Source organism: Monodelphis domestica, chromosome X (assembly GCF_027887165.1).
Source record: "Monodelphis domestica isolate mMonDom1 chromosome X, mMonDom1.pri, whole genome shotgun sequence".
Lineage (NCBI taxonomy): Eukaryota > Metazoa > Chordata > Mammalia > Didelphimorphia > Didelphidae > Monodelphis > Monodelphis domestica.
The window spans coordinates 34,968,777-35,112,955 of record NC_077235.1 but is presented as its reverse complement, the minus strand read 5'-3'; the positions used below and the strand labels follow the sequence as shown (position 1 = coordinate 35,112,955).

General features: G+C 37.6%; 1 protein-coding gene across 6 annotated transcripts; it reads left to right on the top strand.

The window, feature by feature from the left end:
* Window positions 1-25,872: 25,872 nt before the first annotated feature.
* MTM1 (myotubularin 1) lies at window positions 25,873-138,906 on the top strand. Of its 6 annotated transcripts, none has more exons than XM_056809358.1 (16): window positions 25,873-26,011; window positions 40,491-40,559; window positions 67,357-67,429; window positions 70,510-70,582; window positions 72,966-73,060; window positions 89,602-89,712; window positions 102,574-102,675; window positions 108,070-108,153; window positions 113,639-113,788; window positions 120,785-120,973; window positions 124,944-125,129; window positions 127,199-127,405; window positions 128,936-129,028; window positions 130,482-130,595; window positions 133,614-133,790; window positions 136,400-138,906. In XM_056809358.1, the coding sequence occupies exons 3-16, from the start codon at window positions 67,367-67,369 to the stop codon at window positions 136,565-136,567; spliced, it is 1,812 nt and encodes a 603-aa protein (XP_056665336.1). In that variant the 5' UTR covers window positions 25,873-26,011; window positions 40,491-40,559; window positions 67,357-67,366; the 3' UTR covers window positions 136,568-138,906. The 6 variants fall into 6 exon arrangements, with proteins under 6 accessions (XP_056665336.1, XP_056665338.1, XP_056665339.1 ...); XM_056809359.1 differs by lacking the exon at window positions 25,873-26,011 and adding an exon at window positions 40,086-40,352; XM_056809360.1 differs by lacking the exon at window positions 40,491-40,559 and having other exon boundaries at window positions 25,879-26,011.
* Window positions 138,907-144,179: the final 5,273 nt, after the last annotated feature.

Here is a 144,179-nt window from a genome sequence, read left to right as displayed (position 1 = left end):
ATAGACCTAATAACTATACTAGGATAATACATTTCAGTTCCCAAATTGTATGGCCCATGATGCATATCAGAAGGACAAATAGGTAGGATCCCCTAGATTAAAAGGTTTCATGGGAAGTCAGCATGGGAAGAAAAGAAGGAAGGATAGGAATTATTTTTTTAACTCACCATCCATTTATAGGCCAAATACTGATTGGCTCTGAAGCTTTAACCTGCTTCAGTTTTCCAACCTTGACCCTTCTTAGGCAGCCTCATGGCATTCCACTCTTGGCAGCTTACCCTACTGATGCCAGAGTTTAGAACAGACACTGGATCAACTTTGGCCCTATTACAACTCAGAACTCCTAAATTCAAGTCTCAGCTTCCTCCAATAGCAAAGGTTCCAAGCATGTGCCACCATATCTGAGAAGGAAACTCTTAAGAAGATAAAAAAAGATACAGTTTTTATGAGGAAGGAAAAGGGGAGATATCTAAGAAGACCAATGTGGATACACAGAAGACTTACCTACTGACTAAAACTTTTAATAACATTGAGATAGATGAAACTGAGAGCAGGAAATAGAAGATAAGTAGAAGCCTACAGCATGGTCCTTTATAAATACTGTTGGATATGCTAAGGTTCTGAATAAATTGAGACTGGTGAAGAAAGCTAAGGATAACAAATGGAAGGGTTTTATTTTTATCTAGATTTAATAAAAAGTGAAGGTTCAAATAAGGGATACTGCCACTGCTCAGGGATGGATGGGATACTGATAAATAACTAGAGAGAGAAACAAGAGTTGCTCAATTTATTATGTGACTTGTTTTCTATGAACAGGAAAATTACCTTTGAACTAGAAAGAGTAGAAGGATTTGGTACCCAAGATAAGTAGAGAAATAATCAGAGACAATTTAGCTACCCTTGATGAATTCAAGTCACCTGACCCAGATGAACTACATATATCCTTGAGTTCTGAAACAATTGGCAAGTGTAGTTGCTAAAATATTTGCAGGCATATTCCATAGATCATGTTGAATGTGAGGGACACCACAGGACTAAAGAAGGACAAATACTATACCAATTTTCAAAAAAGAGAAGGAAATGGAAACTTCACACAGTAACCCTATGAACTTGCTTTTAATTCTTGGAAAAATTATGGAACATCATATTAAAGTAATATATTTTTAAAGGGATGGTTGGTGAACATACAGAAAAGGAAGCAGTGAACAAAAATATTCATCAGAGCTTCATTAGATTTTGTCAGGTCCAGTCAAGCCAAACTTAGCTTATTTTCTTTTTTCTCAGGGTTACTAAGACATCAGGAAAATGCTAAAGCTATATTCTGCAAATATTTTAGTAAAGCATTTTACAAAGTACCATATCTATTGTTATAGAAAAGATAAATATACGAAATGGTTGAACTCATTCATGAATGGTTGATATCAACTTTTAAATAATCTACATATTTTTTTTTTATTTTCAAGTCCAAATTCCTTCTCTCTCTCCATCTTCTCGCCTACTCATTAAGAAGGCAAGGAACATAATACCCATTATACAGATGAAGTCATGCAAAACATTCAGTGTCAACTTTTGAGAGAGGTCACCAGTGAAGCACACCAAGAATTCGTGCTTAAACTTGTGCTTTTAAACATTTGTATCAATAATCTGGATAAAGGCAGAGGCAGCATACTGATCAGATTTGCAGATGACACAAAAGTGAGTAGGATGGCTAACTCCCTGGATCATAGAGAGAGGATCCAAAAAGATCTTGGCCAGCCAAATTTGTGGTTGAATCAAAGGAAATGAAGTTTAATAGGAATAAATATATAATCTTATAGTAGGATTCAAAAAATCAAAATCATAAGCACAATATGGGGAAGATATAGCTTAAAAGTAATTTGAATAAAAAGGAGTTGGGGTTTTAGTAACCTTCATGCTCTCTATGAATCCATAGTATGCTATGGCAGGCCCCAAAACCAATTAAATCTTGGGCTACATTAAAAGAAGCATAGCAATAAGAAGGAAATACATTCAGTTGTTTCAGTCATGTCTGACTCTTCACGAACCCATTTGTGGGTTTTTTTGGCAAAGATACTTCTCCAGTTTCCTTCTCCAGTTCATTTGACAGATGAGAAAACTGAGGCAAACAGGGTCAAGTGACTTGCCTAGAGTCACACAGCTAGTAAGTGTCTGAGGCTAGATTTGAAGTCAGGAAGAGATGAGTCTTCCTGACTCTGGGCCCAATGCTGTATCCACTGCAATGCCACCTAATTGCCCCTAAAGAGGAAATAGATCCTCTGCATTCTGCCCTAGTTAGACCTTACCTGGGACATCATGTTAATTTCTGGACATCACAGATTAAGAAAGATATGAATAAGGGAGCAGCTAGATGGCTCAACAGATAGAGAGTCAAGCCTGGGATAGGAGGTCCTGGGTTCAAATGTGACCTCAGATACTTCCTAGCTGTGTGATCCTGGGCAAGTCACCCTCCATTGCCCTTACTACCCTTCTACATTAGAACTAATACTTATTATTGATTCTAAGATGGAAGATAAAGGGGACGGGGTGGGGGGGGCATGGGAGGAAATGAATAGAATGGAATGGAATTATGATACTTCCAGACAGTGTAATCAGAATGAGATCCTTGAATCCATGCCATAAGATCTGTTGATGCAACTGGGAATGCTTAGCCCAGGAGTAGAGGACAATGAGAGCCAGATCTCCAGTGTCTTTCCTAAGGAAACCCCAAATGGGGTCACAAAGAGTCAGACATGATGAAAAACAACTGAACAACAACATACATATGTATACATATATGTGTATGTATGTACACATAGAGTGAGAGAAAGAATAAATGAATGTGCATTTATTAAGAGTTCACTATAATTAATATATAATTAATAATACCCAGCATTGGCTCCAAGACAGAAGGTAAGGGTTTAAAAAAAAAAGTTTACTATGTGCGGGGGCAGCTGGGTTGCTCATTGGATTGAGAGCCAGGCCTAGAGATATCTGGGAGGTCCTGGGTTCAAATCTGGCCTCAGATACTTCCCAGCTATGTGACCCTGGGCAAGTCACTTCACCCCCACTGCCTAGCCCTTACTGCTCTTCTGCCTTGGAAGCAATACATAGTATTGATTCCAAGATGGAAGGTAAGAGTTTAAAAAACTGACTATATTCTTTCATGAGAAAGTATGGGCATTCAACAAAATAGAAGATTTCCAAGCACTCCTGAAGAAAAGACCAGACTTAAACAGAAAAGTTGATGCCTAAATACAAAATTCAGGAGGAGCTTAAAAAGATAAATAAGAAAGAGAAAACAATTTAAGGGCTTCAATAAGGTCAAATGGCTTATATTTCTATATGGAAAGATGATATCTCTAACTCTTAAAAATTGTTATCATTGGGGGGTGGGAGGAGGGGAGGGAAAGAACATGCATCATGTAACCATGGAAAAATATTATAAATCAATTAATTAAATAAAAATTTTCAAATAAAAAATTGTTATTATAGTAGCTAGAAGAAGTATACATAGAGGGTGTGGTGTTAAGCTGCTTAGGATGAGAAAGAAAGGGAAGTGAATGAAATGTTAGAAAAATAGTTAATAGATATCTGAAGAAAATTGAATAGGGATAAAAAGGAATATACCTTCTTTTCAGCAGCACATGATACATATAGAAAGATGGACCATGTACTAGGGCATAAAAACATGACAAACAAATGTAGAAAAGCAGAGATAATTGCAATTTTTCAGATAAAAAATAATAATTGATTCTAATACTATATAAACTTTTTAGAAAAATAGGCAAAGAAAGAGTCCTATCAAATTTCTTTTTTAAAAACACTTGCCTTCTATCTTAAAATTGATAGCACCAGTCCCAAGGAGGAAGATGGATAAGGACTAGGCAACTGGGGTTAAGCAACTTGCCCAGGATCACACAGCTAGGAAGTATCTGAGGTCAAATTTGAACCCAGGACCTCTGATCTCCAGACCTTCTGCTCTATCCATTGAGCCCCCTAGTTGCCCCTCCAATACCTCTTATGACACAAATATGGTGCTGATACTTAAACCATAAAGAACAAAAACAGAGAAAGAAAACTACAAACCAATTTCCCTAATGGATATCGATGTAAAATTTTAAAGCAAATATTAGCAAGGAGATTATAGCAATATATTACAAAGATCATATACTATGACCAGGTGGAATTTACACCAGGAATTCAAGGCTGATTTAATATTAGGAAAACTATCAGTGTAATTGATCTTATCAATAGCCAAATCAACTAAAATCATATTATCTTGATAGATGTAGAAAAAGTTTTTGATAAATACAACACTCATTCCTATTAAAAACACTAGGATGCATAGGAATAGTCTGAACTTTCTTTTTTTCATATGACTAGATAGTTTTAATTTCTTCCTCTGAGAACTACCTCTTCATATACTTTGGCTATTTTTCAATTGGGGAATGTTTTCTTTTTTATTTAGAATATTTTTCCATGGTTACATGATTCATGTTCTTTCCCTCCCCTCCTCTCTGCCCCTCCTGGAGCTGACAAGCAATTCCATTGGGTTATACATGTGTCATTGATCAAGCCCTATTTCCATATTATTCATATTTGTAGTAGAGTGATCTTTTTTAATCAAAACCCTAATCATATCCCCATTTAACTATGTGATTGATCCTATGCTTTTCTTCTGCATTTCTGTTTCCACAGTTCTTTCTCTGGATGTGGATAGCTTCTTTCTCATAAGTCCCTCAGAATTATCCTTGATTATTTCATTGCTACTAGTAGAGAAGTCCATTACATTGGATTGTGCCACAGTGTCTCAGTCTCTGTGTACAATGTTTTCCTGGTTCTGCTCCTTTCACTCTGCATCAATTCCTGGAGGTTGTTCCAGTTCATATGGAATTCCTCCAGTGCATTATTCCTTTTAGCACAATAGTATTCCATCACCAACATATACCACAATTTGCTCAGCCATTCTCCACTTGAAGGGCATCCCCTCATTTTCCAATTTTTGGCCACCACAAAGAGCGCAGCTATGAATATTCTTGCACAAGTCTTTTTCCTTATTATCTCTGTGGCGTACAAACCCAGCAGTGCTATGGCTGGATCAAAGGGCAGACAGTCTTTTAAAGCCTTTTGCACATAGTTCCAAATTGCTTTCCAGAATGGTTGGATCAATTCACAACTCCATCAACAGTATATTTCACTCTTTCTATTTAAGTCATTTACCCATTTTGAGTTTATCTTGGAATAGGGTGTAAGATGTTGCTCTAGACCTGATTTCCCATACTGTTTTCCAATTTTCCCAGTAGTTTTTTTTTTTGTCAAATAGTGAATTCTTGTCCCAAAAGCTGGGATTTTGGGGTTTATCGGAACACTAGCTTGCTGAGGTCATTTATTCCTATAGACTGAGCTTTCTTGAAAATAAAAAGTAGTATCTATCTAAAATCATTAGGAAGCATTATCTGTAACAGGGACAAGTTAGAAGCCTTCCCAGCAAGATCAGAAGTGAAGCAAGGATGCCCATTATCAATGCTATTGTTCAATATTGTACTAGAAATACTAGTTATAGCAATAAGAGAAGAAAAAGAAATTGAAGTAATTAGAATAGGCAAAGAGAAAACTATCACTCTTTCCATATTATATGATGTTATACTTAGAGAATCAACTAAAAAACCAGTTGAAATAATTTCATCAAGGTCGTAAGCTATAAAATAAACTCACATAAATCATAAGTTTCTATATATTAATAAAGTCTAACAAGAAAAAAGAGAAAAATTCCATCTAAAATAGTTTCAGACTTAAATAATAATAACAATTTCAGACAATATAAAATACCTGGGAGTATATTTACCAAGACAAACCCAAGAACTATATGAATACAATTACAAAACACTTTTTACACAAATAAAGTCAGACCTAAACAATTGGAGAAAAAGTAATTGCTCATGGGTAGACCAAGGCAATATAATTAAAAATGACAATTCTACCTAAATTAATTTACTTATTCAGTGCCATACCAATCAAACTACCAAAAATGTATTTTATTGAGTTAGAAAAAAATAACAAAATTCACCTGGAAAAAGAAAAGGTTAAGAACATCAAGAGAATCAATGAAACAAGATGTGTAAAGTGGCCATGGTGGTGGTGATCCTTTCTATTCAAGGAGGACCAAAATGATCTCACTGGTGATGTCTTTTGACATGAGCATAAATTTGACTTAAGAAAGGCAAGAGAGCTGTTGGGTGCCTGGAGCTTGGTTAGACATCAAAGAAGCCAAGGTCATCCACTGCATCCTGAACCTTCACCAGTCATCTTGAGTTTTGTCTTCCATTGGACTTAGAACACTCTGGAAGAAAGAGTGAGGCTGATGACTTTGTGCAACTCTGCATGATCTGGTTTAGCCAGCCTGCCAAAATGGATTACCAGGGGTGACCACTCTACATGCTACAGCTTCTTAGAGCCACAAGAGAGAGCTGAATGGCAAGTGGACACCAACAGAGGAAAGCAGCCTTGAAAAAGGCTTAGCAAGCCCTCATACCAGGAGTACTAGTTTTTCCTGAACACCGTGAATGTCCCAGCCTACCAGTATCAGATTAAACTGTTTTACAAAGTGATAATCATCAAAACAATCTGTTATTGGCTAAAAAATAGAGTAATGGATCACTGAAATAGATTAGGTACACATTACATAGTTGTAAATAACCATAGTAATCTGGTGTTTGTTAAGGGCAAAGATCTAAACTTTAGGGACAAGAACTCATTATTTGACAAAATTTTCTTTTCTTTTTTGAAACATTTTTTTTAGAATATTTTTCCATGACTTCTCCATTAGTGACATTGCAGTGATCCTGAACAACCCAGAGGGATCCATGAGAAAGAACATCATCCACATTCAGAGGAAAAACTATGGGAGTAGAAACACAGAAGAAAAACAACTACTTGATTACATGGGTTGAGGGGATATGATTGAGGAGGTAGACTCTAAATGAACATCCTAGTGCGAACACCAACAACATGGAAATGGGTTCTGATCAAGGACACATGTAATACCCAATGAAATTGCGCGTCAACTGCGGGAAGGGTGGTGGAGGGGAGGGAGGGAAATAATATGATTCTTGTAACCATGGAATAATGTTCTAAATTGACTAAATAAAATTGGAAAAAAAAGAACATTTTCCATGGTTACATGACTTGTGTTCTCTCCCTCCCCACTCCTGGAGCTGACAAGCAATTCTATTGGTTTATGCATGTCTTATTACTCAAAACCTATTTCCATATTATTCATATTTGTAATAGAGTAATCTTTTAAGAACCACAATCCCAAACCATATACCCATATAACCGAGTGATAAATCATATGTCTTTCTTTTGCATTTCTACTCCCATGGTTCTTTCTCTAGATGTGGATAGCATTCTTTTTCATGAGTTCCATGGGATTTTTCTTGATCACTGAAGTGCTATTAGTAAGAAAGCCTATTACATTTGATCGTTCCACAATGTTTCAGTTACTATGTACAATGTTCTCCTGGTTCTGCTCATTTCATTCCCCATCAGTTCATGGAGGTCTTTCCAGTTCATAAAGAAATCAAGTCATTATAGCACATATTCCATCACCATCACCATTCCCCAATCGATGGACACCCCCTCATTTTCCAATTTTTTGCAAACACAAAAAGCACAGCTATAAATATTTTTGTACAAACATTTTTTAATCTCTTTTAAACCCAGTAGTGGTAAATCTGGATCAAAGGGCATTTGATATTTTAAAGCTCTTTGGGTATAATTCCAAATTGCCTTCCAGAATGGCTGGATCAATTTACAATTCTACCAGCAAGGCATTAGTATCCCAATTTTGCCACATCCCTTCCAACATTTATCACTTTCCCAAGCTGTTATATTGGCCAGTCTGCTAGGTGTAAGGTGGTACCTCAGAGTTGTTTTTATTTGCATTTCTCTGATCAGGAGATTGTTTTGTTGTTAATTAATTTTATTTTTATTTTTTAATTAATTAATTTTTAAGTATTTTCCCATGTTTTATATGATTCATTTTCTTTCCTTCCCCTCATTCCTCCCCATTCCTAGAGCTGACAAGCAATTCCACTGGGTTATACAAATGTTGTCACTTGATACCTATTTCCACATTATTCATTTTTGCTATAAAGTGATTTTTTCAAGGCCTAAACCCCAAAATCACATACCCATATATACATTTAATAAATGATATCATCTGTTTTGTATTTCTACTTCCATAGTTCTTTCTCTCAATGTCGATAACATTCTTTTACATAAGACCTTTGGTAGTGTCCTGGCTTGTTGCATTTCTACTAGTAGCAAAGTCCATTACGTTGAATTTTTCCTCATTGTACACTTTCTGTGTACAATGTTCTTCTGGTTCTGCTCATTTCACTCTACATCAGTTCAGTGAGGTTCTCCCAGCTCATATGGAAAGCCTCCAGATCATCAATCCTTATAGCACAATAGTATTCCATTGCCATTGTATACCACAATTTGTTAAGCCATTCATCAATGGAAGGATAACCCCTCATTCTCCAATTTTTTGCCACCAAAAAGAAAACTATGGATATTTTTGCACACGTATTTTTCTCTATTATCTCTTTGGGGTACAAGCCCAGCAGTGCTGACTGGATCAAAGGGCAGGCAATCTTTTAAAGCCCTTTAGGCATAATTCCAAATTGCCTTCCAGAATGGCTGGATTAATTCACAACTCCACTGGCAATGCATTAGTGTCCTGATTTTGCCACAATCCCTCCAACATTTGTTATTTTTCTTTATTGTCCTATTGATCAATCTGCTAGGTGCAAGGTGGTGCCTCAAAGTTGTTTTCATTTGCATTTCTCTTAATTATGAGAGATTTTGAACACTTTTTCATGTGCTTGTTGATAGTTTTGATTTCTTTATCTGAAAACTACCTATTCATATCCCTTGACCATTTGTACAGTTGATTTAGTCCCTTATAACTTTGAGAGATTAGACCTTTGTCTGAGGTTTTTGTTATACAATTTCCCCCCAATTTGTTGCTTCCCTTCTAATTTTGATTACATTGGTTTTGTTTGTACAGAAACTTTAATATAATCAAAATTATGTATTTTACATTTTGTCGTGTTCTCTCTCTCCTGCTTGGTCTTAAATGCCTTCCTTTCCCATAGATAACAGGTATACTATTCTGTGTTCACCTAATTTACTTATAGTTTCCTTCTTTATTTTTAAGCCATTTACCCATTCTGAATTATTCTTGGTATAGGGCGTAAGATGTTGATCTAAACCTAATTTTTCCCATACTGTTTTTCAATTCTCCCAGCAGTTTTTGTCAAAGAGTGGGTTCTTATCCCCAAAGTTTGGATCTTTTGGTTTATTGAACCATTGATCCACCCTTCTATCTCTAAGTAATTACCATAATGTTTTGATGATCACTGCTTTATAGTATACTTTGAGATCTGGTACTGCAAGGCCACCTTCCTTTGTATTTTTTTCATTATTTCCCTGGATATCCTTGATCTTTTGTTCTTCCAAATGAACTTTGTTATAATTTTTTTCTAATTCAGTAAAAAAAAAGTCTTTTTGTTAGTTCTATGGGTATGGCACTGAATAAGTAAATTAATTTAGGTAGAATTGTCATTTTTATTACATAATGTCCTACTTATGAGCAATTAATGTTTTTCCAATTGTTTAGATCTAGTTTTATTTGTGTAAAAAGTCTTTTGTAGTTTTGTTCATATAGTTCCTGTGTTTGTCTTGGCAATAGATTCCTAAATATTTTATATTGTCTAACATGATTTAAAATGGAATTTCTCTTTTTAATTCTTGATGCTGAGATGTGTTGGAAATATATAGAAATGCTGATGATTTATGAGGGTTTATTTTGTATCCTGCAACTTTGATAAAGTTACTAATTATTTCTACTAGCCTTTTAGTTGATTCTCTAGGATTCTTTAAGTAGACCATCATATCATCTGCAAAGAGTGCTAATTTAGTCTCTTCATTGCCTATTTTAATACCTTCAGTTTCTTTTTCTTCTCTAATTGCTACTGCTAGTGTTTCTAGTACAATGTTCAATAATAGAGGTGATAATGGGCATCCTTGTTTTACTCTTGATCTTATTGGGAAGGCTTCTAGTTTATACCCATTGTGGATGATGTTTGCTAATGGTTTTAGATATTTACTATTTATTATTTTGAGGAAAGGCCCTTCTATTCCTATACTTTCAAGGGTTTTCAATAGGAATGGTTGATGAAATTTTCCAGAAAAACTGGAAAGCAGTTTGGCAAAAACTAAGTATAGACCAACATTTCACACCATATACCAAGACAGGGTCAAAATGATTATGTGATTTAGATATAAAGGATAATGAGTAAATTAGGAAAGCACGGAATACTTAACCTGTCAGATCAATGGATAAAGGAAGAATTCATGATTGAACAAGAGATAGACAGGATTATGGTATGTAAAATGAATAATTTTTGTTACATAAATTAGAAATATTTTGCATAAACAAAATCAATACAGCCAAGAATAGAAGGAAAACAAGAAACTGAGGGAAACTTTTAATGCAAGTTTGTCTGATAAAGGTAACATTTCTCAAATATATAGGGAACTGAGTCAAATTTATAAGAATATAAGTCATTGTCGAGTTCAAATATGACCTCAGTCACTTCCTAGCTGTGTGATCTTGGACAAGTTATTGACCCCAATTACCTAGCTGTTGCTACTCTTCTGCCTTGGAACTGATACTTAGTAAGGTTTTAAAAAAAGAATACAAGTCATTCCCCAATTAATAAATGGTCAAAGGATATAAACAGGAAGTTTTCAGAAGAAGAAATCAAAGCTATTTATAATGATATGAAAATATGCTCTAATCACTTTTAATTAGAAAAATGCAGATTAAAACAACTCTGATACCTATCAGCAGGACTAATGTGACAGAAAAAGAAAAAGGCAAATGTTGGAGAGGATGTAGAAAAACTTGGACACTAATGCACTGGTGGATTTGGGAAGTGATCCAACCACTCTGGAGAGCAATTTGGATCTATGCCCAAAGGGCTATAAAACTGTGTATACTCTTTGACCCAGCAATACCACTACTAGGTCAGTACTCCAAAGAGATCAAAGAAGGAAAAGGGCCTCTATGTACCAAAATATCTCTCACAGCTCTTTTAGTGGTGGCAAAGAATTGGAAATTGTGGGAATGTCCATTAATTGGTGAATGGCTAATCAGGTTGTGGTATATGATTGTGATGGAACACTGTTGTGCTATAAGAAATGATCAGTGGAATTCTTTCAGAAAGAGCTGAGAAGACTTATATAAACTGATGCAAAGTCAAGTGAGCAAAACCAGAAGAACATTGTACACAGTAATAGCAATATTGTACAATTGGATCAATAACTTAGCTTTTCTCAGCAATACAATGATCCAAGGCATTCCCAAATGACTGATGATTGAAAAATAGTATCCAACTCCACAGAAAGAACTGGTAGAATCTGAATGCAGATCAAAGTATACTTTTTAAAAAACTTTTTTATTATTCATGGTTTTTGTGTTCTGAGGATTTTTTAGCAACATGGCTAATATGGAAATGTTTTGCATGACTGCACATATATCATCTATATTGAATTGCTTATCTTCTTAAGGATAGGGAAAGGAGGATGGGAGGGAGAGAGTTTGGAACTCAAAATTTTTAAAACTGCATGTTAAAATTTTTTTGTTTACATTTAATTGAAAAAAGTTTTTTAAAAGTAAAATTCCATGATTTTACATATAATTGAGAAAAAATAAAATGGAAAAACAGTGAAAGTTTTGCAGACCAACAAAACAAGCAAACAAACAAAAATATCCAGAATACACCAAAGAGCTAAGTGTTATTGACTCTGACAGTTGGTGACAGCTTTGTCCTTGACAAGACTTTATGAGTTACTTTCGATTTGCTCTGATGTGCCTATATCATGGAACCCTGACAGGCAATGGTCAGAGCTGCATCTACTTTCCTGCACCAAATGGGTAATTATATGAGTCATCAAAATGCATAAGTAGCCATATCAGACCAGATAACAGATTACCCTACTCAACATCAATTCCAGGTGCTATTCTCAGAAAAAAAAATAATCCCTTCTTTCTCCACCTTCCACCTAGATACCCAGCGGTATTTTTCAGACATTCTTGTGGCTAGGGCAAGATTAAATTATTTAGACTCTCCCAGTCAACCCAATTCCAGCCACCATTTTAAAACCTTGCATTCATTTTTTAAACCCTCACCTTCCATCATAGAGTCAATGCTGTGCATTGGCTCCAAGGCAGAAGAGTGGTAAGGGCTAGACAATGGGGGTTAAATGACTTACCCAGGGTCACACAGTTGGGAAGTGTCTGAGGCCAGATTTGAACCTAGGACCTCCCATCTCTAGGCTTGACTCTCAATCTACTGAGCCACCCAGCTGCCCCCCCCCCCGCATTCATTTTTGAGTGTATCTGACTCTTCATGGCCCCATTTTGGGTCTTCTTGGCAAAGGTGCTGGAGTAGTTTACCATTTTCTTCTCCAGCTCATTTTATAACTGAGGAAGCTGCTGCAAACAGGGTTAAGTGACTTGCTCGAGATAACATGGCTAGTTAGTGTCTAAGGCTACATTTGTACTCAGGAAGATGAGTCTTCTTGACTCCAGGCCTGGCTCCCTATCCACTGCACTACCAAGTTACCCTACAAAATACTTAAGTAAGTACTATCTATTCCCTCCCCTTTTCAGTAGGGCACTCTGCATACCTTTTCCATAATCCTGGTCCAAGATTCTTATCACCCCATCCACTGAGCCCACCTACATACTGAATGCCTTCCCTGTAGTGGTTAGACTTGGTTTTATTGTCAGGAAGACCTGAATTGAAGGTCAGCTTCTGTCACACCATAAACCCTAGATAAATCACTTAAATTCTCCATACTCCAGGAAAATCTCAATAAACTGGAAATTTAGTAAGTTGGCAACCCAAATCTATAGAGGAAATTTCCATACTGGAAGGTCCCCACATTTATGAAATCCTGGGTCTGGACCCTCCCACTCCCCTCCCCCCTTAAAAAAGAAAAAGCCTTGTACTAGCAACTTAAGGCTGTAGTAGAAAAAGCAGTTTCAAAGCCTTAGAGCATTATGCAAATGTAAGCTGCCCTGATGGTGGTGGTAGTTATTATTCTGTCACTCTCCATCCCCACAATCCCACCCCCCAAAGGCCACCTGCTCCCCCAGACATCCCAATGGTTTCTCTGGCAATCACCCTGCTCCAATGTCACCCTGCTCTTTTAAGGCATGTAGACTAGAGCAGAGCAACACCCCACCCCCAACAATTCCTCCCAATGCCCAGCATTCAATCCTGCCACCACTTGGAATGAGGCTGGATTTTTTTATTAGCATGGGTAATCTATCCTGTCTGGAAGGAAATTCCAAAAAGAGAATTGCTAAGCCTCCCTCTTCACTGACCTTTATAAGCCTGGGACATGACTAGCTTGTCTCACTGGAGGCTCTCAAAGCACCTTGTACAAAGTTTTCCTCAGTGATAATTTTATCCTTCAAAAGGGAACCAAGTGGGAGAGAGTCCTGTTATAGATCTGATTCTTACCAATAAGGTAGAAATGGTAGCTGGGGCAGAAATGCTGGGAACCCTCTGGAGAAGTGTTCTCTTAGAGTTTATGATATTGAGAGAGAAGAGAGTCAGGCATGGATAGACAATGCTTTGGGGAAAGTGGATTTCAAGGGTTCAGAGGATGGATAAGATTCCATGGACCAAAATTCTCTACGGTAGTGATGGTGAACCTTTTAGAGAAGGAGTGCCTGACCTTGCGCCCATCCCACCCCCAGAATGGGTGCATTGCCCTTTCCCCCCACTGAGTGGCGGGCATGCCCCAACCCCTTACCTAAGACAAGGGAGGGGAAAGTGGTGCTCCCATTAGACTTCTGGGTGGAGAGGCAAGTGAAGTGAGGAATGTCCTCAGCCAGTGTAGAAAGGGGGAGAGGTGTGGCCTGAGCACTCTGCTCCCCTCCAGCTCTGCCACCTGTGATCCACCCACCTTACTCCCTGTGTATTCCCATAGAGTTGCTGTGCAAAGGGTGGGGGATGGGGGAAATATAATCAGGTGTGGTGGAGAGGCAGAGGGTAGCAGCTCTACTGAGTCCCCCTGCCTTTCTAGTAACAAACTGGGTGCAGGGGGGGGCAGTCTCGTGCCCATAGAAACCTCAATACATGCCATCTTTGGCACCTGTGCCACAGGTTTGCCATCACTGCTCTGGGGGAAAAGAGCAATATATGAATAAATAGTTGGATAGATGGCTTGATAGTAGATATATAGAGACTTCATTAAGCAAAGAAATGTGTGTAGGCTGGCTAGCAAGGCAAAGTAATAGAGAATGAATAGGAGTGGGGCATGGACCTATAAAAACAAGGTCAGGGGTACTTTGAATCAGCGGAGGCTACTGATAGAAGAGATAAGGACAGCAAAAAGAAAGAGATTGCCATATCTAGAAAAAGGGAGGCTCAGCAAAGGGCTAGGACTTTTGCTTGGCCCAAATGGATAAGTGTCAAAAGAGAGAGATCACAGAATCACTCCAAGCTTACTTTGTTTCTGTTTTCTTGGCCAAGGAGAATAAATGACTCTTGTTCTGGAAATGACAGCAACAAAGTGGCAAACTGGGAGTTGATACTATCAGTAAAGAGGGCAGCCAGACTCAAATTTGACTTCAAATTTTGCCTTAGACCCTAACTGTGAGACCCCAGGCCTATTGGCTTCAGTTTCTTCATCTGTTCAAAGAACCAGAGAAGGAAATGGCAAACCACTCCAGTATCTTTGCCAAGAAAACCCCAACTGGGGTCATGAAGAGTCAACCACAACTGAAAAAGGACTAAACAGCATAAGTAAGAAAATAATAAGGAAGCACCTACCTGCCCTGGAAGATTTCACTTTATCTGGTGCATCTGAACTATAGTCTAGGGTGCCAAAAAAACAGGAAGAAGCCTGGTACAGATTAAATACTTGATACATATTATTAATAGTAAAGAGATGGTTGAGGAATGTCTAAAAATGGCAGTAGTGATTGCCAAGAATCATCAAGAGCAGGTCATTACAGACTGTTATTTTTTGACACATCCATCAAACTGGTTGGCTGGAGCAATGCAAAAGGCGTACTTTTACCTATGTTTTGGCAAAATTTCTAATAAACTATTTCATGCTATTTCTGTGAAGATGAAGACATGTAGACCAAACTAGAATTCGACTAGATTGATTCAAAACTGGAGGGATACAGGACAGCTAGATGGGTAGAGACAAATCTAGCCTCAGACACTTCCTAGCTGTGTGTCCTTGGGCAAGTCACTCAATCCCCATTGCCCAACCCTGACTGCTCTTCTACTTGGGAACCAATATGTAGTACTGATTCTAAGATGGAAGGTAAAAGTTTAAATGGACGGCCATTTTCAAAGAGTAGTCTCTGAATGTCCATATAACAGAAGGTCTCCAGTAGAGTACCATAGCAGTCAGTGCTTGGCCTCACCCCATTTAACAGTTTCATTAATGATTGGATAAAGATACAGATGGCATGTTCATCATATTTGAAAGTGACAGTACTGGGAGGCACAGTTATCATACTGGATGCCAGCATCAGAAACCAAAAAAAGATTTTGACAGGTTAGACATAGACATGTATATAGGGTATGACAGGTATGCCCAGGAAACTCTTCAATGTCTTAAGACATTGGCATTCTGTCTCATTTTTTAAACCCTTACCTTTTGTCATAGAATCAATGCTAAGTATCTGGGGTCAGCTGGGTGGCTCAGTGAATTGAGAGTCAGGCCTAGAGACAGAAGGTCCTAGGTTCAAATCTGGTCTCAGACACTTCCCAGCTATGTGACCCTGGACAAGTCACATAACCCCCATTGCCCAGCCCTTACTGCTCTTCTGCCTCGGAACCAATACACAGTATTGAGTCCAAGATTGAACATGAGGGTTTAAAAAATACTAAGAACCTCCCATCTCCAGGCCTCTATTCACTAAGACACCTAGCTGGTCCCTGTCTTGTTTTTAAAGTCCACTTTGGGGGGGGGGGCAACTGGGTAGATCAGTGGCTTGAGAGCCAGGCCTAGAGACAGAAGGTCCTGGATTCAAATCTGGCTTCAGATACTTCCCAGCTGTGTGACTCTGGGCAAGTCACTTGACCCCCATTACCTAGCCCTTACCACTCTTCTATCTTGGAACCATTGATTCCAAGATGGAAGGTGAGGGTTTAAAATTTTTTTAAAATAATAAAGTCCACTTTAGTTGTTAATTTTTTAAAATAATTTTAAGTCTTGATGGGGTAGGGAGCATTATTTGATAAATAAAAATAATACCTTTATTGTTGATGCAATAAATGTTTGCCTTAAAAAATACAAGTTATTGGAAACATACTCTAATGGAATGTGTCATATATACCTATGGTAAGAGCACTGGACTGAATCTACCAAAGTGCAATTCGATAGAGATAAAAGTACTTGGATACAAAAAATCAACTGTACAAGTATAAGATGAGAGAGAGGACTTCTGGGTAAACATGGCTGCAATCTAGACGCAAATCACTTCCTCTCCCCAGCACCCAACGAAACAGACTGTCTCAAAAGAACATAAAAATCATCTTTGGAAGAATAGAGGGACTCTACAGTAGGGTGCAGCACTGGAGGTATGTGGGGTTTGAGCATTTCCACACTATAAGAAGGAGAAAAAGCTCACACTCAAATGTGATCTGAACTATCCTCCCCCATCTCATCTATGGAACCAGAGTCAGAACCAGCACACCCTCCAGAGACAGCGAGTGAGTGAGGGATGTCTCTGTAATGAGTGGGGGAACACCAGGGTCCTTGGGAACTGACAAGGACTGCCAGGGATCTACCCCTGAGAGCGGTTACACAGGAGACCCCTGCACACAGGAGAGCACAGACCACAGGCACTCTAACAAACTGCAGACACTGTGGAGACACCAGAACCTGCCCGAGGCAAAAACCCCGCCATGTAACTCCACACAAAACCTGCCCATCTCACTCAAATATATGACTAAAAAGGAAAGGGAAAACCACCAAAGGGATGGCTCATTGTTCCCAAGACCAACTCTCTAAGAAGAACAGGAAGAAAGTGACTCTTGAAAACTTTTACGGAGGGAAAACCCAGGCTACAGAGGAAAAAGAGGATGAAATTCAAACAAAATCAAAACCTTCCCCCCCAAAATGGAAATTGTCCACAAGCTCTGGAAGAACTCAAATTGAAGCTTATCCAAAAGATGGAAACCTTCTGGCAAGGAAAATGGGAAAAAATTCAGAGAGAGGTCAGTAGTCTGATAGACAAGAACTCCCAATTGGAGAAACAGCTGGAAGCCTCAATAAGCAGGGCAGACCAAATTGAAAAAGAAAAATAGTCTTTAAAGACCAGAATTAAGCAACTGGAAGACAATGATATTACAAAACAGCAAGAATTAATAAAGCAAAAAAAAATTAACGAATTAGAAGAAAACATAAAATATCTCATTGACAACGTGACAGACTAGGAAAACAGAGGAAGAAGAGACAATTTGGGAATCATTGGTCTACCTGAAAAAACAGAGATAAACAAAAATCTTGATGTCATACTATAAGAAATAATCGAAGAAAATTGCCCTGAAGCTCTTGAAGAAGGGGGAAAAATAGAAATTGAAAGGGTTCATACTACACCCTCTCTACTAAATCCCCAAAAGTCAACTCCCAGGAATGTAATTGCCAAATTCAAGAGCTTCCAAGCAAAGGAGAAAGTCTTACAAGAAGTCAAAAAGAGAAACTTCAGATAAAAAGGAGCACCAATCAGGATCACACAAGACCTGGCAGCTTCCATGCTAAAAGACCGCAAGGCCTGGAACATGATATTCAGAAAGGCAAGAGAACTGGGTTTTCAACCAAGAATCATCTATCCATCAAAACTGACTATATACTGCCAGGGGGGAAGTATACGCATTCAACAAAATAGAAGATTTCCAAGTATTTGTAAAGAAAAGACCAGAACTCAGTGGAAAGTTTGACATACAAACACAAAGAGCAAAAGAAACATGAAAAGGTAACTATGAAAGAAAGGGAAAAGGATAAAAATGTTTTTTTCTTTTATTCAAACTCTCTTCTATAAGGGCTACAATTAGATCAAATTATATATATATATATATATATATATATATATATATATATATACACACATATATATGACATATATATATATGATATATATGGGGAAAATGTTATGTGTAACTCTCAAAAATTGTATGCATTAATAGAGTAATCAGAAGAATCACTCATAGGGAAAGATTGAGGCATTAAGGTGATTTGGAGAAAAAAAAAAGAAATAAAAAGGGAGGGGGGAATCAATGATGGTACCAAGATATACTTGAAGAAATAGAAATAAATTAAATAGAATAATCTTTGTCACACAAAGATACACATGGGAAGGGGAGGGGAAGAATTCTCTTATAAGAATGAGAGGAAGAGAGTGCTAATTCATATTACTTAAACCTTACTCTCAGTGAATTCAACTCTGAGAGGGAAGAGCATCTAGATCCATTTGTATCTTGAATTCTATCTTATGCAATAGGGTGAGGGAGAAGGGTAAACTAAGGGGGGGGGAGGGAGGAGTACAAAAAGAGGGAAGGAGAGGGGGAGGGAAATTAACAGACCCCCCCCAATAAAAACAAGAAGGGAACAAAAAGGGAGGGGCCAGAAAGGGAAGCATAGCAAGGGAGGGGACTAGGGGGACTGGTTTAAAGTAAACCACTGGTTTAAAAGGTTATAACAAAAGAAGAAAGGTCAGAATTAGGGGAGGATATCAAAATGCTGGGGAATTCACAACTGACAATCATAACTTTGAATTTGAATGGGATGAACTCACCCATAAAACATAGACGAATAGCAGAATGGATTAGAATCCAAAACCCTACCATATGTTGTCTTCAAGAAACACACATGAGGCAGGTAGATACTTACAAGGTCAGAATTAAAGATTGGAGTAAGATCTATTGGGCCTCAACTGGCAGAAAGAAGGCAGGAGTTGCAATCATGATATCTGACAAAGCCAAAGCAAAAATAGACCTGATTAAAAGGGATAGGGAAGGTAAATACATCCTGATAAAAGAGAGTATAGACAATGAGGAAATATCACTAATCAACATGTATGCACCAAATGGTATAGCACCCAAATTTCTAAAGGAGAAAGTAGGAGAATTGAAGGAGGAAATAAATAGTAAAACTATACTAGTGGGAGATCTGATCCAACCACTATCAAATTTAGATAAATCAATAAAAAAATAAATAAGAAAGAGGTAAAAGATGTGAATGAATCTTAGAAAAAAATAGAGTTAATAGATATATGGAGAAAAATAAATAGGGTCAAAAAGGAACACACCTTCTTTTCAGCAACACATGGCACATTCACAAAGATTGACCATATGCTAGGTCATAAAAACATGGCATACAAATGCAGAAAAGCAGAAATAATAAATGCAACCTTTTCAGATCATAAGGCAATAAAAATAATACTCAGTAAGGGTACATGGAGAGCAAAATTAAAAATCAATTGGAAATTAAATAATATGATACTCCAAAATCGGTTAGTTAGAAAACAAATCATAGAAACAATTAATAATTTCATTGAAGAAAATGGCAATGGTGAGACATCCTTTCAAACCTTATGGGATGCAACCAAAGCAGTACTCAGAGGAAAATTCATATCCCTGAGTGCATATATTAACAAATTAGGAAGGGCAGAGATCAATGAATTGGATATGCAACTCAAAAAACTTGAAAGCGAACAAATTAAACGCCCCCAGAATAAAACCAAATTAGAGATCCTAAAAATTAAGGGAGAAATTAATAAAAATCGAAAGTGATAGAAATATTGAATTAATAAATAAGACTAGAAGCTGGTACTTTGGAAAAAACAAAATAGATAAAGTTGTGGTCAATCTAATTAAAAAAAGGAAAGAAGAAAAGCAAATTAATGGTATCATAGATGAAAAGGGGGACCTCACCTCCAATGAAGAGGAAATTAAGGCAATCATTAAAAACTTCTTTTCCCAATTATATGGCAATAAATATGCCAATCTAGGCAATATGGATGAATATTTACAAAAATATAAATTGCCTAGACTAACAGAAAAAGAAATAGAATTTTAAAATAATCCCATATCAGAAAAAGAAATCCAACAGGTCATCAAAGAACTCCCTAAGAAAAAATCCCTAGGGCCTGATGGATTCACAAATGAATTCTATCAAACATTCAAAGAACAGCTAATCCCAATACTATACAAACTATTTGACATAATAAGCAAAGAGGGAGTTCTACCAAATTCATTTTATGACAAAAATATGGTACTGATTCCAAAGCCAGGCAGGTCAAAAATGGAGAAAGAAAACTACAGACCAATCTCCCTAATGAACATAGATGTAAATATCTTAAACAGGATACTAGCAAAAAGACTCCAGCAAGTGATCAGAAGGGTCATTCACTATGATCAAGTAGGATTTATACCAGGAATGCAGGGATGATTCAATATTAGGAAAACCATCCACATAATCGACCATATCAACAAGCAAACCAACAAAAATCACATGATTATCTCAATAGACACAGAAAAAGCCTTTGATAAAACACAACACCCATTCCTATTAAAAACACTGGGAAGCATAGGAATAGAAAGGTCTTTCCTAAAAATAATAAATAGTATATATCTAAAACCATCAGCAAACATCATCTGCAATGGGAATAAACTAGATGCATTCCCAATAAGATCAGGAGTGAAACAAGGATGCCCATTATCACCTCTATTATTTAACATTGTACTAGAAACACTAGCAATTAGAGAAGAAAAAGAAATTGAAGGTATTAAAATTGGCAATGAGGAGACCAAGCTGTCACTCTTTGTGGATGGTATGATGGTCTACTTAAAGAATCCTAGAGAATCAACAAAAAAGCTAGTGGAAATAATCAACAACTTTAGCAAAGTAGCAGGATACAAAATAAAACCACATAAGCCATCAGCATTTCTATATATCTCCAACACATCTCAGCAGCAAGAATTAGAAATTCCATTCAAAGTCACCTTAGACAAAATAAAATACTTAGGAATCTATCTGCCCAGACAAACACAGGAACTATATGAACACAACTACAAAACACTCTCCACACAACTAAAACTAGACTTGAGCAATTGGAAAAACATTAACTGCTCATGGGTAGGATATAATAAAAATGACCATCCTACCCAAATTAATTAATTTTTTAATGCCATACCCATTGAACTTCCAAAAAACTTTTTACTGAATTAGAAAAAACCATAACAAAGTTCATTTGGAAGAACAAAGGATCAAGGATATCCAGGGAAATAATGAAAAAAATACAAAGGAAGGTGGCCTTGCAGTCCCAGATCTCAAACTATATTATAAAGCTGCGGTAATCAAAACAATTTGATACTGGTTAAGAGACAGAAAGGAGGATCAGTGGAATAGACTTGGGGTAAGTAACCTCAGCAAGACGGTCTACGACAAACCCAAAGACCTCAGCTTTGGGGACCAAAATCCACTATTTGATAAAAACTGCTGGGAAAATTGGAAGACAGTGTGGGAGAGATTAGGTTTGGATCAACACCTCACACCCTACACCAAGATAAATTCAGAATGGGTGAATGACTTGAACATAAAGAAGGAAACTATAAGTAAATTAGGTGAACACAGAATAGTATACATGTCAGACCTTTGGGAAGGGAAAGATTTTAAAACCAAGCAAGACTTAAAAAGAGTCATAAAATGTAAAATAAATAATTTTGACTACATCTAATTAAAAAGTTTTGTACAAACAAAACCAATGTAACTAGAATCAGAAGGGAAACAACAAATTGGGAAATAATCTTCATAACAAAAACCTCTGACAAAGGTCTAATTACTCAAATTTACAAAAGCTAAATCAATTGTACAAAAAATCAAGCCATTCTCCAACTGATAAATGGGCAAGGAACATGAATAGGCAATTTTCAGTTAAAGAAATCAAAACTATTAATAAGCACATGAAAAAGTGTTCCAAATCTCTTATACAATCAGAGAGATGCAAATCAAAACAATTCTGAGGTATCACCTCACACCTAGCAGATTGTTCAATATGACAGCAAAGGAAAGTAATGAATGCTGGATGGGATGTGGCAAAGTTTGGACATTAATGCATTGCTGGTGGAGTTGTGAATTGATCCAACCATTCTGGAGGGCAACTTGGAACTATGCCCAAAGGACTTTAAAAGATTGCCTGCCCTTTGATCCAGCCATAGCACTGCTGGGTTTGTAGCCCAAAGAGATTATAAGGAAAAAGACTTGTACAAGAATATTCATAGCTACGCTCTTTGTGGTGGCCAAAAATTGGAAAATGAGGGGCTGCCCTTCAATTGGGGAATGGCTGAACAAATTGTGGTATGTGTTGGTGATGGAATACTATTGTGCTCAAAGGAATAATAAAGTGGAGGAATTCCATGGAGACTGGAACGACCTCCAGGAAGTGATGCAGAGTGAAAGGAGCAGAACCAGGAGAACATTGTACACAGAGACTGATACACTGTGGTTCAATTGAACGTAATGGACTTCTCCATTAGTGTCAATGCAATGTCCCTGAACAATCTGCAGGGATCTAGGAGAAAAAACACTATCCACAAGCAGAGGACAAACAGTGGGAGTAAAAACACTGAGGAAAAGCAATTGCATGACTACAGGAGTGGAGGGGATATGATTGAGGAGAGACTCTAAATGAACCCCATAATGCAAATACCAACAACATGGAAAAGGGTTCGGATCAAGGATGTGTCCTTGTGATACTCAGAGGAATCACGCGTCGGCTATGGGAAGGGTGGTGGGAGGGGAAGGAGGAAAAGAAAATGATCTCTGTTTCCAATGAATAATGTTTGAAAATGACCAAATAAAATAATGTTTAAAAGGAAAAAAAAAGATGAGAGAGACCTGGCTAGATAGCGCTTTGTCTGATAAAGATCTGAAAGTCTTAGTGAACAGAAAGCTTATTATGAATTATGTGACATGGCAGCCAAAAAAGCTAAAGAAATTTTTAGCTAAGTTGAGAGGGGTAGCTTCCTAGAATAAGGAGGTTCCTCTGTATTCTGTCCCTGGCAGACCTCATCTTGAAGTTCAGTTCTAAGCACTGGGGTTTCAGAAGGACACTGATAAGCTAATATCCAGAGGAGGGCAACCAGATTGACAAAGGGCCCTGAATCCATGTAATGTGAAGATTGGCTGAAGAAACTTGGGATACTTAACTTGGAGAAGAGAAGATTGGAGTAGTTCAAGGGTTGTCATATGGGAGATGATTTAGACTTATTTGGTTTGGCCTCAGTGGGCAGAGTCAGAAACAATGGGTAAAAGTTGCAAAGAGGCAAGTTGAGGCTTGATGTAAAAAAACCTGATGAGAACTGCCCCAAAATAGAAAACTGCTGCTTTAAACTTGCCTTGGCAAGTTCCCCTCTAGGAAGCTCGGTAATCCAATGGATAGAGTGCTAGGCCTGGCTCTGGGAAGGTCTGAATGCAAATATGACCTCAGACACTTAGTATTTTTAAGATCCTGGACAAGTCACAGATTTCTGTTTGCCTCAGTTTCCTCAAAAGTAGCACCTACCTTCCAAAGTTGAGAGGATCAAATGAGATCCTATTTGAGCTCTTCCCATAGTCTTTGGCCCTTAATAGCCAATTAATAAATGCTATTTCTTTTTTGGAAGTCTTCAAGGAGGGTCTGAATGAGTACTTGCCAAGTATGTTGGAGATGTTTTTTAGTATGGGTTGGATTAGATTGCAACTGAGATCCCTTCCAACTCTCCAAATCTGTGATTCTGTAGAAAGGAAGTCTTTCTCCCCCGCCTGTTAGTATTCATCGTGAGTCTTTTGATTTAAATATACCATGGTTCTTTGTACTGAGAGATGACATTGACAATGGAGCAAGCTAGGCTATCTTGCGTGATGGCAGCCAGCTGGGTGGTTAACATAGCAACAGGTCTGTCTGGCAGAGTCCATGTATGCTGTGGCCCGAGCAGTTCATACATGTCAGTACTGTGACTGAAAATTCACTGTAGTTACTCTTGGGGCTGGAAGCACCCTAACTTCCAAAAGGCTGATTTTTTTTAATATGTGTTTTTTTTACCTATACGTACCCTTTGATGTGGTAATACCACTACTAGGTCTATATCCCAAAGAGACAATACAAAAGGGGAAAGGAACTACTTGTACAAAAATATTTACAGCTGCTCTTTTTGTGGTGGCAAAGAATTGGAAATTGAGAAGATGTCCATCACTTAAGGAATGGCTAAACAAATTGTGGTACATGTGGGAAATGGAATTCTATTGAGCTATAAGGAATGATGAGCAGATTGATTTCAGAAAAGCTGGAAAGATCTACATGAACTGATGCACAGTGAAATAAGCAGAACCGAGAGAACATTGTATATAATAACAGCAATATTATACAATGAGTATCTGTGAAAATTTGGCTACTCTCAGCAGTGCAATGATTTGGGACAATCCTGAAAGACTTATGATGGAGAATTCTATCCACCTCCAGAGAAAGAACTGTTGGAGTCGTCTTTCACATCTATGTGTTTATCGTTTTATTTTGGGCTTTTGGTTATGTACGAGTGTGCTTTTACAACAATTACCAAAATGGAAGTATATTTGGAAGTATATTTTACATGACAGTGAAAATAAAATTTTAATATAAAATAAAATAGAATGTGGTTTATTTTCAGTTTGTCCTAAATTTTATGTAAATTTTTTTTAACATTTGTTTATTTAAAATTCAAGTTTCAAATTCTCTCCTTCCCTCCTCCCTCCCTGGGAAAGCAAGCAATTTGATAGAGATTATGCACATGCAGTCATAGGAAACATATTTCCATATTAGCCATGGTTGCAAAAAAAAAACAGATGAAAAAAACTAAGAAAATAAAGTTTAAAATAGTCTGCTTGGATCTGCATTCTGATTCCATCAATTCTTTCTCAGGAGATGGATACAATTTCTCCATCATCATCCTGTGGAACATCTTGGATCATTATATTGCTGAGAATAGCCAAGTCATTCACAGTTGATCATCTTTACAGCATTGCTTTTACTGTGTACAATGTTCTCTTGGTTTTGCTCACTTCACTTTGCATCAATCAGTTCATGCAAGTCTTCCCAGCTCTTTCTGAAAGCATCCCACTCATCATTTCTTATACTATGATAGTATTCCATCACAATCATATACCACAACCTGATTAGCCATTCCCCAATTAATGAACATCCCCACAATTTCCAATTCTTTGCCACCACTAAAAGAGCTGTGAGAGATATTTTGGTACATAGAGGCCCTTTTCCTTCTTTGATCTCTTTGGAGTACTGACCTAGTAGTGGTATTGCTGGGTCAAAGAGTATGCACAGTTTTATGTCCCTTTTACATGAAAATGAAAAGGACAAAGTTCCAAATTGCTCTCAGTTCTCAAGTCCACCAAGTGCATTAGTATCCCAATTTTCTTATATCTCGTCCACCATTTGTCATTTTCCTTTTCTGTCATGTTAGTTCCTCTGATGGGTGTGAGGTATTTTCACAGAGTTGTTTTATTTTGCATTCCCTAATTACTAGTGATTTAGAACATTTTTTCATGTGACTATAGACAGCTTTAATTTCTTCTTCTGAAAACTGACCAATGGCATGAATTCTTACTGATGAAGATTATGGTCATCACCTAGAGACAACAACCAGAAATCTGGCACATGAGACAAGTTCATTCATAGGTTGGAATTGTGATGATCTCATAGAAGGCCTTATGACTCTGTGTGCAGTTACGCCTCTGTCTCCCAGCGCAACTGTACACAGAGTCAGTTGATCCACTGGAGAGCCTAGACTAAAACCTCAAAGGGGTTAAGAGACTCTAGAACTGAAGGTGGATGTACCATGCTGAGTGGAGGCTGACAAAGGAATGCAAGGTAAGATAGATAGACAGTGGTTGCCCCACCCCGAATCTGTATGTTAGCACTAGAGCAAAAAATCCTTTACTGGCTCATATAACCTCCCAGCCCAGGGCTCTATCCACTACCCCAGGGTGCTCCCCAAAGTATTGATATTAGCAAAAGACTAAGACACAGAAGCTAGGTCAAGTCAGGGTCTTCAAGCAGAGAGAGGGAAGCAAGAATTTTCAGGAAAGTTTTAAAGAGCTGTTATCACAGATATATCCCATTCACCTATGGATCCATTTACTAAAGGAAGAAACACTATGTCAAAGTAAATTTTTAAATGGGTTATAGAGATCCAGTGTCATAGTCATAAAGTCCCTCTGTTTTCTAACCATAGAAGTTGTTATCTTCCACTGCCTAGAAATGCTAGGAATGTAGTCCTGAACCTTGGACTTGACTTCCTACATGGGTGTGCCTCTGCTACCTTGGTTTTCTTTAGAGGTCATCTTTTATCTCCTTTGCCTCATTTTCAAGCTGATTAATTTTGGTTTTCAAAACACTATTTTCTGTTTCCAGATGATGTATCCTGCTTTTTATGTTCTTTTCCCAGTTGTCTTCAGCCTCTCTTAATTGTGTTTTGAATTGTATTTTGAGTTCTTCCAAAGCCTGTGTCCAATTCGCTGGAGTTTCTGTGTTTTTGTTTGGTGTTTCTTCATCCTCCTCTGTTCCATTTGCTCTTTGTTTATTGCCTGGATAGAAGCTGTTGATTGTAATTTCTTTTTTGTTTTTCTGTTGTTTGTTCATATTTGCCCCTTCTTTTCCCCATATAATTGCCTGTACTCTTTTTAAAATTTGAATTAATTTATTAATTTAGTCAATTTAGAACATTATTCCATGGTTACAATAATCATATTATTTCCCTCCCTCCCCTCCACCCATCCTTCCCTCAGCCAACGCACACTTTCATTGGGTATTACTTGTGTCCTTGATCAGAACCTATTTCCATGTTGTTGGTGTTTGCATTAGGATGTTCATTTAGTCTACCTTCCCAACCATATCCCCTCAATCCATGTATTCAATCAGTTGTTTTTCCTCTGTGTTTCTACTCACACAGTTTGGCCTCTGAATGTGGATAGTGGTTTTTCTCATAGATTCCTCCAAGTTCTTCAGGATCACTGCATTGCCACTGATAGAGAAGTCTATTGCATTAGATTGTACCACAGTGTATCAGTCTCTGTGTACAATGTTCTCCTGGTTCTGCTCCTCTCATTGTGCATCAATTCCTGGAGGTTGTTCCAGTTACCATGGAATTCCTCCAGTTTATTATTTCTTTGAGCACAATAGTATTCCATCACCAACATATACCACAATTGTTCAGCTATTCCCCAATTGAAGGGCATCCCCTCATTTTCCAATTTTTTGCTACCACAAAGAGCACAGCTATCAATATTCTTGAACAAGTCTTTTTCCTTATTATCTTTTTGGGATACAAACCCAGCAGTTCTATGGCTGGATTCAAAGGGCATACAGTCTTTTAGTGCCCTTTGGGCATAGTTCCAAATTGCCCCTCAGAATGGTTGGATCAATTCACAACTCCACCAGCAATGCATTAATGTCCCAACTTTGCCACATCCCCTCCAGCATTCATTACTTCCCTTTTCTGTCATATTAGCCAATCTGCTAGGTGTGAGGTGATACCTCAGAGTTGTTTTGATTTGCATTTCTCTGATTATAAGAGATTTAGAACACTTTTCCATGTGCTTATTAATAGTTTTGATTTCTTTAACTGAAAATTGCCTATTCATGTCCCTTGCCCATTTTTCAATTGGAGAATGACTTGATATTTTTGTACAATTGGTTTGGTTCTTTATAAATTTGAGTAATTAGACCTTTGTCAGAGGTTTTTGTTATGAAGATTGTTTCCCAATTTGTTGCTTCCCTTCTAATTTTGGATGCATTAGTTTTGTTTGTACAAAAACTTTTTAATTTGATGTAATCAAAATTATTGATTTTATATTTTGTTATTTTTTCTAGCTCTTGCTTGGTTTTAAAGTCTTTCCTTTCCCAAAGATCTGACATGTATGCTATTCTGTGTTCACCTAATTTGCATATAGTTTCCTTCTTTATAGACAGGTCATTCACCCATTCTGAGTTTATCTTGGTGTAGGGTGTGAGATGTTGATCCAAACCTAATCTCTCCCATACTGTCTTCCAATTTTCCCAGCAGTTTTTATCAAATAGTGGATTTTGGTCCCCAAAGCTGGGATCTTTGGGCTGATCATAGACTATCTTGCTGAGGTCACTTACCCCAAGTCTATTGCACTGATCCTCCTTTCTGTCTCTTAGCCAGTGCCAAATTGTTTTGATGACCACTGCTTTATAATATAGTTTGAGATCTGGGACTGCAAGTCCTCCTTCCTTTGCATTTTTTCATGATTTCCCTGGATATCCTTGATCTTTTGTTCTTCCAAATGAACTTTGTTATTGTTTTTTCTAATTCAGTAAAAAAGTTTTTTTGGCAGTTCAATGGGTATGGCACTAAATAAGTAACTTAATTTGGGTAGGATTGTCATTTTTATTATGTTAGCTCATCCTACCAATGAGCGTTCAATGTTTTTCCAGTTGTTTAGATCTAGATTTAATTGTGTAGAGAGTGTTTTGTAGTTGTGTTCATATAGTTCCTGTGTTTATCTGGGCAGATAGATTCCTAGGTTTTTTATATTTTCTAGGGTGATTTTAAATGGAATTTCTCTTTCTAATTCTTGTTGTTGAGATGTGTTGGAAATATATAGAAATGCTGACGACTAGGGGCAGCTGGGTAGCTCAGTGGATTGAGAGCCAGGCCTAGAGATGGGAGGTCCTAGGTTCAAATCTGGCCTCAGCCACTTCCTAGCTTTGTGACCCTGGGCAAGTCACTTGACCCTCATTGCCTAGCCCTTACCACTCTTCTTCCTTGGAGCCAATACCCAGTATTGACTCCAAGATGGAAGGTAAGGGTTTAAAAAAACAAAGAAATGCTGATGACTTATTTGGGTTTATTTGGTATTCTGCAACTTTGCTAAAGTTGTTGATTATTTCGACTAGCTTTTTGGTTGATTCTCTAGGACTCTTTAAGGAGACCATCATATCATCTGCCAAGAGTGATATCTTGGTCTCCTCATTGCCTATTTTAATACCTTCAATTTCTTTTTCTTCTCTAATCGCTACAGCTAGTGTTTCTAGTACAATGTTAAATAATAGAGGTGATAATGGGCATCCTTGTTTCACTCCTGATCTTATTGGGAATGCATCTAGTTTATCCCCATTGCAAATGATGTTTGCTGATGGTTTTAGATATTTACTGTTAATTATTGTGAGAAAAGGCCCTTCTATTCCTATACTTTCTAGTGTTTTCAATAGGAATGGGTGTTGTATTTTGTCAAAGGCTTTTTCTGCATCTATTGAGGTAATCATGTGATATTTGTCAGTTTGCTTGCTAATATGGTCAATTATGTGGATGGTTTTCCTAATATTGAACCATCCTTACATTCCTGGTATAAATCCTACATGATCATAGTGAATAAAACTCATGATCACTTCCTGGAATCTTTTTGCTAGTATCCTATTTAAGATTTTTGCATCTATATTCATTAAGGAGATTGGTCTATAGTTTTCTCTCTCTGTTTTTGACCTGCCTGGATTTGGAATCAGTACCATATTTGTGTTGTAAAAGGAATTTGGTAGAACTCTTTCTTTGTTTATTCTGTCAAATAGTTTGTATAATATTGGGATTCGTTGTTCTTTGAATGTTTGATAGAATTCACTTGTGAATCCATCTGGACCTGAGGACTTTTTCTTAGGAAGTTCTTTGATGGCTTGTTCAATTTCTTTTTCTGATATGGGGTTGTTAAGGTAATCTGTTTCTTCCTCTGTTAGTCTAGGCAATTTATATTTTTGAAAATATTCATCCATATCACCTTGATTGACATATTTGTTGCCATATAGTTTGGCATAATAGTTTTTAATGATTGCCTTAATTTCCTCTTCATTAGAGGTGAGGTCTCCCTTTTCATCTTGGATACTATCAATTTGGTTTTCTTCTTTCCTTTTTTTAAATTAGATTGACCAGTATTTTGTCTATTTTATTTGTTTTTTTTAAGTACCAGCTTCTAGTCTTATTTATTAAATCAATAGATCTTTGACTTTCAATTTTATTAATTTCTCCTTTGATTTTTAGAATCTCTAATTTAGTCTTCATCTGAGGATTTTTAATTTGTTCACTTTCTAGTTTTTTAATTTGCATGCCCGATTCATTGACCTCTGCCCTCTCTAGTTTGTTAATATGTGAACTCAAGGATATGATTTTCCCTCTGAGTACTGCTTTGGCTGCATCCCATAGGTTTTGAAAGGATGTCCCATCATTGTCATTTTCTTCAATGAAATTATTGTTTCTCTGATTTGTTCTTTAACTAGTTTTGGAGAATCATTATTTAATTTCCAATTAACTTTTGACAATCCTCTCCATGTACCCTTACTAATTATTATTTTCATTGCATTGTGATCTGAGAAGGTTGCATTTATCATTTCTGCTCTTTTGCACTTGTTTGCAATGTTTTGATGCCCTAATACATGATCAATCTTTTTTAATGTACCATGTGCTGCTGAAAAGAAGGTGTATTCCTTTTTGTCCCTATTTATTTTTCTCCACATATCTACTAACTCTAATTTTTCTAAGATTCCATTCACTTCTCTTACCTCTTTCTTATCTATTTTTTGGTTCGATTTATCTAGTTCTGATAGAGGAAGGTTAAAGTCTCCCACAAGTTTAGTTTTTCTATCTATTTCATCCTTGAGCTCCACTAGTTTCTCCTTTAGAAATTTGGATGCTATGCCATTTGGTGCATACATGTTGAGTACAGATATTTCCTCATTGTTTATACTGCCTTTTATCAGGATGTAATTACCTTCCCTATCTCTTTTAACTAGATCTATTTTTACTTTGGCTTTGTCAGATATCATGATTGTGACTCCTGCCTTCTTTTTATCAGTTGATGCCCAATAGATTTGGCTCTATCCTCTTATTTTCACCGTATGCATATCTACCTTCCTCATGTGTGTTTCTTGTAGACAATATATGGTAGGGTTTTGGAGTCTAGTCCACTCTGCTATTTCCTTGAGTTTTATGAGTGAGTTCATTCCATTCACATTCAGAGTTATGATTAGCAGCTGTGTATTTCCCAGCATTTTGATTTCTACTCCTAGTCCTGCCTTTTCTTCTTTTGTTATTTCCTTCTACACCAATGTTTTTTTTAAATCAGTCTCCCTAGTTCCCACCCTTATTTTACTTCCCCTTCTACCCCCTCCCTCCTTATCCCCCCTTATTTTCTTTGCAGTCTTTTAAAAACTACCCCCACCCTCTCCCTCCCTTATATTGCTTCCCTCCCCACCAGTCCATTTGTTACCCTTCTACTTCTCTATAGGGTGCAAATCTATTCTCTGCCCCAATGGATTGTATTGTTCTTCCCTCTTTGGGTTAATTTCAATGCACATATGAGTTGAGTATTTCCTATCTCCAACCTCTTTACCCTTCCAGTGTATTGATGTTCCTCCCCCCCCCCCCAACATGACCTTCTTTGTGACATATAAATTTACCCCCTTTTGTTTCTTTTCCCATTTCTTTTAGTATTAACATCTTTTTTAGCTCTAGTTGTATATATATGTATATATACACCCATGTATATGTATTTTTGCATACATATATCTATATACATATTTATGTCTTGTCATTTCATCCTATACAGTTTGTCACTGTTCCCTCTAGGTGTAATTCTTCTAGCTGCCCAGGTGATAATAACAATTTTTAAGAGTTATCAATGATCTCTTTTCTTTTAGGGATACATATTTAAATTATTGGGTCTCTTAAAAAAAGGGGTGTGTTTTGTTTTGATTTTCATTTTTCCCCTCTTTTTTAATTACCTTTTGATGATTCTCTTGAGTTCTGTGCTTGGGCATCAAATTTTCTGTTCAGGTCTGGTTTTTTCTTTACAAATGCTTGGAATTCTTCTATTTTGTTAAATGACCATACTTTCCCCTGTAAGAATATAGTCAGTTTTGATGGGTAGTTGATTCTTGGTTGTAGATGTAGTTCCCTTGCTTTCTGGAATATCATATTCCATGCCTTTTGGTCCTTCAGTGTAGATGCAGCCAGATCTTGTGTTATCCTCATTGTGATTCCATGGTATCTGAATGACTTCTTCTTAGCAGCTTGTAATATTTTGTCCTTGGTCTGATAGTTCTTGAATTAGGCTATAACATTTCTGAGTGTTGTCAGTTGGGGATTAAGTATAGGAGGTGATCTGTGGATTCTTTTAATCTCCACTTTTCCCTCTTTTCTAGAATATTGGGGCAGTTTTCTTGGATAATTTCCTGTAGTATGATGTCCAGGCTTTTTCTTTTGTCATGGTCTTCTGGTAGACTAATGCTTCTTAAGTTGCCTCTCCTGGAACAATTTTCTAAATCTTCTGTTTTGTGAATGAGATGCTTCATATTTTCCTCAATTTTTTCATTCTTTTGGTTTTGTTTTATAGTGTCCTGCTGCCTTGTGATGTCACTTAATTCTAGTTGTTGTATTCTGGTTCTTAAAGTAGATTTCTTCCCTGGCTTTTTGGCCATTATTCTCCTTCTGGTCTGATTTTCTTTGGAGGTCGTCTTTTATCCTCTTTACCTCATCTTTCATCTCCTTTGCCTCATCTTTTGTCTTCTTTGCCTCATCTTTCATCTCCTTTGCCTCATTTTCAAATGCTTGATTTTGGATTTCAAGTCACTTTTTTCTGTTTCCAGATGACTTATCTTAGTTTTTAAGTTCTTTTCCCAATTGTCTTCAGCCTCTCTTAATTGTGTTTTGAATTGCATTTTGAGTTCTTCCAAAGCCTGCATCCAATTTGCTAGATTTTGTTTTATTGCTTGATCTTCTTTCATCCTTCTCTGTTCTGTTTCCTCTTTGCTCATTGCCAGTATAGAAGCTGTTGATTGTTATTTCTTTTTTCTTTTTCTGTTGTTTGCTCATGTTTACCCCTTCTTTACTCCCTGCAGTTGTCTGTGCTCTTGCTCCTCTCATTTTTTTGGAGCTTTGTCAGGAGATCTCTCAGTGCAGTCTGTGGGGGAGAGCTGTTGGAGCTTGAGCTTCCCTGACTTCTGAAGACTTTTAATGGGATTAATTCAGGTGGGTTGGGCTGGATGTGCCCAGAGGCTAAAACCTCCTGGAAGGCTGGAGCAATATGGAGGGTCTCTGCCACTGTGACCAGCCTGCCTGCTCTGAGCTCCCTCTCTGGCTCCTTCCCTATTGCCTGTGTTTGATGCTCTGATCCTGGCACAGCCCTGCCTGCAAGGTACTCCCTCCAGACCAGCACCTTTGCCTGCCCAAAGGTTCCTGCTACCACTGGAGGCTTAGTGCTTTAGGTGGGGGAGGGGTCCTGGGACCTTCCTTCTTCCTTCCCCTTAAACCCAAGTGTTCTCCAATTCTGGCTTTTGGGGGCACGTACCTTTTGAATTGAGTCCAGCAGGAGGGTTCTTTGGCTCTGTCTTGTCGTTAGGTTTGATTTTCAGTCCCCTAAGAGCATTTAGTTTGTAATTGGTAAGGAAGGGTTTTCAGAGGTCTGAACTTTTTCTGCCTGCCTCTACGCTGCCATCTTGACTCTGCCTACTTTCTTGCCCTTCTCATTATGTGTTGGATCTGTGGGTTTTGGTTTTTCCATCAACCTTCACCCTTAGAGCTTAGCAAGGCTCTCAGAGCAGTCTGTGGAGGAGGGGTGTTGGAGCTTGAGCTTCCCTGCCCTCGGAAAGCTTGATAAGATTAAGCTCAGTGGAGTTGAACTTGCAGAGCTGGATGTGCCCTGAGGCCAAAACCTTGGGAAGGGGGGGGAGCAATATGGAGTGTCTTGACTGTGACTAGGCTGCCTGCTCTGCGCTTCTTCTCCAACTGCTTCCCCACCGCCTATGTTCAAAGCCCTGAGCCTGGCACAGCTTTGCCCACCGGGTAGTCCCTCCAGACTAGCACCCTTTCCCACCCAGAGATTCCAGCCACTGCTGGAGGCTCAGTACTGTAGATGGGGGTGGGGTCATGGGACCTTCCTTCTTCCTTCCCCTTAACCCTGAGTGTTCTCGAATTTAGGCTTTTTGGGGGAGCATACCTTTTAAGTTGAGTCCAGCAGGAGGGTTCCTTGACTCTGTCCTGTTGTTAGGTTTGGTTTTCATTCCCCCTAGGAGCATATGGTTTTTAATTAGTAAGGAACTGATTTTCAGAGGTCTGAACTTTTGCTGCCTCTATGCTGCCATCTTAACTCCCCCTCTGCTAGCTTGGGCAGAATCCCCTTGGTTTCTATTAAGAAGAGCCTGACTTTTCTACTCTTGCCCTATTGCCTAATAAACAATTAAACCTGAGGGGCAGCTAAGTGGCTTAGTGGATAAAGTGCCAGGCCTGGAGTCAAGAGGACCAGGATTCAAATCTGGCCTCAGACACTCCTTAGCTGTGTGGCCTTGGGCACGTCACCTTACCCCAATTATCCAAGAGCCCTCGCTGCTCTTCTGGGTTAGAATTGATGCTAAGATTGAAGATAAGGGTTTAAAACAAAACAAATAAGCCTGAATGAAGTGACCTTCTTTACCTCATGCCTCTTTCCTAGGAAGTCAGTCTGTATGTGAGCCTATACTGGCTAACTATATTTTTGGACTTCTATAATTGGGCAGTGTTTAAGAAAAGGAAAATACAATACAACATAGATACTGTTCATTTGTGGTTTTCTAAGTCAATATGTAGTGTGCTGCGATCCAGTGGTAGTCCTGGTTTAGAATACCACCAGCCCAGAATACTAGGATATCCCACCTCACTTCCAAATGGCCCTGAAAAACCAAGCTTATCTCCTAAGGGTCCTCTGGCCCAGACATACTCTATAGAGAAAGAAGATCATGAAGTTGAAATGGAAGACTAGTTGTTTGAAAGGGAAAGCAAGACCCTGATCATCCTCAAGTGGCAAACCCTCTCTGCTGTCTCCTACACAGTTTAGTGGCCATTCTACTTTTATATTCTAAGTTTAACTGAGTCCTTAGAGCTCATGTCATTCCTCCATCTCCTAAATGATTGGGGCACTCTTCATCTGGAAGCTTTCTCTTCATCTTTTCTTTCGTCAAACAGATTTAAAAGTCTTTTGACAATTAACCACATTTCAGTTCGAAAGGCCTCATTGGATTTACTGATGCCCAAAAGATCACTGAAGTCACCAATGCCATGTAATTAAAAATAGTCTTACCTTCTGCTTTAGAATCAATACTAAGTATTGGTTTCAAGGCAGAAGAATGGTAAGGGCTAGGCAATGGGAGTTAAATGACTTACCCAGGGTCACACAGTTAAGAAGTGGCTGAGGTCAGATTTGAATCCAGGACCTCCCATCATCTCCAGGCCTGGATTTCTCTCCGCTGAGCCACCTAGCTGCCCTCACTGCATGTAGTATTGGTAAGCAGCTAATTCAATATTCAGAAAATATATGTTAACTTTATTACCTCTTCCCCAGAAGGAAACAGCAGAACGGGAAGCACCTCAGTACATGGAGTTGACCCTACATCTTTCATTATCTCTTGAAACCCTTGTGTCAGAAACCCCCATAACACAAAAGGACCAGTACAATTTGGGGGATACTGCCACTCTTTCTCATGGGCTGGGCTTCATAGGTCTCACCCAGGAAATATAGATAAATGTATGTGTGATGCATCCCTGAAATTGTCTCCTGAGATGCAAGGTAAATTCCCCGTTACTGTCCCATTCCTCCCACTATGGTTTCCATTGCCAGCTGTTGTTCCCAGCAGGAGTTGCCTGGTTTTGTCATGTGCATTTGGGAGAGAATGTGCCATAGGTTTGGGGGAGAAATAGTCTCTTGCAAATTTGTCTACTATTTTATTTCTTCAGCTACATTTGCTTTGAAATAATTGTAACCTCTGGCTGACTTGAGAAGATGTAAACCCCTCCATAAGGGCTTGTTAGCAATGGTTTCCAATGGATGTGGACCCCCAGAGTACCTTAAACCTGGGAAGTTGGATCCCGGGTGCTACAGCAGAATGTGTGAAGGAGAGTGAGGCAACTAGGGAGTGCAGTAGATACAGCATTGGGCTGGCATCAGTTCAAATTGACCTCACACTGTGTGACCTTGGGCTTTGTCACCCTGCTCAAGTCACTTACCCTCTGTTTGTCTCAGTTTCTTCAACTATAAAATAGGGATACTAACAGCACCTGCCTCCTTGTGAGAATTACATAAATAGTTATAAAGCATTTAATACAGTGCCTGACACATAGTATGCACTATACAAATACTTATTCCCTTTCCTTCCCCTAATATGGAATAAGACTAGAAAGGTAGATAGGTTGGAGGCAGAGTGTAGAGGTGAGGCCAAAGAGTTTTTATTTTTCATTTATCCAAGAGGCAGCCGTAGGCCACTGAAAAGACTTTAGAATAGGGAATTGACAATAGGAAGGCCCGTGGAAATCAGCTGAGAAACTACTGTAATAGTCTAGGAGAGGGGCAATTGGTCATCACTGTCTAACTAGAGATCATATGCTGGGCAATGAATCTTTTTCATTAATTCTTTTCCCCATGTCAATGGCTAGTCTATACATTTTATCGAAGGAATCCTGTAATTTTCTAGGGCTCAACATGATCCAAACAGTAGCATCTAGAGAGCCTCAATAGAATTCTCTTCTATTTGGACTCCATGGATGATGGCCTCCATGATAGTAAAGAATGACTTAGGTGAATGATGATGAACCTATGGCATGGGTACCAAATATGGCATGCAAAGCTCTCTCTGTGGGTACCTGGCTGCCCTCCCCCAGAGTTCATTACTAGAAAGGCAGAGGGTCTCAAAGCAGAGCTGCTCCCCTCCCCCTCTCCACTGTGCCCGATGACAATTTTTCACATCCCACACCCCTCTGCCCAGCAGCCCAATGGGAGGGCACAGTGGGGTGAGGTGGGTGGCTCACAGGTGGCAGAGCTTGAGGGGAACAGAGTGCTCTGGCCACTCCCCTCTCCCTCTCTACACTCACTGAGGACATTCCTCACTTTACCCACCAGTGGCCCAGTGGGAACACTTTCTCCATCCCCTGTGTGAAGTGGGGGGCAGGGCTCCCTTGGCACTTGGTAGGGGGGCAGGCACAGCACTCAGTCTGGGGGGATGGAGGTGGGACCTGGCACTCCTCTAAAAAGGTTTGCCATCACTGCCTTAGGTATCTTCTTTTTTGTACCTCACTTGATATTGATACTCAGAATAGCACTGAACAACGTTATTTCCATGCTTGAGGGGCAACTGTTGACAGGTGGTTAAAGCACTGGGTCTGGAGTCACTTAACCTCTCTATGCCTAGAAGGTAACCAGTTGGCTCAGGGAATAGAGCGCTGGGCCTCAAGTCAGGAAGACCTGAGTTTCAATCTGAACTCAAGACACTTCCTAGCTGTGTGACCCCAGGTAAGTCATTCAACCTCTGATTGCTTGATAAAAGGATCCACTAGAGAAGGAAATGGCAAGTCAATCCATTGTTCTTGCCAAGAAATTCCCATGGATAGCCATGCTCCATAGGGACACAAAGGGTTGGACACAACTAAGAGACTAAACAACAATATCTCCATGATTGCATTTGACATGCCAACTAAGATTTATTCAGCATCTCCAAATAGGAACTGTATTTATATAACTTGATTCTCCCCCTTGAATCCAAGAAGATCCCATAACATTCCTTTCTAGGCATTGAAAAAAAGCCTCTCTTTTTTTGTCCTTCAATAACATAAGCACAACAGCTGTTTCAGCTGAGCAGCTGTTAACCAGAAGACTTTGCCCTCTGCTAGCTACAGACACGCTTTAAGGTCTGTTAAAACCAGGATAGAGGGTAACCAGTCTCAGTTCAAAGCTCAGTAGTAATATTCCAGAGTGCTGCTCTGGTAATTTTTCCCTGAGCTTTGCCTGAGCACTTCGACTACACACATATCCTTCCATGTTCTCCTATCGGGTCTGAGTCTCTGGTCCCTGACTCCTATTTCTATGCTTGGATTCCCCAATAGCCCATGCCCTTTTGATCTAGCATTATAACAATGACCCCAGATTTCTGCCTACTCAGGATTCACATCTTGCTTTTGGGGAAGTCTGATTTGGCTGGACATTTAATTTTCTGGGATTCAGAGAAATTGTGTTATCTCATTTATGTTTGCTGTCATTCTTTCATAGCTCTTCTATGTGCCTTGGCATTAACTGTCCCTCTATATCTGGAATAGCTACCTCCTCCCCTCAGTCTCCTGGAATCCTTGGTTTCTACACGTTTTAGTTTAAGCATCACCTACTATGGAAGGCCTTTCCTGGTCTGCTCAGGTAGCTTCCCCTCCAAGGTTTATATTGCATTTGATTTGTCTATGCCTTTTATATTCCCACAAAATCCAGTTGTCTCTCCAGTTGAGGTCCCAGACTGTCTTGGTATTATACATAGTGCTCAGTACAAGGCCTGGTGGGTAGAAGGCATTTGATGATTGGCAGGTAGATGGTTCTATTGCCCTCTCCACTAAGCCCCTCTTTTCTGATTTTAGCTCTTTGCTGAACATATTGTAATACTCAGAAGAACTTCCAGGAAGGGGAATTATTAACTTTACCCTTTGGGTAAATGCCATATGACCTCTCACTGGTTTGGTCTAACTCCAAAAGAAATGGATTCAAAATAAGATAGGAGACATTTTACCCAGTATAGATCCTGCTTCTTTAACCTCATTTCCACCTCTTTTCAAGACTTCATATCCTAGGGGATCATATGTTATGATAGTAGTTGTATGTCCAAGCTTGGTGTGGAAATGGAAATGATGGCATTGTCCCTTATTCCCCATGTACTTTTTTTCCACCTTCATTGCCCTCCCTTCCCCTACCTCCAAAAAATAATTGTGGAGAGATTGCACGGAATTACCTGGCTAGTACACAGCTAGGATCACACAGGAGGGGAACTGCAGCTGGGTCTTCCTGACTTCCAATCTGGTTGGCTGTGCCCTATTATCAATTGCTCTCTTATCATCCTGGGTTTTATGGCAGTGTAGGGGAAAGAACTATGGGTTGGTGTGGTACAGGGGGCACTGAAGACATAACTATGCTAATAACCAACTAGTCATATAAGGAAACTACTTCCTCATTCTCATCCTCAGTTGAACTAAGATACTTTCCAGTTTTTACATTCTGTGGTAAAGAAATGACACACAGGAACTAAAACAGATAGGAAGAAGATATGACGGCTTGGCTGTGTAGAGGTAACACCACATACATCTGATTTAGTGTGTCTGTCAGATTAATTTTCTTTGGTTGAAGTTTTGAACTGCTCAGGTACACTTAATTAATAGCCACAGTCAGGTCGTCACTTAGACTGAACATTTGCTTATAAGTTGTCTTGATGCATTGCTACCTTTGAACTTTCACGAGAGTATAGGAGGGAGCAGCTAGATGGCTCGGTTGATAGAGAGCCAGGCTCTTATCAGTCATGAGGTCCTGGGTTCAATTCCGAACTCAGGCATTTCCTAGCTTGTGTAACCCAGCTTTTACCACTCTTCTGTTTTAGGGCTGTTAGTTACTAAGACAGAAATGTAGAGTTAAAAAAAAAGCACAGGAAGTCAGCTGCCTCTAACCCTGAAGAATCTCAATGTGGAGGCCAGGTGGGTAACACTGGACTAGCCAGTGACTTTTTTTTTTCTTTAGCTCACCTTCATATATCTTCTACCCTCTGATTCTTAGCTTAACCGGTCCAGAAGATCATTTGCAACACAGTCCCTACGGGGAAACGTCTATTGTGGGTTTTCTCCTTCGGAACTAAAGGAGGAATAATCTAAGTTAAATCCTGGCGTTCCGACTACAATTCCCAGCAGACCCCGTTATATCTCTAGTGCAGTTGAGAAACTAAAGAGAAGCTACACTCTCCGTCTACGTTATACACTACAACTCCCAGTAGTCCATGGGGCATCCCGGGCCCTCCTAGACTGAAGAGGTTTCCCAGCAGCCATCGGGGCAGTTTTCTCAGCCAATCAAGTAGGAGAAGTGAGACCGGGGCAAGGAGGAGACCCTTTCCTGTCCCCTTGGTTCTAGTCCACCCAGTACCCGCCTTCCCTCCACCCTCCCTCTTCCCACCTCCTCCCCTCCCAACCACCCCCTTTGCTGGTCACGTGGCTGGGCCCCCCTCACGAGCCCGTGGGAGGAAAGGAGAGGGAGGGGAGGAGAGGAAGGCTGGCGGGGGTGGGGAAAGGGAGGAGGAAAGGGAAGGGGGTCGTGAGGGGGCGGAGTGCGGGCCCCTTGCCCTGAGCAGCCTTGGCAACAGCAGTGGTGGCGGTGGCCGGGCCGAGGTGCGTCAGGCAGCTGGGGCAGCCTTGGCTCCAGCTCGGGAGGCGAGGACACTCCTTTCTGTGGAGTTGAAGGAGGGAGGAGTAGGCAGCGGATCCCCGAGCTTCCTCAGCTTGACTCCTCGGCCTCTCTGCCAACAGGCCCCACCTGTCCCTTTCGGGACCCACAGACGGACAGTCGGACGCACTCACGGGCAGCCTAACGCTAAGGTACGGAACGCCAGCTGTCAGGCCCAGGCTGGGGTGAGCAGGATAGCTGGGTGCCCACGTGCTTCACCCCTTCTTTCACTCCTTTTTCTCTCCTTTTCTTTTCCTCCTCTGGAGTCCTCAGGTTCCCCCCCCCCCATTTCCCCATTTCTTCCCCTCCTTTTCTCTCTTTCTCTCCGTCCTTTCCCCTTCTTTCTCCCCATTTCTTCCTTCTTTCCCCCGTTCTCCTCTTTCCCGTCTTTTCGCCTATTCTCCTTTCCTTTTCTTCCTTCTCTTTTCCTTCCTTTTCCCTTCCCTCCGAGTTCCTCTACCCCATCCCCCTTCTCCACTCTACACCTGTCCAGTTTTCCTCCTAGCCAATATCCCTGGAAAAGGGAAAGGAGGGATTGTACTCGCAGAGGAGTTAGGAATGGTTGGAAGGAAGAGAATACATCGTTGACTTTTGGGATATAGATTTCTTGGGCGGTCTTTTGGGGGATCACTTTACATTGGTATTGAGTGGGGAGAATAAACACAACTTTAATCACTTGTTGCTTTTCTACCCAGACCTATTTCTTTTGTATTATCTGTCTTGGATGGATAAGGAAAATGGGAAAGGAAACCACTTTTTTATTTTGCAAAAAGGCTTTAGCATTTAGGCAAGATTGTAGTAGAGAAAGTTGTCCCTGGAATTCCACAGACTAGTAAGTATTCTAAATAGGGAAGCTAGACATTGGCTACTGTTGTTTGTGGTCTCCTTTAATGTCCCCACTGAAGAATGTTTAAGATTTGCTCTAATTTCCTTTTGAAGATGCTCATTATATGATGGCCTGGAAAGAACTTTGGATTTAGAGTTTAAAGACCTTCGTTGGAATCCTGGCTTTACTACTTAATTTCCTCTCTGGATCTCAGTTTCTTCAAACATGAAATGAGTAGTCTTAGACCAAATGCTGTCTAAGCTCTAAATTCTATGATTCTGTAATATTTATTGAGCATATACACGCTTTGCCAGGTGATACTTCAAATCCATATGGAAAAATCGTTTTCTCCTAATTATAAGGTGTAAAACTTGCAAACTACTTACAGAGAACAGCTTTAGAGTGTAAGCTCTTTTCTTACTTTGAGAGATTGAATTGTCATTTATATTGTTAAGGGGAGATTTGAGAATGAACTTGAAAAATGATCGCTATCTCCTACCCCTACCCCAGTTAGACTTTGATTTGCAGCCTGAAGAATATAACACAGATGATTTTCTGAGTTGCTTGTCTTTAGTTTGCTGTGTGCTCAGAAAATCTAAATGATTTTAATATGCCTTGAAGCAAACCTGATTAGAAAGATAAGATACCATCTTGTCCAAAATTAACAGGAGTCCTTTCTGTGACATAATCAATAATTGGTCATCTAGCTTTGCTTGAAAACCTTCCTTCAATGAAGGGACATTTCCTACATGGAGTAAACTCATTCTATTTTTGGATAATTCTAATTTTTAGGAAGTTTTGTAAATCTTACTCTGCAAATTTCACCCCTTACTCCTAATTCTGCCCATGTTGATCAAGAAAAACTGGTCTTATCCTACCATAGGACAGCTATCTTGTTCCCCCTAAGCCTTCTCCAAGGCAATATCTGTTCTTTCTTCAACCAGTTCTCCTGTGGTATGCTCTTGAAGCCCTTCGCTATTCTAGTTGCCCATCTCTAATTGCTCTCCAGTTTTCTAAAATGTAGCTCCTTCCTAGACGTGGATTATATCTCTTTCTTAATGTAGCCTAAGTTCCCATTGACTTTTTTGTTGATGTATAAGTGTATTGATGTATATGTAGTGTAGTGGATAAAGGACTAGCCCTATAGTCGGGAGGATTTGGATTTAGGCTCTGACAGGGAAAGATCACTTAGCAAGTGTTTATTAAACACTTAATACTTCACTTACTGGGAATACAAAGGCAAAAGTGAAACAGGCCCTGCCCTCAAGGAATGTACACACATATATATACACATACATGTAACCATGCACACATTTAAACACATACAGAATATGCCCAAAATGAAAACAAGGTAATTTTGGATGGGTTGCAGTAGTAGCCAGAAGGATGGGGAAAGGACTCATGAAGAAGGTGGTGTTTGATTTGAGTCTTAAAGGAAATCAGGATGTGCTGAGAAGTGAGGAAGGAGTGAATTCTAGGTGTGAGAGATGGCTAATGGCTGGGTCAAAGAGCAGATGGAGAGGAGTGAAATATCAAGGTAGAAAGGAGTTTGGGATGAATTATTCATATCTTTAAATGTCAAAAAGAGGAGTTTCTATTTGATTCTTGGATCAATGGGAAGCCATTGAAGTTTGTTGAGAGGATGAGGTTTGTTATCATCAAATCATGCTTTTGGAAAATCCTCTTATCAAATATGTGGAAGATGGACTGGACTGAGAAGTTTGAGACAGGGAAACCAAATAGAAGACTATTGCATTTGTCTAAGATGAGGGCCTGAACTTAGATAGTGGTAATAATATGAGTGAAGAAAAGTGGGTAGATTCAAGATAGGGTTATAGAGTAACAAAATTTGGCAAGTGATTGCATATGTGAAAAGAGTGAGGATGACGAGTGATACAACTGGGTGACAAGGCTGGTGATATCTTTTTCCCCATTTGAATAAGTTTATTTAGTCAATTAACTGGTGATATCTTTGACATTAATTGGGAAGTTTGAAGGAAGGGTAGATTTTGAGGGAAGATAATAAATTTTGACTTATATATGTTGAGTTTGAGATAACTGTAGGATGTCCATTCTGAAATATTTAGGAAGAATTTTGTGATGCAGGACTGGAATTTAGGAGAGAGATTAGGTTGGGACGTGGGTATAGGTGATGCATCCCCAAAACCTAGAGAATAGAGACTATCTAGGAAGGAGGATGAATAGCAGTCACAAGTTGAAGAGAGGTCAAAGAGGATCAGAAAGACCATTAGAAGGTCATTGGTTAACTTTGGAGAAACCATTTCAGTTGAATGATGAGGTCAGAAGCCAGATTTCAGGGAGTCCAGAAAACAAGTGGAATTAGAGACACCATGTATACTGCTTTTTCAGGGAATTTAGCTGAGAAAAAGAGTAGATATAAGATGATAGAGGGGATCTAGTGAGGATTTTTTTGAGGATGGGAGAAACTTGAGCATGTTTGTAGGCTACAAGAAAGGAACCAATAAATAATGAAGGATAGAGTTGGAGCAGTTTGCTGGAGAAGAAAAGGGTATGGAATCAAAGGGGAATGTAGAATTGCCCTTAGTGAGAAGGGTTTGGAGTAGAGGAGATAATAGCAGGGTCATTATCTCAGGGGATTGTAAGAAGAGAGAAGGGAGAGTTTTTGTCAGGGAGTCTCTCTTTTTTTCCCAGAAAAATCTGAAAAGCAAGAGCCTCAGCTAAGAACTTTAGGAGGGATGCTGTTGGAGGTTTGTTTGAGGAATGAAGGGAAGACTGGGAATGCATGTGGAGAGTGTGGCGGAAATCGGGGAGGAACAAAGGTTTACTTGCTGCGGTGAGGGCTCATCAGTTCAGATTAAATAGCAAATTTGTAACGGATCCATTCAGCACAGTTGCAGGACTTTCTTTGGCTCCATTCAGCAATACATTATCAGCTCTGTGACCCTGGGCAATTCACTTAACCCTCATTGCCTAGCCCTCACTGCTCTTTTCTGCCTTAGAACCAATATGTGGTATTGATTCTAAGACAGAAGATAAAGGTTTTTTAAAAAAGCCACTGGTCAGGATAAAGATTTGTCGCCATTGTGGATATTCAGGAGCTTATTTATGCTATACCTCATAGATTCCAAGGCATTTCAGTGATATTTTTGAGCCATGAGAGAACATTAAAATAAGTAGTCTTATGGTGATAACTTAAAAATCATTTGCATGTGTAAGTTGTAGAAAAGAGCATAAAAAATCAAAGAGTTGTATGGTCATTATAAGAAAGGAGCCTGATTGATTTAAGCACAACAGATGGACAACCCTAGTGCAACAGTGAAGGAAGAGAAGGGGATGAATGCAATAGGTGGTAGAGAAACAAGATTTGGTGAATGATTGCATATGTGAGGAATGAGGATGGCACTGAAGTTATGAAGCTGGGTAAGAAGAATGGTGAAGCTTTTAACTTTGGAAGAGGGGTAGATTTTGAGAATCAGTGCATGGGAGTCAGAAGACCAAGGTTCAAATCCCAGGTCTTCCACATAGTTAGCCTGTGTAACCTTAGATAAGTCACTTACACCTCTCTGGACCTCAGTTTCTTCACTTGTAAAATGAAGTCTTTAGACTCAATTTCTAAGCTCCTTCAATCTATTATCTTATAAGCCTGCAAACCATAGGGATATTTCTTATTGAATCACTTCACTTTTTGTAAGATTTACAGAGACACACAAACAAGAATCAAGGAAAATGAGAAGGCTTGGATAGAGTGTGGTTTCTGCCAGTAGGGTAGACTACATCAATGAAATAATAGATCCTTTGAAAGAGGATTTTTAGATCATCCTTATTATTTAACATTCATACATGCCTCATATACTGTATCAAACGATTTGCTGCATAAGATTATTGGTACTGCTGTTGGATTTGGGCAAAAGGCCAAATTGGAATGGAAATCTACTCAAACCAAAGGATTCCTTTAGATTCCTAAATTCACACATGTAACTGATTACATTCTGTGCATTTCATCAATTTTACTAACTTTTTCATTACGTTAAGATAGTAACAATTTCCAAAATATCTAGATGGTCTTTAAATCACACACATTTGCTTTTAGTTCATTCTATCTACAAAAACCTATCTAGAATTCACTGTGTTGTTAGTAGTTCAAATCAATTATCTCATAACCAGAGGTATCAAACACCCCATTGTTACCTGCAATACTCTCTAGTGCCCAGTGTGTCCTGAACCAAATTAAAATTTAACTAGAAAGTATTTCATAAAGTAAAAATACAGTAGAACATAAACAATGTTAGTATGTAGTTTTTTAAGTCAATATATGACCCTCAGGGATCCTTATATAGGGTTTAAACCCTACTTCTATTTGAGTTTGACACCACTATTGTAAATTAACTCTTTTTGAAGCAAAGATTATAGCATTTCAGGCTGAGAAGTACCTGAGAGGCCATAGAAGCCAAATCTGACATTTCACAGACAAGAAAGCTGAGATCAGAGAGGTAGCATATATCATAAGCAAAATACAGACTCAGATTATTTTTATTACAAATCCTGTACCATTTCCAATTCATCATGCTAAAAATTGCATTTCTTATCTGAGTTTATCAATCAACAAGCATTTATTAGCCTACTACAGATGTCCAGATACTAGGTATAAAAATAAAAGTGATAAAATTATCCTGATTCTCAAGGAGCTTATGTTCTAGCAGAGGAGACAATGTGTACATATGCAAATATATATAGAATGCTAATAAATTCAGGGGCTTTACATGTTACTGAGGGGTAGGCTCAAGAAAAGTTTCATCTAGGAGGTGATACTTAAACTGTGCCTTAAAGGAATAGAGAGATCCTAGGAGACAAGAGTGAGACAGGAGTTAATTTTAGTCATGGGAAATGGCCAATGGAAAGGCACAGACAAAGGCAAATGGAGTGCCGTGTGTAAGAAACAGAAAATAGTGCAATTTGACTATACCCTTAGAATATGAGAGGGGAAGTAAATTGTTCAGAGAAACTGAAAAGACACATTGGGGTTAGGTTGTTGAAGGGCTTTAAAAAAGTCAGAGGAGTTTGCTTTTCATCTTCATGAATATAAGGGAGCCACTGGAATTAATTGAATAAGGGGTGGTGTGGTCAGATCTCTGCTTAAGGAAAATCACTTTTGGTAAACCCCTGAGGATTAACTTCAGTGTGAAGAGACTTGAGGCAGGGAGACTTTCAAAAGTTGTAAAACTCTGAGAGGTCATGAGGTCTTGGACTAGTTAAAGAGAAAGGAGTCAGATACGTAAAATAATATGGAAGTAGAAATGGTAAATCTGGCAACTGATTGGATATGTGAGATGAGAACAAGGAATTTTTAAACCTCTGATACTGAAAGAACAATGGTAGCTTCAGCAGAAATAGGGAAGTTTGGAAGAAGCAAAGGGTTATGGGGAAAGATAATGAATTCTGTTTCAGGCACTTTGGGTTTGAGATTTCTTCAATACATTCCAATGGAAATAGCCAATAAACTGTTGGAGATGGGAGCCTGAAGCTCAGGGAAGAAACTGGACCTGATTATATAGGTCTCAGAGTCATTTGGATAGAAATGATAAATCCATAGAAAATGATGAAGTCACCAGAGAATATAAAGAGAAAAAAAGACCTGGGACAAAATTTTAGAGAACACCCACAGCTGGGGTATCACATAGGTGATGAATCAACCAAGGAAACTGAAGAAAGGATAAACAGGAAGATAATATCCAGGAGTAAAAATTGGTCAGTAGTGTCAAGATGCAGCAGAGGTCAAGAAGGATGAAGATTGAAAAAGGCCATCTAATTTGGCATTTAAGAGGTCATTGACAACTATGCTTTATGTTTTGAGGGGCTTTAAGAAATTTGTCTTTGAAAGATGCTGGTTTATCCTTGGAGATTTTGAAAATCATAATCGAGTTTCAGAGTACTGAGCTTATTCAGAATGCATCTAGAATGCTAACAAAAGGGCAGTGTTGTTGACTCAAAGAAAATAGGTGTATCTATTCAGTACCTTCTTCATTTACCAGTTCCTTTCTCCTCCCCACTTAAAAATGCTTTAAAGTAAATAATTCCTCTTAAAAATGTGGTGAAATGATTCAAACTATAAGCAATTTCAAATGGTTTTTAAACAGAAATGAAAGAAGGAAGTTTAGCCACCTAGTCTCAAATAAGTTACTGAAAGAACATGTGATTACAGCCCTAAGTAGATTCTTAAATGACCTTAAGCAGAAAATTTTCAACAATAGACAATGGATTTCAAAGACTGTAAATTCAAATTATTTCTAGATCTGAGATGACTTTCTCAAAAGTTCATCAGGCTTCATTATATCAGAACAATAATGGAGGCCTTTGATGCTTTTGATAATTCTTCGGTAATTATTTCTCTCCATCTCATCTCCTTTTTGTAATTTTTTTATTAATAGGTTTTATTGATGCCTTTTGTTTTTACATCGTTTCTAATGTAATAAAATTTCCACATCTCCCAACCTGAAACTAACAAAGAAAGGCAAAAGTTAAGTATAAATAAGTGATATGTTGAGCATTTTGTTTTGTATGCAATATTTTACCCCCTTTACCCTTTATTTTGAATTTCTGTTGAGAGAAAAAAGTTATATTTCATTACCCATACCTGTCATTACCAATCATCTTTTGGGGAATGACTTTGGGTCTTAAATATTTGTCAGTTTCCAATATATTTTATATATCAGACTTATATCAGCAATATTTGATGCAAAGATGTTGCCTCTATCTAATGGTTTCTCTTCTTATTCTGTCTGCATTGATTTCATTTGTAGCTGTCATTTACATTTTCTAATTTGTTTTTTCTGATTATTTCCATCCCTTGGGTATTTAAGAATTTTTCTCCTGAACTTAGATGTGAAATATATTTCTTTCATCTTCTTTAATTTTTTTAAAATAATGTATCTTTTTATATTTAGGTCGCTTATCTTTGCAGAAATTATTGGGATATGTAGCATAACATGCTAATCTGTCAAACTGCTTCCCAGTTTTCTCTACAATTGTTGTCAAATAGGGAGTCCTTCCCTTGGTAATTTATATTCTTGTATTTATCAAACACTAGGCTATTGTTTTTAATTGCTTCTGGTTCTTGCTTATCTAATGTGTTCTACCAGTCTACTTTTCTGGTTTATGTTTTTTAACCAGAACCAAATGATTACTGCTTTTAAAAGTAGTTTAAGATTTGGTAAAGCTACACTCTTTTTGTTCCCACTTCTAAAAATTCCAAAGGAAAAATCCCTTGAAATTAAAGACCTTTTGTTCCTCAAAATGTATTTTGTTGGGGGCAGCTGGGTGGCTCAGTGGATTGAGAGTCAGGCCCAGAGATGGGCAACTCTGGAGTCAAATCTGCCCTCAGATACTTCCTAGCTGTGTGAACCTGGACAAGTCACTTGACCCCCATTGCCTGGCCCTTACCACTCTTCTGCCTTGGAGCCAATACACAGTATTGTCTCCAAGATGGAAGGTAAGGGTTTTTATTTTAAAAAAATGTATTTTGTTATTTTGTCCAGTCCTACAAAGTAACCCTTTGGTAGTTTGGTATGGCTAGTATCTCACAACAAATGTCAAATTTGTTTGGTGGAAGAAAGGGCATCCTTGATTTATCCATGTATCCATGCTAGAGACACTTCCCTTGTTCCACCACTGACAGTATTTACAATTCCTGGATTTAGTCATAAGCTTTTGGTTCTATGAATGAAGGATCTTTCCATGTCTATGCTTTTGGGGAGTTTTAACATGAATGAGTTCAGAATTTTGCCACAGTATTTTTTTTTTCATTCGGTCCTTTATTTTTAAGCTTCACTGACTATGCTCAGTGCTTAATAAATGTGGACAAAAGGAAAAAACATCCTTGTCCTCTGGGAGCTTATATTCTACCTGAGAGATGGGATAGTAGAATAGTTTAACTGGCCGCCTTTTCCGATTTGCTATGCCCCTTTCAGAATTGGAAGTCTTAGATGAATATGAGAGACTTAGCATTCTTTCATATTTGAATGATATAGTGCTTTTAAAGATTGCAAAATACTTTACATCTGTTATCTCATTTGAGTCTCACAATCTTTGGTGCTTTATTTTCTCCATTTGGTAGATGAAGAATTAAGACTTTAAGCTGTTGTGACTTTCCTAGGGACACACAACTAGTAAGTCTCAGAGTCAAGATTTTACTTTTTGCTATAAGGGCACTCTCAGACTAGTCCTCATTGCTTCCATCACGGGCAATATCATCAAGCTATTTTATTACTTCTTTGACCTAGACAAAGTATACAACTGTTGGTGTACTTTTCCATTTCTCATTCTAGTTGTGTGAACTCCTTGAACAGTAATGCTGTGAGCTTGAGAAATTCAGGAGAACAGGCAGATCCAGCTCTCCCTTTTAGTATATCACCAATGCCAAGAAGCCTTGGTTTCTACGAGCTTACTGTTTCATGCTTGTTTAGAGAGTCTTTTCATTTTGTTTGTTCTCCCAGGCTCCTGCTAACCTGACCAACTACTTTGCTCCCTACAATAAGGGTAGGCTGGGCAAGTTTTAAGGGAATTCCTTATACTTGAGGTTTGTTCTGGTTTTCTTTCTGCTGGCAGAACTGTTGCCTTGGGGACTTTATTCTTCTGACTTTTCTCCAATGCCTCTTGAGATCACATAGTTTGATCTCAGCATTTAACCTGTTGCAATACCAGTGCTGTGATGAGGAAATAGCTTCATTAAACAGAACCCTTCTTGGAATAGTGGATTGTGTCCCTGTGTGCAGAGGAAGCAAAGCATGGTATAGCACAGGGTTCTTCAAATGTTTTTGATCTAACACCTCATTAGTAAAAAAACTTTTGAACACAATCTCACAACATAAGTATAATTTGTAAATTATATACGTGTACAAGTATGCTAATGTATTATGTACATTATGAAACATACAAAAATAGAAATTAAAAAGAATGAGACAAAGATTAAAAAAAATTTAAATATGTGTTACTAATGAGACAAAAATATTCATTTCACTAATAGTACAGAAATGTTTTTGTTCTAACTATAATATTAATAATATTTTTATTGAAAGTAATGTGATTGAATATGATGCATTTTTAGTCCTCCTTGTCCTTGGGGGAATAGAGTGGCCTTGTAAATAATAGTTGTTGGTAATTAATTATTTTATTTGATCAATGTAGCTGAGCAGATGAATTTTTTAAAGATACTTTTATTGAAAAATATACAATACAATAATAAAATAATAGGTCATAAGTCTCTGCCATAACAACTTTTCAGCAGGAGTCGTATTTCTCTGGGTGTCACTGAACACAATCCAACAATAACAAGCAGGAGTGAATGGCCTCTGATTTCAACTCAGCGTTAAGTTCTCAATATAAATCCATCTTTTTTCTTCATGTAGTTTTTCCTAATAGATAGCAACATACTTTTAACCAAGGCCAATGGGACCTTAACCATTTGTCTTATAGCAGAAACCACCTATGTGTTCTCTCCCCCAGTAGAATTGGAATTCCTTGACATGAGGGATTATCTCTGCTTTTCTGGGAAGGGGGTGGAGCCAGACCAGAGGGCCTAATCCAGGTTTTGGTAGCTATTAATGATTGACTCTAAGACATCCTCCTTCCTTTTTTTCAATTCGTTTAATGCTTGGGTTCATAGACTTTCTCTCTGCTTGAACTCCTTTCTTATCCAAGGGTACATGATGATATTCCCTTAAGTCTCCTAACTTTCCAGTTCCTCAGTCTCTTTAACTCTCATGACTCATTCTTCTAGCCTATCTCAGCTATACATAAGAATGGTAACAGTCTTGATCTTTCCTTTACCCATAAATGTTCTACTTCCATGTTCAAAAACTTTGAATTTCCTTCAAAGTGTCTCATTCCATTTAAAAGTTCTGCCTATCTTCACAAAGATCTCTGATCTTTTCATTGTGCAATAGTATTTTAGGCCCTCTGGTCTGGCTCCACCCCCTTCCCAGAAAAGCAGAGATAATCCCTCATGTCAAGGAATTCCAATTCTACTGGGGGAGAGAACACATAGGTGGTTTCTGCTATAAGACAAATGGTTAAGGTCCCATTGGCCTTGGTGTGCAATATCAAAGCAGATGGTGATACATCTTCCTTAATGCCATTTGTACTGCTAAACCCATTTGGCAGTCCAAAGGCAACTTGCTGGTGCAATGGACAGAATGTTTGGCCTAGAATCAGATAGACTCCTACGTTCAAATCTAGCCTCAGACACTTAGTAGCCATGTGACCTTGGGCAAGTCACTTAACTTCTTTCTGCCTCATTTTCCTCAGTTGTAAAATGAGGATGATAGTGCCTATCTTCCAGTATTGTTCTGGGGAATCAAATGAAATAATGCTTCTGAAATGCTCAGTTCAGTGCTTGGCACAAAGTAGGTGCTTAATAAGTGTTTGTTCCCATCCCTTCCCCAACCCCTTCTCTGAGGACTTTGATGTTAAGAACTTTCTCTTTTTTTGGTTTTTAATATCTGTGGTTGCTGAGGAGGTGGGAACCATAGAGTAGGGAAGGGGACTAATAAATAGTAATAAGTCTAGAAAGGCAATTTAGAGCCAAGTTGTTAAGGGCATTAAATGTCAAATGGAAGAGTTTATAATTGAACCTAGAGATAATAGAGACCCATTGGAGTTTGCTGAACTGATGGAGACAGGGAGTGAATGTGACATGGTCCTGTCTTTGCTCTAGGAAAATGACTTCGACAATTGTGAAGGGGGAATGGATGAGTATGGGGAGAGACTTGAGGCAGGGAAGAAATCAATGCTCCTAACTACATGATAATCTGGAACTCAGAGGAAGGGGAAAGCATCATTATGGTTTTTCCAAAGTCATCTATGTATCTATTACTATGGGTGCCTGTTGGCAGTTAATGTAGAACTATCATAAATGGCCAAAGACCAGGACAGAAAGGGAAGACTGGGAGCCTCCCAGAGTAGGGGAGTGTTAAAAGATGATAGGAAAGGATAGGTATGGTAGTATTGGCAAAAGATTCCATCATCGACTGTTGTGGGCAAGGTGGAATGGATCCCTCTTTCCACCCTCCATTGATCACATACAGTTTGGGGTCATGTCAGGTCCCCACTTTGGAGATCTCTGACATAGTAGATAGAATACTGGATGTGGAGTCAGGAAGACCAGGGTTCACATTCTGTTACTGACACTTTGGATCCATGTGACCCTAGACAAGTCACTTAACCTTTCTGAGCTTCAGTTTTATCTTCAGTAAAATGAGTCTTGATACCTGCAGTACCTTTCACTTGGGGTTATCATGAAGCTTTGTCCAACTCTCTCATTTTGTTACAATCAGTAATTTTTTTGGAGAGGTTGAGAATTGGGGAATAGGAAAGAGCGATGAGAAACAGATTCTGAAATTACAGATTTTTAGAGCTGGAAGAAACCTGAGAGAAACCATAAGCCAAGCATGGGATTTGGATTCAGAAGATTGGGATTCATATCCTGCTCCTTCCATTTACTCCCTGTGTGATGTCAGATTAATTTCTTCCCTGACTCTGTTTCCTTGTCTGTAAAATGAAGGGGTTGGACTTGATGACCTCTAAAGTCCCTTCCAACTCTAAATCAGTGATCCTATAGATTTACCAATACATGGTGTACCTCATCTTCCTAGTCGGGCCTACATGAGATTTTTAGCAAGACATTTTTACCTAATTATTTGCCACATATGAACTAGTAGGCCAGTAGGGTCTAACCTCCAAAAATTCAAACTATGCAACCAATTTTGGCCCAATGTCTGAATCCACTTAGTTCTTTGATAGCTGAAATTGAAATTCATGTGATTTGAACATACCAGTGATTTGGCGAATGGAACCTTGACCAGGTAGGAGGGAGAATAGTACAGAACTGGGTAAGGACAGTGAGGGGAAAATTGCAGGGTAGTTGAGTTTTTTGGCAGCCTTAAATCATGCTTTGTAGGTGGTTTCTACTCTTAGTGTTGTTGGTCCTGGAACCCAGCCTGAAATCTTTCTATCTGGCAGGACAGTGTTGTCTCAGTCAAGCTGACTGAGACAAAAGCCCTTTTGTCCTGTGTCTGTGTATTTCACCTACTAGTTTTAAAGCCTTCCTGTACATAACCAATGAGAGAGCACTTGGAAACACACATTTAAATCACTACTTGAATTAGCATCACTTTTTTCATAGTATGTCTCCTGTGGACTCTGAGAGAGAATGATTGCTTTTTAAGTACCAATGTAACTTGTTTTCCTTTTAAAATCGTCTTAGGAGTTTATATTCTCTTGGTGGATACAACATATAAAACAGATGAGATATGGTTTTGATGATAATGCTGGAACAGTAGTGGCCCCAAAATTCTTAGTATCTTTTTCATGTGAAATTGTTTTTCTACTCATCAGATTTCTCTTGCATTGAGAAGTGTTTATTTTTTGCTTGATAATGTCATTTATGTTGAAGAATAACTGCAGATGTCTTATTATTTGCTTTTATTTTTCTCCTTTTGCTTTTTCTTCCTAGTTTTAAATATCTTCAGATCAGAAAATACTTCTTTCAGTATATTATAATCATTCCTGTAACTTTTCGTTATTTCATGTTGTTTAGCTCTTACTTTGAAACTTATTTAATATAAACAAGAGATTCTCACATTCTCCTTCCATATAGTCAAATTGTATTAATGCTTTTTTTGCTGTAAATTAAACACACACACACACACACACAAATATACACACAAAGCACAATTGTACTACATTTGGCTCTTTCAAAAGTATTCATCAGTTCACTGAGAAACCTATTTTGGGAACAGTATTTTAATCAGCTATTCCCCAGTATTTAGGACTCTTGAACTAAAAATAAAACCATACTTAATGTGAAATGAAACTATTCAGAATTTTTTAAAATTGTCACCATCACCTTATTACCATTTCTGGCTATGGATTTGAAATTTAAATAGTTGTACTTCTCAAACTTCTGCAATTCATCATATTGCTTTTTTGAGGTTTTAAATTTTTATCTTCAGTTAAAAAAAATTTTTTTTGATCCCTCAAGCCAGCTTTCATACTTGTCAGGACATTGATTTGAATCAATTTGTTCCTAGGTAAGCGGCATATTAACATTTTGCTTTTAGGCACTTCTGAAACCATGCCAAATTTATTTCTATTTTTGCTAGTGTTAGTGGAAAATAATTTTAAAATTGAGCATCCTCTTTCCCTGCAAAATCAGACTTTGCTTAAAGAAAAGCATAAACTCATTAGGTATTTGGTGTGCAATAATCCCATTATCATATAATAGCTAATTAGTTTATTTTTAAGTATCTACATAAGTCAACTCTTTGTTGCTAATGCCACCTCTGATAAAGTGAAACATTAAGTCAGCAAATAGTTTATTGAACTATGCTTTGTGCTTCATGCTGCCCTTGGGTACTGGTTAGCTGCTGTTCATTTAGTTGTCAAATAAGTACGAAGTTGTCATTAGGTGATGGGAATCAACAAATTTAATTACAGTCTGGAGCTGTTTTAAGAGGTTAGTAAAAACTGTCTCTGGACATTCTGCCCTTTCCTCTTGTAGCCCAGAAGGGTTTGGGAACTAATGAAGGAAACTGGCTTTTCTGCTGTAGGTATGTTATTGATGATGCAACTTGTTCATAGAATTATTTTTGAAAATTATTGTTTTTTAACCTTTCCCTCACTGACCATTTTTTAGCACTAGATAATTTAAGTTCAAGTATTTTTTAAATTCCCAAAGATAATATCTGAATTGCTTAAGCTCTGGCAGGTCCTCCCAAACTTGAAAGACTTTGAGTACAGGCCTGGTGATGGATTGTGCATCTGGCATCTGAGGACCAGCCAAGTTAAGTTTGGAAAAGCTCATCACCGGAAAGTTGGCTGTGAAGAGATTTTTGTTTTCAGCCTCAACAACTCAAGAAACTTTCGACTAAGGATTTAGGAGCTACCATCTGAAGTGGTGGAAGGTTTTTTTTATAGTGATGAAACCCTGGATCCTTCAAGTAACAATAAGAAGAATAAAGATAGCTAATGTTCATATAGTGCAGTAGAGTATAGTGCAGTAAGCTATATAGCCTGGGTGCCAGATTTAGGCCCCCCCCCATTTTTATATGGCCCTTGAACTAAGAATGGTTTTTACATTTTAAAATGCAATAAAGCTTTATTTAAAAATGTAAAATCCATTTGTAGCTTGTTGGCTGTATGAAAACAGGCAGCCATCAGAAAGGGTACTATAAATTTTTTAACTCATGATGTAGCGACTGCTTCAGGGTTTGCAAAATACTTTACCCATTTTATCTTCTTTGATCCCCATAACAACTCTGTGAGAAGTATTTTTCAAAATCAGCTACATGTTGTGGTAACCACCAGAAATACTGATAGAACCTCTGCCTTCAAGGAACTAACAGGGCACTTGGAAAGAGGAAAGAGATCCATGTGAAACTGAAAATAGTATAATTGTACGCATTAAAAAGGGAAGCATATAGGATGCACATAGGAAGTTAGAGTAGGAGAGATGAAATGGACTGAAGGAGTTGAGGGTAGCATCATGGAGGAGGTAAACTAGACCTTGAAGGATTGAAAGTATTTGGATGAGCAAAAAGGAGAAGAGAATATCTTCAAAGGTCAGGAATTGTGATACACAAGCATAATTGAACTTTGAGCCAAGATAGGAAACTGTCCTAACTGGAATAAGAGAGTTATATAGAGTACTAGGAGTTATGAACGAATAGGCAAGAAATCGTCAAATTAGAGAGCCCTCAATGGCAGGTAGAGAGGTTGAGATTTGATGTCCAAGAAATCCCAAGCTGCTGAAGACTTTGGAGGAAAATGAAGTGATGGCAGTAGTGTTTTAAGTAAAGGTTACTGGAGAGCTCTGGGCAGATTGAATTTGAGAAGGGCTAGGCTAGAATCAGAGAAGTTTATTAGCAAGCTGTTTGAGTCATTCTTACACGAGAGAGGCTAGAAGAAGGGACAGATATATCTGACTCATGTTGAAGAAAGAAAAATGTTAAGGACATAATATGAGAAGTAAAAGAGAGATAAGAGCCAAAGATTATTATTATTTTTAAACCCTTAACTTTCCATCTCAAAATCAATCCTGTGTACTGGTTCTAAGGTGTCTGAGGTCAGATTTGAACCTAGGACCTCCCACCTCTAGGCCAGGCTCTCAATCCACTGTGCTACCTGACTACCCCCACAAAGATTATTTTGAGTCTTAGAAAGTGGGAATGTGATGGTGTCATTTATGGTAATGGGATATTTGGGATTGGAAATTAATTCTAAGTGGAACAAAATGATTTGGAGGTCATGTAACATCTGGATAGGAATGTTAAAAATAAAGGAATAAACTTTGAGGCAAGAAATGGCAGATATAAAGCAAAAAAATGCATGAGTAAATCTTGGAGGGATAGTATAGATATATTTATATAGTTTTTAAAAGAACATTTGATGATTAGTATTATTATCTCTTGAGTGTTTCCTACCTCATCTTTTCCCCTCCCCAGTTTTTTGAGAAGAAAATTATTTGCTTCCAGCCACTGCAGAGACCTAGCCTGTATAATGCCACAACGAATAAAACTAAGAGCAGTGGGTGGAAGTTAGAGGTCCATTTCCACTCTTTATAAGAAAAAAGCTTTCAATTAGAGTTAGTGCCTTGATGAATAGCATAGAATGGTAGAGTTAGAGACAGAGTTGGAAAGGATCTCAGAAATTATCTAGTCCAAGTGTTCTTAATTTGGGCACATGAATTTTACAAATAATGTACTTTGATAATTTCAGTGTATTTGGTTTTCCTTTGTAATCTATGTGTGTAATTTTAAACATTTGAAAACACTCTGTGAATGCATCCATAAGCTTTACCATAGTGCCAAAATGGGTCTACAATACAAAAAAGGTTAAAATCAAATGCAACTTTCTCATTTTATAGACAAAGAAACCCAATGAGATTTAGTGATTTGTCCATAGCCACACAGGTTTGGGGCCTCAGTTTCCTCATCAGTCAAATGAGGGGTTGGACTAGAAGACCACTGACATTCCTTCTAGCACTAAATCTGTAATCCTCTATAAGTGACAGAGTCAACATTTGAACCCAAGCTCTCTGGGTCCAAATACAACATTCTTTCCATTGTACCACTCTGTCTCTGCTACAAATGTTCAAGCATGGACTGCTGTGGGAATAGGGGTAGAGAATACTTTAATATTTAATACCTTTAGTGTGCCAGGCACTGTGCTAAAAGCTTTATAAGATATGATCTCATTTGATCTTTGCCACAACTTGGTGAGATTAGTGCTATTATTATCCCCATTTTGGATATGAAGACACTTAGGCAGAGGTAAAATGACTTGTCCAGGGTCACACAGATAGTATGTGTCTGAAGCCAGATTTAAAATTAAATCTTCCCAACTCTAGGCTTGGTGCTCCCTGCCACCAGCTGCCTCTCATGTATGCATGGTGAGAGGTTCAATTAAATGACCCTTTCAACTATGCTTTTATAACCAGGTTACCATATACATTTTGAGTTTATAATAAAAAATGAAAATTTTTTTAAAATTTAAAAATAAGATACTGTTGCATAAGTTTAAAAGTGACTATTATATATAGAACTTAGCCCTTTCCTCACTACTCTTATGATTGCTGTTGATGTTATTTTTAATCTTTTTAATTAAAATTTTTTTGTTTTTAAAAATTTGCCTCCATAAAGTGTTGATTAGTTAACTTTAACGTGTAAACATTAAAAAAAATTTTGGAATATGCAGCTTTAGGGGAGATGAAACAAAATGTTTCCTTATGATTTAGATTTAGCAATTCAATTTACCAAACATTTTTTATGTACTTGCTAGATGTAGCAGCTGTACAAGGTGATTGGCACATGGGCACAACTTGGTTTTCCTGTTCTTATTTTAGACCTTTGTTCACTCTCAAGTATTAAGTCCTTTGGTGGTGAGTTGACCGATCCCATTTAAGTGTGTGTGTTGTGTGTGTGTGTGTGTGTGAGAGAGAGACAGAGACAGACAGAGAGAGAAGTGTAGTTCAGGTGGGAGGAGGTGATATCTTTATAGGGCAGGTTTTTTTGGATATTTGAAATTATTAACTGTCTCAGTTATATAGAAATTTGCCAATTCAACTTCCTACTTGGTTTTTCTTATACCTTTCTATTTCCTTTTTGGACAGTGGTGCTGGAGATGGGGGAGAGGGGTGCCATTCAGAATTCATACTAGTATTTCTGCCTCAAAACATGTAGGTTGGGGCTGATAGTCTTGAGGTTGGTAACCTGGGTCCTATGGGTCCTGCTTTTTAGCAACCTTGGGTTTGAATATCTTAGGCTTAGTGGGAAGGATGACATTAGAGTGGTAGATTCTAGTTCTGACCACAGCAGGTGGTCACAAACAGGTGACCTTGGGGCTTGTGTATTTTTGTGGTGACTTTGAGCTCCATGCACTTGTTGATTGTGGGTGTGAAGGTCTTAGCTTTGGAGAGTGTGTTGTTGCTGAAGGCCTTGTTTGCCTATGTTTGGATGCTGTGAGTGGCCTGAGTCTTCTTTACTCCTGTCTTTTTATTCCTCTTGGGAACTTGAGATTAACATCCTTCAGACATGCATATCTTTGTGACTTGAGCTTCTTTTTTGTATGTTTGTTTTTTAATTTTATTACTTTTCCAATTATTAAACAATTTTTTCCTCTCTCCTACCCACTCCCATTTGAACAACCAAAAAAACCAACAACAAAGAGAAAGAGAAAAAGTTATATAAATATAAATCCACATAATAAAAATTCCCTCATTGGCCATTCTGCCTTTTGACTCCCTCACTTCTGGCCAGGGAATGGGTACCATCACTTATTTTTCGGAATCCTGGTTTGTCATTGCATGGATCAATCTTACAGTGTTGTTATAATTATAAAAATTGTTCTCTTGATTCTGTTCTCTTTACATCATTTCATATAGGTATTCCAAGCTTCCTCTAAAACTGTTCATTTTGTTTCTTATTGTATGGTTTATTTTATTGATGCACTATAATTTTTTAGCATTCTCCAAAACTTGGACATCTCCTTAGTTTTGAGTTTTTTGCTACAATGGAAAGAGCCAATATCTTTAATTCTTTGGGGATATATTCCTAGTCATGGTATCACTGGGTCAGAGTTTAACAGTAAACAGTTGCATAGTTTAATGACTTTTGGGTCATAATTCCAAATTGTTTTCCAGAATGGCTGGACCAATTCATATCTCTCCCAACAGAGAATATGTGTGCCTATTTTCCCACAGCACCCTTAGCATTTGTCACTTTTGCCAATCTTATGGGCGTGCAATAGAGCTCAAGTTTGTTTGTGTTTCTCTATTTACTATTTGTGTTTCTCTAATTACTATTGATTTGGAACATTTTTTTCCTCAATCTGTTGCTAGTTTGGATTTCTTTAAAAACTTCTTCATATCCTTTGATCAGTTTATCTACTGAGGAATGACTGTTATTCTTACAAAATTTGAATCATTTACTTATATACTGAAACAACCAAATTGATATTGTCTTTTTTAATTGTTCCTATTTATAGTTAATTGAATTTGTCCTTTAGGAGTCTAAGTCATTGATTTCTTTGTCTCTGAACTTAGTTTAGAAATTCCATTGGCCTGTAATGAATTACATTTAGAAATCCAATTCTCTTGTTAATCACTATTCTGTTAATCTGTCAAGGAAATCTGTTACCCTTGAAGAATGCAGGTGGACACCAGGGAATCTGGTCTAGTAACTTTATACTACCAAACTATCCTTCAAGGATGTCTGGTTTGTTATCCAAAGAAATCTGGTCTACTATCTCTATAATCTTGCAGGTGAACTTAAACAATTAACATGTCTTAGTCACAGGAGGGAAGGTGTGGGTTGTTGCTAGCTTTTGGGGCTGATAGTCTTGAGGTTGGTAACCTGGGTTCCAGATGAGGTTGTTAGCCCCTCATCCCAATTTCTAGCCAGTCATATTGTCTCCCTTGTAAAGAGTCATAATGATTGTGCCATTCAGCATGTTGAACCCTTTTAACCAATCATAACTTATTCCCCACCTAAAGCCCTATTCTTTGTTCTGTCCTCTCTAAAAGAGAGCCATCCCACTTTTTGGAGTCTTAGCTTTGCTTGGGGAAGCTGAGATCCTATTTATTTGTAAATTCTTGATTGACTGATAAATTGATCATACTCAGAACTGTGTGTCTCAGTCTTATCTTAATTTTAACAGTTACAATACTTTGGACATGGAACTTTTGTCAGAGAAATTTGCTGCAAAGATTTTCTACCAGTTAACCATTTCCCTTCTAATTTTAAATGCATTGATTTTATTTGTACAAATTTAAAAATATATATATAATCAAAATTGTCCATTTTATCTCCTGTGATGCTCTGTCATAAACTCTTCCTCCATCTGTAAATCCGAAAGGTAATTTCTCCCTTGCTCCTCTAATTTGCTTATGATGTCACCTTTTATGACAAAATCATGTATCCTTGTAGAGGTAATTTTGGTATTTAAGGGTATGAAATGTTTGGTCAAAACTTTTTGACACTGTTTCAGTACCATTTACCATTTGTGAGTGTAGTTCTTGAACTTGACCATCTTACCTTGCCCCTGGAGGTACCAGAGATTGGAAGAGGGTGTCTTCCTAAAGAATTTACAAAGCATTTTCCTTTTGCAAGTTCTTTGATAGAAATTAGTAGGGTAAACATCTGAAGATGTTCCAAGGCCACAGAGTGCAACCCCAATCAAGTATCTTGAACAACTTCATCAGTGGTCACAGGGAGACCAAGCATTTCTGTTACTAAATTTGTCCAAGATCTTCACCAGCATAGGAAAAGTTTAAATAATCCAAAGCACATTTCTCACTCAACCATAAAGATCTGTTTCTACATGTAATTTTAAAAAAGGAATAGAGAGTGATGGAAAAAAAACAATAGAGATCAATATGAAACAAAATTAGAGTTTCTGACTGTAAGAAAAAATAATATGTTAGAGTTGATTACATAGAATCTGTTCAGTGGGTCATCTGACTAATCTACTGGTGATGAACTGAACATCAAGGAATGTTAGAGCTGTGGTGGAACTCAGAAGTCCCTCAGTTCAACCCCTTAATTTTACAGGCAAGGAAACCAAGGTCCTAAGAGGTAAATGCTTTGCCCAATGTTGCACAGCTGAATAAATAGTATATCGCTGGCTGTTTGTTTTTTCAACTTTCGTACATGGCACAATAGAAAGAGCTCTAACTTGGAGTCAGAGGGTTCAAATTCTGGTTCTATCAGTCATTAACTGTGTAATATATTGAGTGAGTCACAACTTCTCTGGGCTTCATTTTCCTTTTTATAAAATGAGATGGTTAATCAGATGATTTACATGGTCCTGTAATAAGACTGCCATAGCTTTAAGTTTAGTTTTTTAAATTTATTTAAAGGAAACCAACGTAATTAGAATGTAATTGTGGTAGATGCTAGTTAAAGTTGCCCCCAATAAACTTCTGGCATAGCTCTGGGTACTTGGGGCTAAATAAAAGGTCATATGCTAAAAAGTCCTCCATTATGAATTCAACAAGAACAGGTTCATGGGGTGAGTCTAATATTATCTGCTTTTGATCATGGTAGGTGGCTGAAGAGGCTTATTTCACCTTTGGAAAAGGTGAGATTGACCACATCAGGATCACTTTTGCTTATGCTAGTTGATGAAACTTTTGAAATGGTTACATCTAAAATCACCAGCCTGGGTTATTTGGGTATGCAGTATGTTAATCAGTGAGGTAGCCAGGGCACACACAAGCATTAAGCTCTTTAGCTCCTGGGAAGAAAATGGACTAGCACTGAAGCTGTCTTCTGTGATGAAGTTGCAAATTTAGGCTTACTGGTTTTGCAATTAGGCATAGCATTGTTTTGTTTTTGTTGTTATTTTTTTAAACCCATACCTTCCATCTTAGAATCAATACTGTGTATTGGCTCTAAGGCAAAAGTGTGGTAAGGGCCGGGCAATGGGGGTTAAGTGACTTACCCAGGATCACACAGCTGGGAAGTGTCTGAGGTCAAATTTGAACCCAGGATCTCCCATCTCTAGGCCTGGCTCTGAGTCCACAGAGTCACCCAGATGCCCCTCCCCCATAGTATTGTTTTTGACAGACCTTAGGCTAATGATGTTGTCTGTAAATTAGAAGCATAATTTTGCAGTAAGAGAGACAGGACACTATTATGTTCTTTTTCATTTAGAAACAATCTACTGTGATAATTCAGAAAGAATATGTAGGATGAAACAAATGATCATTGTTATGTTTTATAGTTGATATTTTGTTTTTTAAATGTTACAAGCTAGAAAAATAGAAGTAAATGAATAGTGAAACCTTATAAAATATTTTCAAAACTGGTGGAAATATTTGTACATTTTCCCCGCTTTCCTAGATTGTTGTTGTGGGGGGGAGGGGGACAAGCTTGTTTTAAATTTGCTTGCCATTTTAGGTAGCCTAATAAATCTAAAAGCCTTGTTTATACAGTTTCACGAAATATTATGTAAGCTAAGTACTGCAAATAAATATCAGCTCCTGCAGTAAATTATGGGTTAACTGGCATTTAAATTATAGAATGGAACTCTCATTTAATTGATATATTTTCTAGAAACGCCAAGCTCAGGAAAAGAAAGCCTCACATATGACTTGAAATTTTTTGATAGTCTAAAAGTCGAGACAAAGGAACAAACTTCCAGAAATCACCTAGAAAGATTTTATTTATTTTTCAAATCTCCTGCTATTCTGAGAGACTCTAGGTAAAACAGTGCTCTTGAATTTAACTTCCACTTCATTGGAAAAGTGAAAAAAAAAGAGAAAAGTACCATTACATTTGGCCATGAACAGTTCTCAAGGTAAAATAAAAACCTAGTGAATTAAAATTCAGTGCATATGATTAAGAGAAATGCAGTTCCTCCTTTGCTCATATAGGCATGTCTCTTATACAGTTGCCCCAACTGACATCATTTCACAATAACACTATTAATACATTACAATCAAGACCTTTTCTTTAATCCTGGAGCCAGCCCCAGGAGACCAGCCCAGCTTACCCGTTGATAAATTTGAGTCTTTGTTTTTCCCTTGTGTTATAAAATATTGCCAAGCAATGTTAGACACTTATAAGGGCCAAATCTTCCCTAGTAGTGGCCCTATTCACAATAAAGAGGCACCGAGTTGATTATTGATTGTTTCCCTTTCTGGAACATAAGAAAGAAGAGAAAAATAATGCTGTTTTTAAAAGCTCGTAGCCTAACTTCTGCTAGTACAAAGCTACTTCCATTGATTGCCCAATTCCTTTAGTCTCTTGACAAAGAGAGGTCAGGAATTTGGCTACTAGAAACCTCCTCCCCCACCACTCCTTTCCTTTTTTCCCATCCTCTAACTGATCATTTACCTTTCTCTTTCTCCATATTGTACCTAAGAAGCTCAGGACTTTGCTATTGACGTGTTTTTTTAGGGAGATGGTCTTTACCTTCCTGAGCTGTGAACTCATTTTTTGTTGTTTTAGAGAAAAGAGAGGGACAGGAAAGAGAAGCTTTCATTTTTCTCTCTTTCTCTTAGAGAAACAGATGTTGGGGGATGAGAGGGGAGAGGAAGAGGAAAGGGAATGGAGAGAAGGGTAGGGAGAAACTGTTTTCTCCCCAAACAAAGAAGGCAGAGAAAAAGCAAAAGCAAAAGAGTCTTGGAAAAGAGTAACTTGCTGGTTCTCTTAGAGAAAGGCAAAGTCACTTTGAGAGAGAAAGAACTGAACAGATTTCTCTGAAAAAGCAGAGAGGAAAAAAGAAAAAGGAACAACCCTTTTTTGTTGGGTTGGGTTGTTTTTTTTCCAGTCAGAAAGAGAATGTAAAAGTTTAACTTTTCCTCTTGTAGAGAAAGAGAAAAAGAGAAGAAAGGTGGGGGGGGGGGAGACACTAAGAAAGAAGAAGAAAGCAATAGAAACCCCTTTGTTTCTGTTTTTCTAAGAGGAACTGAGAAAAAAGGAAAGGAATGCAAGAGAGAAGGGAAAGAAGGCATAAAGGAAGGAAGGAAAGGAAGAAAACTGGGAGGGGGGAACACATTTCTCTTTTATCTCCTCTCCCTCTTCTGCCTCCTTCTAATCTCAGCCACCCACTCTGATCATTTCTCTTCTCTCTTCCACATGTTGTACTTGAGCCCAGCACTTTTATGTCACCTTGTTCCTCTTTTGAGATGGATTTCCCCCTTCCCTTAACTGTGGACAAATGTTGATGGTTGAGAAACAATGCCCAAATTCATGAGGGTTGTCATTTGTAGCCAGATCTTCTGCTAGAGGTTAGGAGATTCAAGAGAGACTTCCTCTTCCCATGATGTCATGAGATTCTTTGTGACTTGTCTTCTTGCCAGCCTTTAACCCTCTTGACTACCTCGGGGACCCTTCTAATGACTTGCTTGTCAGGTTTCCAAGCTGTAGGTCTGTTTGCATATCCAAATAGCTTAGGCTCATTATACTGTATTTTAAAGGCTTTGTAATGACCCATTTTAAGCTTTTTATTTATAGTCTAAATTTTGACTATCTAATTTATTAATTAAACTTTTTTAAAAAAACATAGTTTCTTGGGCAGGACTTGATCAGACTTTCACATGCCATTTGTCCAGTCAATAACTGCAAGAAGCTTCTTTTCTGTTCTTTTGGAGATAGCAAAAAGAACCCGTGGTGCATCCTAGCCTTCATTCTTTCTTTGCATTTGAAAACATACAGTAGATGGAGCTTCTCCTCTCATAAGAACTGAACCAATACAAGTGAAACTTGTTTTATATATTCCATAATGCAGACTTTACTTAGAGGTCACATTGATATGAAAAATCCAAATAAAGCACAGCTTTCAAGTGCATACTGCATCCCTCCTAGAAATAAGTCCTCTGGCACTAAATTCTGAAGACTATATATTAGTTATATTAAAAAATATATTTTTTCAAGGAAGGATTGATTATATCATATTTTCCTAACAAATTTAAACTGATTTGAATCACGTCCATCCTCCTTTTAAAACCTTTTAACATGAAGAATAAATGTATCGTGTTATGCTTTTTGAAAATTTTATAGATTTGTTTTTAATATTTCCTTCATTTCCTATTATATATGTTCCTCCCCACTCTGAAAGAGCCATCCCTAATAACAGAAGAAAAACAATCCAGCAAAACTAATCAACATGTACATTGAAGAAGTCAGACACATGCAGTGTTTCATGACCATAGTTCTTACCTCTGCATAGAAAAAAAAGAGTAGATACCCTCTCTTATCTCTTCCTGAGGACCAAGCTTAGTCATTACAACTTCATAGCATTCATTTACAATTATTTTGTTCTTTTTATTTCTATTAATTGTAGTCCTGTATGTTGTTAATTGGCCTCATTTTTGCTTTGCATCAGTTCAGATGAGTCTTCTGATATTTCTCTGGATCCATCATAATCATAATTTCTTACAGCTTGTTAGACCATTGCCCAGGTGATGGTCACCTCCTTTTGTTTCCATTTCTTTGCCACTATAAAAAGGACTGCTATAACTATCTTGGTGTCTGTGAGGCCTTTCATTTTATTAGTGACCTCCTTGGTAAAAAAAATGCCTAATGGAGCAAAAACTATGGTTATTTTATCCACTTGCTTCGCACAGTTCCCAATTGATTTCCAGAATTTTTGGTCCAATTGACAGTTCCACTAATGATGTGTTAAATGTGCCGGTCTTTTCTTATCTGTGTTAATTTTGTGGATATGAGGTAAAACCTTAGCACTGTTTTGATTTGTTTTTATTGGTGATTTATAGCAATATTTGAGAAGCTGCTAGTGGTTCGCAGTTCTTTTACAGTATAGGTAAAACTCTTGACTCTTCCTTAACACTCTAGTTATTTCACTATTCCATTTATCTATAAAAGTTAAGAGACATTCTTTGGAGGACAGATAAAAATATTTATCAAACACCTAAGTGTTTTAGATAGCACTTTACAATGATAGTCATTTAAATTTCATGTGGATAAACATGATTAAAACATGGGCTTTTTAGGAACATGCTAAATAATATATTCTACTTCTTGAGAGAACACTTACGAAGAGATCATTGTAATGAAATGGGGAAAATTATTAGCCACAAGATTTAATTACCTAATTATATAGTTATATTTCTAGGTTTCAAAATTTTGGTGTCATTTTTGACTCTTCCTCAGCAGCTTTCCAGATTTCTGCCATTTACCTGTCTAATACTTCTAGCATCTGTCCCCCTCTTCTATTGTTGCTAATCAAGTGCCAGTCCCTCAGTTGCCACCTGGTTGGATTCTTGTGATAGCCTCCCCAAAAGTGTTCCTTCTTTCTTTTTTCTCTCTCCTTCAATCCATCCTTTCTGGTCACATCACTATTTTGCTCAAAACTTTTTAATGATTCCCTAATGTGTGTTGAGTAAAGTTCAGATCATTTTGCCTGGCATTCAAAGGTCCTCCAAAACTTTTACTGGTATTTTATCACATTGTTCCCTTCCACAGGCTCAATACTCCATCCAAACTGGATACTTGCCCTCCCTTATACCTTATGTGTTTAACTACCACCATGCCTTTGCTCACTCTGTTCCCCACACCTGGAACATCCTCCCCACTCTCAACCTGTTAATTTCTTGCCCATACTTTAAGTTCAACTTAAAAGCTAAACTTTTCAGGAAGCCCATCCTGATTTTCTTAGTCATAGATGAGGCCATACCATACATGGTACTTTGCATATAATACACTCATCTCAGAACTGTAGATTGTGAACAAGATGGAAAAAAAGGCAAACCACCTTATTTTATAAGGAAACTGAGACCTTATAAAGGCTACCTTAAGTAGCCTTCCCATAGTCACAGAGATAAAAAGCTATAGAGTTGAGATTTGAACTCGGGTCCTCTGACTCTATGTTGTGAATTAATGTATTATTTTGTTTTATATTTACTTATGTACATGTCATATTCTACTAGACGGTAAGCTCCATGAGGGCAGGGACCTCATTTAAACATAATCTCTTCCCCCACCCCCCATCCTTAATATTCCATGAGAGTTTTAACAAATATTTGTTGCTTTGAATTGGAAAATATATTCTAATTTTAATTATTATTTATGCCTCAGTTTGATTTACAAATTCACACATTGCTTAAATGTTATCTTTCTTGTCAGATCCTCCAGTATGGCTTCAGCAGCCACACCTAAATATAACTCCCGCTCTTTGGAGAATGATTCCATTAGGAGGGTAAGTATAGCCTCTCTGCTTGTTTTTATTTTATGTTCATTAGTCAATCACATGTATTATTCTTCTGTTATACTAAAATGAGACAATCTAAGATACTGGATGGATTGGGGGAAGAGAAGTCATGAAGACTCAAATTTAAAACCAGACTCTAATGCGTTTTGTTTGGTCCTGGACAAGTTTCTTAAACTCTCTGCTTCAGGTAACTCCCCAGTATTTATTGATGGAGGGAGCTCCCTAAAGTGGTAATTGAAATCAGATCCTCTTTGCTGTTAAACTGAAATAACATAGTTTATAAAGCTCTTTCTATTTTTCAAAGCACTCTTCCTTAACTGCCTAGATTCTTGTACAGACCCTGTGAGGTAAGCAGGATATAGGTACTTCAGCTCCTATTTTACAGATGAAGAAACTGAGAATCAAAAGAGGCTAAGCCATTCAAGCCATTTGCCAAAGATGGGTTGAGTGCTGGATCTTGAGTCAGGAAGACCTGAGTTCAAATTTGACATCAAGTATTTACTAGCAGGGGCAGCTAGGTGTCTCAGTGAATAGAGTACTACTGGTCCTGGATTCAGGAAGATTTATATTCCAGAGTTCAAATCTGGCCCCCAGATGCTTACTGTATTGACCCTGGGCAAGTCATTTAACCCTGTTTGCCTCAGTTTCCTCATTTGTAAAATGACCTAGAGAAGGAAATGGCAAACTATACCCTTATCTCTGCCATGAAAACCCCAAATGAGGTCATGAAGAGTTAGGCACGACTGAAAAATGACTGAACAACCACAAACTTATTAGTTACATGACCCTGGGATAGTCACTTAACATCTGTCTGCTTCAGTTTCCTTATCGGTAAAATAGGTTCCGTAATAGCACCTACCTCCCAGGATTTTTGTGAGCATAAAGTGAAATAATTTTTAAAAGCACTTTGCAAACTTAAAGCTGTTTTATGGTCACTATTAGAACAGAGCTGGGGCAAGAAGTCAACTCCTCTGCCTCTGAATGTTTAAACAGCACCTTATTGAATCAGTGCTAACTTACTTGTTAACCCAGGGTAACAACTTGGTTCTTATACAGGGTTACTTCAGTATCTGAAAACTAAGGTGTCAAACACTCCTGAATGCTGCCTGAATCAGATTAGAATGTAATTGAGAAATAGTTAACAAAATACTTTTAAAAATACAGTAAAACATTGTAGACATTATGTTTTATTGTCTTTTAAACCCTTGCCTTCCATCTCAGAATCAATCCTAAGACAGAAGAGAGGAAAGGACTAGGCAGTTGGGGTCAAATGACTTGCTCAAGGTCACATAGCTAGGAAATGTCTGAGGCTAAATTTGAACCCAACTCCAGTCCTGGTGCTCTATCTACTGTGCTACCTAACTGCCCCAGCATTATGTTTTAATAAGTCAGTATACTACTGCCCTCAGGGATCCTTCTGTGCTCTTTGATGTCTTCTGTTTCTATTTGAGTTTGATTCCACTGTTTTACGCCCTTCCCCCAGCTTACGACTACACTAAGACTTTTGGGACACCTATATTCTGTTTCATTTCTATAACTCGCTTCTGTATCCAAATGCTTTTTTTGGTAGATCATTAATATTTTCTCCCATTGGCCCAGTAATTTGGTTTTCAAAAGGTCCACAGAGCAGTTATGTTTCTCTGTCTACATCTTCTTAATTGAAATGAAGTATTAACAACAGCCAGTGTCTGTGTCTCCTTGGTTTCATGATTCATGACTTAGTTTTGGGGGGAAGGGAGCGGTTAGCAAGACATTCCTGCCTTGAAGCAATGTGTAATAGTCTTCTCATTAAAATGTGCATTACAAGCTTGCTGCAAACAAATGCAATTTAAATTTTTCTAAGGCTGCCCAGTAAACTTTCATTTGATATGAAAGAAAACTGGTGGTCAGAGGGAGCCTCTGGCATTCTCCACCTGAAGCCCAGGGGGAGGGTGGCTGGTGGGGTGCTGGCCCTGAACACTTCTCTGAAATTCCCAAGGAGGTATTTCTGGCATTTACAGATGAATTAAATGCAAATTAGACAATGACAAAACTGGAAAGAGAAAGAAGCCAAAAGCACTGAAGAGCCCTCCTAAAGCTTGATGGTTTATTCAGTGGGTTCTTGTACTTTCCAAGTCACTAGGGAAACTGGGTGAGGATTACCTTTAAACACTCAGTTCATAAAAGATCTCTTTTTTTCTCCTCATATCCATTTTATGTGAATGTGTAAGTACTGGAGTGAGAGGTCGAGGTTGTAGACAAACTAACTGTTATGGCTTCTTACCCAATTACCTTTGGGAGAAATCATTTTAGCAAACTGACACTTAATATATATGATGAGCTAGACTTGAGAGAAGGCCAATTTGTCATTCCAGTGACTTAAGACCACACCGAAATGAAACGTTCCCTTGATCATAAACTATAAGATTACTCTGATGAATGTTACATATTATATATGGGAAACTTGCCAGAGCAGACTCGCCTGTTATCCCTGCTAACATTTTTTCTGGGAATAATGGGAAATCTAGAAAAATTTTAAGCTATTTTTAATGGTTAGTTTTTAACTCTTGTGAAAATACTTGAAATCAGATTTTTATTGGCTGTGCAAAGCCACTCTGTCTTTAATTTGAATAATTTCTATAAGAAAACTGGAATCATTTGACTTGCAAAGCCATTTTTGGGAAAGTATTCCAATATTATTTTTTAACCCTTCCCTTCCATCTTGGAATCAATACTGTGTATTGCTTCCAAAGCAGAATAGTGGTAAGGGCTAGGCAATGGGGGTTAAATGACTTGCCCAGGGTCACACAGCTGGGAAGTGTCTGAGGCCACATTTGAACTCAGGACCTCCCATCCCTAGGCCTGGCTCTCATTCTACTGAACTACCTAGTTGTCTCTGCAGTGTTATTTTTAAAAGCAATTTGAATATTGATACTAAAAATTTATTTTTATTTGAATGTGTTTAATTTTGTACGGTTATTAATGTTCATTTTCAGGAGAGTGCCTTTCATGCTCAGTTTGCATTTCTGAGATCTAAAAAAGTTGTACAAGGTGTTATAGCTGTTTTTGATATTCCTATTTCATTTCAGAGCTCAAGAGATGGATTTACTCGAGACCTCTGTGAAGAAATTCCTCGACTTCCAGGAGAAACTAGAATTACTGGTAAGAATTGTAGAAATTACTTAGGTGTCTAGAAATTTCAGGTAGTGTTCTGATCACTTAGGTCTTATCTTCTAAAGACTAAGCTTTTTCTCAAGGCTGTTGTTAAGAGAAAACTTAATTTCTTTCATTGGCCCTTTGATGTTTTATCCTTTTCAAGACCATTGTGTTTACCTTGATTGTAATTGTTACTTTTCTGTGCCAAAGATAGGATTGTTTAGGAAATTTTGTATTTATCTCTAAAAATTTCTTCACTGAGCTAGAAGTGGTCTATTTATATGGTAGGTCTAACATAATATTAAGTTATTTAGCCCCCAGATTTTAAAATGTAAATATTTCTTTACTCAGAATGATAAACATGTCTCTTATAAATGCTGACTTGGAAACTATTAAAATAAAAGTTCACTGTGATTTTGTTAACCCTAAAATTAGAAAGTCTGAGGACTAGAGGGTAGCATTCTAAAAACCTGATAGGTTTGTAGATTATCAAATTATGTTTCAAACCTAGTTGGAAATACTTTTCCAGATAACATATTGGTTATTATTAGTTCGTTTTTTCCTGACAATTCAGCCTTAAGAGACTGCTACCTTCTTTGTAATGGTGAAATCATTCAAATATAAGAGTAGAAAAATATCCAAGAGCCTTATCTGTGTGAAGAACTGGTGCCATGGAGTTTCAGTTCTTATAATATTCCTGTATCAGTTCCTGTGACATCCTGTGTACTTACTAATTGTGGAAAACTGTAGGAGGCATTTTTCCCTACTGGGAACTTTTTTTCTCGAGTACTTTTTCTTTATTTTTAAAAATAAATACAGCTTTTTTTTTTTACCATTGCTTACTGTCCATTAATGCACCCCACCCCCCACCTCACCTGTCTGACCAGAGATGCCTCATTCCTCTTTAAGGAGCTTTTTCATTTCACATGTGCCAGGCTGTTCTAGTAATTTTTTCAACCTGGAAGTAGTACTATGTTTTTAATTCTTGTCAAGATTTTAAAATGTTCCACAAGTTACCCTCTTAAGACAAGAGCTTGATTGGAAGTGGACCAAGGATACTGATGCATACATTCTAAATAATTTATCATGTCATATTGCAAACTATGTTCAGTCAGCTCAGTGAGTCGAAGTGATCCCAAGGAACAATATTCTTGGAATGCTATTGCTGAAAAACATTTTGTCATGTTTTACATTTAGAGGTAGCTAGGGTCATTAGGTGGTGATAGAGCACTAGGCTTGGAACCGGGAGAACTCATCTTCATGGGTTCAAATCTGACCTCAAACTCTTACTAGCTGTGTGACCCTGGGTAAGTCACTTTACCCTGCTCACCTCAGTTTCCTCATCTATAAAATGAACTGGAGAAGGAAATGGCAAACCATCCTAGAATCTTTGCCAAGAAACTACAATATAGGGTCACAAAGAGTTGGATGTTACTGAAACAACTCAATGCAGTCACCGTAGGGTTAGAATGCTTGCTCTTTAGGGTATATTTTTTAAATCTAACTAATATCACTCTATATTGAAAACAAACTTCTCTTAGCATTGTTTCAGAAGGAAACATTGTAGAGATAACATGGTCAGGGTTACAGGATTGGACCCTTTATGGGCCATTAATTTGGCACAGTGGATAAATGTTAGTCCATGGCCATAGTCCATACACACATAGTTTCATGTTTGCAAGGGTGTACTTTTGACAGAAAAGGGGAACTAGGCAAAAATGTACAGTACTCCAGCTACCAGAATAGTACCACAAAATCCATATCCTACTCATTGTCCCAAGTGAGAGAATGCATAATTGTCAACAGCATTTATGGAGGGTAGGGCCTTAATTCTAGTAAAATTTTAAGGCTGTTGAAGTAGACTTATTACTGGTTTTATACTTGAGCAGAAAAGGGATATCAGTTATACAAAATGAAAAGGAGTTAACTAATTCAAGTTATTCCATAAGTGCATCCAGCCTTCTCGTTTTGTTTTGACTTGACCTTTAACCTATGAGTCAGTCACGATCCTTTGTTATGTGTTTTTAGCACTCTAATATGTCAGCTTATATTTAGCTGATGCGTTCTCTGGAGTCTTCAAGGGAAGGATAGATTAGGAACATTTGGTAGACTTCCTTTTCCTGGAGATCCATTAATTACCAAAAACCATCATCGTAATATTGTGTATCTAAAGCCAGTGCTCAGCAAGCCCAAACACTTAGATCCTTTGTTGCCTCAGGTGTCATGATCACTGTGGGAAAGCTCGAGCAGGCATTCTTTCTACCCTGGATATGTCACATACCTATTTACTCTAATGCTTTATAAACTTCCTTGGCATGATAATGTAAGAACACTGCCAATGCTTACTTTAAACCTCTCTAGTTCTTACTTGGATACTTTTTTTTAATAGACAAAGAAGTAATTTACATATGTCCATTCAATGGCCCCATTAAAGGACGAGTTTACATCACCAATTATCGATTGTATTTAAGAAGCTTCGAAACAGTAAGTAGAACACGAGATGTTTATGATTATGAATGACTAAATAAGATGATTATGAATGACTAAAGATCATAAACTGTGTCTTTATTTTGCTTTTGTCTTTAAGTTCTCCGTGGGTCAAATGTATATGTTGCCTAGCATATTTGCTAACCAAGTATTAATGACTGGATTTATACAAAACAGTATGGAACCTGAAACTTTACATGGAGGGAATATAGAAGACAGCTTGATGTTTGTAGAGAACAGAGAGCAAAAAATTTAGGATGATCTAGAACAGAAGTTCTTAACTTGGAGTTCATGAACTTGTTTTTAAATATTTAATTTCTGCATTTCTATATGTAATTTGTTTCCTTTGTAATCCTACATATTTTATGAAATTAAAAACATTACTCTGAGGAGTTCATAGCTTTTACCAAACTGCTAAAAGGATCCATGACACAAAAAACCTTAAGAATCCCTGATCGAGAACATGTCAGCCCTATAAAACAGCCACGTTTATAGCAGTTTTGAAAGCTTCATTGGATCGTCACCTTGTCATTTTTATTCTGAAAAAAAAGACTATCTGATTTGGGATCAGGCATGAGTAGGATTCTATCCTAGTGTTTGCCAGCCCTTTTACACTGTAGCACAATAGACATTTTACCATATAGACATTTTTTTTTCCACAGATCTCTAGAAAACAAGGACAGAGATGGTTTCATTTTTCTCTTTTTATTCTTAGTGCTTATCACAGTCCCTCGCACATAATGAATATTCAGTAAGTGCTTTTTGATGGATTGATTGATTGTGCCAGTGGGACAGATATTATGGTTTTCTTAAAGTTCAATGGTGCTGTACCATTTATGGCTTAAATTTAGTCTACCTTCTAACACTCTTTGAAAAAAAATCAAAAAGATCATTCCAGTTTGTTATATTTAAGCTTTGTACCCTACTTACTTTACAAAAGGAGTTGAGATGACTTACAAACTCCAAGTGCAAAATATGACTTTAAAGGATAAAACAGAACTTGAAATGAACAGAATGAGTACACCCTTTCAGACACCAAAAATTGAACACATTTTTATTATTTGGGCAGTCAATATGGCTGTAAACTTTCTGGCTGCTAAGACAAAGCAAATACATTTGGTTATAGTTTTTGTTTTCTTTTTTTTTAATTTATTTAATTAATTTGGAATATTTTTCCATGGTTACATGATTCATGTACTTTCCCTCCACTCCTCTCTCCCCTCTCCTATAGCCAATGGGCAGTTCCACTGGGTTTTACATGCATCGTTGATCAAGACCTATTTCCATATTATTAATATTTGCAATAGTTATCATTTAGAGTCGACATCCTCAATCATATCCCTATCGAGCCACATGATCAAGCAAATGTTTTTCTTTCTATGTTTCTACTCCCACAGTTCTTTCTCTGGATGTCCCTCAGAATTGTCCTAGATCATCACATTGCTTCTAGCAGAGAATCCATTACATTCGATTGTACCACAGTGTATCAGTCTCTGTGTACAATGTTCTCTTGGTTCTGCTCCTTTCACTCTGCATCAGTTCCTGGAGGTTGTTCCAGTTCATATGGAATTCCTCCAGTTCTTTATTCCTTTGGGCACAATAGTATTCCATCACCAAAAGATACTACAATTTTTTCATCCATTCCCCAATTAAAGGGCATCCCCTCATTTTCCAATTTTTTGCCACCACAAAGAGCATGGCTATAAATATTTTTGTACAAGCCTTTTTCCTTATTATCTCTTTGGGGTACAAACCCAGCAGTGCTATGGCTGGATTAAAGGGCAGGCAGTCATTTAAAGCCCTTTTGGCATAGTTCCAAATTGCTCTCCAGAATGGTTGTACCAATTCACTATTCCACCAGCAATGCATTAGTGTCCCAATTTTGCCACATCCCCTCCAACAATTTTTACTTTCCTTTGCTGCCATTTTGGCCAATCTGCTAGGTGTGAGGTGGTACCTCAGAGTTGTTTTGATTTGCATTTCTCTAATTATAAGAGATTTAGAACACTTTTTCATGTGTTTATTGATAGTTTTGATTTCTTTATCTGAAAATTGCCTATTCATGTCCTTTGCCCATTTATCAATTGAGAAATGGCTTGATTTTTTTGTATAGTTGATTTAGCTCCTTATAAATTTGAGTAATTAGACCTTTGTCAGAGGTTTTTGTTATAAAGATTTTTCCCCCAATTTGTTGCTTCCCTTCTAATTTTGATCACATTGGTTTTGTTTGTACAAAACCTTTTTAATTTCATGTAATCAAAATTATTCATTTTACATTTTGTGATATTCTCTTATCTCTCACATGGTCTTAATTAAATTCTTTCCTTTCCCATGGATCTGACAGGTACACTATTCTATGTTCACCTAATTTACTTATAGTTTCTTTATATTTAAGTCATTTACACATTCTAAATTTATCTTGGTATAAGGTGTCAGATGTTGATCTAAAATTAATCTCTCCCATACTGTTTTCCAATTTTCCCAGCAGTTTTTTTCAAATACTGGATTTTTGTCCCCAAAGCTGAGATCTTTGTATTTATCATACACTATCTTGCTGAGGACATTTACCCCAAGTCTATTCCATTGATCCTCCCTTCTATCTCTTAGCCAGTACCATATTGTTTTGATGACCACTGCTTTATACTACATTTTAAGATCTGGTACTCCTAGGCCCCCCTCCTTCACATTTTTTTCATTAGTTCTCTTGATATTCTTGATTTTTTTGTTCTTCCAGATGAACTTTATTAAAAAATTTTCTAATTCTATAAAAAAATTTCTTGGTAATTTGATAGGTAATTTACTAAATAAATAAATTAGTTTGGGTAGTATTGTCATTTTTATTATGTTAGCTCATCCTACCCATTGTAAAAATTAAAATTATATCTTAATAATAAAAATTATATTTTAGGAGGTTTATTAAATGATCATTAGGCAATAAGGAATAAGAGGATACAAAATAAAGATCACATGCCCATTGCTGATTAGCCATTTTCAAAATCCCCACTCACCACCATCACAACTGGCTGAATGCCAAAGGAAGAGGTGGAACTCTCCCCATCCTCGCATTATATCCTCTGTCTACAGGAAGTATGTAATGACAGGAAGTCAGTGGGGTCCCAGGAAATGTAGTTCTTTTTTTAGAGTAATAGATTTTCAGTTATACACCATGAGTAATGAATATTTTTCCAATTATTTATATCTAGTTTTAATTGCGTGGAAAATGTTTTGTAGTTGTATTCATATAATTCCTGTATTTGTCTTGGCAGATAGATTCCTAAGTATTTTATGTTGTCTAGGGTGATTTTAAATGGAATTTCTCTTTCTAACTCTTGCTGCTGAGTTGTATTGGAAATATATAGAAATGCTGATGGTTTATGTGGGTTTCTTTTGTATCCTGAAACTTTTGCTAAAGTTGTTGATTATTTCCATTAACTTTTTAGTTGACTCTCTAGGATTCTTTAAGTAGACCATCATATCATCTGCAAAGAGTGATAGTTTAGTCTCTTCATTGCCTACTTGAATCCCTTTGACTCCTTTTTCTTCTCTAATTGCTATTGCTAGCGTTTCTAGTACACTGTTAAATAATAGAGATGATAATGGGCATCCTTGCTTCGCTCCTGATCTTATTGGGAAGGCTTCTAATTTATCCCCACTGCAGATGATGCTTCCTGATTTTTTTTTTAATTTTTAATTTCATACATTGTTCCTTGGTTACAAAAATCATTTTATTTCCCTCCCTCCCCTCCTCGACCCCTCCCACAGCCGATGTGCAGTTTGACTGGGTATTGCCTGTGTTCTTGATCAGAACTTCTTTCCATGTTGTTGGTATTTGCAATAGGGTGTTCATTTGGAGTCTATATCCCCATTCATATCTCCTTCGACCCATGTTATTAAGCTGTAGTTTTTCCTTAGTGTTTTTACTACCACAGTTTTTCCTCTGGATGTGGATAGTGTTTTTTTCTCCTGTACCCCTCTAAGTTGTTCAGGGTCATTGCGTTGCCACCAGTGGAGGAGTCCATTACCTTCGATTGTACCACAATGTGTCTGTCTCTGTGTACAATGTTCTCCTGGTTCTGCTTCTCTCACTCTGCATCATTTCCTGGAGGTTGTTCCAGTCTCCATGGAATTCCTCCACTTTATTATTCCTTTTAGCATAATAGTATTCCATCACCAACGTATACCATAATTTGTTTAGCCATTCCCCAATTGAAGGACATCCCCTCCTTTTCCAATTTTTTGTCACCACAAAGAGTGCAGCTATGAATATTATTGTACATGTCTTTTTCCTTATAATCTCTTTGGGGTACAAACCCAGCAGTGCAATAGCTGGATCAAAGGGCAGAAAGTCTTTTATCACACTTTGGGCATAGTTCCAGATTGTCTTCCAGAATGGTTGGATCAATTCACTACTCCACCAGCAATGAATTAATGTCCTGACTTTGCCACATCCCCTCCAGCATTCATTACTTTCCTTTGCTGTCATGTTAGCCAATCTGTTAGGTGTGAGGTGATACCTCAGAGTTGTTTTGATTTGCATCTCTCTGATTATAAGAGATGTAGAGCACTTTTTCATGTGTTTATTAATAGTTTTGATTTCTTTAACTGAAAATTGCCTATTCATGTCCCTTGCCCATTTATCAATTGGAGAATGGCTTGATTTTTTGTACAATTGATTTAGCTCTTTATAAATTTGAGTAATTAGACCTTTGTCGGAGTTTTTGTGAAGATTGTTTCCCAGTTTGTTATTTTCCTTCTGATTTTGGTTACATTGGTTTTGCTTGTACGGAAACTTTTTAATTTGATGTAGTCAAAGTTATTTCTTTTACATTATGTGACTCTTTCTAAGTCTTGCTTGGTTTTAAAATTATTCCCTTCCCAAAGGTCTGACAAATATACTATTCTTTGTTCACCTAATTTACTTATAGTTTCCTTCTTTATGATCAAGTCATTTACCCAATCTGAGTTTATCTTGGTGTAGGGTATGAAGTGTTGGTCCAAGCCTAATCTCTCCCACACTATCTTCCAATTTTCCCAGCAATTTTTATCAAATAGTGGATTTTTGTCCCAAAAGTTGGTGTCTTTAGATTTGTCATAGACTGTTTTGCTGAGGTCCCTTACCCCAAGTCTATTCCACTGATCCTCCTTTCTGTCTCTTAGCCAGTACCAAATTGTTTTGATGACCACTGCTTTATAATATAGTTTGAGATCTGGGATTGCACGGCCACCTTCCTTTGTATTTTTTTTTCATTATTTCCCTGGATATCCTTGATCTTCTGTTCTTCTAAATGGGCAGTTTATTGTTTTGTAAATATTCATCTGTATCACCTAGATTGTCATATAATTGGGCAAAATATTTCTTAATAATTACTTTAAATTCCTCTTCATTAGAGATGAGTTCACCCATTTCATCTATGATAATATTAATTTGGTTTTCTAATTTCCTTTTTTAAATATATTAACCAGTACTTTATTTTACTTGGTTTATTTTCAAAGTACCAGCTCCTAGTCTTATTTATTAAGTCAATAGTTCTTTTACTTTTATTTTTATTAATTTCTCCTTTAATTTTTAGGATTTTCAATTTAGTTTTTATCTGGGGATTTTTAATTTGTTCTCTTCCTAGTTTTTTAATTTGCATGCCCAATTCATTGACCTCTTCCCTTTCTGATTTGTTGATATATGCACTTAGGGATATAAATTTTCTCCCTAGTACTGCTTTCCATAGATTTTTATAATGTCTCTTCATTGTTTATTATTTCTATGATTTGTTCTTTAACCAATTTTGATGAATCACTATTTAATTTCCAATTAATTTTTTATTTGCCTCTCCATGTACCTTTACTGATTATTATTCTTATTGCATTATGATTTGAAATGGTTGCATTTGTCATTTATGCTTTTTTGTATTTGTTTAAAATGTTTTTATGCCCTAGTACATGGTCAATCTTTGTGAATGTACCATGTGCTGCTAAAAAGAAGATGTATTCCTTTTTGTCCCTATTTATTTTTCTCCATATATATATTAACTCTAATTTTTGTAATATTTCATTCACATCTCAAGGTCTTTCTTATTTATTTTTTGGTTTGATTTTTCTAGATCTAATAAAGGAAGGTTCAGGTCCCCTACTAGTATAGTTTTACTATTTATTTACTCCTTAAGCTCCAAAAATTTCTCCTTTAAAAATATGGGTGCTATACCATTTGGTGCATACATGTTGAGTACTGCTATTTTTCATTGTCTATACTGCCTTTTATCGGGATGTATTTATCTTCCCTGTCTCTTTTATTCAGATCTCTTTTTACTTTCTCAGATATCATGATAGCAACTCCCGCTTTCTTTTTCTCAGTTGATACCCAATAAATTTTGCTCCAACCTCTTACCTTTACCCTCTGTGTTTCTAACTGCCTCATGCATGTTTCTCGTAGACAACGTATGGTAGGATTTTGGTTTTTAATCTGCTCTATCTGCTTCCATTTTATGGGTGAGCTCATCCCATTCACATTTGGAGTTATGATTACCACTTGTCTATTCCCCATCATTTTTAATTCCTCTTTTAGTCCTGCCCTTTTTTATTTTACTATTTCCTTCTACACCAGTGTTTTGCTTTTAATCAATCCCCCTATTCTCTACCCTTATTTTACTTTCCTTCCCACCAACTCTCTTCTTATTCCCCTCTTATTTTTCTTTAAGGTCTATTAAATTCCCCACCCTTCCCCTTGGTTTTTTCCCTCTGAACTTCCCTGTAGGGTAAGATATAATTCTATACCCCCAATAGATCTGTCTCTTCTTCCCTTTCAGAACTGATTCCACTCAGTAAGGTTTAAGTATTTCCTATTACCACTCTTTTCCTCTCCTTATAATACTATTCTTCCCCTCCCTCATGTGCCTCTTTATGTGATATAATTTATCCTATTTTTCTTCTTCCTTCAAGTTTCTCTTAGTGCCACTGTTTATTTCCCTCCTTTTTTACATATTTTAAACAACTTAGGACCCCAACCTCTATGAATAATTATTCTGTCAACTATGAAGATGAAAACAATTTTTGAGAGTTACAAATATCACATTTCCAAATAGGAATATAACCTTATTGAAGTGCTTCAATTTTTTTCCTTTCTTGTTTACCTTTGCATGTTTCTTTTGAATTTTGTATTTGGACATCAAATTTTCCATTTAGTTGTCTTTTCTTTAGGAATGCTTGGAAATCTTCTATTTTGTTAAATGCCCATACTTTCCCCTGAAAGTTTATAGTCGGTTTTGAAGGGTAGGTGATTCTTGGTTGTAGACCCAGTTTTCTTGCCTTCCTGAATATCATATTACAAACCTTGTGATCCTTTAGTGTAGAGGCTACCAGATCCTGTGTAATCCTGACTAGGGCTCCTTGATATCTGAATTGTCTCTTTCTGGCTTCTTGCAATATTTTCTCCTTGGCTTTCTGGAAGCTCTTGAATTTGACAATTACATTCCTGGGGGTTGTCTTTTGGGGATTTAATGTAGAGGGTGATCTATGGACTCTTTCAATGTCTATTTTGCCCTCTTGTTCAAGAATATCAGGGCAGTTTTCTTGGATAATTTCTTGTAATATGATGTCAAGGCTTCTATTTTTTCTCCAGGATTTCAGGTAGACCAATGATTCTCAAATTGTCTCTCCTAGATCTGTTTTCTAGGTCAGTTGTATTTTCAATGAGATATTTCATATTTCCTTCTATTTTTAATTCTTTTGACTTTGCTTTATTAATTCTTACTGTCTCATGAGATCATTAGCTTCTACTTGTGCAATTCTAGTCTTAAAAAAGTAGTTTTCAGTTATGATCTTTTAATTTTCCTTTTTGGTTTGGTCTCTCCTGCTTTTCATGGCTTTCAGCAGGTCAATTCTGATCTCCAATTTCTTTATTATTTCATTTGACTTCTGTGCTTCTTTTTCCAAGTGGGAAATTTTGTCTTTTAAACTGATATTTTCTTTTTAAATTACTTTCATTACTTTTTCCCCACTTTTCTTCCCATTTTTCTTCTATCTTTCTTGCTTGGTTCTTGAATTCCTTTCCGAGTTCCTCAAGATCTTGTGACCAAGTTTGATTTTGGGGGAAAAGTTTGGATATATTTGCTTTTTTGTCACTATCTCCTGTCATTTCTGTATTTTGCACTTTTTCACCATAGAAATTATCCATGGTCAAAAGCTTTTTCTGCTGCAGCTTATTTCTTTTGGTACTTATGGATAGTAGTTCCTACATGTTCGTGGCCATTGCTGCTTTAGGTTCTGTGTCCATATTATCTTTCCTTCCCAGCAAGAGACTGATACACTGTGATACAATCGAAGATAATGGACTTCTCCATTAGCGGCAATGCAGTGATCCTGAACAACTTGGAGGGATCTATGAGAAAGAACACTATCCAAGTTCAGAGGGAAAACTGTGAGAGTAGAAACACAGAAGAAAAACAACTACTTGAGTACATGGATTGATGGGGATATGGCTGGGTAGGTAGACTCTAAATGAATATCCTAGTGCAAACACCAACAACATGGAAATAGGTTGTGATCAAGGACAAATGTAATACACAGTGGAATTGCATGTGTGTCGGCTTGAGAGAAGGAGGGGAGGGAGGGAAATAATGTGATTCTTGTAACCAAGGAATAATGTTCTAAATTGACTAAATTAATTTAAAAAATAAAATAAACATTAATAATAGATGAAAATAAAAAACAATAATTAGATTTTTAAAAAGAAGTGGCTTTAAATCTCTTCAAGATTATGATCTTTTAATTCATTCTCCTTTCTGACTGATTTCGATATCTCTTTTTCTTTTATTTTCATGAATGTTATGATCAGGAACCCTAGTGTAGGACTTACCATGTAGCATGTAGAAGCATGTAGTATACTTGCCCAACTTCTAGCCTTAAGGCTGGTTTCTTCTGGAAAATATGTGATAAGATTTTATCTTTATTGTTCTCTAATTATGACATTATTATTATCTTATTTACATCTACTCAAAATGCTATTCACCTCCTTTATATACTTAGTCATATTCATGGCACCAAAACGACCTTAGAGGTCATTGAATTGTTTAATAATATTTAGTCAATTAACACTAGCAAGAGAAGGCAAAGCGAGTTTTCTTATTTCTGGATCTTCTAGTTTACCTGTGTGAGTTCATTTAGGTAGAACATATCACATGTTAGCTTTATTAGCATTTTTATTCTGGTGGGCCAGTAAATACCTCTCATTGCAATTCCTTGTACCCAGTACCCTTTCCTTTGGATAGGTAGTTGTGCTCAGTCATGGAGGATAAAATATGCATGTCAAGGTTTAATCTTTGGAACACAACTTTACTACTCAAGTCCTCACTGACTCTGGACTATCTTGGGGTTTGACCATAGAGTCACATGCTAAAATACGAGCAATACAGATGTGCCTTTTGAGTTCCTAATTAATCAGATATCCCTAAGTCAGATTAGGAAGTGTGTCTGAAACCTCTTTCAGAAAGGTTAGTGTCCAAGGCTATACCTAGCATGGAGCTACCTGGAAAACGACAGATTTCTACCTTTCTTTCCCTCTATGAGTTCTCTAGAGCTTCTCTTGCTCCTTACCTTTAACATAGCTCTTCATGAACCTCACAAAGGTTTGGCTGGTTTGCCACTTGTCCAGCAGTACTGACTACAGTGTGGACTGCAGAGTGGGACTTGCTTAAATAGCTTTTTCTTTGACTCATCTACATGGGGAGTCTTTGGAAGTTCTCTCTGGTTTGGCACCCAATTCTTTTCCTCTACCCTAGTACCCATTATGAACATCTCTGCCTCTCCTTCAGAATCTTCTTTTCTGTTTTTCTCTTGGATCAATACCATTCTGCTTTCTTTATATTCTTATATATGTTAATGGTAAAGTAAGGGATTTTCATTTAAGTACTTTTTTCTTAAGGAGACTTTTAGAAAATTCAAGAATATAGTTTAACGTTTGGAAAATTTCACAGAACTCCATAAAACTCCATAAAAAAAACCCTAGACATACTTAGTGAAGTTGCCTGGCATTTTTCCAGTTATTTGGCAGTAGGTAAAAGTATTTTAAAAAATAAGTTATTGAGTGACAATCCTCTCTTAAAGTAGTCAAATTCAGGTCATATGGCATTGTCTCTTTGCACCACAGAAACATCCAGAAAATGTTTTTTACAAGTATAATCCAAAATATTGGTGGAATCTTTGGTAAAGCAGACTGATCTGAATAAATAAAATCTCAGTGTTTGCAGTTATTCCCTTACCTCTCAAACTCTTCTATTCCAGGCTCCCAAGTGCTTTGATTTCCAGACAGTTCTTAAAAGCTGGGTTTAAATTTCATAAGGGGGACAGCTGGGTGGTTCTGTGGATAGAGAGCCAGGTCTGGTCTTGGTTCAAATCTGGCCTCAGACACTTCTTAGCTGTGTGACCTTGGACACTTGCCAATTAACTCCAATTTTGCCTAACTTACCACTCTTCTAACTTAGAATCAATATATACTATCAATTCTAAGATAGAAAGTAAAGTTTTAAAAACATTATAAGGAAAATATTGATTTTTCAATATTTATTTTTGCAGATATTTATTGAGTGCCCCACTATGGATAAGTACTGCATAATATTGTGTAAATTAACTATTTAAAAACTTCACTTTGTGTCCTGGAGAGGAGATCAGTTTGTAAGGAAAAACAAATAGATAATGCCTCAGAAATATATAGTTGCACTGATTACAAATAAGTCTTTAGAAATACAAGTCATTAATCATTAATTTTTTTCCAAACAAGATAAGCTACATATGTTCATTTTCTGGCATTAACAATTGCTGACTTAAAGATTTGCTTTTTGCATTGAATGAGTAAAGAAAAATGTACAAAGTATGAACAAGGATACAAAAAAAAATTAAATATTTGGAGGTTGTGTAATAAGGCATCAAATGTAGATCAAAATATAGATCACAAAATTTTAGAGGTAGAAGGGACCTTGGAAGTAGTTGTAGAGTCCTATCTCTCCTTTTTCCAAATTCAAAATTGAAGTTCACAGGTTAAGTGACCTGTTCAGGGTCTCAAAACTCAGTAGTAGCAGAACATATTGAGGCCTTCAGTTTTCTCTTTTGAATAATCATAGTAGGAGAAGCGAATTGTGAGAAGTTGAGGGAATAAAGCAGAAAATTTACCCAGTTCTCCCAGATCTGCCCCCTCCCCAATAAAATAATGCCTAAAAATGAATTTTAGAGTGGCAGAAATGATAAAAAGTTAAGATAAAGCAATCATCCATTGTTCAGTGCTTAAAAACCACATCACTAATTTCAAAAATTAAAAGGGTGAATACACCAATAATGAAGATGAAATTAAAGCTATCATTAGGAATTATTTTTGCCCAATTATATGTCAAACTTAACAGTTTAAGTGAAATTGAAGAATATGTACAAAAATATAAACAGCCTAGATTAACAAAAGAGGAAATATATCTAAATAAATTTATTTTAGAAAAAAAAAATTTAACAGGCCATAAGTGAATTTCCTTCGGAAAAAGCATCAAGACGAGATGAACTTACAAGCAAATTCTACAAAATATTTAAAACCCAACTGATTACAATATTAAATAAACTATTTGGATTAGTAGGCAAAGGAGTTCTACCAAAGCCTTTTTTTTTTTTAATTAAAACCCTTACCTTCCGTATTAGCTCCAAGGCAGAAGAGTGGTACGGTCTAGGCAATGGTGGTCAAGTGACTTGCCCAGGGTCACACAGCTAGGAAGTGGCTGAGGTCAGATTTGAACCCAGAACCTCCCATCTCTATGCCTGGCTCCAAATTCCTTTTATGAGATATAGTGCTGATAACTAAAACAGAGGAAGAAAACTAAAGATGAATTTCACTAATGAATGTTGACACAAAAATCTCAAATAAAATACTAGCTGGTGACTACAACAATGTATCACAAAGATTATATATGTTGTGACCAAGTGGGAATTAATTCAAGAATTCAGAGCTGATTCAGTATAAGGAAAACTATTATATCAATTATATCAATAATAAAAGCAAAAATAATCATATGATTATATCAATAGATACAGAAAAAGCTTTTGACAAATAAAACACTTATTCCCTTTAAAAAAGCTTAAAAGTATGGGGCAGCTGGGTGGCTCAGTGAATTGAGAGCCAAAGCTAGAGATGGGAGGTCCTAGGCTTAAATCTGGCTTCAGACACTTCCCAGCTGTGTGACCCTGGGAGAGTCACTTACCCCCATTGCCTAGCCTTTACCACTTTTCTGCCTTGGAACCAATACACTGTATTGATTCTAAGATGGAAGGTAAGGGTTTAAAAAAAAAGTTTGAAAGTACTGGTATAAATGGCTTTTTCATTAAAATGATAAGAAGCATCTACCTAAAACAATCAGCAAGCATTTTCTGAAATATTTATAAGCTAAAAGTTTTCCCAGTAAAGTCAGGAGTGAAATATGGATGCCCATCATTACCAATATTATTCAATATTGTACTAGAAATGCTAAGAACAGTAATAAGAGAAGAAAAAGAAATTGAAGAAATCATAATGGTTGAAGAGGAAATAAAACTATTTCTTTTTTGCAAACATCAAGATGGTATACTTGGAAAATCTTACAGATTCCGGGCAGCTAGTTGGCTCAGTGGATTGAGAGCTGGCCTGGAGACAAAAGGTCCTGGGTTCAAATCTAGAGTCATATACTTCCTAGCTTTGTGACCTCAGGCAAGTCACTTACCCCCATTACCTAGTCCTTGCCACTCTTCTTCCTTGAAACCAATATATAGTATTGATTCTAAGACAGAATGGTAGGGGGTTATTTAAAAAAAAAAAAAAGAAAATCCCAGAGATTCAACTAAAAAAATTAGTTGAAACAATTTTAGCAAAGTAGCAGTATCAGTGGGATAGAGTAGGTATACAATATATAGTAGTAAATGATTATAGTAACCTTGTGTTTGATAAATGTAAAGATCTAAGCTTTTGTGATAAGAACTCAACATTTCATTAAAAATCACTAGGAAAACTGGATAGCAGTCTGGCAGAAAGTAAGTATAGACCAATATCTTACCCCATTTACCAAGATATGGTCAAAATGAATACATGACCCAGACATAAAGGAGGATATCGTAAGTAAATTAAAAGATCATGGGACATATTACCTATCAGATTTATGGATAGGAAAAGAATTTATGAATAAACAAGAGAGTGCCATAGGGATATTTAAAATGGATAATTTTGATTACATTAAATTAAAAATATTTTATACAAAAATCATTGTAGCCAAGATTTGAAGGAAATTAGGAAATTGAGGAAAACATTTAATAGTTTCTTGCATAAAGCCCTTCTATCTCAAATATATGGAGAAGTAAGTCAAATTTATAAGAATGAGTTATTCTCCAATTGATAAGTGGTCAAAGGATATGAAATAGCACTTTTTAAAAGAAGAAATCAAAACTTTATATAGGTAGGTATTCCTTCCACAGTGCAGGGGTTAGATATGTGATCAGGAAAATCCATGTAAAATGTTTTGGCCTGTAATAGTTAAAAAGGTTGTGGTTTCTGATTATAATAATTAAACATTAAGTTATGAGGCTGTTAGTAGCTTTTAACAATTTAGTTTAATTAAAATAGAGGGAAACATAGGAAGGAGGTAGAAAATATTGCCTAGCTAAATACCCTATAATGGCCGATCCAGCTCATCTCTGACAAAGGCTCCCTCCGATCCCAATCTCCAGCCAGAAGTTGTAGCAGTCTCTTCAACAAGAGTCTCACCAGCTCAAGAGAGGGCTTCAGTCAGCTTCAGTGTCTGAATCCCAGTGCCTCTAGAGTACAGGTGCAAATCTGAATGTGAATGTGAATTTCCTCCTTCCTGTTGGGTCTCATCTTATAAACATTTTTCTCCACCCATTAGCTCTCTCACATATCATGTCACACTCCAGGAACCAATCATAGTTTCTTAATTTGTTTGCTACTACCCAGGAGGGCAGTGCTTGTGGGATCTATTTCCTGTCTCTTTGGTTTCTATTTCCTTTCACTTCAGACTGGTTTATCCCTGCACATCTGAATGGTAAAGGACCTCCAGGTTCCTAATCAGGAAATTATTAATTAATGAATTAAAGGTTGCTGATTGTTTACATTGAAAGACAAAAGGAGGATAATTCTATTTTCACAGGCCCTTCCTACCAGAGAAGAAGTCTGAATTTTTTCATTTTAGGGGTTTGGGCTAAATATTTGGTTGTAGGCTATATGTACATCATTGTTAAGTAAAAATACTATATGAAAAAAGAAATTTTAAAAATCCATAGGGGTAGCCCCTTCAACTTCATTTTCCTTTAGGGAATCATATAAGGACTTAGCCTTTTCTCTTATAATGCCAGAAACTACTGGAATGCCTAAAAATAGCAATTCAACCCCCCCCCCCAAGAATGTCACACTTTCTACGCCAGAGAGATGCCAATCTCAGGATTTAAGCAAATGTTTTACAATTTTGGTATAGCTACAGAAATGACTTCACAGAGTTCCTTCTTTTTTTCTTGATATGCCTTCTAGTCAACTCACTAATGCCATAATAGTGACCGACCACAGTAGCTATTTTGCCTGAAGGAAGCATATCTAACAATCCTACTTTTTCCTTCAAGTTCATCACTTTCTTCTTTTTCTTAGGAGCACTTTCTGAACCACTAGGAGCACTACACTTGGGACTCATGATTTTAATTAAGTTTATGGCATTTAAATAACACAAAATATAAAAGACTAAAGATGCAGAGATCAGTGCAGGAAGTCAAATGAGAGATTCCCATAAACATGCTTGACATCCCCAAAACAATGTGTAGAACTGCAGTTCTTTTATTACAAATTTAATTTTTTTAAAAAACCCATTGTATAGCTATTCACTTATGTTATTAAACAGAAATACATACTATAAGGCAATATTACACATAACAGTACATACATTTTATGCATTTACAAGTTAATAAACTTTTAAAACTATCTCTACATTTCTAGCCTTTGTGTATTGTCTGTTTTGCATTCCTTTCACAAACTAACTTTTTACTTATTTTAACTTTAAAAAAGAAATTGTGTACATTTATGATGTTAAAGTATAAAATATGTTGATATTATACAGTACCACACACACTTCTTTATACATCTCTTGAGTTTCCAAATTTTTTCTTTATCATATGCTGACTTTTGTATGTCTTCTGTGGCTTCTGCAAATCTCCCCCCTAAAATCCCCATTTAATTTCTTATGTCAAACTGCAGTATATCAAAACTGTGATGGAACAAGTCACAATGTGGAAGAGATCTCTGTATAATCATATGAAAAAGTTCTCCAAATCATTATTAAGAAGTGTAAATTAAAACAACTTTGAGATACCATCTCTTTTATATATCAGATTGGCTAAAAGGACAAAAGGAGAAAAAGACAAATGTTGGAGGGGATTTGGAAAAATCAAGGCACATATACCGTTTGTGTGAACTATGAAAATTTTAGAGAGCATTCTGGAATTATGCCCAGAGAGTTATAAAACTGTATACTCTTTGACCCAGAATACCACTATTAGGTCTGTTTTCCAAGGTAATCAGGGAGAAAGGAAAAGAGTCTATATATTCTAAAATATTTATAGCAGCTCTCTTTGTGATGGTGAAGAACTGGAAATGAGGGGATGCTCATCATTTGGGGAATGGCTGAATAGGTTGTGGTATATGATTGTAATACTACTGTGCTATAAGAAATGAGTAGGTTGATTTTAGAAACCGAAAAGACTTTAATGAAATAATGCAGAGTGAAATGAACAAAAACCAAGAGAACATTGTATACGGTATCTCCAATACTGTTCAGAGTAATTGTAAATGATGATGTTATTCTGAGTACTATGAACAGTCAAGTCAACTTCAGAGGACTTATGAAGGAAAATGCTAACCACCTCCAGAGAAAGAACTGATATGTGGAAGTACATATTCTATGATTTCACATATATATCTATATCAAAAGAAAAAAATCAAGTGTCAAGAGACCAGACTTTGGAGGACTGCTTTTAATGATTTTGACACATAAGCCTACTTTAATCCTTGCTGTTTATGTTTCTGTTCTATTGTGTCACACTTTTGTCTATAAAGATTTAAAATTTCAAGATATGAAATTGTCCAGTAATATATTGCCTGTCAAGTTTTGCTAGATTCATGATTTCTTTGGGGTAGTGGTTGGGAATGTGATTTCATTAATGTAGGAAACTCCTAATAAGGACACTCTCAGCCAATGCAGATCACCAACTACTTTATATCTTTGAGTTGCAAAAAGTTGCCTGGGACCCAGAGAGGTACAGTGGACTTCTTGATGTTTAACAAAAATATTTACTTAATTTTTAAAATTTTTTAATTAAAAAAAATTTTAATAACAAATTTCCACATAAGTTTTCCTAAGTTATGTGATCCATATTGTCTCCCTCTCTTCCCTTCCCCCTCTGAGAACTGACAAACAATTCAGTATGGGTTATTCATATATTATCATGCAAAACAAAAAATATTAACTTTCCCATTTGTGTTGTGTGTCTTTGAGGATTCTGGAGCATTACTCGACATTCCTCTGGGTGTCATTGCAAGAGTTGAAAAAATGGGAGGAGCTTCAAGCCGAGGAGAGAATTCTTATGGACTAGATATTACTTGCAAAGTAAGATTTTTGACATTTTTATCTTGAACTGATACCAGACAAACAAAATCTTTAGAAATTGAAGCGCCTGTATCAACCTAAAATTTTGAAAATGTTTCTCCATTCAGATGCTTACCTCCTTCCTTAATTGTATCATACATTCTCAAAATGTAGTTTTCCCAAATTGTCGAGAGCAACAGTTTACATAAAACATGTACCTGGTTTCTTTGCCAAATGTGGAGGGAGATAAATTATCCCTTTTGTTAATACAAGTAGTATATTCCTTTGGTAAAATATTTGTTAGCATAAGACTAAGGAAAGCCTTTCTTTGGAGGGTGGGAGCAGAGTATTGTTTTTCCTGAGGCCTTTTCTGAATGGCCTCCCCAGCAGTGTGTCCAAAAGAGTTTTGTATTTTGAAAAGGTAGGAGAAAATAAATAGAACATGTTTTAATGGCATAGAAAGAACTTTTATCGATTTTTATCTCACTATGTGGTTAACAGGGAGTAAAGTAATTGTTTAACATGGAGCAAGTCTATGCCACATATAGAATAATTAGAGGGTAGCTGAATAGCTCAGTGCATTGATAGCCGGCCTAGAGATGGGAGATCCTAGGTTCAAATCTGGCCTCAGATACTTCCTAGCTATGTGGCCCTGGGCAAATCACTTAAATGCCTAGCCTCATAATGGCAAACCTTTTAGAGATAGAGTGCCAGGCCCCACCCCAGTCTCCCTTATCTCAGACAAGGGAGGGAAGAAGCATTCTCATTGGGTTGCTGAGCAGAGCAGTGAGGGAAGTGAGGAATGTCTTCAGGTACATGGAGAGGGGGAAGGGAACAGCTCTACCACAAGTCCCTCTGGCTTTCTAGTAACATACTCTGGCGGGCAATGACAGGTATATCTACAGAGAGAGGTCTGTATGTCCTTTTTGGCACATGTGCTATAGATTCACCATCACTGGCCTAGCCCTTACCACTCTTTTGCCTTGGAACCAATATGAGGTATTGATTCTAATGTGGAAGGTAAGGGTTTTTTTTTTAAAGAATAAATGATAGAATCTCAGAGAACTTAAAAATAATATAGTCCAGTCTTCCCATGTTTCAGATGAGGAAAATAAGACCGAGAGGTCAAGGGTCTTTGCAACGACTATAGATAGAGCTAACAGAACCCAAACTTCCCAATTCTCAGTCCAGTGATTCCAGATAGAGTTTCTAAATTTATAGTGAATGTAAATCCCAGGGTGTAGGTTTTCCTCCCAGTTTATTTAGGACTAATTTATTGCTCTGTATAGGAAACTCAAGAAATTTAGGGATCCTGATCTCCTAATTCTTCAGCGACTTGGTCAGCTAGAACATGTGGAGTAATGATTTGTCTTTATTGGGGGGAGCTGCTCCAATTCCTTGTTTGGAAGTCTACTTCATACCAATTTGCTCCTCTGATTGGAGTTGAGTTTGGGTTAGCAAAGGAAACTTACTGATTTGATTTGAGGACTCAGTTGAAAAAGTATATATTGGCAGTATTTTCTGCATCCTTAGTCAGTACAGCTCAAAAAGCCATGCTCCATGCTCTGTGCCTTGATTTTGTCTCTTAAGAACTTATAGGATTCTGTTTTATTAGTATTTCCAGAGAGACATTTCACCTCGTCCAGTCACATTTGGAGGAAGGTGATTAACTGTTAAATTGATCTTGCTGATAACTCTGTTACCAGAGTTAGAGTGATTAGACTATTCACTGGAATCATTAATACTTGAAAATAACTGTTTATTTCAAAATGGATCAGATTTTTTAGGCAAAGAATTATGTTATAATTGTGGGGTAGTTCTGTTATGCTTTATAGATTTTAGGAAGCAAGTTACTGACAATTTATAAAACTGTGAAATGCGTGTGAATTTACACGCTGTGAATTTACAGTGCTTGAGCCACTCAAGACCCTTCAATCTTTGAAGTGCCTATATAATCAGCCGTTATAGTTGTAGATGCTGACAAAGCCTAGCTTTGGAAAAGAGCATTGGAATAGCAACCTCTCAAATCTGGCCTCAGACACTTTCTAGCTGTGTGACCCTGGGAAAGTCGCTTTACCCTCATTATCTAGCTCTTTCCACTCTTGTCTTAATCATTTATACTAAGACAGAAGATACAGGCTTTACAAAATCCCTTTCTTCCTGCATTTCGCTGGTGCTTTTATTTGTGGATAGACAACTAGTATTCTGATTTTTCCAGCTAAGTTTAAGTAAATACTTCCATAACTCATTTTGAAGTAAACAAGCTCAGCTATAATTTACAGAATTTATATTTAGGTAATCATGTTTATTTCAAATGATGCAGAAAATAATAAAACTTAAAGGGTTCTATTTGGAAATCCATCTGTTTATAGCTTCATCAATTTTGAATCATTGATAAAAATTTTGGACTATAGCCTTGTCTTTCTGTTATATGTATTTTGTGGGTTCATGCATCTTGATCCTTTGCTTAAAAATTAAAGAGTTATGCATAAGATAGGTGGCACAGTGGATAGTGTGCCACCTGATTAGTTGGAACCTTATATTTTTAAATCCTTACTTTCTGTCTGAGAAATAACTCTAAGATAGAAGAGCAAGGGCCAGGCAAACATGGTTAAGTGACTGGTCTAAGGTCACACAGGAAGTGCCTGAGGTCAGATTTGAGTTCAGACCTCCCAACACCAGGCCAACTAATCAGAAACTGTTAACTTGGAAAATGGGCCTAGGAGATAACTTAAGAATCACTAAACTCCTTGGAAATAATGATTTTTAAAAGTCTAGACACTGGGGCAGTTAAGCAGCTCAGTGGTAGAGAGCCATGTCTAGAGACAGGAGGTCCTGGTTTCAAATCTGGCCTCAAACTTATTAGGTCTTATTAGATGAGCAAGTCACTTAGCCCCAGTTGCCGAGATCTTACCACTCTTGGCCTTACAATACCAATACATAGTATTAATTGGAACCAATATATAGTATTAATTCTAAGATGGAAAGTAAGAGTTAAAAAAAATAAGAGTCTACACAATATATTTCAAGCTATAAATGAAAACTCCCCCAACCTATTAGAAACAGAGAGCAGAGTTAAGGTAGTAAGAACCCACCATTCATCTCCCAAAAGAAACCCCAAAAGGAAAAATTCTAGGAATAGCTAAGATCCAGAACTCCTACATGAAAGGCAAAAATACCTCACGCATCCAGAAAGAAGCAACTCAAGTTCCAAAGAACAACATTCAGTATCACACAAGACCTAGCAAAAGCTTCTTTTTTAAATTATTATTATTTTAAACCCTTACCTTCTGTCTTCGAATCGATACTGAGTGTCTGTTCCAAATTAGAAGAGCAATAATGGCTAGGCAATTGGATTTATGTGACTTACCCAGGGTTGCACAGTGTGAAGATAAATTTAGGGTTGTGACTTAAAATCTAGATTTAATTGGTTGCCAGGGAAAGTCCCAAATAAAATACCCAAGTCAGTCTGGAAATTTATGGTAATTTAAATAATATAGAGGGAAGGAATTTAAGAAGAAGGAGGAAAGAGGATATAGGATTTCTCCTGCCTGGCATGTGCCAGGGGGAGTTTAAAATTCCTGCCTCTAGGTCTCTGAAGAAGATTAGAGGCTTCTAAGGGAATAAAGTTGGAAAAGTAAAGGAGGGAAACTCAGCCAGAAACTCACCACTGAACCAGACAATAGCTTGTAGCCACACTAAGATGCCAAAAGACTAGCACACTGCTGTCAGCCAATTCTCCGCTGCAAAAGGTGCCAGAGAGAAGAAGTGATCCAAATATATAGATCTTTCACCCTTGTGTCTCATCTAAATTTTCATGTCTACCAATCACATCTAAGACTTTTCTCCAGGACTGCCCATACTTTTAGTTCTCATCTTCTTTTGATTAGATTATATCATATCTTTAGAGTTACTTAATACTTCTTTGTTAAGTTCACCTTTTGTTAGTTACTTGACCTTTTGTGATTAACTTAACCTTTATAGTTACTTAAAACCTTTTTGTATTAAGATATTAAATTGACTTAACTTAAAGTTCCAGCTTCACTATAAGGTAAGAGTTAAGTACCTTCATTGTTCAAACAGGAGATTACAACTTTATCCTCTCCTAAAATACATCTAAGTAGGGTGGAGTAATTTAAAGTTCCCAAGACATTCCTGATTTTGTTAAACTAAGTATCTTCATTGTTGCAATCAGGAAATAGCTAATCCAATCTTCACAACAGCCAGGAAGTATCTGAGGCCAGATTTGAACCCTGGTCTTCCCATTTCCACATCTAGCTCTCTATCTTCTGAGCCACCTAGCTACTCTGCAGCTTCTTATTAAACCCGAGGAAATCCTAGAATACAATATTACAAAAGATAAAAGAAGAAAGACTTTAAAAGATGAAAAAGGTTGAGTATACTCCTTTAAGAGAAAAAATGAATATGTAATGGAATAAAAGATTTTGAAGTATTCCTAATTCAAAGACCAGAGTCAAGTAGGAACTTTGAAATGCAAACACAAATGCCAAGAGAAACCTAGAATGGTAAATGTTTATTTGAGCATTTAGAAGCTACCATTCTAATGAGAGAAGAAGCAAGTATCCTCTAGAACCATGGTGGCAAATCTATAGCATGTGTGCCATAGGGGACACTCAGAGACCTCTCTCTGTAGGCATGTGCCATTGCCCCAGCACAGAGTTCACCAGAGTTCCTTACTAGAAAGCCAGAGGGATGTGGGGCTAGGCTGATCCCCTCCCCCTCTCCAAGGGTACCTGAGGACATTTTTCACATCACCCACCTCTTTAAAAGGTTCACCATCACTGCTCTAGAACCTTAGTTCTAGTCATTAGAACTAGCATTTCTAACATTGGCAAAACCATTACAAATAGATGCAAATCAAGTATAGCCTTTCTTCATATTATTATATTGACATTATTCTAAAATGCTAGCTAGATCATACCATTCAGATTGGCAGAAGACAAAAAAAAAGAAATGACAAATGTTGGAGGGACTGCAGGAGAAGAGAATATTATTACCCTATTGGTAAAACTGTGAATTGATCCCACCATAGCAGTTTGAAACTTTCCCAAAAGTCAATTAACTGTGCGTACCATTAGACCCTCCTACTAAGCTGTAGCTTGCAAGACTTTTCAGTCAGAGGAACAAAGATCTGAGGCTCTCATGAGAGTGAAAAGGCCTCTGGTTTATTCCATATTATGCCGATTCTTAGTTTTAAGTGGATACTTTTTTTATCATGTTTAGGGAAAAATCCCTTTATTCCTATGCTTTCTAGTGTTTTGAAAAAGAATGAATGTTGTATCATATCAGAAGTTTTTTCTGTATCTATTAATAACAATCATATGATTTTTGTTGTTTTTGTTTTTAATATGGTCAGTTATGTTCATGGTTTTCCTAATATTGAGCTAGCCATTGCATTCCTGGTTGTAGTATATGATTTTTTGAGATGTTGCTGTAGTCTCCTTGCTAATATTTTATCTAAATTTTTTTTGCATTGGTATTTATTAGGGATATGGTCTATAATATGCTTGTTTACTATAAGCTATCTTTTTTATAACTAGAAGGTAGGGCTTTAAGGGAGAGAAGGGCTGACAATAGTTGATATCCCTCCATAAGATAACCATTAAGACATTTTTAATGTACAAAAAAGAACAGAAGGAAACATAGGTAATCAGGATAGCTTTGAAAGTAACATGCTGAATTTTATCTTTTCTTTAAAAAAGCTGTATGGAATAAAGATTCACAGTTTGTTAAAATTGCCTTTTTGGGGAAATTTTATTTAATTAGTTAATTTAGAATATTTTTCCATGGTTACAAGAATCATGTTCTTTCCCTCCCTCTAACCCCCCTCCCATAGCCGACACGCAATTCCACTGGGTTTTACATGTGTCGTTGATCAGGACTTATTACCATATTATTGATATTTGCACTAGGGTGATCGTTTAGAGTCTATATCCCCAATCATATCCCCATCGACCCATATGATCAAGCAGTTGTTTTCCTTCTGTGTTTCTACTCCCACAGTTATTCCTCTGAATATGGATAGCATTCTTTCTCATAAGTCCCTCCGAACTGTTCCAGATCATTGCATTGCTACTGGTAGAGAAGTCCATTACATTCGATTGTACCACAGTGTATCAGTCTCTTGTGTACAGTGTTCTCCTGGTTCTGCTCCTTTCACTCTGCATCAATTCCTGGAGGTTGTTCCAGTTCATATTGAATTCCTCCAGTGCATTATTCCTTTGGGCACAATAGTATTCCATCACCAACATATACCACAATTTGTTCAGCCATTCCCCAATTGAAGGGCATCCCCTCATTTTCCAATTTTTTGCCACCACAAAGAGAGCAGCAATGAATATTCTTGTACAAGTCTTTTTCCTTATTATCTCTTTGGGATACAAACCCAGCAGTGCTATGGCTGGATCAAAGGGCAGACAGTCTTTTAGCACCCTTTGGGCATAGTTCCAAATTACCTTCCAAAATGGTTGGATCAATTCACAGCTTCACTAGCAGTGCATTAATGTCCCAACTTTGCTGCATCCCCTCCAACATTTATTACTTTCTTTTGCTGTCATGTTAGCCAATCTGCTAGGTGTGAGGTGGTACCTCAGAGTTGTTTTGATTTGCATTTCTCTAATCAGGAGGGATTTAGAACACTTTTTCATGTGCTTATTAATAGTTTTGATTTCTTTATCTGAAAATTGCCTATTCATGTCCCTTGCCCATTGATCAATTAGGGATTGACTTGATTTTTTGTACAATTGATTGAGCTCCTTATAAATTTGAGTAATTAGACCTTTGTCAGAGGTTTTTGTTATAAAGATTTTTCCCAATTTGTTGCTTCCCTTCTAATTTTGGTTGCATTTGTTTTGTACAATTGTCTTTTATGTTCTCCTTAGTATATAGAAATGCTCACTTTTTTGGAGTTATGTCAGAATTTTGAAAATTTTTTAAAAATAATGGGTTATAAGGTTCCAAGAAGTTTTTGAGTTCTTTGGTGTTAGAATGTCTTGAGAAGACAAAGTTCTGTGCAAGTCCTTTATAGGAACATTCAATGATGTTATTAATCATGAATTCTAAGTTAGAAATAGTAATTCTTATCCATGTTAAAATTACAGCCTGGCCTCCCTCCTGGAAGCAAAGGTAAAGAGCCTCAAAGAATATCTCACCACTATCTAGATTATTGGGGAGAATTCAATGTTCTTTTACAAAAAGAAGGGCTTCAGTGTAAAAACAAAAAAGAAATAGGATCTAAAGAGACAGAGGGGAATCCTCTAATGTCAGAAAGTTAGAGGATAGAAGAATACATCAGACGGGAAGTGGGAGAAGGGCTGCTAGGCTTTTCAAGTTAAATTGGGAGACTATTCCTGAATGTGAGGGAATTGAACCCTCTGTAGGTGAAGCAACTGCTTGTCTGTCAAGGAGTATTAATATGAAAGATATTATGTATGTTAGCATGGAACAAGTCAGAGGATTTGGGTTGGAATCCTGATTCTGCCACTTGCCAGCTATTTGATCTTGAGTAAGTCAGCCTCTCTGGTTTCATTTTTCTCTTCTGTAAAATGAGGGTGCTGGACTAGATGATTGTTTCTTCCAGCTCTAAATCCATGATACTGTAATAGGAACCGTTAGATGAAAGATTGTCCAGTAAGGATGAGAGGAAGAAGCAGAGAAGCATTGGTGGTTAGTGACTCAGTTGAGAGGTCCACTATTTTCCTGGGCCCAGAACATGAGAGAGCACCTCCCTAGACTTGTCAAATCTGATGATGACTACTACTTTTGGGGTGTGGGCAGAAATGATAATGCCAAGAGGAATATAGAAAGCTTTGCTAATGCTAAAGAAAGCAATGCCCTTAAGGGCATAGGACCATGTTGGTGAACATGCGTACATGCCAGAAGGGGCTGCTCCCCTCACCCTCTTAGTCTGAGGACATTTATCACATGACCCACTCCTCTGTCCAGCAGCCCAATGGAAACACTTCCTCCCTTCCCTCTCTAGGATAAGGCACAGGGCTCACATGTAATCTGAGGGTTGCGGTTTGGGCACTCGGTCTCTAAAAGGTTCACCATCATTGGCATAGGATGTCTTTAATCTGTTGCTTCACCAGTTGAAGGAAAATTATACATAAAATAGTGGCAGATTTAGGAATTAAAAAACTGGTTAAAAACATCCAAGAACAAGTGTTGAATATTTGGACTGTGACCTGACATACAGGAATAATGCAGGAAAGGAACTAACAAGGACTAGGGAAAAAAATGTATTTGCCTGAGATCTGAAAAACTTAATTATGTGAGGTTTAAATTGAAAAGTAAGGGGAAAAGTCAGACAGTTGATGGATTGATAGATAGACAAATATAGGCACATAGATATATATACAGACAAAAAAGACATATAGGAAAATGCCATAGAGCATAGCTACAATGTAGGAAAATTAACGGACGATACCCAAAAAGGAATTTAATGATAAAACCTATGGCCTCAGATATGTATTTTAAAATGTACAAAATATTAGTAAAAGTCATATGAGTTAGAACTCATTTGACCTCAGGTTCCAATCCCAAATTTGGTGTTCCTTCCACTATACAAAGAAGAAATAGTAGTGTAGCATTGTATTTTAAGAATAGCTACTCTGATGAAATTCAAGAACCACGGGGGAACACATGGCAGAAAGCATTAGGTGAAGATCAAGGAGGTCAGAATAAAAAGCAATATTGGCATCAGAGGATATTTTAGACCATCTAGATAGATGACATAGATGAGAGTTTAAGGAAACATGTCAGAAGCCTAGGAAGAAGACCTGATCTAGTTAGCAATGTGGGCAAGCTATCAACCACATATTTCTTGGTCTCTCTCCTTGACTAGAAAGGACTAGAGCTCACACTTTTCAAACCCAGGTCTTTCTGACTCAAATTTAAGAACTATAGAATTCTGTATCTCACTATACCACCCTGCCTGAAAACCCTGAGAAAAGGGAGGGAAGAAGGGGGAAACACAAAGGGAGAAATCTGTGCTTCGTTTGACTTATTTTAGACTTTACAAGAGTAGATTTTAGAAGTGAGAGGAGAAAGAAGAAAAAATAGGTAGGATTCCATGGATTAAAATTCTTCAGAGGAAGTCAGGCCAGGAGGATGGGAAACCCTCAAGAATGAAATTCTGAAAATGATAGAAGAAAAATTCTGAATGGAGGAGAAAGAGCTGTCTAAAGAGACTGGAGTGTTATTGCAGAGAGAACCCCAGCTATCTGACATTGTGAAAAGCTGCAAAAGATGGAAATAAAGACAGATAATAAAGGATGGCTCCAGAAGCATAACATGGTCTAATAAAAATAGTGTCAGGAACACTAACTCTCAGAACAAATTGAAGCTGATGACAAAAAAGACAACAGAGGGTTTGGAGCTTTATAAAGCTATACCGAGGAAAAGATGAAGAGTTAGAGCTACTTCTTTTTTTGTTTGTTTTTTAAACTCTTGCTTTCTGTCTTAGAATTGGTTGATTCTAAGGCAGAAGAGTGGTAAGTGCTAGGCAGTGGGGAGTGGGGAGTGGGGGGTGGGTAAGTGACTTGTCCAGCTTCACACAGCTAGGAAGTATCTGAGGCCAGATTTGACTCCAGAGTTGCCCATCTCTGGGCCTGGCTCTCAATCCACTGAGCCACCCAGCTGCCCACTAGAACTACTTCTTGGCATGCTTCTGGAGCAGGCTCCTGAGAGAAGACAAAGCTTCTCATCTTTTGTTTTGCTTCTTTTTTTCCTTTCTCCAAGGGAATAATCTTTTAATTGGAAAGGAAGGATTGGCAGTTAGGTTACCATAGATAGAGTACTGGGCCTGGAGTTGGGAAGATTCCTCGTCTTGAGTTAAAATTTGGCCTCAGAAACCTACTAGTTGTGTGACCCAGGGCTAGTCACTTAACTCTGTTTGCGCCCCCCCCCCAACTTGGAAAGTAAGGAACTACAATGAATAATAGGGAGTTAGTAGCCAAGATAAGTAAGGAGATGGTATGGGAAGCCCAGGCTCAGCCTGTCAGTAAGCATCTTTTAAACACCTGTCTTAAGCCCCACAGCATACCTAGTGCTGAAGACTCAGAGGAGAAATTTTACATTCTAATGGGGGAGACAAGTTGTACTTTTCTATGTACATATAAGAAACATATAGAATAGATACAATATGACTTAGAAGGGCAGGCACTATCCCCTAGTGCTGGGTTGGCAAAGATGCGGGACATGTGCCCTGGCGTGCTGGAGGGGGCTACTCCACTGCACCTGAGGACATTTTTCACTTACCCTGCTCTCCTCTGTCCAGCAGACCAATGCAAGCACTTCCTCCACTCTCTGGGGGGTAACACAGGGGACTCATAGGCAGCTTCTGTCTTAGAATCAATACTATGTATTGGTTCCAAGGCAGAAAAATGGTAAGGGATAGGCAATGGGGGTTAAGTGACTTGCCCAGGATCACTCAGCTAGGAAGTGTCTGAGGCCACATTTGAACCTAGCATCTCCCATCTCTAGGCCTCCCTCTCAACCACTGAAATACCCAGATTCCCCCTCCTTTTTTTAATTATCCAAAAATACGTTCATTGATATTGTGGGACTCTTGAATGTGATTTTGTTGAGAGACTTATCAAAGTGAGGTCTTAGGTCAAGGTACATTTCACTTCTTTTAATTATAACTCTGGCAAAGGAGTATTAGAGAAAATGGCATGTATTTGAAGATGTATTTGACAACATTGAGATCAAGCCTTTTTAAAAGTAAAAAGAAATTATTCCTAATTACCTAGGCACAAATCATTTTAGTTATGATGATTTATAAACTGTTTAAATTTTTAAAATTAAAGGCAATCTTAGGAGTAAGGCAATACAAAAACACCTAGTCTAAGCCCCCCCCCCAAGCACCTGAAGCCCAGGGAGGTTAAGGGCTTTGTCCAGGGGCACACATCTGGTTAGTGTAAGAGCCCAACTGGTCCCTGGTATTCTGATTTCTAGTCCAGTCCTCCTACTTCCCCAAGTTACCTTCTCTCATACCCAATTAAATTCAGTGGTTCCATAAGATTCAAAAGGTAGAAGAATTTTTTAAATTTGGAACTTTTATCTTCTTAAAGTTGCAATTTTCGTAGTATTGAAAACACTGTCTCCTCCCTTTCCTGTCACTTTCTTCTTAACTTCCTGCAATCAGACTTCTGAATTCATCATTCAACTGAAACTACTCTCTAAACTTTAGAGAGTCTAACGTAACCTCTTAAGTGCCAAATTAATGGCTTTTTCTCGGTCCTCATTCTTCTTGACTTCTCTATAGTTCTTTACACTGTTGATTATCCTCTTTTTTAATATTCTTTTCTCTAGATACTATTCTCCCTTGGTTCTCAGTCTTCTCTGCTGGATCTTCATTCAAATCATATCCACTAACTGTGGATGGCTCCTAAGGCTCGCTCATGGGCCCTCTTCTTCCTCTATACATTTTGAATTCCTTGGATTCAACTGTCATCTATGCTAATGATTCTCACATCTTCTTAATCTTTCTCCTGACCTCTCATATCCCATCTATATCTGCTTATTGAATATCTGAATATTGATTATTTTGAACTAATATATGTCCTGTAGATATCTTAAACTCAACCGTAATCTTAATCTTAATCTTAAACTCAATGTCCAATGCTGAACTATATTTTTTCCCTCAAACCTTCTCCACTTTCTAACTTCCTTGTTCTTGTTCAGGGTACCACCATCTTTCCAGTCACCCAGGCTCACAATCTAGATTCACTCTCACTGTTCACCCAACCCTCCTGCCATAGTTTTCAAGTCCTTCTGTGTTTCTACATTCTTAAAATCTTTCATGTATGCCTCCTGTCTTTAATACCACCACCCTGGTTCAGGCCTAGACTGTTGCAATAGTTGGTCTCTTTACCTCCCTCAAGTCTTTCTCTACTCTGGTTCTCTCATTGATCTTGAAGTGTAAGTCTGAGCATGCATATCACACACATCCAACTCCCCAACCACTCAGTCAACTCTAATGGTTTCTTGTTGCTCTCAGGATCCAATCCAAGAAAAGATCCTTTATTTAATATTCAAGGCCCCTTCTTACACTTATGCTTCTCCCTCCCATCTACCCTCTTCCAAACATAGTTATCAATACAGTGACACTGACCTCCTTGATGTTCCATCTCTCAGTTCAGGGCATCTTTGTTGGCTGCCCTCCATGCCTAGAACTCACTTTGTCTTCATTTCTACCTCCTAGCTTCCCTGGAAATCTTTAGACCTGAGCTAAAGTCCTACAAAAAGCATTTCCCAGGCTTCCTTAATCTTAGTGCCTTCCCTCTGAGATTATCTCAGTTTACCTTGTCTTTATTCTATCTGGAAACAGTTCTTTGTATGTTGTCTCCCCTAGGAGACTTGGAGCTCCTGGAAACCTGGAACTGTTTTTTTGCCTTCCTTTCCCAAACTGTACCATAGTGCCTGACACATTTTTGTTGTCTACTTATTTCAGTTGTGTCCAACTCTTTGTGACTCTGTTTGGGGTTTTCCTTAGCAAATATACTCGAGTGGTTTGCCATTTCCTTCTCCTGCTCATTTTACAGTTGAGGAAACCAAGGCAAAAATGGTTAATTAACTTGTCCAGGGTCACACAGCTACTAAGTATCTGAAGTTGGATTTGAACTCAGAGCTTCCTGACTCCAGGCCTGGTGTTCTATCTACTGCACTCCCTAGCTGCTTTATAACTGCTTATTTCTAATACCAGAAAATCACATATTCTTTTACTTACATAGAATAACTGTCCTTTTGAAATTCATTCAATTAAAGAGTGTAAAATTAATCTGAACATTTGTGCTCTGTCTGAGTATATCTGAGGATGAAGTGGTAATTTTCTTTTTTAAAATATCTTCTCTCTAGGATATGAGAAATCTGAGATTTGCTTTGAAACAAGAAGGTCACAGCAGACGAGACATATTTGAAGTCCTCACAAAATATGCCTTTCCACGGTCACATGGTTTGGTAAGCTAATGGTTATTTCCCCCTCAAGTTCTAAAGTGTCTCTGTTTTCTTTCCATCTTGTTTCATTCAACAAGCATTTATTTGAACAAACTAAAGAAAATAAATGAATGAATTAAGCAAACAAGCATGTGTTTCTGAAGCACAATGGTAGGTGCTAGGAGTACAAAGACACAAAACAAATCAGTCTCTGCCCTTAGAAGGCGAGCATTCTGTTGGAGAAAACATACACAGATAAGTAAATACAAAATAAACACAAACAAATTTCTTGGGGATACTGGGAGCTAGGACTCTGTAGCAGAGACTGGAAATGGCAAAGAAAGGAATCTGTATTTCTTCTGTAGTCGGTGGGGAAATACTGAAGAGGTACTTGGAACAGGAGAGTGATATATAGTCAGACCTGTGCCTTTGGAAAGTTGGTTTTGGCAGCTCTGTAGGGATTGGATTAGAGGAGTGACTGGGGTAAGGGAGAAATGAGAGGGGAGGAAGATCTTAACTAACATGGTGGCCTTAGGAATGTAGAGAAAGGAACAGATAGATATGTGAGATTCTTGAGAAGTTGATTCAGGAAAACATGGCACCTGATTGTAGATGAGAGAGAACTAGCTAGAAGACTTGAGATTGTGTCCAGGGTTGTAAACTTCAATGATAAGAAGGATGGTGGTGCCATCAGCACAAATAGGAATTAGGAAGAGAGGAAAGAAAATTAAGTCTGTCTTAGACTTGCCAAGTTAGAGTTGCCTACATGCATTTAGAGATTTCCAATGGTCAATTGATGATGATGCAGGATTGTAGCTCAGGGGAGAGACTAAGACTGGACATGTGAATCTAAGAATCATCCACATAGAGATGATCACTGAACCCATGGACTTGATGAGATTACCAAGAAAGATGATTTATTTATTTATTTGTTTGTTTTTTGGAGCCCTTACCTTCTGTCTTAGAATCAATACTGGGTATTGGTTCCAAGGCAGAAGAGCGGTAAGGGCTAGGCAATGAGGGTTAAGTGACTTGCCCAGGGTCACACAGATAGGAAGTGTCTGAGGCCAGATTATAACCTAAGACCTCCCGTCTCTAGGCCTGGCTCTCAGTTCACTGAGCCACCCAACTGCCCCCTACAGAGGTGATTTAGAAAGAAGAGGGACCACTTCCAGGAATTAATGCAGAGTGAAAGGAACAGAACTAGGAGAACATTGTACACAGAGACTGATGCACTGTGGCACAATCAAATGTAATGGACTTCTCTACTAGCAGCAATGCAATGACCCAGAACAATCCTGAGGGACTTATGAGGAAGAACACTGTCCTCATCCAGAGAAAAAACTGTGAGAGTAGAAACGCACAAGAAAAACATATGATCAATCACATGGTTCGATGGGGATATGATTGAGGATTTTGGTTTTAAATGATCACTCTTTTGCAAATATTAATAATATGGAAATAGGTTTTGAACAGTGATACATGTATAACCCAGTGGAATTGCTCGTCAGCTCAGGAAGAGGGGAGGGAAAGAACATGAATTGGGCAACCATGGAAAAATATTCTTAATAAATTAAAAATAAAATAAAAATAACCCCCCCAAAAAAAAAGAAAGAAAGAAGAGGGCCCAGGACAGAGCCCTGAAGTAATCCACATGTAAGGTATAGGGTAAAGATGATGATCTAGCTAAGGAAATTAGGTGAGGATAGATGGAAAGTAGAATCAGAGAATGCCATGTCATCACCACCCCTTACCCCCATGTGAATGCTTAGGAGGAAGGAGTAGTCCACAGTGTCAAATGCATTGGGGGAGGGGGGAGCAAGAAGGATGAGAGCTGAGAAGTCATTGGATTTGTTCTTTAAAGTCATTGGTGACCTTGGAGAGAGCAGTTTCATTTTGGTACAGCCATTCCAGGAACTTGGTAGGTGAGGTGGTCAAAAGGCAGATTTCAGGAGATTGAGGAGTGAGAAGAGGAGAAGGGGAGGCAATGAGCCAAGAAAAGTTTTTTTCTAGGAGATTCACTGTCAAAGGGAAAAGTGAGAAAGGGCAATTCTTTCTCTTAGATCAGAAGCACATATTAACCTGGTATGTCCTTTCCTTTGATATATCTCATCCAATCCTAGTTGGTCTATAGAAGCTTCCAGTACACTGTAATAGTTAAAATTAAATTATGAAGCTGCTAGTACCTTTATTGCATCAAAGTAGTGATAGTAAAGAGAGGGAAATGTAGGAAAGAGGTAAGGAGTTGCTTAGCTAAATACCCTAGTTGCCATTTGATGGAATGAAGCTCATCACCAACAGGGTTTCCCTCAGGTTCCAATGTCCAGCCAGAAGAGCATGAGAGAGTGAGAGAGCAAGAGAGCAGTCACTAGGTCTTGGCTTATAAGCAGTTTTCTCTACCCACTAGCTCTCCCACCTTACATCTCAGGAACCAATCCTAGTTCCTTAATTTGCCTGGCACTACCCAGTGGGGCAGTGCCTGTGGAATCAATTTCCCCTCTTGTTGGTTTCAACTTCCTTTCTCTGAGGTCCTGTCTATCTCTGTATATCTCAATAGTAAACAACCTCCAAGTTGCTGATTGATTACATCAAAACAAAGCAACATAATGAGGGGAAGAGTTCCCTTCTCACAAGCCTCCCTGTGATTATATTGAGAGAAGAGCATGTTGAAATCTCCCCAAAACCCTTAATACTAATGCTTAAAAAGGGAAATCTATTTTTATTATGGGTGTAGTAGAAATATGTTGAAAAATACAATGTTACTTCCAAAAAATGTTGGAAAAGCTGCATTGGAAGTACTTGTACTTTCTCTATATTATGAAGTATTTTTGCACAAAAGACTATAGAGTACACATAAAAATGGGGTTTCTCAGTTCCCATGTTTCATTCACCGTATCTATCAATGTGAATAGCTATATTTTCAGAATTGCATTTGAATTCTGTGTTTAATTTTTATTAAAAAATTATTGGATTTTTAAATATATCACTTTAAGAGGCTTGATATATCATGTATGACTTATATCAAATTCCTACATTCAAAAAAATTCTGAAATTATAATTTCATAACTTATTATTTAAATGATTCATTTTACAAAATTCAATTTATCTGCACTTTTTTCAGTACAAGCCTTCTGCCTAAAGTGAGATATGCTTGTGTTTGGCTCATGCATACATGACCTTAGAAATATTTAAAAATTGAAGAACTCGTTATATAGCAAGTAAGAGGTAGATATGAGACCCCAAAAAACCTTTGGATACTGTTAGAGTTTATTTAAAGTCAAGAGTTCGATTTGTTCAGGTTTCATTTGCTTTTGGATACACAGAAATAGTGTCTGGAAACATAAAAAAGCTCGATTCCAAGTCCAGTCATGAATTGAATGGATTATGGATGTTTTTCTTCTTTTGCACCACCCTCTGGCCCCTCCTGCTTCCCGTTGCCTGCAAACATTGAGTCTGTTCACTCTGTGGCTTGAACTTGGAACTGAGCTTTATTTACCTTCCACTTAGAATGGCCTACAAAAGAGCAGTTTGGATATGCTCTAAGTTAATTCCCTGACCTGCTCTCATTTCTTAATCTGGTCAGATTCTAAATAAAGTTTTTAGGGTTATTTTATATTTTCAGAATAAGATTCATCGGGTTGCTTTCATTTTCCTTGTCCTTAATGTCATTGTGAATTCTTATAGATTATTGCAAAAACACTTATTCTATTTGTAAATAGTACATTTTAATTAAATGTGACATGCTTTTACATTCCATGTCTTTTAGATGTAAATTTCATATCAACATGTTTTGTAATCAGAAGGGAAAGTTCTCATCTTCAGGCCTCAGTTTTCTCTTCTATCAAAGTGAGGAAATTGGGCAAGATGATCTCTGATTCCTTCTAGCCCCAAAATCTATCAGATCCCTTACATGGCTTAATAAAGTGCAGTAAAATGCTTTGGAAAATAATTGGGTCACCTTAAATCTCCATAGTTCTTTGAACAAATGTGGCTTTTTGTTTAGTTTCTTCAGCATAGTGTTTGAGATTATAAATGAACTAGTTGGCTGCTGAACCAAGGGAGAAAAATGAGCACTGTGCTGGGAATCAGGAAATGTGGGTTCTGGGCCCAGCCCTGCCACTGACAAGCCATATAACATTGGGGCGAGGCACTGGATGATTTCCCTAGCTGTAGCAAGGGGAAATCTTGTGCCAGTTTCATAAGGTTATTAAAGAGACATATTGGAGTGCTTTGAGCTTTTTCAAAGAAAAGGACTGCTCTATAAAGTTGCTTATTCTTCTTGACACAGCCATGAGCATGTTTTGAAAAAGCATTAATTGGAAACTTGTAGGATCTAAATGTGTAGAGCATAATGAAGAATGCATCTTAGCTTGAAACATGCAAAATATTGAAAAGGAATTAACGATCAGAATTTCTGGGAATCGTTTCTTTCTGTTGTCATTCTCTTAGTTCAGCAAATGGTTCACTTAAATTTTTGTTACATTACTTTTCCACTTGGGTTCCTCTTATGGTTCAAGACATTTGGATTGAAATTGCTTAGTTTTATAATACTTTGTAGATCATTTTCTAACTTATTATCTTAACTTGCATAAGTGAAGCTGGTTTGAGATTTCCCCAACCTTAATTTTACATGGAGGTGACATCTTGAGGTCCCAATGACTAATATGGTAGAATACAGTTTCTCACAGGTTCTACAAAGATAGAAAGGCTAGTAGTATAGGCCCAGTAGTGGACCTTATGTCTGTTGTCTGAGGACCAACTTGGCTACATTTGGAGGGGCTCATCACCAGAAGGTTGATCACCAATGAGGATTATTTTTGGTTAGTTTCATGAATCATGTTTTTTTTTAAAACCTTCTAAGGCTTTGGGTTAGAAAGGGATTGTACTCTGCACTGGTAAAGGAAATGCCTTCCATTGACAAAATTATGGATCCAAAGAATATGGTTAGTAAAGGTTGCAATTTTAAAAGACTTAAATTGATGATTGATTAGTTCACAGACTTGCCAGCTTCCATTTTGAAAGAACAGCAATTTATTTTAAACATTTTTGCTGTGGAAACGAAAAACCTCCTCCTGAATAATGGGTTGGTGAATCAGAGAAAGGACAGAATCAATTAATAAGTAAAGCCTTTCTGGACAAGACTCAACATTATTTGCTGCTTTGGTTCCCATTACTCTCTCTGTACGCTGCCCCCACCCACCCACCCCACCCCTGGCCAGCTATTATTGTTGATTAATCTTAATTTATATTTGGTAAGCCTGGTTTTTTAAAAATTATTTAGCTTTCTTAAACATTGTGTGTCTGAAAGTATCTGTAGACATCTGAATAGAGAAAATTTTAAATTATAAGATGTACTATTAAGACATCATTAGTTTCCCTGCTGTGGACATTGAATGCTTTTCCTTTGTCCGTCTCTAGCCATTATTTGCTTTTTTAAATGAAGAAAAGTTTCCTGAAAACGGGTGGATGGTATATAATCCAATTGAAGAATATCGAAGGCAGGTAAGTCAATAAGTACTATTGAATGGTTCTCATGTAGTAAGTTACCATAAAATATACATTACAATGATCTCTAGTTTGTCATGTTCTTTGAAAAGCAATAATATCCTAACATCCTTCTGAATGGTAACAGTAGCATCCAAATTGTGGACAACATATACTAATGATGGCAAACCTTATAGAGACCAAGTGCCCAAACCAAAACCCTCACACTGCATGTGGGCCCCTCCCACCCCATCCCCACCTTACTCCAGACAGGGGAGGGAGGAAGCACTCCTATTTTGCTGCTGGGCAGAGGGGTGGGTCAAGTGAGAAATGTCCTCAAGCATGTGTGGAGAGGGGGAAGGGAGCAGCCCTCTCTGGCATGTTTCATAGGTTCACCAACATAGACATATACCATCATATTCCATATATCCTGTAACAGTGATGGCAAACCTATGGCATGGGTGCCAAAGATGGCACGCAGAGTACTCTCTGTGGGCATGCAGCTGCCCTCCCCCTCCCCAGAGCTCTTACTAAGAAGGCAGAGGGACTTGGATGGAGCATGTTCCACATCCCCACCCTTCTGCCCAGCAGCCCAATGGGAGTGCACAGGGGATAAGATGGGCAGCTCACAGGCAGCAGAGCTGGAGGGGAACAAAGCCCTTAGAGTTTGCCGTGGTCAGGGTCCAGCCCCACTCATGACCCCAGGGTTCCCGACTGGTGGCGAACAATCAGTCAACATAAAATAAGTAACAAACAGAAGACAGCTTAATCATTACGGCCATGGGACTGCTTTACATCTCTGAGCTGCTCCGACATTCCCAGGCTTGGGATTTATTTTTATATCCATATTCTTGGCATGCAGATACACAAAATCAAAGACAGATGATTGGAAAAGTGATACATTAACTTTTAACAAATCACTTGATTAGCATTCTATATTTTTGTATTGTGATTACAGACAGAATACAAGATAAATGATTTTGTCGCAGGTGGCTTATTAGGAAGTTTGAGTTACTGATTTGTGTAATTGAGTCACTGAGGCATATTGAAGCTTAGTATACCTGTACGTATTGTATGGGTCTCTATGATTGATTTGTGTGCTGGCTTCATGAGAAAGTTTTGGGCTTGGCCTGTAGCTGCGGTTTTGCTGGGAATTATGTACTTAAGTAAAAGTTAACCCATGATAGTCTTTTGGGGATTGGGTTTAAGGGTCTGATCATTTGCTGATGTTTTGGGGAATAAGGGTACGTGTGTTTTGCTCTTGCATTATTTCTTTTGAGACTAGGGGGAATCATGTCAATTCATAGGTAAGGGGCATTGATGAAAGAAGTCATGCAAGGGGGATAGAGTGGGCAGTCACATCTCGCCAAGGACCACTCTGTGGTCTCCCCAGCTACCATGCATCCCTCTGTCAAGGTGTCGTGGACTGATGGCCCCCAGCAAGAGTTGCCTGAGTGCTCCGTCCCCTCCCCCTCTCTACACTTGCTGAGGACGTTCCTTACTTCACCCACCCCCTCCAACCAGCAACCCAATGGAGTGCTTTTTCCTTCCCCTGTGTGGGGTAAGGGATCAGGACATGCCTGGCACTCAGTGTGGGGAAGAGATATGGCACCCAGTCTTGTTGGGGAGAGGAGCAGGCATGGCACTCTGTCTGGGGGTGGGAAGGGCCTGGCACTTCATCTCTAAAAGATGCATTATTACTGGGTGCTGTGGTTGCTCTTACCTTAAACCTAACTAGTTCTTATAGCCATAGTCAAGGATCATATTGATTCTATTTCTTAACTTTCCTCTTTATACCATTGAGGAAGGTCTTTGTATTTTTGCATAAAATAAATTATGGGCCAATATTATAGATGACACTTTCACACTTATCCACTCTATAGTTTATTTCTGCATTGAATGCTTTAGTTTGGGAGCCCAAGTTTTCTTTCTATACATTAGTAGTTAGTATCTAATCTAAACCTTTTCCATACAAACTTGGCAGACAGTTAAATTTTCTCCATGAAGTTGCTTGCTTTCATTGCTGCTTATTCAAAGGAAGTTTTGGTGAAAATACATTATTATTAGCACCAACAATAAGCTTGTACATTTCACTAGTGTGCTGTAAGCACATAGATCTGTACTAGTTTCATGTGAACCTCACAACTCTCTGAAATTAGAATTTGGGGCTGACTACAAGTTACTAAATGTGTTATCATCCCTATTTTACAACTGATAAAACAAACTAGGAGAGGGTGGCAGCCCATTGCAGTACAGAGAATGCTAGGCTTGCAGTCCAATGATGTGGGTTTGAATCCCAGCCTCGTCCCTTGTCTGCTATGTCCTTGGTCAAGGCACTCCTCTCTAGACCCTATTGCTCTTATTTGTAAAATTAGGTGATTGAACTGCAACCTTGTGAGCACCAAGTAATGAAAAGGAAAGTAACAGGGCAGCTGGATGGCTCAGTGGATTGAGAGCCAGGCCTGGAGACAGGAGGTCCTGAATTCAAAACTGATCTCAGATACTTCCTAGCTGGGTGATCCTGGGCAAGTCACTTAACTCCCATTGCCTAGCCCTTACTTCTCTTCTATCTTGGAATCAATACAGAGTATTGATCCTAAGACAGAAGGTGAGGTTTTGTTTTTTTTTTTTTAACTAGACTTATTTTATTGGATTTAGAATATACTTGGTTTATGTTTAAATTCATTTTGTTTTTTTGTGAGCCAAAGTAAATAATAAAGGTAAAAATGAAGGAAAAACCTAAACCAGTAAATGGAACTGTAATCTGGGACTTGCATCTCCAAAGTAAAATTAAATGCCTAAACCATTTACATTCCTTTTTTTTTTAATTTTAAACATTATTTTATTTGGTCATTTCCAAACATTATTCACTGGAAACAAAGATCATTTTCTTTTCCTCCCCGCCCCCCCTCCCACCACCTTTCCCTCTCCCATAGCCGACGCACGATTCCACTGGTTATCACATGTGTTCTTGACTCGAACCCATTTCCCTGTTGTTAGTATTTGCATTAGAGTGTTCATTTAGAGTCTCTCCTCAGTCATATCCCCTTCCCCTCTGTAGTCAAGCAGTTGCTTTTCCTCAGTGTTTTTACTCCCACAGTTTATCCTCTGCTTGTGGATAGTGTTTTTTAGATCCCTGCAGATTATTCAGGGACATTGCATTGACACTAATGGAGAAGTCCATTACCTTCGATTGTACCACAGTGTATCAGTCTCTGTGTACAATGTTTTCCTGGTTCTGCTCCTTTCGCTCTGCATAAATTCCTGGAGGTTGTTCCAGTCCCCATGGAATTCCTCCACTTTATTATTCCTTTGAGCACAATAGTATTCCATCACCAACAGATACCACAATTTGTTCATCCATTCCCCAACTGAAGGGCATCCCCTCGTTTTCCAATTTTTGGCCACCACAAAGAGTGTAGCTATGAATATTCTTGTACAAGTCTTTTTCCTTATTATCTCTTTGGGAGAAGGTGAGGTTTTTTTTAAAAAAAGGGGGGTGGGAAGTGGCATTCCCCCATTTGTATCTGGAATCAGAGGTGAGATTTGAACCAAGTCTCTCCAGACTCCAAGTCCAACCCTCTTTTCACAACTCCCCTGTTCCTTGAAGATTATCATCAAGAGCCACTGAATATCAAGGTTGCCTTTAAAATTTACTTAGCTATGTAACTGTAAGATCTTTTCACCTCTGAGTCTCAATTTCTTTGTAAAAGGGGAATAATAACATTTTAATAGTCTACCCCACAAGTTGTGGGGAAGATGCTTTGTAAACTTTTATGTGTCTGAGAAATGGGAATTATCATTTAAGCAAATAATCTCTTATACTTGTGTGTATTTTTAAATGGGGAATGAGTTCCAGTAGAACCCAAACCTAATGCTGATTTTGGAGGACAAGATCAGCATCCACGTAGGCCTGTAGAGTTTTAGTAAAGAAAGGTCTAATATGTCCTACTGTAAAGACCCTTCATTTGACCAAATCTGGGCTATCTAGAGCAAGGTACTTCCTCTGGAACTTTATATTTGTCCTAATCATGACTATATCATTTGAAAAATCATTTGGACTCATTGTAGAATAAGTTTTGAGAATCAAGTCCAAATCTTCTGTATTTGTTCTTTTTTATTGTTTATAATCTTATGAAATGAAAAGTTAGTGTGTCTGAATGAAATGATAGAGTTGAAGACCTTAGAAGAACTCATCTATATTTCTTTATTGGTTGTTTTCTGCAGTTGGGACACCAGATCATCACTTGGTTTGTCATCAGATCTAATGACCTGGAATTTTGTATTTGGGTGTTAAGTTCTGAAAAAGAGTCTATGTGAGGCATTTATTAGATGCCATGAAGGAATTCATTTTGAAATCGAGTTGTGTGGTGATTTGTTAACATCGCTCATAATTTGTGCCTTGATAGATTTGAAGTGAAAGAGGAGACCTCATTAGGACATGTACAGAATGTGGATCATTTTTGCTTTATTTGTAGAGTGTTAATTACCCAAACTAAGATTTTTTCCTTCTTCTTGGTTCAAAGCTTTTCATTTGGAACAACATAGTATTAGGTTTCAACATCTCATGCATATATGAACTGGCAAAAGTATTTTGTATTGGATAGCCACCACTCTAGTCAGTCTTTTTTATTTTTCTTACTATTTGCTAAGGAATGTCCATACTCAGCTCCTGTTTGGTCCATGGTGTCTAGGCCCAGCCCTGAAGCACAACTTCTACCCCATCCCCCAAACAAATTCCCTCACTAACTCTGCTTCTTTTGGGTATAGCAAAGGAACTGGGGGGGGGGCGGAGATGGAACACTGCTTTCTAGAAATCTGTTTATATTTGATGCTTAAATTTGTCTGGGTAAGTTATAGGATAGGAGAGTACCTTAGGTATCATATTGCCACATTCATAGCCTATTTAGTTTGGAAGTGAGTACATTTCCCACACAACCACAGACCAATCAATCCCAAACAACTTGATTTAAGACTAATAAGAATCATCCCTATGGAGTTTCTCTGTATACCTACTTTCTTGATAGATTTGCCCTAGAAACTTTTGAAATAGGTTGGAAAATCCATACCCTTTTGGGAAGAAGAAGGGGGAACTTGCTGATTCTCATCTCTACTCTCAGATTGAACACGGGGCTTTCATTTGGTGGGGAAAGGGAAATTTGAGTTTCATTGCTATTATTTAGTCTTAAAGTTATGCCATCTGTATCATGTAGGTAATAAGTAGTCATTTTATATGGGTAAAAAGAACTTCAAGAGAACTTCTATAACTAAAACACTACTTATGAAAACTGTGTTTGTCTCATTGTACCTCAATTTTCTAAGTGTCAGGTTTGTCAGTTCTGTGATAAATTGGTAGGTTATCGCCACCATGTGGTCAGTGCTAAGTACAAAACTAACATCAAAGGAGGAAAATAGTCTTAGAAATGAAATGTGACCTTGAAGTTAAATGTGAAATTAAATCAAATGTGAAATAATGGAATTTGCTCTTGTTATTTGTTTTAAGGGATTGCCCAATGACCAGTGGAGAGTATCTTTTGTCAATAAACGCTTTGAAATGTGTGAAACGTATCCTTCCATTCTGGTGGTACCATATCATTCCACAGATGATGATCTCAGGAAAGTTGCAACTTTTAGATCCCGTAATAGAATTCCGGTGAGTCAAACTTAGAGCAGTTATCACAGAGTAACTTTTATTACTTGAGATGCTCTTTATTCTGAGGAATGAGGTTAAAGTTTATAAAACTTTTGGAACTTATGATCATTTAAATGTGACATTACATATTTTCTTGTCTCTTACACCTACTATCTGTGTAATCCTGGGTAAGTCACTTAAGCTGTCAAGCAATTCTCTAGGATTATGAGTGGCACAGCAATTGTACTTATGTACAACAATGAAATCACAAATCCAAACCAAAAAATTGTATATTGTAGAGCTTTTGAACTGATTTTTATCTGTTCTCATCTTTATTAATTTACAAGCTGCTTTTAAGTAGCAGGGGCAGATTGGAGCTAGGAGTGACAAGGGCTTCTTCTGTTATACTTCATATATATATATATATATATATATATATATATAATCACAGAATTTGAGAATTAGAAGGAGCTTCAGCAGCTTTCTACTTCAACCCACCTTCAAAAAGTGTCCCCATTAACATATACCAAATAAGTGACCATTCAGCCTCTGATTGAAAACCTCCAAGTAGGGGAAACTCAGTACTTCTCAAGGTAGTTCATTCCAGCTTTGGACAGCTGTTATTGTTAGAAAGGTTTTTTTTCTGACGTTATGTCTAAATTTGTCTCTCACATCTTTAATCCGTTGCTTCTAGGAGCCAAACAGAACCATTCTAATCCTCCTCCATGTAATAGCCATTCAGATACTTTAAAAAGCTCTTATATCCTCCCTGAATATTCTCTTTTTTAGACTAAATATTCCCATTTAATTTAATCAGTTTTTTGTATTTCATAAACTCAATAATCTTTACCATCCCATTTACTTCCCTTGTCCATACCCTGCCTTTTCAGTGACTTTCTTAAATATCAGGTTTAGTGGCCAGAATTGAGCACAGTACTCAAAATGAGGTCTAATGACAAAGGCAGAATATTGTAGAATTATCACCTACTTATTATTAGAAACTATGCTTCTCTTAGTGTAATCCAAGATCACCTTAGCATTTTTGACTGCCTCATTATACTACTGATTCCTATTAAGCATGTAGCTCACTAAAACCCCCAGATCTTTTTTATAGTAACTGCTGTCTAACTGTCCCTCCCCTATCATATACTGGGAAATTGTTTTTTTATATCCAAGTGATAAGACTTTACCTTTATCTCTGTTGAGTTTCATCTCATTAGATTCAGTCTATTATGCTAGTCTTTCAAGATATCTTTGGATCCTCACTTGTATAATATGTTGGCTCTTCATTTTATGTCAACTGAACATTTGATGAGCATGCCATCTATGATTAAACTAATCAATAAAAATGTAAAGCCTGTTCCTTGAACTCCTCTCTAGAGACTTTCTGCCACATTGATATTGACCTCTTCACAAGTACCCTTTGAGGCCAGCCATCCAAACAGTTCTGACTCCATCTGCTTGTATTCTCATCTAATCCATACCTCTCTGTCTCTTTCCAAGAACAGTCTGAGATACTTGAGCAAAAGCTTCACTTAGTGAGGGTAAACTATGTCCATAGCATTATTTTCATCTACTACTTTTATAATGCTGACAAAAAGAGGAAAAGGGATTAAGGTTAGTCTCACACAACCCATTTTTGTTGAAACCATCATGCTAGTTCTTTGTTGTGTTTTTTTACATTTGAAGTCATGTGAAATAAACTCCCACAGTAGCCATGTTGCAACAATGAAAAGACAGGAAAAAGAAAGGAGAAAATGTGCTTCAGTTTACATTCAGAGGCCATCATTTCTCTTTCTGAAGCTGGATAGCATTTTTCGTCATGGATCCTTTGGAATTGTGAATCATTGATCAGGCTAGTCAAGTCTTTCAAAGTTGATCATCATTACAACATTGCTGTTACTCCTGGTTCTTCTCACTTCACTTAGCATCAGTTCATATAAGTCTTCCCAGGTTTTTCTTACACTGTCCCCTTCATCCTTTCTTACTATACACTAGTATTCCATCATTTTCTCATATACTACAACTTGTTCAGCCATTTCCCAATGGATGGGCATCTCCTCAGTTTCCAATTCTTTGCCACCACAAAAAGAGGTGCTATAAGTTTTTTTTAACACTTGTCCTTCTCTTTTTTTTCTTTAATTTCTTTGGACCTGGTAACCATATTGGTGGGTCAGAAAGTATGCACGGTTTTACCTCCCTTTGGGCATTGCACCAAATTGTTCCTCAGAATGACTGGTGTTCTTCATAGCTCCACCAATGGTGTATTAGCGTTTCTATTTTCCCACATCCCCTTTAGCCATGCTGGCTTTTTGTAATCATCACTTCTTTTTCTAAATATTAATAGCCATCTCTAGAATTTTCCTAGGAACCAAAGTCAAGCTCCCTGGTCCTTTGTTTGCAACCTTTATGTCTTTATTTTTTTGAAAATTAGATTAGCATTTGCCTTCCTCCATTCTTGCAGTACTTCTCCCTATTTCCATGCACTCTGTATATGTTTTTGTGTGTGTGTGTGTGTGTGTGTAAACATTTTGGAATTATTTCTCCCTCTGCTTACCAATGAAAAAAGTCCATTCTGAAATTGGTGCCTTTTTCTAAAGGAACACTTAAGACATTAAGAGTTCTTTAAGCCTGCTATTATCCTCTGAGCCTAGCAATGCATGTGCATTAAGAAATGTTTGATATATAATTATGGAATGTAAAACAAATGTGAATTATTTCTTACATGAATTTAACTGCCATATCTCTTGGTACCTGTTTATATCTCCATCTACAAGTATTTATAAGTGCCTACTTTGTTAGTTCCTAGCATGCGGCACATTGCTAGGTGCTAGGAATAAAGAAAGAAAAGTAAAACAATGCCTGCCTTCAAGGAGCTTCCATCCTAACAGAGAAAACAACATATTAATATATAAGATTATATAAAACATATACCAAGAAGATATAAGATAATTGTGAGGAAGAAGGTATTACTAGCTTGGAGAACTAGAAAAGCCTCATGTCATTTGAGCTGGATTAAAGGAAATTCAGGGATTCCTAGAGGCAGAGGTAAGGATGGGATGAATTCCAAGCACTAGAGACAGCCAGTGCAAAGTCATGGAGATAGGGAATGGAGTATTTATTATGTATGAGGAGCAATAGGACCGATGTGGCTGGACTATAAGCTATATAGAGGCTGGAAAAAAAGGAAGAGACCAGGCTATGACAAATTTTAAATGCCAAACAGAAGAGTTGATACTCAATTGTAGAGCTAATAGGGAGCTGATATAATATACATATGATAAGATCTATATGCACTTTTTGGGAAATCACTTTGACAACTGTGCAAAGTATAGATTGGACTAGAGAGAAAGTTGAGGCAGGAATATCAAATAGAAGCTATTGCCTAGACCAGGTGAGATTTAATAAAGTCCTAAACTAGAAGGGATGTAAGCAAGAGGTGTGGAGATTGAAACAGCTTGATTTGGCAATTGATTGGATTTGTGGGTGAATAAAAAGTAAGGAGTCAAGGACTGTCCTAAAGTTTCAACCCAGATGACCAAAAGGTGATACCCTTGGGGGCAGCTGGGTGGCTCAGTGGATTGAGAGCCAGTCCTAGAGACGGGAGGTCCTAGGTTCAAATCTGGCCTTAGACACTTCCCAGCTGTGTGACCCTGGGCAAGTCACTTCACCCCCATTGCCTAGCACTTATCACTCTTCTGCCTTGGAGCCAATACACAGTATTGACTCCAAGATGGAAGGTAAGGGTTTAAAAAAAAGTGATACCCTTGATAGAGATGGGGAAGTTTGAGTGTTAGATTGGTTTGGAGAAAAAAGATTGAGTCCTTTTCTGGACAAATTGAATTTGAGGTGCATGCGGTGCATTGTTTGAAACATCCTATAGACAGTTGGCATTGTCTGACTGGAGTTTGGGTGAGAAACTAGGCTAGATACAGAGCTGTGGAGTCATCTGTATGGAAATGATCATTGAAGCACCATCAGCTTATGAGGTCAACAAGTGAGAGAGTGTAGAAAGAAAAGAGGGCCCAGGACAGAGCCTTGGTGTGTATCCACAGTTAGTGGGTATGACATGCATGAAGATCCAGGAATGGAGACTGAGGAAAAAGTGGTAGAAATGCTAGGTAGGAGGAGATCCAAGAATGTCATAAAAACCCAAGGAGGGCCATATATATGGGAAGAGACAATGGGCAGCAGTATCAAAAGCTGCAGAAGGATGAGGATTAAGCAAAGGCCATTGGTTTTTAACCGTTGAATAATCATTAATAACTTTACAGAGAGCAGTTTCAGCCCAGTGAACAGATTAGAAGCCACATTGAAGAGGGTTTAGAGGAAGTTTAGAGAGAGTTTAGAGGAAATGGAGGCAATGAATGTAGCCAGTATTTTCTAGGAGTTTGAAAAAAGAAGATGTATAGACATACAGATTCACATATATACAGACATACACACTTATAATGACATAGCTAAGATCCTGGGAGGATTTTTTTACTTATAAAGAAGAATTAGCCATGTTTGTATGTATGAAGGATCCCGGAGATAAGAGACTGAAGATAAGGCAGAGAGAGAGGGAATGACTGTGGGAACAAACTACTGGCAAGGGAACATAAACCCACCTCCGGGCAGATGACTGGAGGGCTCGAGGGGGTAGCAGAATGACTGGATAGGGTGTGGAGGTGAAATGTGAACTGATGGACTTTTTTCTTCTATTTCTCCCCAATGCTGAGTACAGTCTCCGGCGCATAGAAGGCAATTTAAAAAGACAGTGCAGTTACCAACCAGTGTCTGGGGCCAGCTGCTAGATAGTTAATATGAAACTCTAGTTTACACATAGTTAGTCACTAGTTGCCTAGGCTATTAGTAATGAATTGTCCTTTTTTATGTGTGCATCTCTCCTCCCTTCTCTTGGTGCCCAAGGGTCACCTGTTCTTCAGAGACTGGAGAGAAGATTGTAGGAGATGATTCCAAGGGACTGAGAGATGAGGGAACTTGAGGTGGACGACCTACCCCTCTAAGATGACTGTATATCTTGTCTCTGTGGATCTTTATATACCTTTTTGTGTATGTGCTTTCTTTTCTGTTGGAATGTAAGTTCCAGGAGGACAGGAACTATTTGGTTTTGGTCTATATTTATCTAGCATTCAGCATGGTACCTAGTGTACAGTAAATATTGATTGATTGATTGATTAAACTATGAGGTGAGGTTCTCAAGTGAGAGAATAAGAGGATAATAAATAAATACTAATATATACTGTTCTTAATAAATACTATATTTGAAGGGATCTGTAGCCTTTAGCTCATAGGTTACAACACTGTCCTCATAGGGCCAGGGTATCAAATTTAACCCTCATGATCTGATTAGTTTTGTTGTTCTTGACCTTTTCAAAGTCTTTATAATGTATTGCACCTGACACTGTTGCCAGGGTATGCCGTTGGCTAGAGCCATTACTCTTAAAAAAACGGTACATCCATCATCACCTCTTGATAGCAATTTACATATACAGCTTTGTATATGAAAGACAGCATGGATTGTGCTTTAACGTTATTAATTTGCATTTATTCCCAGAAATATTTTGTGACAGAAGTTTGTCACTGTCAGTGAGGCCTTCCTCTGCAGGTTTTCTTCTTAGTGAGGTTTTATCATCTAGCATTCAGAAGAGGTTCCCTGACTTCAGTCTTACATAGCCGTGCTATTTACCTTTCTTATTAAATGGCCATCATTATAAACTTTGGTTTGCTGACATAGCCCAAGCAAAAGACCTGCATGTGTTCCTTTTTGGAGGCTCGCTTTTGTTGGATGTGCTTCAGATTGTGAATAAATACTATCTTTCTGAAGATGACTTTTGAGCTTAAGCTTTATGATTTTGTTTAAACTCATATTTCTTTACAGTACCATGTACAGAGGTATTATTTTATATCATTTATGAGTTTTTATATCATTTATGAGTTTTTATATTAATTATGAGTCTTTACAAAATTAATACTAGGCATTATTTAATATATGATTTTTGACTGCATCCTAGGAAAGAAATAAGCTTTGAAGGGAGGGAAATTCAAATTGTGGTATGAAAAACCCAAATCACAAATATAGTATACAGTAGCATTTCATTTACAAGGCATCTTGAAGAATTGATTCCACATAAATGATTTTCCCTTCGTAAATGCTGGAATTTTTTTTTTACTATTTTTGATGCAAATATCTCCAAAACTTATTTTACTTCCTTGTCCTCATTGTTATAAACGTAAAATATTGTTTTAATTTAATACAGTGTAGTACATGCCCTTGGGAGATATTCATATGTCTTATACTGTTACCCCCAAACTGCTGTGCATGCTTTTAAATTTTCTTTGCCTTCTTATTTATAATTTTTCTGTCCCTTCCCTCTCAGTCAGCTGTTTCTTCTTGCTGCTGTCAGCAGCCTGCTTCTAGGACTTTCCCTTATTTCTCTCTTATCCTCCAGTTTCTTGCTTCTAATATGATAGGGACTGGAAAACCCAGTTACTCTATTTATTAGTCTTGTGTCTAAAATAAGAATAAATGAGCTCAGGTTGAAAGACTAGAAGGAAAGAGCCTGCATGTTAGTGCTGAAAACCAGAAAGTCATTATGTGTTCTTAGATCTTTTCATTGCTGTCCTTCACCCCTCACCCCACACCCCAACTTCCTTTTGGGCCTTTAGCAATATTCTAGATAGTTGTTAGCCACAAGCAACTTCCAGAGTTTATATAGACAGTCATTTAAAAAAAATACTTCCTTTTTGTTAAGTCTGTACCTATATGGCAGCTTCAAAGATACAATTTTAATGTCTTTTTAAGTGATGAGATCTATTTTTAGTAAATGTAATGGAGCCTAAGCATGTTGTGTGGTATTTTCAGAAGTGTTCAGTATTGTGGAGGGAGGGAAGACCCATCAAATTGCGTATGAAGAGTTATCATTTTCCACTGATTGATCTGTTTTCTTTCACAGTGCCAAACAATTTATTGTTGTGCTTCTCAGTAGCTGAAAATTTCTGAACTTTACCTAGGTGCTGTCCTGGATTCATCCAGAAAATAAGAATGTCATTATGCGCTGCAGTCAACCTCTTGTTGGTATGGGTGGCAAAAGGAATAAAGATGATGAAAAATATCTTGATATTATCAGAGAAGCTAATGGACAGATTTCCAAACTTGCAATCTTTGATGCAAGACCCAGTGTAAATGCAGTAGCCAATAAGGTAAGCATAGTGAATTAATGAAGTTACTGGAATTGATTTTTCTTAAAAAGGAACTATTTTATAGGAGTATGCTGTTTTTGAATTTGAAATTAATAGAGTTCATAGTTGGTCAGAATTGGAAGAAGCCATAGTAACCATAGAATCCTAAATCTAGAGCTAGAAGGAACCAGAGGCCAATCTTCTTTTATAGATAAGGAAATTGGAGCCCCAAGGAGGCTAGGATCATTTAGTCCTGCCTTCTCCTTTTACGGTAGAGGAAATAGGGTTTGGGAATGGGGAGTGGAGAGAGGTATAGGTCAACTAATAGAAGTGGAAGTCAATACTGAAACTAAAATAAGACCACTTTGATTCATTTAGGGAGAAAGTTTTGGCCACAAAATACATTTTGATAACAGTAGTTCTGTGCAATATATTATATGTTAGTCTAGCCATTTAAATTGCAGTCAGCACGTTCAACTACTGGAATATCCTGGCCTTGTCCTTCAGGACATTTGGACACACTACTGACTGCTGTGACCGTATATAGAGAATTATTGAAAGCTGTCAAAATAATAATTTTATTATCAAATCCCAATCTTGTGTGCATATATAATAATATTGCAATTTTCTGGCCTGTTTGAAGATGTACTTTATATAAAGGGATTTTTTAAATGACAGAAGCTTATCCTTTTAAGTACCACAGTCTTCTGTATTTTAATTGTTTTTGACACAGAGCTTATAAAAGGGTAACACTTTTTTTTCTGCTCCCTTATATGGAGGCTCCTAAAAACAATCAAACATTTTCTTGATGACTGATGACGAATATCCATTATTGATTGCATTGGACACCCTCAGGACCTACTGAAATGTTAAAAGCTTTTTGTCCCCTATACTACATAGCTACAGGTTGCATGGTGGTGGTGGTTTTTTTTTTTAATTTCTTGTGTCTACCCTTAATAGTTTTATCTCAGAGGGGATTCTTCTTCCCCCTGATATCTATTAATTGTCTTCTATCACTTCTTACTGTTATCCCTGTGCCTGCATCCATCAGACCCCTCATATTCCTTCTCATAATGTGCTGGTCCTAAACTGCTATGGAATAGGAAAAGACACACAGGGTATGTTTGTTTGACTTACCTCTGAAATGACAATCAGTGAGCTGTGAGGGCACAGACTTTGCAGAATCTATTTTGGGTTCTCAGAGACTGGCTCTTGGCTGTCTTCTGGATAGATGGGACTGCTGGACATGTTGCCAAGGGATAAGTGAAGCGTTCCTTTATATATGTATCTGTATGTCAGAGGATAATGCTTACAGGAACTGCCTTGTCAGAGTTGCTAAAATGCAGTGAAATCCAGAGCACTGGATTTTGAGGAAGAGGTACCTAGGGTTGACCTCTGATTTTGCCACTTACCTGTGTGGCCTTGGGCAAGTCCTTTAATCTTACTGGGCCTCAGTTCCTTCATCTGTAAAATGGAGTCAAACTAGATGACTTCTAGTCTCTCTTCCACTAAATCTATGATTCAATGTCTGTAATGAGGTCATGCACATAAAGGACTCTGAAAACCTTTAAGTGCCAATTATTATTATTTCTCACTATATTATTATTACTCATTAATCATACTTGTATTGCATATACAGTTAGATGTTTGAGCCCAGCTAAGCTCCCCTCAGAATGCTTGTTTGTCATCAGTAATTAAAATAATTTTCATATTCATACAAATAAAATTCAGTTTAAAAAGTTCTTTATAGCTGGAAAAGAAGCTCTGAATGCCTTTCCAAGCCAAATAAGAAATTCTTTTTGGACTATCCACAGTTTCATAATATCTACCTTCTGTTCCTTTCTATCAGGATTTGTAACACAGTAGCATATATATACAATTTTACTTTATTTCCATGGAAATCTTTTGTTTTATAGGTACTTAAAATATTGTTTCAAATCAATAGGTAGCTATGTACTTTAGAAACTGTGTTTGAATTTGTAAAACATTTCAATCGTATCTCCATTCAAATTCAATTCAGTCTGCATCTGTTCTCAGTAAACTAGTAGTCATACTCAGTAAATGTTTGTTTTGTTGCTGTAGTAGTAGAACTGCCAGTGATTGTGTTTATTGAGATATAGTAGAAAGAGTGCAATATCTGAAGTCAGAGAGAGGATTTTTTTGTCATCTTCCTTTATTAGAATTTTTTTCATATTTTCCTAAGGTTTTTATCTAAAAAACAAACCAAAAAGAGAAAACCAGGGGAAAAATCACCAGAAACTTAGAAATAAAGAATATGGTGAAGGAGGAAATTGAATCAAAGGTCATTCTTTTTGCCCCCTGACCTCTGCTTAGGACAGAACACAGGATGGGAAAGGCTCCTCTCCTCTCCCAGTGCCTTCTGAGATCCTAGGAAAGAGAGAGGGAAATGTTCCTGGCCTTGAGATCAATATGAAGAGCAGGGGACAAAGTCACAGTGGCCCAAAGGATGTTGAGGTCTAGGGAAGAGGATGGGCATGGGAGGAACTTGAGTGGGGTCACAAGAAGTAGTCAACCACTCCCTTCTTGGAAGGGATGCCCTGGGTTTCCTGGTATGCAGCTTGAAAGATGATAAAATCTTTCTGCAATGCCCCCCCCTTGTTTGCAGCTCTTTTTGTGCCTTGACTTTCTCCATTATATGGTAAGCTCCCCAAGGAGTGTGTGTGTTTGTGTATGTATATATATGTGTGTATATATATATATGTGTGTGTGTGTGTGTGTGTGTGTGTGTGTGTATATATATATATATATATAAGGATTGTCTTTGTTTTTGAATTTATATCCCCAGTGCTTAGCCCCTTATAGATGTTTAATATTCATTAACTGATTGTTGACTGGCAATACTACCACCTGCCCACAACTTCATCACCACTTCCCTCACTCTCATCTCCCACATCCCTAGCCTCAAATGCTCCACTCCAGATCTTCCTTCCCCTGTGCTGTCTAGAATGCTGTCTTCATAATTAACAAACTTGTTTTCATCTGAAACCTTTTTCTTTCTCATTCCCTCCATCTTCTGGCACTACTGAGACCTGGCTTCCTTCTGTTGAGGAAAAAGATGACCATCCCTGGTCACTCTTTCTAATATTGGTTGTACTTTCCCTCATTTCTCTAACTTACTGGTTTTGGTAGGGAGTCAGAATATTCTTTGCTCATTCTCACTTCCACACATTCCTTTTACCTCCATCATTCAGCAACATCTCTTCCTTTGAAGTTAATTCAATATGAACTTATCAGCCAATCAAGATTCTGGGTATTCAGTGCCTGGTTTACAATCTTTCTCTTTCTCTCTCCTCCCTCCTCTTTTCCTTTCCCCCTCTTCCCTCTTTATGGCTGCTGCAATCATTTCCCTCCCAGGGTTAGAAATAGACAGGAAAGGGAACCTTCATGTGATATCTGTTATGTGACTGTCCTTTTCCAATCAGATGCTTTCTTGGCAGTCAACCTTGCTAATTCCTTCTTGCTCACTCTTTTAATGGACAACTTGAAGTTATCATGGGCTTACGTTCTTTACTAGCCTTTGGTGCGGATGATCACGTTCTTTCAAGGTTTTCAAGTCTCTTCCTTAAGATGTGCCAAAACATAAACCATAGCTCTCTTTAAACATATGTACGTTAGGGTTTCCACACATAAATCAGTGCTCTTTATCATAGTACCAGGATGATAAAATGCTAGATGGAGCAGATTTAAAAATTAGTGGCCCTAGTAATTACCACCTTTCCCTCTCTCAAGTATTTAATGCCAACCAAAAAAATGACTTTAGCTATGTTATAAAAAAAAAATCACTTGGAATATAAAGGCAAACATATCTATTCCCTTTCCACAATTAACTCACTCTCTTTCCTCTAATTTTATACCTGGAAATTCATGGAGAATGTGGACCTTTCAAGCTCTGACCCACTTGCTTTAATTTAGCTTTAAGAGTTTGTGATTATAATGCACTTTGAAAATATTGCATTTTTTTGTTTGTTAGGCAACAGGAGGAGGATATGAAAGTGATGATGTCTATCATAATGCAGAAATTTTCTTCCTGGATATTCATAATATTCATGTCATGAGAGAATCCTTAAGAAAACTGAAGGATATAGTTTATCCTAATGTAGAAGAATCTCATTGGCTATCAAGCTTGGAATCAACGCATTGGCTAGAGCATGTCAAGGTAACTCCACTTTAAAAATTAATGGGCTTTTTGATTTACATTGCCAACTAATTTGTGAAATGTGGATATTTAGAATAATATTTGTTTGAATTTATTATTGCTGTTCATTTATTGAAGACAGCCTAGTATGTTACTGAATTGGCAGTAGTTATTAATCCTGGAATCTGGATGCCTGATCAATCCTTTCTAGAAGTAGAACACGTTGCCTGAATAAAGGAACAAGCCTCAGCGGATCTGGATTCAAGTTTTTCTTTAAATGAGTCTCTTCTCCCCTACCCTCATTCTAATGAGATTCATCATGCTTTTAGGATACCAGGAAGCTTCTAATACATTCCCTAGTGTAGTATGCTTATATTATTTCAGTTTCTTTTTTTTTAAACCCTCATCTTCCATCTTAGAATCAACACTGTGTATTGGTGCCAAAGCGGTAGGCAATGGGGTTAAGTGACTTGCCCAGGGTCACATAGCAAGGAAGTACCTGAAGTCAGATTTGAATTTTGAGGTTAGGTTTTACTGACTCCAGGCCTGGCTCTCAATCCACTGAGCTACCCTAGCTGCCCTGCTTACATTGTTTCTTAAAAATACTCTCCCTGGCCTGGGATCATGATCTTTGCATAGGAAGGGGAAGATTTTCCAAGAAGAAAGGAACTAAGAAGATTTAGTGACTGACTAAAGGTAGGGAGAGAAGGAAAGGAAGGAGAGAATGAAGACTTAAGGTTTTAAGAAGATAAGTAAATGAAACCTTATTAATAGCAATTTGATTTGTAATTTGATTTTTGTAATTCTGTATTGTACTATGGCACAGTGATCTATGGCAGTATAGTTAGATTATCCAAGGGTTTGCGACATGACCATTAACATTTTGAGAGTTCCTTTCCATATAACTATAATATGGCCAATTATAGTAATAATACCCATAGCTCAATGAGCTAATAACTCAGTGGACTGCTTGTCCAACTGGTTGCTCTTGCCTGGGTAATGTGTGTTCTTTAGCCACTTTGTTGCATTGCAGATAGTTAGAGCTTTCCTTTATAATCACTGTGGATTTCATTGAGGCATAGCTTTTATTGTATTCTGGTTTGGGGGTTTGATGTGATTTAGTACCTCATCATCTATATATAGTACATGGAGAACTCCATTGGGAGAGAATCCTTATGTTTGATCTCTGGGCTACATATAATCCATGCCACTGGTAACTCCCTTTGTGAGGAGAACCTTTAGGGCTGCATTTTGTTTTAAGATCAATGAACAGTAAGCCCAGTGGGATCTTATATTCTCGATGCTCTTCAGTCACTTGTGTGCCTGCTCTGCAAAGGTGAAATCATCTGTGAAAGACCTCCCCATTTCTTCCTCATATTCTTCTCAAATGTATGTACAGACTATTGACAGAGGCTTTAAAGAGATTAGAAATGGGCATTTGCTGGTATTTTCTTGGTTGCTCTTTTCGCTTGTCATTTGGCCTTTCTTTTGCAGTCCTCCCTTCTTAGATGTTGCAGGTCTGCTTTTTAAATTGTCTCTTCTTGAGCAGAGAAATTTCTGCAAATTTCACTGTTTCTCTCAGTCACTTATTAAGTCCTCCTTACTTTTTCACACACTGTTGAGGGAAAAGAAAGAATAAAATGCAGTCCCACTCTGTGCTGGTGACAGTAATGTCCTCCCTCTAGAAAAATGCCTGTAGATCTGGCTTACTTTCTTGCTCTATGTCCTTCTGGTTCCAAGTACATATATTCCCAGTGTGAGTGGACTTGGGTGCCTCTTTCGACCAAGTTCTCTAGACTCACTTCTCCTCCATCTTTTTTTCACTATTGTTTCTTCTAATCTTATTCATGTTAATAAATACATCCATGTAAGCAAATTCATTAGGAATTTTTCCATTTCTTGAATGAGTTTGTTAGAGAAAACTAGCTGATTCTAAATGTCCAGATTTTCCATGTTTAGAAATTTCTCTGTTCCAGAAATAGTCTTTTTAAAATAGAGGTTTTGCTGACATTTAAAACAAATTTTAATCGTGGCATTATTTTTATCATCTTAATTTTCAGCATTTTAAAAAGTGTTTTTTTGTTTAACAGTTTGTCTTGACAGGAGCTATTCAAGTTGCAGATAAAGTGGCCTCTGGAAGAAGCTCAGTGTTGGTGCATTGCAGTGATGGATGGGATAGAACAGCACAGCTCACATCTCTAGCCATGCTAATGTTAGACAGCTACTACCGAACCATTACAGGCTTTGAAGTATTAATACAAAAAGAGTGGATAAGCTTTGGACACAAATTTGCATCGGTAATAAGCAAAATCTATTGTATTAGAGTTTAATATTATGGGCATCTGTGATGGAAAAACTAACCATCTAAAACGTGAATTTCTTTTACCTATGGAATGTTATAATTTTATAGCTTTTGAAAATGTATAACTCCTTAGGTTACTAAAAAGTCTTTTTAAAACTATATTTGCCATTTAAACACACCTATTACAGTTGATTTCTTAATTACAAACAATAAAAAAGTGGGTTTTTATTCAGGATTAAAAACTTTCTAAAATCACATTAAACAAAAACAGCTGCTTTCCATAGTTTGCAAATTGTAAAACTTTACTTTTGTAGTCAATTTAATTCACCCAACATTTATTAAGTGCGTTTTATTATTAAAGCTCTATGTATTGTTTTTAATCATCTTATATTGACTTTGATGCTTCATCCAAATCCCATAGGGGAGCAAAAATTAATTGGAGAGAAAATGGTGAAGAAATATGTTTGTTTTTTGTTTTTGAGGGTAGAGGCTCTTTTCTTGGCCATGATCATAGGATTATGTACATATATATATATATATATACATATATATATACACATATACATATACATACATATATATATATATCTTATTCTGGAAGGGACTTTAAAGACCATCTGGTCCAGCTCCCTTATTTTGTCAATGATGAAACTAAGGCCAGAGGAAGGATTTGAATTCTGATATTGTGATTCTTTATTGACTGCTCTTTTCACTGACCATTTTGACTTTCTGGTTCAAAGTTCTACCACCCAAGGATTGGTACCTTGCTAACTGTGAAAACCTCCTGGGCTCTTTTCAGTTTTCTACATTCATAAAACATTTATGTTAAGTAACATATGCCTTTCTATCCCCAAGTGTTTCTGACCTGAATTTAGCTCACCTAGGTTCAGGTAAAAATACTGGCTAGGAATCCTTCTCGTTTCCAAAGTAGATATACTGATATTGCCAAGGTTCCAGATTTTAATTCATAATACAGAGGAATATGCACATTAATTCTTAGCTGTTCAAAAGCCTGTGCCACTTGACTTTTTCTGTGTTATATAATTATTTTGTAAACTGTCACTGTTATCCTTCTCCTATCCTTCATCATGGTGTAGAAGTGTCCCTAGGATCTCAGAGGCTAAAAGCCTGTGGAACATGAGCTCTGTCAAAGAGACAAGACAGATGGGCACTGGGGAAACCTGTATGCCCATTGTCTAAAGACCTACTTCTGATATCTGGAAAGGTTCCTTACCAGGGCAGTGGCAGGGAGAATCATGTTTTTTTACCACAGCAACTCTAAACAATTGTCTTCTAAGTAATAGAGGGGTTTGTTATCCATGTCAGGAAAAGGAATAGCTCTAACAATGAAATGGAAAATCCTTGAAGTATTAAAAGTACTCGTGTGTCTATATGTAGTACCTCCGAAAAGAAGTCATATACTGCTTAAACTAAGGAAGACAGATTAGTATATTGCCTCATAACAGCTTGTGTAAACTGTACTGTCTTTAAGTTAGAATCAAATACCTCTCCTTGTTTCTTTCAGAGAATAGGTCATGGGGAGAAAAATTATGCTGACACTGACCGCTCTCCCATTTTTCTTCAATTTATGGATTGTGTATGGCAAATGTCTAAACAGGTAAGGAATGTTTCACTTTGGAGAATGTGTTTCATTTTATGTATGTACATTTAAATTTATTATTTCTCAAATATAAATAAACATTTATATTCTGTGACATTGTGGAGTGTGTTCACACACCACTTGGTAGCCCCTTCATAATGGCAATTTTGTCAAATCACATAGACAGTGAAGGAGACAGACAATTTAGCTAAGGCAAGGTCCCACCCTTAATGAACTTCGAGTCAGTAGGAGGATAAGACACCAATATTGATAGATATCATGTATAATATTACATGATAAGCATATTAGAAAAGCACAGATCAAAGAACTATGTGAGGTTGGAGGGCCAAAGGCTCCTTTACACAAGGAAATTTGTCATAAAGTGCTAGATTATGTGGGATATTCTATAATTGCTATAGGAGTTCAGAGAAGAGAAAAGTCAGTTTGAACTAGAAAAGCGATGGAAAGTTTCTTGACCTAGGGAGGGTAGGACTTGAGCTGTGTTGTTGAAGGATGCATAGGCTCTCAATAGGCCAAGAAAAGGGAGTAGAGCTGGAGCAGAGGCAGGGGAACTGAAGGACCATGGTAAAAAATGTTTCACATAGAATAATTGGCCAAGAAAGTCTATAGAGTAGATTAGAATGGGGATTCTAATCTAGTAGAAAGACTACAACTCATCTACTTGGGAAATAATAGGATGCTTTTCATGGAATGTAGAGGGAAGGGTTGTAGGAAAAACATCTTGTTTTCACTAGGTAGTATGTCTGCCTCTCTGAGGTGAATGGACATCAATAATAGTGCATCTTTTGTGAGACCAGAGCTTGGTGTTCTGCCACTCTTTTGTGAGGTCCAAGATAAAACTGGTGACATTCTAAAGAAATAAAAAGGTATCCCAGAATTGTTTGAGCCCACAAGATTTTCTCATCATTTCTACTTCTTTTGCTTTCCCAACATCTGCTTTCTTACAGTTAAACAGAGGTAGGGACTGGGATGAGTAGATGGGGTTTTCCTTTGTCTTGCCAGAGAAGAAATGGGTGGAGGAGGGCTTGGCAGGAGAGTATCTCCCCAGAGGCGATCACAGGCATGATAGAAGTGAAAAAAATTGGTAGGTATATGCCAAGGACTGGAATAGGTAATACTTTAAGTTGCTCTTTTTGGCTAATTATAGTCTTCCTACTGTCATTAGAGTCAGTCTGATGGCAGTTGATGCAGATTATTAGGACACAGAGTGAAAGAGGGAGGAAAAAAATGTCAAAGCAATCAGATTGCAAACTAGCTTTCCATGATGCATATATACCTCTGAGGGAACTTGAGGTCTCTAAGGCCAGCCTTGCTTTAGATGGAAGACCCTTCAGCACTCAAGGCATTGGTATTAAGCTCTAATTCTGTATTCATACTCAAGGCAGCGGCATTTAAAGTTAAGACTAAGATCTTTTTTTGCCTTATTTTCTGTGTGTGTGTGTTCTGCCAGTTTCCTACAGCTTTTGAATTCAATGAACAATTCTTGATCACCATTTTGGATAATCTCTACAGTTGCCGTTTTGGTACCTTCTTATTCAACAGTGAATATGCTCGAGAAAAAGAGGTAGGTGGATTCCAATTCAATACAACAAACACTTACTAGTAAAAATATTCATCTCTTTAGTACAAACTCTCTGGTATATACGAAACCTAGTATGACAGGGAATGATCGAATGAAGCTCAACATTTTTTTGGCTGCCTTCTGTGTCTAGTGACAATTTGTCATTCCCATTAACGAGGAGTTTTCTGCTAAGGAAGCTTCTAAAGTTACTTTATTTGGGAGCTTTAGCTAAAGGCCTAGTCAAGTCAACAAACATTTGGTAAATCTGTACTCTAGGCCAGGCAGTGTACTCAGCATCAAGGACGTAAAATAATTCCGACCTGCCTTCAAGAAGCTTATTTGTTCTAATAAGGGAAGAAACCGTATATAATGAAGGCCAAAAAGGGGGTAGGGGAAGGCAGTGAATAGTAGAAGGAAGAAAAGGCACCTGGTGTAGTTAGGAACGGAGCCTGGAGAAGGATGAGTACGTGACTGGACTGGGTGCTTTCCTTAAAGCAGAATTTTAGGGAGGAACCAGCCAAGCAGAGGAATGCACTACAAGGTCATAATGTACTTCCAGTATGAGAAGTCCAAGGGTGGAGTGAACTCTGGAGTGAGACATCTGGGGCATAGTAGAAAAATTCCAGAGCCAACAGTGGAGCCTGGAGCAAAAAAATTATATACAAAATAGACAAATCTTAAACTGACATCTTAAATTCAACTTTTTCAAAATTGAACTCACAACTCTATAAACGATCACTCCAATGCAAATATTAATAATATGGAAATAGGTCTTAATCAATGACACATGTAAAACCCATTGGAATTACATATTGGCTACGGTGGGGGCAGGGAGGAGGGGAGAGAAAGAACATCAATCATGGAACCATGGAAAAATAGTCTAAATTAGTTAAATAAATAAACTTAATTTAAAAAAAAACTGAGCTCACAATCTAACACACCCACAATTTTCCCTTCCCCACAATTTCTCTATTGCTGCTGAGCATCCTCCCAGTCACCCAGCCTAGATGTCATTCTTAACTCCTCACTCTTCCACATCTGTTTCATTGCCAAATTTTGTCATTTCTACCCACATAACATCTCTCACATATAGCCCCTTCTCTCCTCTGCCACCACTCTCATCACTTCATGCCTACACTGTTGCTACAGTAACCTGCCAGTTGTCCTACCTGCCACAAGTCTTTCCATCCTCCACTCAGCTGTCAGTGAACTTCCTACAGGGCATGTCTGACCTCCCCACACACACACACTTAATAAGCCCCATGGCTCCCTATCACCTCCAAGATCAAAAAGAAAATCCTCCGTTTGTCTTTCCAAGCCTTTTATAACCTGCCACACACCCCAACATTCCAGGCTTCTTACACTTCACACCTCCACCCCCATGTAGCACTCAGTGATATTAGACTACTTGCTGTTATTCCCATGGGAAACCCCCACATCCTCACTCCAGGCCATTCTTACTGGCTGTTCCCCATGCCTGGAATCCACTCCCTCCTCCTCTCTGCCTCCTGACTTCCTTCAAGACCCAGCTCAAATCCTACCTTGTACAAGAACCTTTCTCAAGCCTCTTAATCTTAGTGCCTCCTTCTGTTGACTTTTAATTCTTTTTCCTGTCTATAGCTTTTTTGGCCAAAGCTGTTTACATGTGGTTTCCCCCTTAGACTCTGAGCTCATTGTAAGCAAAGACTGTCTTTTGCCTTTCTATAGCACAGTGCCTGGTGCATAGTAGGCACTTCATGTTTACTGACTGTTTAATGGCTTTGAGCCTTAACTGGAATAATAGACTATGTGGTCTTCTTGTAGCAGCCCAAGAAATAAGTTTGTATTTTTATTTCCTAAGCTCTCTTTTTCTCTCTCTCATTTATAATTGGTATTTTTGTAGAAGTTATAGGCTTGGAAAGACTGACTTTTTATAAGATAGCAGACACCTATATTTAAAAATGAACATTCAGTCATGTGAATGGCCTTCCCAAATCACCTGGACATTGTTTCAGTGTAAATAAACCATCTGGGAAGTTCAGTGGTGCCGTCGCTTTTTACTCAGATTCAGCCTAAGATGAAGACTTCATCGTCTTCACAAAAATAAAAATAAATGATCTGCCATGAGCACCTTCAAATGAAGAAGTCTCTGTTTGCTCACTTGCAGTCAAATGGTCAGTCCATGTATTGGTTTGTCTAAAAACACTTTAGGTTAGCAAGCTGGCCATGCTCTGTGATAGAGCATTGTTTCCCCTTTATCAAGCCTGAAAAAAAATTGTCACCAAAAAATGATGTGATTGGATTCCTGGGTCTGTGGGGAAGGCTCTGGATTTGGAGTCTGAGGCCCTGGATTCAGATCTAAGCTCTGCTGCTTGACCCAGGGCAAGTTATCTAACCATTATGGAATAGTTTCCTCATATGTCAGAATAAGAGGGTTCATCTCAATGGTTGATAATAATAATGATAATGATAATAATAATAACTTGTATTTGTAAAGCACTTTAAGGTTCAGCAAGTATTTAACTTGGGTCAGTTTAGATGACCTTCACAACCTCCATGTGAAGTAGGTTCTTGTCCCTATTTTATAGGTGAAGAAACTGAGGTTTAGAAAGATTAAGAAACTTGCCCAGGGTCTAACAAGGATAATAATAACAGCTAACATTTATTTAGTGCTTACTTTGTACCAGACATTGTGCTAATTGCTTAACAAATATTATCTCATCTGATACCTCATAACAACCCTTGGAGGTAGGTATTATTATTATCCCCATTTTACAGATAAGGAAACCAAGGCAGACAAAGGTTAAGCGACTTGCCTGGAGTCGCACAGTACAAGTCTTGTACCCTTATCTGCCTGGCCATGGTACCTCCCTCAGGTCCCTTTTACCTCTAATTCTATGCTCCCCTACTCTTCATTAGTTGTCATTAAGATTAGTCCAGATGTATTGTCCCTATAGAGGCACATATGGCCTAAGACGATGCTTGCCTGTTTGTATGTGAGGCTCTCTCTTCACCCTAGCTCTCTGTTTTTCTTTTTTCTAGAAAGTAATGATGAAAACTCTTTCTTTGTGGTCAATGATAAACAGCGATAAAGGAAAGTACACAAATCCTTTTTATACTAAGGAGCTGAACCGAGCTTTATACCCAGTTGCTAGCATGCGCCATTTGGAACTCTGGGTGAATTATTACATTAGATGGAACACAAGGATGAGGCAACAAGTAAGTGAAATCAAACTATTGCCCAGTCAGCTATGTTTTAGATTGCAGTAATTCTTTTCCATCTTAGATCACACTGTTGGGAACATTTTTGAGTATCATGAGAACAACTACCAAACTCAAAAGACTTACTTGGAAATGAGGTCTTGTTTGTTGAGAAGTCTATTTAGACCAGTAGCTAACATAAATTTAAAAGCCAACATAGACATTACAATACTGTATAAGCTTCTACCACCTACAAAAGTCTGGAAGTTTCTAAATTGCACTGGTCCAGGAACTTCTTTACCATCATGAAGCTATTAGTAATCGCATAGACAGTATAGCACTCCCCTCTACAGCTAGCTACTCTACCGCAGAGGCCAACTTTCAGGATGAGAAAATAGATGGTTCCTTTTTCCCATTCAGATCTTGCCATATCTTCTAGAGTGCTAGCTTGGGAATGATTTCTTTTTATTGAAAGCCTTTACTCCAAAATAAGGATAACTGACTAGTTATTGAACAGCATGTCTTCGTTGGTCACTTACCAACCAAAAATAAAAGCCATGTGTGTGTTTTTTTGTTTTGTTTAGTAAAAGGCTCTGCATCTCATTTCAAGTCCATGGAGCCTTCCATTTACTGAACAGCCTGGTATCCCTTCATTTAGTTATTTGTTCCGAGCATTACAAGTATTCAGTGTTCTTGTGCTTGGGTTTTCTCTGAAGTTTTGGTGGGGAGATTTAGGAACATGCTGTATCCAACAGACCAACCTTTACAATCCAGCCTTTGGGAAGAAACATGCTTTTATTCAGGCAGGAATTTTTGGGCACCAGCAGATTCCCTTTTCTGTGGTCTGTCTCCTATATTGTTTATACCATTCAGGCAGCTGGTAAGGTGCCAGTCAGGGTACTCTTTTCTCTCATTGGTATGTTGCCAGTTTCAAGTTGGCGCTTGTGCTTTAAGGTCTCTGATGCTTGCATGAAAAAGGCTACTGCTGCTTAGTGATGTGTATTCTTTTGGGAAGCGTGAGATTCCAGGGCCTGAGAACATTGGCTGGCTAAATTGGGATTTGAGAAGCACACTGAGAGTTTGTTTAGTAAGAGTTTCAGTGTTTTGGATAGCAAATAAAAAAATAAAAACTTTTCCAGGGTTACTGAAATTTTTTTACTGCTATTACAGAAAATGTTTTCCTTAATAATACCCTATCACTACAACACTGCACTTCTCTTGCAAGATGTGGCTTCTTTATGTTTATTTTGACCTTTTTGCTACTGACAGTTAGAAATAATAGCATAAAAGGTCTCCTTGAAAATCAGAGGAATTACAAGCAATTCATTTGTGACCATATAAAGGGAGAAATAATAAATGAAGAATTGCATTAGAAAACACATCTTGAAAGGAACAACTAGAATATAATCCCCTTTTATTCACATAAGCTCAGAGTCATTGAAGATTTGGTGGTATAATTGAGCTTGGATGTTTAGCAATGTTCTTCCTTGAGCGTATTTTCATTTGGAAGAAAACAGAGATGGAAAAAAAGCAAATTGTCTATGCAATTTACCACAGTGAATTGCATGCTCATTTCTTAATATCCAGGAGCTCTGCGCCTGGACTTTTATCATAGGTTTTGTTGATAGAGAAAAGACCTGTTTTGTGTAGAATCAACTTAAAATCAAATCCCAAGTTAGTGCTGGAAGAACTTAGGGATTCATCATGAAGCGGCCAAGAAGTTACAGTTTTGGTGGCCTAATTGGTAAACAAACATTGAGGGTGCATGGTGTATGGGCATTAAACAGCGTTGGGGTATAGAAAAGAAGAGAGACTCGGTCTCTGCTGCTAATAGATGTGTGGTCTAAGCAGAAAACAAAATGTGGTGCTTCCCCCAGCAGTGGGGTCTGGCATTCATTGCAATGGCGCCAGCAGCTCTTGCCTACACCGACTTCCTCCCCAAACCCCCAAAACAAGTGAAAACCAAAGAACTAGTGATGCTTTTGGTGGAGCACCAGTAAAGTTTTTCAGTATTCTCATTAACTAGAAGCAGAATGTTCACATCAGAATCCATGCTGGACATTTCATCATATTTGGAGATCAGCTCTATAAGAGATAAGCCCCTCGATCCTTACCTTTGGCTTGGCTTGTCGGGACAATTGCTTCAATCACAGCTGTGTGTGCCCTTGATTCAGGGCAGACGTATTTAGCACCTGATTAGGTCAATAAAAAAAGGTCAGACATTCAGTCAGATAGTAGCAAGCTGAGCAGCATGGTAGTGAGTCATATTTAATTATTTTCAAAGTGTTGTTCCTTTGCAACAGTAATAGAAAAAGTCAAAGGAAAACCAAGAGGGAAGTATGCATTTTGAGACCCTAGATACTCTTAATGGCATTACTAGCTGCCTGTTGGACATATGCGTGCTGTTATTGTCAGGTGGCTAAACTGCCACCTCATCTTGTAAAGGGTATCTTCAGAATTCAAAGTTAATGAGGAAAAAAGGAGATTGATAAATGGAATTTTGTTCCAGTCATCTTTGTTGAAATAAATTGATTTCAAGGTTTCAAGGCAAATTCAGTTAATCTGGTGGCATTTTATAATATAGTCAAAATAAAGGGGGCCTCTTTTGTGTATGTCTGTCTCTCCAGCAACCAGATCCAGTGGAGCAGCGTTACATGGAGCTGTTAGCTTTGCGGGATGAATATGTGAAGAGGCTTGAAGAAATGAAAATGACCAACTCCGCCAAGCTCACCAGCCCCTCAGCTTCCTCTTCAGCCCCCTCCCAAATGATGCCCCATGTTCAAACTCACTTTTAAAAGGAGAATCGGCATTCTCTGGAACCACGCACTAGTGTAGATCTCCTATCCTTAAAAGGAATTTTTGAATGCTTCAGATTTGCACATTTTTTCTTAGTTCTTTCTTTTTTTTTCTTTTGCGTCCACATAGAACTTGAACTAAAGCAGTCCTAACCTCTTAAAATATGTGCCTTTCATAGTACACTATATGAGAGAGATGCAACATCCTAGTAGCAATCAGAATACTAGAAAGTATTTTGAGAAAAATGTAATACAATTAGTTTTTTAAAGTATTTTTATTAATATAACTGTAGTTTATGTCCTAAATACTATGGATACAATCTAGTTTATGTATTTAAAGCATCAGTGTTTTGAATTAGAGGTTAAAAAGTTAGGAATCCATTTTTCCCCTAGTTTATTCTAACAGCTTACGTTACTTTATATTGTCTAAAATGCAACCAGATCTAAAAGATGTTAGTGTTAATGCCAATAGAAACATCAAACTTGCTTAGTGTAGGTCTCCAGAAGTGAGGTGTTTTACATAATGGCCAAATTCTTTACCATTGCAAATGATGCATTTAGGAAAAGTAGGTGAGAGTTTTTTCCTCATTTTGGAAATGAAACTTTGTCTCAAATATATTTAAACTCACCCCATGGCAAACTTATGGAAGGATATAAAAAAAAGAGTTGTACAGTCTGGGCAAGCATAGATGTGTTGGGAGCTGCGTTGTTGGAAGGGACATCCCCATCAGTACAGTCAAAGGTCCAGTTCAGCACGTGGAGGAGAGGTCTATTTTTCCATGAAAACATCTTTCTGGTAGGTCTCAATTAATTTATAAGTTTTCCAAGTGTTTTCTAAATATTTTCTGTCAAGAAGTTGTCTAAAATAGGGACGGGTTTTTAGTTTGGAACAAAACCTCATTATAGCTTCATCATAAATGTCCCCGTTCTGCTGCTCTTGTCAATATTTTCAGAAAATCTGTGCCTGGCCAGAGCAGCCTGCATAGGTACCAAAGTTGGATTGAGCATCTCTCCTGTAGATTTTTGCTGCGTTATCAATCTTAAGGTGACTCTCCATGGGTTCATTTCATCTGAGGGTGTGTGTCCTTCTTGAGAGGCTTGTGAGAAGTTTTGGTTGAAATGGTTTTTCCATTTATTACGTAAAACTGATTCGACAACCTCTTACTTGAAGCATTTGGCAATTTGCTTTTTTTCGGGTATGCCTTTCAGTGCTATTAAATGCAGTTTAAGAAGCACAGACCTTCCTCTTTGTTATTTGAACTAATTCATATGGTAAACCTATTTTGAGAAGCACTTGGGCTATTCAGATACATTCAATATGTTTTACAGTAATTTGTAAAGAACTATTTATAGCTGTGATTATATTTTCACATAGTTATCTGAGCAAGGAGAAACTTATCTTTGTAAATTATTGTATAGGCCATAGCTGCGTGGGTCTACCAAATAAGCCATCCAGATACAGTAGTATAATAAACAGAGTATGTATGTAAGCATAGAGACAGGGTTTTAGACATGATCGTTCTTTTTTAAACACTGTAACACTGTAAATAGTTCATAAATTGCATTTTAACCACACGTTTTAGTCCCATAAAAATTAAGCAGAGTAGCTTAATAGGACTTTGGGATGTGTTATGAAAACTTTTTCACTGCAATAATAATTGAACACCTGCTATGATCAATGTATTGTACTAAAAAAAATTGCACTATATTTTCAGGGAAATAACTATTTGTATTATGTTCTAAATTCCCAGGATTTCTACTTATAATTTCCTCTTTCTGTGTTTTGTATGCTTTTCATTGTATTTCAAGTAGCAGTGTTCTAAGGTTCTTCAAAAGCTCTCTAAGCATCAGTTAATGGGCATTTAACTAAGTGCATTAATTCAGTGAGCAAGGAGACTCAACTTATACACGTATAACTTTATAATACAGATTTGAAAGCATAATTGCCTTTATTCTGGATTTTGTTTTTAAAGTTCTAGGAGGGATATACGGAGTGAAGCTTCATGGGGCAGAGAGCACTTGATAGTATGGGAGAAAATTATAAACCTGCATATGATTTTTTTTTACTTAGTCAACATTTTATGACAATAAGCTGAACCTGGGTGAAACTTGTACGGCAAGAATTATAATCACAGTTTGATGACATTAAGCAAATTTCCATTAAGACATCAAGAGACCAATTGAGATCGTATCCTCTCTTTTGATGGAGTAAGTAAATCATTCTAAGTCTGCCTGGAAAAACCTGTTTGTTGAACATGCATCAGAAAACAAAAATGTAATGGAATACTTTTTCATTTGTTCTTAAATTGGCTATCATTAAATAAAAGGCTATGAAAATACTTTCCATGTAGTGTGTTCTTTTAAAGTTATGAGCATCTTCAAATGAAGTGATAGCACCATTTATATGTATGCAAGAGGCCCCTTTGTTAAATCACTATCTCTGTCCTTATTTTAAACAACTTCAGGCCAGATTTTCTAATTTTTACCTTTTTTGTTTCAACATCTTCAATGATATCCATTCCCTGAATTAATTCTCTGTATTCCAACATACTGATTTCTTTGCTACATCATTTTTTATAAGACAATTATCAATACTTAATAAGATGAATATTCACCCAAGTCATTATTTTATAGACTTTTCTTACATTTTAAAAGATAGTACAGGATGAATTAAACAGGATTTCATAGAATTCCAAGTCTAATACCTTTCATTTTTTGTAAAAGCATTTGGGAAGTAGAGAGTGTGGTAGTCAGTTTATTAGAGTTATCAGACTGCATTGAATTGCCTGTTCTGGCACTTGGTTATTTGAGGGAACTAACCACTCTGGGCCTTCACTTAATTCATCTCTAAAATGGGAAGGTTAGACTCACTGATGTCAAAGATCCTTTCCATCCCTAAAACTGACAATCAAGCAAATTGCCTTGCCAGTTTCCTCCTTTGGGGATTTGTAATCTGGGACAATTCTCTTTCCTTTCTGTATCTTTTTATTCATTGTTTTTTACTCTCCAAGAATATTGATGGCAGGAGTTCTTTCACTTGGGAGGTCCCCATAACACTGAGATAAAAGATCCAAACCCCTGCAGGGCATTATCAAGAGATCATTGGTTGTAGATTTGGAAGAGATTTCTAGGCTAGCCTCTCTCATTGTACAGATGTGGTAACCCAGACCCCGAGATGTTAAGTAGCTCAATAAGTAGAAAGCCAAAAGGAAAGATTGGAGCCCAGATCCTTTGGCTTTTGAAATCAGTATTTTTTCTACACAAATACATATATACCCCCGCCTCCACATACCCCCTCTAGTTTCAAATGTCGTATGTTTATTGAACTCTTTATAGAATGAGGATTTTATTTGATAATTCATAGCACATGGAAAAAGAAATATTCAACTTTTATTCTTTCAAGTGTATTGCAGTATGGCAGTAAAGGAAAGTGATAAATGTTGGAGGGGATGTGGCAAAATTGGGACACTAATGCATTGTTGGTGTGGAGTTGTGGACTGATCCAACCATTCTGGAGGGCAATTTGGAACTATTCCCAAAGGTCTATAAAACTGTGCATACTCTTTGATCCAAGCAATACCACTACTGGGTCTGTATCCCAAAGAGATAGTAAAAAAGGGGAAAGGACCTACTTGTACAAAATATTTATAGCTGCTCTTTTTGTGGTGGCAAAGAATTGGAAATTGAGAGGATGAGAGGATGTCCATCAGTTGGGGAATGGCTGAACAAATTGTGGTGTATGTTGGTGATGGAATACTACTGTGCTATAAGGAATGATACGCAGGATGATTTCAGAAAAAGCTGGAAAGATCTGCAGGAACTTATGCAGAGTGAAATAAGCAGAACTGAGAGAACACTGTACACAGCAACAGCAATATTGAATGATAGCTGTGAAAGACTTGGCTACTCTCAGGAATTCAATGATCTGGGACAATCCTGAAAGACTTATGATGGGGAATGCTATCCACCTCCAGAGAAAGAACTGTTGGAGTTGTCTTTCACATCAGCCTATTTTGGGTTTTACTGTGGGGTTTTGGTTATGTATGAATTTGCTCTTTATGACATGACCAATATGGAAGTGCATTTTGCATGACAATAAAAAACAGAGAGAAAAAAGTAGCACTTAAAGTATATTGCAGAACTGTAAAATACATCATGATCCTTTATTTTCTTTTGATGGCATGACAACTTTTTTTCCATGTAGAAATGAGAGCTTTCTTGATTAAAGGTGTTTCTTTCTGTGGCTCCTTTTTCTGTATCATTCTGCTTGGTGATACAGGCACTTGGATCAACATGTTGACAAAATGTTTGATGTCACTCAGAAGTGATCATGCATAAAGAAAAGATTTCTAAATTATGAGAATATAGTTAATATCCATTAACACTGAAGTAGTGAAATCAGGTAGTTGGTAGCAAGGGTATGAACCAAAGAGTCAAAATTTTATTTAAGTACCTTAAAATATGTAACAATGAATAACTTAACATGTTGAGTAGAAAGTGGCTATAAGATTGAAGAAGACTTCTTTGAGAGGGACAGATTTGAAAGCCAAAAACCTTGAGTTTGAACCTCATCTGAGATACTTAGTAGCTGTTTGACCTTGGAGATGCTCCCTTAATTTCTCTGGGCTCCGAAGTGTTTAATCTCAGTAACCTCCTTACATCTCCAAGTCTGTTGTAGATCCTATCATCTTTTGAGAATGCAGTTTATTCACACACAATAATTAAGTACTCCTACTTCTGTTGTATATAAATTTATTTTGTGTCTGGAAGTATCATTTTATCCATGTGGGGGCTCTCTCTGTACATTTTCTATGCATATTGATACCATGAAATATAAAAGATTAAGAGGAAATAGTAATACTAGGAATGTTATTTGTCCTTTGTTTTTGAAGAGGACTGATGACAGCACAAGTTGATATCTTGCAAATGAACTGGATTTAAGTGAGGCAGGGTTGCACAAAGTCATCAGCCTCACTATTCTCTCTTCCAGAATCATCAGAGTCCAGTGGCAAGACAAAAGAAGTCAGGATGACTAGTGATGGCCTGGGATGCAGTGAAAGACTTTGGTCAGCATCTTCGATGTCTGACCAAGCTCTAAGTGGCCCACAATGCCTGCTTCAGCAGCTTTCGTGGCTGTTAGGACAAAACGTCCACATCCACCTGTTCCAGTAGAGGTAGTCTTCGCATGCTTGGGGAAGACATCCCCCTAACTCACCAACAGAGGCCTTTCGGGTACCTTCAAACTGGTTTAGCTTGTCTGCCAAGACAATTTACTGTGATGTGGCTGCTGCACATGCTACAGCTTCTTGGAGCCACAAGTGAGAGTTGGGTGAAAGGTGAACACCAAAGGTGAATGAGCAGCCCTGAAAATCCCTCACCTCAGAGGTGCTAGTCCTCCTCTCTATATACCCCAATAATAGGAACAGTAGAATAATAGATCCTTGTCCTAGACCATTCCTATCTGAATTCTATCAAAAAAAGATGAGAAAATGAATATTAATAGCAATAACTAACAGTTGATGTATTTTAGTGTTTGCAAAGCACATACCTACTTGTATTGAGCCTTCCCATTCTGTGAGGGAGGGGCTGAAATCATTCTCATTTTACCCAAGCCTTCTTGACTCCAAGACTAGTCTTCCATCCTCTTTACCAGATTGCTTTTCCAGGATCCAAGTAGATGATTCATAAATATTCAGTGACTTGAACCTTTCAGACTGAGAGATTTTGCTAATTCGTGCTGTACAATCATTTTGCCACAAGATGGTGCTTGCCTCAATGGAAGTTGTTAAGTTTGCTGAGGTAACAAGAAAGGACTGGGAGGAACAGGGTTTCCTTGTTTTCATTTATATAATCTAAGGATTTTTCTATTTAAATCTCAAAGGCCACTGTAGTTGAGGGATGAGAGAGCTAAATAGATCCATGTTTTTAATTTTCTTTTCCAGGATCTATTTGTTTGACCTGCTTTTAATTTAACTTATTAAGAAGTTATTCATCGAAGGTTTCTCTTTCCTTCTGGAACAGGGTGCCTAACCCGGGGTTTACGGTCTTCCAGAACTGTGGTGCCCAAAGTCGAATGCTCTTCCACATAAGGTCTGAGTAGGGCATGATACAGTGGACATCGCCTCCCCAACAAGCACAAAGTGCCTGCGGTGTTCAGGAATTCTGTTACGTACTATACAAAGGCAAAAATAAAACCCTAGCTGCCCTCAGTAAGTTCCCATTTTAGTAAGAATACATGACATGTAAGGAATCAATCAAAAGGAATGTTGAGGAAGAGGGCACTAGTCATATGGAATTGGACACACGATGCCAGGAGATGACACTTGAGTTGAGCATGGGGATGGAGACCTTTTTCTTCAAGGATCTGTGATTTCTTGGTATCAGGAGTTACTTCAGATATGAAAGGCAGATCATAGCTAAGACTTGGTAGCCAAAAATTCATCACTAACTGAAACCAGCCTGGTGATGAGCTTGTCAGGACCTGCCAGAGTTTGTATTTCATGACTCTCGGGAGTCCAGAGTTAGCTCCAAGCCACAAGGCATGTAGGATCTGACAAAAGACAAAGTAGCTCCATATAGCTCCAAACTTCCAAATAGAAGGCTCCCTAGCATCTTGACACTGGTACCTTTCTCTATGGTTGCTTTATAAGCAGAATTTCTCCCTTTCAGGTTATAGCCATGATGGGACCACTTTTGCTTCCCTCCTAACCATCCCTCTCTTATATAGCATCATCACAACACAGCTCCTTATTAAGCAGAGGATATCAAGGCAGCTAAGTGGCGCAGGAAATAGAGCACTGCACCTGGAGTCAGAAAGATCAGAATTTAAATATGACCTTAGACACTCACTAGCTGTGTGACCTGGGGCAAGTCACTTGACCTACCTGCATAAAACTGAAGAAGGAAATGGCAAACTACTCCAGTATCTTTGCCAAGAAAACCCCATGGACAGTATTAAAATGCTAAGAGACCAGACAGCAGATGATGAACTTCCTCAGGTTGGAAGGGCTTGACATGCTGTGATCCACATGGTCATGAAGAGTCAGACACCACTGAACAACAACAGCAATGTATGTATAAAAACAGGTATAAACATTGGCAAATTAGAAGCAGTCTTATCTAATTGAGTTTGACTCCTACACTCAGTTTTACAGTTGCCTCCAGTTTCAGTTCCTAGTTCTACCTGTCTATGATTGAGTCTTAGTGGAGTAACTTGTTAAAGGCATATTAAAGAAATTTCTTCATAGGAGAGTATAGGTCAGAGGAAGGAGACAGAGCAGCCCATACCTGAGGTAAGGAGTGGGAGGGGGAGAATATACATCAAAACTAGCTGTCCCCATTGAAAAAATATTTTGAAATTAGGAAGAAGTGGAGAAAGTCACTTCTGCTCCGGAATTTTCCCAATTCTTAGAAGCCCTTCCCAAATGCATCAAACATAATTTTATGAGTAAATTAAATTATTACAGATAGTGAGTAGCTCTTATGTTGTGAGGTCAGAGGGACAATGTGATTTATAGGTCAGTAGTGTCAAGCTCAAATAGGAACAGAGCCACTAACCTGTATACAAGGATCCCTAACCCTAACCCTGATAACTGACCTAAAATATATTGTC

Excerpts from the sequence above, each read along its gene's own strand:
- MTM1 (XM_056809358.1), top strand. The coding sequence starts at position 67,367 with ATGGCTTCAGCAGCCACACCTAAATATAACTCCCGCTCTTTGGAGAAT. Across the intron at positions 89,713-102,573 it reads GACTAGATATTACTTGCAAA|GATATGAGAAATCTGAGATT; the intron begins GTAAGATTTTTG and ends TCTTCTCTCTAG. Across the intron at positions 108,154-113,638 it reads TTGAAGAATATCGAAGGCAG|GGATTGCCCAATGACCAGTG; the intron begins GTAAGTCAATAA and ends ATTTGTTTTAAG.